The sequence below is a fragment of the Fringilla coelebs genome, assembly GCF_963513975.1.
Source record: "Fringilla coelebs genome assembly, chromosome: 1".
Taxonomy (NCBI): Eukaryota; Metazoa; Chordata; class Aves; order Passeriformes; family Fringillidae; genus Fringilla; species Fringilla coelebs.
Window position 1 is genome coordinate 14,606,903 of NC_140028.1, and position 144,179 is coordinate 14,751,081.

The following is a 144,179-nucleotide window of genomic DNA, read 5'->3' on the forward strand; positions in this document are numbered from 1 at the left end:
GAACTGTGGTATTAAGCTTGCCATAGATAAACAGCTGGAAGAGACTTCAGGAAAAAAAAGGCTCCAGATAAAGATTCAAAGAAATTGTGAAAGATTGGAGAAATCATCCAAGTGATTGTTCAAAATTATACTGTAAACAGTACCAGGAACAACAAATTGTCTGAATCTAGGGTAGGGAAAACTGGCACGGGAGCTGACGTTAAAGAAAAAGAATAGAGATTCAAAAAGAACATGAGCCAAAAGTGCCACAGTATTGGGAGAAGGCAACCTCAACTGAGATGTACAAATAAGAGTGTGGCCTCCAAGATCCAATAATCCAGGTTCTCTGTTCACAAGGGGCAGACAGTGTCTGGTGCTGGCTTTGTGTCTGGTCTGGCCTTTGAAGCAATGTATGGGTAACTGGAAGATGTTTACAGGAGCAAGGATTTATCAGAGGGCTACAAACAAAGATGTATGGGGATAGGAAAACTTATTTGGGATTCATTAACTGGAGACAGACAAGGCTGAGCATGGAGGCAGGTTAACAGCCTTCCAAGTACATGAGAGTTCCATATATATATAAGTAGTTCCAAAGGTAAAGTAGAATCTATGGTGAATAGGGCAAGAAATGATTAGGCTAAATCAGCATGAAAGGTTCTGGCTTAACATTGATATAAACTTTTTAACAGGAATGATTGTGAAGTATTTGGGCAGGTTGCCTGAATAAACTGTGAAACTGCAGTCAGTGGTGGTGTTTAGAAACAAGTCATAACAGGTATTTTTCTTCTCTTTTCATTCGTGTGCCCAGACAGATCCTGCCTTCCAGCTTGATTATATTTTTTAAGTTGTAACCACAGAAAGAAATTCTCTGCAATAAATTCTGTAATGGTTGTGGCTGTGAAGAAATCCAAGAGAAAGCAAAGTGGGGAAATACAGAGAAGCCAAATGAGGATAGAAATTAGGCTGTTACATATTTTTCTAACACTTTTAACATCCAAAGACCAAAGTAAAGAGGACCTGTAACATCACTGCAGTGAGAGTCCAAGAAAAGAGAATTTGAGAGAGATATGTATTTTTTTTCTTGGGACTGAGGTGTAAACAACTGATACTTGTCTGCAAATATGTTCTGTGGCAGAGAGACTTGAAAAGATAAGATGAAATTATTAAATATTGTACTTTCTGCTTTTTCTCAAGAAGACATGACACTTCCTCCAATACAAAGCCTCCAGCTGTCACACCTGCAGTTCCTGTGGATGTTTCTCCCTCGGGACTCAAGTCCATGCTCTCAATTTCTGCAGTCTCCACTTCTCTCCCCAGTCGTGGCCAAAGCTGAATAACTTTGTAGCTGCCTGTTGAATAACTTCCTCCTCAATGCTGTAAACGCTGTAGATCTTACTCAGTGTTGGATGAAAGCAAAGATCAAACCCCAAATTCTTTTGAAGAATTTCATGCTAGGCTTGTCTGTACTCTGTATTGTGACAGATGACAGAGCCAATGCCCATTTGAGGGCATATTTATGACAATTCTCACCACATCAACAAGCTCATTGAATCCAAAGGATGTTTCTGCTCACTGCTTCCTATGATCCATCCCCAAGCAGGAGTGATTAGGACAGGGACTATTTTGTCTGTGTTTGTACAGTTCTGAGAGTGCATAGATTATATATTGTACATTACTAAGAACTTGAAAAGCCTAATACCTCAGCTTGATCTCTAAGATAGGGTCTTCTCACTTGATTTATATATAATTTATTAAAACCTGTCTTGTGATATAACTAACAGGTAAATCTTGTACCCATTTCTGTCCTGTCAGACACCTCTCTAGTAACAGCTGTACTTAGAGGTGTGCATGAAAATTATGAGTAGCAGATGTTGTTTTCCTGAAAAACCTGTTTCTGGAAAGCTGCTGCCTTCAGTGCACAGTGACTTCTGCAAAAGTGTTTCATTCCACTTTGGTTATAGGATGATGACAAAGAAATCCTGGCAGTGAAATAAACATCTTAGTGTTGTAGATGAGTGTAATCATAGATGCTAAGGATGCATATTTGTGGCTGCTTCCATATCACAACTTATTAAATATCAGACATGATCTTGTTCTTGGGATTAGCTTTTAATTTATTACAATTTATCATTTTTAGCCAGTCCTAATGAAAAACCTGGTGCTAAACAACATCATATCAATAATTTAACCAAATCACTCCCTACTATATGTTTATATTTTAGTTCTGGTATTTAATATCTAGATATGCTTCATCTGTAAAGAGAGTGGGACACAGTACATGAAATTTAAGGCCAATGCACGTGAGGTGCATCTGGTGGGGCTGGAAACAGCAGGTAATGCACAGGATGCAAACTCAGTTGCAAAGTACTGAAACCAAACTTTGCTTTATCTACTTTCTCTTGACAAGCTATACAAAGCATAGAGATAATAATTACAAATATTTTCTTTTATCTATGTGACTAATCTTCATTGGTTTAGACTTGATATCCCTGCTTTTCATTTCAAAGAAGGATCAGAAGATTGAAAGAAAAAAGGAGTAAGTCTTGAATTAATATAAAACAATAGTGATTTATACTGTCCTGTGAATATTTTTTTTCCCAGCTCTGATTTTAACATTTTTTCCTGATGTTCTGACTAGCAAAATGCCACTACCAGTTTGAAGAGAGACAAACTCATTCCATTATGACACAGCAGCTATGACAACCTCTTTTATTGTTGCTTAATGGTATGTTCAAGAATGTCAAAACAGCTTCCAAATATTTCTGGTTTTGCTGTCTCAGGGACATGAAAACAGCAGCTTCACTTGTACTGAAATATTATTCAGAACAGCTTAATACTTTGAGAGCATTTCTTGGCATCAGTGTGCTTGCCCATATTTCTAGTCATAAATTGTCCACTAGTCTTTAAAAAGTTAGACTTTTTAAGACAGACAAGTAAGCTATACTCAATAAAAGAGAAAAACAGAAGTGCTGATTAATTGAATGTGGAGACAAAATTCTTGGTGGTGACTATTTAAATCTTCATTTCTCATTCACAAAAAATCAAAGAATTGTCCAGTTCATCATGACCTGTGGTTTCCATTTGAAATGACTGTGTGTGTTTGCCTGCTCTGATATAAAATGAATTCTGAATGGTTTTTGGGAAAGTGGTGCCAAATCATAAAATATCACCATAGTAAATGACATGCTTATCAGCAAACTTTACAGTCAGAGGAAGGAATTTGCTGGACACATTAGATGAAATAGAGTTTAAAAAGATTAGGCAAAATTATTATGTGCTTTCTTATATGTACAGTTTGGGAAAAATATAATGAATCATTGGATCATAGAAAAACTCATGTTGGAAGGGAATTTAGGATGTCCCTGTGCCAATCTCCTGCTCAAAGCAGGAGGGTCAGGCCAGATTGCTCTTGGGTCGGAGCAGATTGCTGAAGGCTTTGAGCAAGCCCCGTTGGGGGTGACTCCCCACGCCCAGGACCCCAGGACGGAGTCACACAGCCTCTGGGTCATCTGCTCCAGTGTCTGACTGCCCTCAGGGGGAAATTCCAGAGGGAAATTCTGAGCCTCTCCTGCTTCAGCTGCTGCCCAGGGTCTCTCATCCCCCCGGCAGGCACAGCAGTGCACAGCCTGGCTCCCCATCCCTTCTCCAGACTGAGCCAGCCCAGCTCCCTCAGCCCCTCTGCATTTACCATCTCTAAATTCAGCTGCACTCACTCCAGTGTGCCAATCCCTTGTGTTGGGCTGCCAAAATATACAATGCATCTCAAAGTCATAAAATTATTTCTGTCTCCATCTTCCCCACTGTAGAAGAGCAGCTCATGAGGTGACAATCTGAAACTTTCAAAAGGCAAATCAGGTCCCAGGTGGAAAACCACAGGTCTTGATTCTTGGTCTAATGATTTTCTCTTGTTTGTTACTGACCTTTCTTTTCCAGTTTTATACTCACACTGTTTCCCATTCCTCAGACTTATATGACAAATCAGTTCAGATTGCTGTCTACCAGAAGTGCAAATGTGCATTTTCATTTTTATTTTCTTTAACCCACACTTCTGTTTGCTGATCCAAATGGAAGTTTTGCTCTGCATCAACTAACCTAGAGAATGGCAAATACAGCAATGGCCAAACCACACTGCTTTGCTTCCAGATGATCTGAGGGCTAACAGGACCTTTATCCTGCTGCCAGAGCTCACTGTTCAGTATCCTAATGCTGGCCTGACTTTTGCTGCCTTTATAGGTGGTGGAGGGTAGAAGGAAAAAAAATTAATTTGATCAAAGTGTATTTAATCAGAACCACTTGAGGATGTTAAGACAAAATCAGCAGATGTAACTCTATGGTGACACTTTCAACATGAGAACAATTCAAGTTTTTTCACTTCTTAGGTGCAGTGCCTCCAAAATGTGCTGGCTTCAGAGCATGTTCTTTACTTCTTGGTGTTTCAAAATCAGAAAAAATCCCCCAAGCAAGTGTAAAACTGCTAATTGCATTGGTTGCTCTATGCAATGAAGAGCACACTGAGTTTCTGTGGTTGTCCAGGCCAAGCCTGACCCTGACCTGCTGAAGCTGCTGGGCACAGGCTGCCCAGACTTGCATTCCAGGACCTGCCTTCAAAATCCCAACCCCCCATCAGGAAAGGGCAAGCAGATTGTGATGTGCATGGTGGGAATGGCTGCCAGGGAAACCTCTGAAATCAATGGCACTTGAGGGAAGCCAAGGTTTTCCCTGTGGGGGAAGGGGCTGGGTACACCACAAGGCTCTGTCACAGCACTGACTCCTCCAGGCCAGTCCTAGCCATCCTAATGTGTCCCTCTGGATTACAAAGACCCTCAAGAAGGGTTGGCTTTGACAAGTGGAGATAAAGGCAATGCAGTCTAGTCCACTGATTTCATTGTGGTCTTTTTAAGCTCACCATTATTTTCTACTGATCTTATTTCCCAAATAGCCTTGTGGAGGAAAAGCTGACAGAACAGTCTGGTCTGAGGGGTGAGAGGTGACCACTCTTGGGCAAGCTGAACCTGAACCTTTTCACATTCCTCTATGGTTATAATCATTTATAACTTGCATTTTTTCGAAGCACACCAGCAATATCGTGGCTGCCTGGAAAGCTCAGTGCCTGCCCCACAGCTGACTGAAGCAGCTGCAAGCCCACTGTCCACAGCTCTAAGGTAAAGAAGTTTCTTTTCTTGGGCCCCACAAAGAGAAGCTTAATCTGCAAGGTTTTCCTGATTGGGATGCATTTATAGTCATAGAAGTGGAAAATAAATTATTTTAAAAGATAAAGGGGAGTATTATTTCATATTGAGGTGCAAATTATAAAAAGCCTTTTATCCCTGCTAAAATTTAGGGATGATAATTGTGGCATGAGCAAGGGAAATGGCTATTTCTTTTAAAGAGCTGTGGAAGAACAACTTTCTGCACATGCCAGCAGTTTACAGCTGATATATTTTTATTAGCATACTGGTATAAGTGCATTTCCTCCCCACCCCAAAATTGTCTGTGACTAGAGATTTAAATCTGAACTTTCTTTCATTCACACAGAGGTTTTCAGAGGATCCTGAGCTTGCACTCCCACACAAATCCCATTTTTATCTGCCACTGCTCTGGAGAGAGGCTGAGATGAAAAGTATGCTGTGAAGAGGAGATTCAGGACTGCTATTCCCGGGATTTAAATTATGAATAATCATGATCCCCATACCACCAACCATGTAAGTGGCTTTTGTATTCTCACTAGAAAATATTCTGTGCCTTCTTATACTTGTGGTTTTTATATTCACATTTTCACTTGACCATGCCACTTAGCAAATGATCCATGAACCCAGCTGTCCCCAAAGCTGTGGCTTGAAGAAAAGAAGCAAGAGGGGAAGATCAGTGACAGAACTGTGTTTCCCTGCAGCTCTGGGGTCAGGCTGCCCTGGACTCCTGGTGTGGAGGGAGAGGGTGGGCACTTTGGTTTGTACACCCTACAAGTGAGGTAGAGGTAAGGAGGTGTACTCTTACCTGGGTACAGAACAGTCATGGCCAGGTTGAACATGGGCCTCATACTGAGTTAGAGTCCTGAGAGTCTGAGAGCAGGAACCCTTGCCACCTGGGCTGAGATGATGTCTAGAGTTAGGAAATAAAAGGTATGTGATGGTCTGCAGTAAAATAATTCTCAGGTTCTGTTTTGGGTGCATGCTGATCTCAGCTCTCAGTGAGGCATTGGAAGAGCAAGAGCATATCCTGAGCCTGGGAGATGGATCTTTGCCTGAATCTAATCCAGAGCCAGATCACAACACTGCTCCCTTGGCCCTGCTTCAGGCACCTGGCTTTGGGGAGTGTGGTTCTCAAGTGACAGAATGAAAGAACTGTGGAAGAAATGTCAGCATTCCTTGGGGAAGACATGCCTAATAGTATATAAGAGGTCAGTGTTATTTGCATTTCAACAGTCCTTGATGGATTTCCCTTTTTCAGGTTAAGAAGTGAATATAGGTATTTCCCAGTTCCCTTTACCTGATTCAGGTGCCTTGTGTGTTATATAAAAGATCAGGAGTGCTGTGTCCCAGGTCAGTTAAATACTGCTCTGGTTCCAGTCATATTCCTCCATTCTACCAGCAGGAAAATTTATCCCAGAAGAGAACAAACAGAAACATGACAGAAAGAACTTACTTACTGTCTGGCATTCACCTTCCTTATCTCTATTTTTTTTTTTTTTTCAGAAGAATGATATGCTATGGAGTGACACCACTTTGAACATGTTTTCCCATCACTGCTCTACCAGCTCTAAAAACTGCTTTTGTTTGGATATTGTTATTATCTGCTAGACACTGATAGGAATGTGGAGTCACTCACTGAGAAAGGGAAACATGCTTCTCATCCAGAAGGAATGCAGCTTCAGCCATGCAGTTTACAGCTCAGTTGTATTTGAAATTGAGCCGTGGGATCTTGTGGCAGTAAAAAGCATTGTGATTTATAGGAAAATATCCCTCTGGCTGTCTCCTCTATAAAATCTTTTTACTACTCTTGTTGAATATAAATCAGAATTATTTGTCCAACAATATCATAGTTTTGGCAAAATGTTGTGAAGACAAAAAATAATCATGTTTGAATTGTCTTGGCTTTATTCTGCAGAGAGATATCACTGGAATTTATTGCCTTGCCAAGATCAATATCCTTGTCCTTAAAAATAGGTGTGTGTAACTGTATGTCTAAATTGATATCCAAACTAATTTAAGGATGTTCACCATGAAGTTTACCTTCAAATTGCAATGACAGTAGATGTAACTGCTTGAAAGGAAAGTGACAGAATTTCAAAATCCCGCTCTGACCACATATGTAGCACTGGACTTCAAAGCCTTTGGGGTATTTTTTCTCTTTTCCAGGGTGAAATCTGATGTGTCTCAGCATATTTGACTCTTATCAAACTTCACCCAGGAATTGTAGCAGGAGATCAGCCTTCCTTCCCACACTGTTATATTAGAAGGAAAAATACTTGTGTTGCAAGAAGTGAATGATCAATTAATTGTTTGTCAGTCCAGTTTCTGCCTCTGCAGTGAAGCCAGTAGGGGAATGGAGAAGAGTTAAAGAAAGGTGAAGGAGGCCAGGAGACAATAAGAGAGATGATGAGAATTTAAGGCTAGACCTGAGGCACCTCTTTCAAAGCCAGTTCTAGCCTGGGCTTGCTGGCCAGCAGCATTTTAGCCATGTGTGGTTCACGGGTGTGTAACCATTGTGGATCCCTGAATCAGGCTGAGAACAGACTCGGGCTGCAGGGACTGCAGGGACAGGATCTCCAGTTTGCCTGAGACCCAAGCAAAGGCCCAGCTCTGCCTCATTCCTGAGTGGAGCAGAAAGATTCATGGAGGCCCAGGGACACCTCTCAGTGTTAGATGTTTGTGGAGTCCTCTGGGATGGTGGATCTTGGTCAAATGAAGATAGTGGGGGAAAAGGGTTAACTTCCCTTGCACCATCCAGGAGATGGGTTAGGCAGAGATTGTAACCCTCCTTCCTGGCCTTTGTGAATTTATGTGTTCACAAATCCTTCCCTGTACTAGAAAGACCTCTACTGCTGGTAGAGGAGCATTTGTGCATGCCCTGTGTTCAAAATTAGCTGTGGAGCAGCTGGAACAGGCAGCACTCTCCTGGCCCATAAATTATTCAGCATACCCAGTTCAGAGTGGTGCCCTGGCCAGAGATGCACAAACCACAGAAGAGCTTGGGCACGAGTGAAGGGCAGGAGAGACTCACCTGTCCTACACAGCCAATTCCCTTTTCCTTGGAATTCCACATCTCAAATAATATTGAGCAGCATTGAACAGGGGTATAGAGGGCAAAATAATCCTCTCCTTGCTTTTGTATCAATGTCAAAAAATTTCTAAAAAGTGAGACGTAAGGAGTAGTCCAAGGCTGGGCAGAACTCGTTGTAAGGCTTTGTTCTTTGGTGGAAAATGTGTCATCTAGGCCAAACTAGCTGAAATAGTGATCCACAAGAAGTTAACAAATGGAGAAAATTTTTTTTTTATGTCAAGTAATAAATAAAAAGGGACTGCAGGATGATTTAATCAGAAATGGATACTGACTGTATAAGCCAGAGCTGGTATGGACTTCAGAAGCGGCATATAATGTATTTAATGTTCAGAAATGTGAATATATATTGGTAAGAAGCCCTGATGTACTTTTGTTCCTTTCTATTTTCTGTGTATGAAAAATGCAGCTATATCTCTGTGAAGAGTCACTGTGGCATTCCTGAAGTATACTGGTGCATTCTGACCAGTCAGCTGAGCATTCAGGATTAGGTGATACAGACTTCTGACTTCTGAATGAGAGATATATTCTGTAATAATATTATATGTAATAGTATTATATTTCTGTATATGATGTAATATGTACTATATTTCTGCCTCAGTCTTCCCATTTGTGCAGTGGAGATAAAGCAATCTACTTCTTTCTTTCTTCAAGGAAGCCCTGGTAGGATAAAAATATTTATTTAGGATTTTAAAAATGGAAAATATGAGACAGGCAGAAATTGAATTTATTATAAATGTGGATTTCTTGCCTTACATGCACAGTGAAAGGTGTTTCCCTTTGCCTCTATTATGAGAAGATGGCCAGAGCCCAGAACATTCAGGAAAGCAATCACAGATGTTGACTACACCCACATATTTCTGAAGCTGTTGGTGATAAGCACACAGCCTGCATACTACAGGAATAAGCATGTACTGGTTCACATAGAAAATGAAGATACAGCAATTTAAATCAAGTGCTGATGAATTGTGTCTATCCCCCTCTAGCTATTTTCTGCAATATTAAAAAAAAATCAGTATTTTTACTTCTTCCTACACAAAACAATAGGCTTTCATTTCTCTTTCTTCTATTATGCCAATGAGTCAAAGATGTCAATGTGATACCTTTCAAAGTCACTTCAGTAGGATCACATATCAAAAATCAAAGTGTGAAAGAAACTGGAATAAAACTCATATTGAAATTTCAATTATATGTTCAATGTTAAAACTATAAAAAACCTGGAGGTTTGTAGCTAGCTACTGTATTTTTCTGTGTACACAGTTTGTTAGCCAATACTTCTGGCAGAAGGGGAAGCAGGAATATGGAAAACTATTATAATATGGAGAAATGTAGAGGCTTCAGCAATCTATAAACTCTATTCAGGTTTGCTGTGTCTCATTAATCCAGACTGAACAAAAGCAGTGTAAATAGATACAAAAGTAAATATGTGTATATATGTAAATATGTGTACATATACATATGTAAGCATTTGTAGCTCCTGGAAGCACAGGCTTGTTTCAAGAGAGGATAGCTTAGGTATAATGTTAACATAAGCATGAGAGGAACTGTTCCAAAATAACCTTCATCTGACCTTTTGGACCTAGGTAGATGTTACCAAAAAATCCATTTATAGCAGACATTGGGAAAGGGAGGAGCTCTAAGCTGTGTAATGTCTGTTAGTTTGAAATCCCAGAACACTCTCCAGATGTAAAGAAACAAGGCTGGCAATGGCACCTGTGCATTTGTTCTTTTATCTGAATATGTACATTACTTTTGCTAGTCAAAGTAGTAATTTTGCTAAATTCACTTGTTTCTGCTATCACATTCCTCCAAAGTTAGACACTGCTTCTGCAAATGGGTCCCTCTTGGGATCTCCATCCTCAGAAGGAAGAAAGAGAAAATTTGCATTGCACCAGCAACCACAAAGTAGAGCCAGTGCCTGGTTGTGCTACTTGGAGAAGTTTAAAACATAAGGACTGCAAGACTATGCCAAACACAGAATAAAAAATGGGAGGCTCAGATAGGGCTGTGGCTAGCTACAAGAGCCTTGCACCTGGTTATCCACTGGTAGAATGAGTGTCAGGGAGTTTTCCTAAGAAAGATTTCCCCACTTATTCTCTTCTGTGGGTGACTTTTCTGTCTGCCATGTGGTGTCACTGCAGGGGGAAATGCAGAGAGGCAGAGAGCACCAAAGGCTGAAAGCAGAGCAAACAGCCAGGACTGTTCCACTTTACCAAACCAAATGACTTATGTCAGAAAGAACTCTGAAATACTCCTGAGGAGTGGCCTCAAGGCCTCTTTAGCACAACAGAACAACAGAATAGATGTAACCAATAGGTCTGTGGCTACTCACAACCTCAAGTGCTTCATATTTAAGGAAATGGCAGCAGAAATAGTGAGAATGTAGACTGATAAGATGGTGTCTGATATTTGTAGAGTTCTAACAGGATTTGGTTTACTAGCAGATGACACCAGAATCTTCCAGCTAACACTGAGTCAGACATGAAGACACAGATGGAATGGGAAATGATTTCTGCCCAAAGTGCTAAGAAGGAAGAGAAACCATTGTAATCCCCTGGCTCTGTCCAGGTTTAGAAATGGCTGATAAATATCAGTGAGCACCATGTATTTTTTTGCTTGGCCTTCTGGTGGGCCACATAATTGCATTGCTTTTAGCTGTCCTGGCATTCCTTACAGGCCTGGGTAGGGTACACATAGGCTCTGCCATTAAAAATAGCCCTATGAGAAAGAAAACAGCATTTTGGAATCTGAACTGAAAGAAAAATACATGGATTTTGCCATAAGTTGACATAATTTTTCTGTCTTATTAATCTTCATAAATCAAGTTCCACAAATAGATTCACAACATGATTCTGCTGGTAGAGGGAGTCTGACGTGTAGCTGATAAGCATCCAATCTAGAGACCTGTGCTTTCAGTGCTCTCTTAATTACAGACTCAGTTTTTCATGCCTCCAATTAGATAAGCTGCAGCTGGGAGGAGTTCTCCTGGTGCTGAGGTCACGTCAGAGGGGGGAGCATGACTTCAGCTGTACCTGCAGAAACCCCCATGCACAGCCACACCTACATCTGCTCTTCACTGCACACAGGATGGAATTGCAAAACACATTTGTTTGCAATTGCTGTCTTCAGAGGCCAGACACAACAATGGGAGGCAGCTTCTGCAAAGATGAAGACAGAAAACTCTGCAAATCCAGGTTCTGTCTTAAAGCAGGCTATGAGATGGCCCATGACTTCACTTTCCCTGAGGATCCTGAACCAGAAGCCATTTCCTCAAGCTCTCATGGGTACACAGCAAGCTTATTCAGCTGTTGTGCTGACTTTCCTTCATGGCCCCAAACCCTGGAAATGGGATTGAGACCATACCTGCTGTCACAGACCTTTTATCATCAAAGCAGGAGCTGAGAGGGCTGAGAGGACTGGTTGTACCTCCCCTGCTCTCTCACTCCTTGGGTCCTGCTAGAATCTGGAGACACAGTACAGGCGAGTCTCTGTGTAATTTATGCTTCTTTATGTCCCTGCAGACTCTCAAAAGGAGCAGTCATGATATAATCCCCTGTTAAAATGCCATCTTGGAGATATTTGTTGAGAGTTCTCATGTGCTGCTGTGTCACTTGATTTAATTCTACCACCAATTCAAATGGAGTGCTGGGCTGCTTTCCTGTCTCTGTTTGGATTTTAAATCCTCTCTGGATCCTGCTGAAATAATCTCTGCCAGAGACAACTTATCGCTAGGTATTACTGAAATGCTCCCAAGGAGCACATTTTTTTCTTTCTTATTCTTGGCCTAGACCAGGTCACAAGAAATGGGAGGAATTTTAAAGAAAATTCACAAAAGTAAATGCCAAAATACTCCTCCTTTCCCCCCCAAAATCTCATCTTCCCCAGGTTTAGGGGGTGCAAGCCAAGCATGGCTTGCTTTACCTGATCTGTTTTCTAGGAACAAAACATGAAGTGATGTGCATTGTGCAGGTAAGAGCTTCAGGTGATGTGGAAGGCTGATTTGACTCTCCAGTCTCCCAAACATCCTGGCTAAAAGCAGATGGTTGTTACTGGAAATTCGCTTGTTTAAGATGCTGGTGCTAGGCTTCTGCAGGCTTGACGATTTATACAGATTTAATTATAGCTATAGATATAAAATGAGTGTTACACCTGCTGCATTTTTAAAGCCCTTCACATAACTACTTCCATTTTCCTGTCTCCTCTGCAAGTTAATGGTCAGGGAACCTGTGCAATACCTAAATTTAAGCACTTTTCTGTAGGCAGCTCTCCCAGTGACTTTTAGCCAGCTCTGACCATTCAGCAGATCCTTCCTCTAGGGCAGGACCCCAGGGACATCTGGAAATGGCTCCACTACAACTTATTTCCTCTTCCAGCCTCATCAAGCACCTGGCTTAGTGTGGAGCTTGTGTACCTGGTGCTTATCCAGCATCCAGGATAAAGTGCTTAATATTTGTGATACGTAGAGAATGAATATAAATGTAGGCAAGGAAGGACTGTTAGCAAACCTTCCTTTAGACTAGTGGAAAGAAAAGGGTAGGAGCAAGTGGAAGATTTTCCTAGGGCTGGTATCTCAAAGCCAGCAAGTGTTTGACATAAATTAGTAATAAAGAACTCATTATAGATGCTGGAGACATCTTAGAAAAATGAATGTGGTAGATTCCAGTGTTTCAATTTTTTAGAGTTAACTCCTGCAGGAATGCTTAGAGTTTTATCTCCTTCAGTATTTTAGCAGGATATCCTGTATGTGCAATGAGCAGAGGTTTGGATTCCTTATAAGGAGGTGTTCAATTTTTTGAAAAAAAATGTTGTCAGGAAAATAACTATGGGGCTTTATGAAAAACATGTTGTTCTTTACATGTAGTGAACCAGATTCAATAGAGGCAGTTGACATGACCTATTTTTACCACCATATTTTTCAGTTCTTGAGACTCCAGGTTTTGACTATCAAAGGGCAGGAAAATGTGCCAAACTTCCACTGTTAAGGACCAACAGGTAAAGTCCCCCTGCCTGGAGCAGTTGAGAGGTTCCAGTCCAAGGGTCTGATCCTTGCACACGGAGTTGCTGCCCCTTCCAGAACTCCTTGGAAAGCAGTAGGAAACTCTGTGGTTGTAAAGGTTTGTCATCACTTTTGTCTTAGACTTGCATTTCAGATAATCTACACCTGGGTCAGGCTGTTGTTTAGGAAATTAGCACTATCTCCAAAGAAACTGAAAACAGTGATGCATACAGCCTGTTCAAAGTGGCAGGGAGAAAGGAGTTGCTAACCATTTTAAAGAAAAGTAATCATAAAATTATCACAGTCTTGATTTTTCTGTGGTGTTCCTGTTCTTCCCCAATAAATAAAGTAAGCCTTAATGCACATACAATAAATTTTTCTAGAATGCAAGTGTGCTTGGAAAATTATAAACCATTTACTGAAGGAAACTTGAACTTCCTGTGAAATGGAAACAATTTGAGAGCAAAATATTAAGATCATTCTTTTATTATATTCATTGGCCTTAAACTACTTATTTATGGACAGTCAGAAAAGATGGGAGAGGTGTTAGACATATCCTAGCCACAGTATGTATATTTCCATTATTGATGCTAAACCCCAAGCTATTTTAAAGAGGATTGGTGCCTTCAGCTCACCTTCTGCTTTTAATAAAAGTACCATTTTCATAGAAAAACTAATAATGGCTTCCTGCCATTTCTCCAGATTTGGATTTTGCTGTAGACTTTGGTATTAGAGCAGGAACAAGGTACAAGGTAAGGCTTCCTAATGATTGCTTTTATGCCTAGCCATGGCAATAAAATCATGCTCCTTTTATATTATATATGTATGTGTATATACACACACACACACATAGAAAGTACCATATCCTCTTTAAAGGTCAGGAGAACATTCTATGAGTTATTGATGTGGTGGAGATACACTACATGCATTGTGTATGTTCTCCAGGCCTATGAAAGTCATGGAAAGTTCCAGACCTATGGAAAGACTGTGGTGTTCATTGGGGGGAAACTGGATCAGGCTCTATATGATTAAAGAAATGCCTTAAACATTTCTGTTGCCCTAACTCACTGGGTGTCAGCAATACAGAGAATGTTAGTGAGTGATTTTCTTTGGTAAATTTAACTTCTTCATTGGGCATCTAACACAAAGTGTTGCAGTTACTGCAAGAGATAAAATTATTATATCTGAAAAAAAGAATCTGACCAATTTAGGAGAAAGAAGAAATATTATAATCAGTGACACAATCTGAACTTGACCAGAAAAAGGGAGGAAAATCCCTCAATGGTATAGATTTGAAAAAACAAAGAGAAATACCCTTTGAGAACTACCCCTTGAAAAATACTCAAAGGAGGATTAATAAGTTGAAAATTAGTTGAAAATAAGGTGAGTTGCAAAGCACTCCATGGGACAGCAGGACTTGAGGTGGGTGATTTCCATTACCATCTACACCCAAAGGTGCATCCAACAGTCCCTGGACTCTGCAGAGGACCTTACTGTGATGCATTTTCAGGGTAGGAGAAATATCATTGGTGTTTTGGAGAGAGGCAGCCTCTGGGACAGTCACTGGGACACTGAAAGTAGCGGGAAGAGGAGGAGGAGGAGGTGAAGGCTTTTGAGCCCAGATATTGCTGGAGGGCAAATTTTGATGTGGGATAGTTTGCTGCTGTTCTTTATTTCAGTTGTGAGTTTAGTGAAAGGAAGCTTTTTTAAAAAACCCTATTGTAAATAAATACATCTTTTTTTTCCTGAGTGCATATTTGAACCTTATTAACTGTTTCTCATTCTAAGGGAACCCTTGGTTTCAAATATTGGCTAAGCACTCAGATTTAGAAAAAAAAAGTGTAAACTGCTTAGGAACATGAATAGGATGGAGGATGAAACCTTACTGAAAAATAAACTGCAAATTATAGCCTCATGTCATTAACATATTTTCCTGAATGATTTTCTTCACAGGACCCACTAAAGACATTAGCAAATGCCAAGGACTTCATCTGAGGTTACTGGACACTGTGTCCTGCTGTCACTTGTCTTGGAAGCCACTTGGTGTGGCTGCTCTGCCACATTATCCATGTACAACACATCTGGCACCTTTCTCACCCTCCCTCTAGAGTATTGCTCTTGACCAAATAGCAAATCCTGGCCCTGTCCCAGTTCCAGGTCAGACCCAGACAGGAAGGGGGACACCCATGTGTGCTGTGGGGATGTGTTGGGAGAGTCACGGCTCTTCTGCAGAATGGGCTCAGTCTGTGGGAAGCTGCTCTGGTGTGGGACCATATGGCCTCTGTAAGTCTTAAATCCAGTCAGCCAAGCTAAGGAGCCATGAAATACAAAGTGATTTCAGCAAAAGCCAAATGGGGATGGAATAACGCTGGAACTGGGAGTTGGTTTTGTTCTGACTTGTGTGCAGAACTGTTGGTGTAAGCCCCAGCATGAGCACTTGGCAAGGAAATTGTAAAAAAATTACTTGCCAGAGGCTTGCAGTTTATGCCTGTATACATTTCTGTGGTGAAATTTCACACCTGCTGGCCAAGCCAACCTGTACTTGGCACTTCATGGGAAGAGTACTCACAAAGGCGTGCCTGTAGCCTTCCTGAGACGCCAGTGCTGGAGCCTTTTCCACTGGCATCCCAGTTCTGCTTTTCATTCTGGGACACTCAGTGCCTTGGAGCATCCCAGAGGCAAATTCATAATCAAAAATGTCTTTTTGGTATTCCACAGCAATGTGGTTTTGCATGGGTTTCCATCATAGCAAATGTTGTGGTTTAACCCCAGGCAGCAGCCAAGCCCCAGGCAGCTGCTCACTCACCCCCACCAGCAGGACTGGTGGAGCATTGGAAGAGTAAAAGCCAGAACATTCATGGGTTGACATAAGTATAACATAATAGGGAGAGCAAAAACCTTGGACAAGCAAAGCAAAACAGGAACTCATTCACCCCTTCCCGTGGGCAGGCAGGTGTTCAGCCATCCCCAGGGAAGCAGGGCTCCATCCCACATAACAGCGACTGGAGAAGACAAATGGCATCACTCTGAAAATCCCCTCTTCCTTCTTCTTGCCCCAGCTTCATGTGCTTAGCATAATGCCATAAATTATGGAATAGCCCTCGGGTCAGCTGGGATCAGCTGTCCTGGCTTTGTCCCCTCCCAGCTCCTTGTGCACCCCCAGGCTCCCCCCCGGTGGAGTGAGGAGCACAAAAGGCCTTGGCTCTGTGTAAGCCCTGCTCAGCAACAACAAAACCACCTCTGCATCCTCAACCCAGTGTTCTGCACACATCCAAAACACAGCAGCCACTGTGAGGAAAATTAACTCTACCCCAGCCAAAACCAGCACATAAGTGCTAAGCCTTAGAGCAGAAAAAAGTTAAGAAACTCCCTGTGGAAATATATTTTTTTAATCCTCTTCTCATTGCTTATGACTAAGCTAGATGAGGAGATGCTTTGGAAAAGCCAGAATGTATTAATGATTTGTATGCCTCATTTCTGTCCCTAGTAATGAAAATTTTCCCCTGAAATGTCTGAAGGCTGACTGTACAATGTGATTTTTGCTCAAATAAAAATCACAAAAGGATTTCTGCACGGGTCTGCAAAAGAGCAATGAACTTTCAGGGGGTAGAGCACAGCATTCTATGAAGAGAACTTCTCAACCCCATGAGGACCTGCAGCTGTAAGGAAACATGTAGACATCCTCCAAGATAGTCCTTTGGGATTTCATGGTCTGACTCCTAGTAAAACAACAAATAGAGTCCTTCTGCAGAGCAAAAGGCATGTGTAAGTCTTTACTAATGCAGTAAGGTGAATAAATAGTTTGTGCCTTGCTTAATAGCGTAGGACTTCTCACAGCAAATCTTCCAACTCACCGCAGTCAGCTCCTGGGTTGTGGTCTTGTTTGCCTTGGAAGAATTGTTCCCAAAAATGGCTGTCTGCAGACACACCCACAGATTGTCCCACGTGTGGATGTAATTCTCTGACAGTGAGTTCTGCAACAGCTCGAGGGAATAATTCACCTTATTTAGCACTGGTCTCTGCTCCAGGTCTTCCAGGGCAGCACAAAACCACATGAAATTCAAAAGCTAGACCAGATGCCAAAAGGAAGAGGAAAATAGGGTATTTCCTATTAGGCTGCACCTCAGCATCACTGCTGGGTGTGGGTGAGGGGAGCAGTGCCCTGTGGAGAGCAGTCTGTGCAGAGTCCTTGCCTGCAGGCAGGGCTGATGGGGGTGAAGCCCTGTGCTGTGGGAGCTCCCTTGAGATTAAAGTGAGATACTGCACAGGACTGTTCAAATTAGGAGCAGAAAGGGAAGCACAGGTAGCAGGTACTGCCTTTTAGACGTTTCATGGGTGTTTCCTCATCTCTTGCACCCCTTTCCAGTGTATTTTGTCACATGGTACCTTTAAAAGGAAGTGACAATTCACTGTGGACACTGCAGTGTCTCCTGGCCATGCACTGGAACTCTTCACCTGTCTTCTCATTCTGAACCCAGTTAGGAGACTCCTGTTTGGTCACTGACCATCTATATTTATGTATGACAAGAGTGGTCATAATTTTAGCCTCCGTGGAGTTGGCCCTTTGTGACTTAAAAAGCAATGGGTTTTTTAGCCTTTCATATCCTATACATGGTTTTAAAAATGAGCTCATGTGGCATGTTGCTACAGCTGATTCACTACATCTTCTTGTCAAAGACATTTTCTTGTCTTTTCTGTTCCTCTGTTGATAAAAGTTGTGAAGGACTACTTGAAAGCTGAACTACAGTCTGCTCACCAAGTGGCAGCACAGCTTTCTTCCAGCATCCTAGAAAAAAGCAGCAGAAAATCTCAGGCCAAGCATCATATGAGGTAAGAGAATCTATCTGACATAATTTCTTTCTTAGAAACTTTCAGTGTTGAAAGTCTTTAGACTTTGGCCTTTCACCAAAATCCACAATCCCTACCACAAAATTAGAAGATCTAAAAAAGAGGTCCCTTTCCAGGAATGACACAAACAGAAATGAATACAGTGAGAGGAAAAAATCTCCCACTGTTCAGGATAGATTAGACAGAATATTTCCCTTTTAAGCCCATGGAGTGCTAGGAATTTAATCCTAAAGAAATTATTATCTTCCAGTTAAAAGTCTCAGACCTGAGTTCTGCTCTTCCCACAACTTATTATTTGCCAGAAGTTATATTTTTCATATTTTTGCTTGGTTTCTTTGGTACTGAACAAGATGAAGTCTGAAGAAGAAAAAAAACTAAGACACTTATCTCTAAAGAAAGTCCTTTTCCCACTTCTGAATGTAGCAAATTTAGTAATTTACCAAAACTGCTGTAAATAAAACATTTTTTACCCAGGCAAATTCTAGCAATGTTGACCACCATTCTGTCTGGCTGAATTCTACCATACTGTTTTAGGCCACTGAATATAAAAGAATCTGTTCCTGCAAAAAAACTGCTGCAGCTTCAGTTCACATTTCCAGCTCATTTGCTTGTGGCTTTCACAGAGAGAGCTGTTTTTCTGTTCTTTGGTGAAGTTTATTATTCTGTGGGCAGAACATCAAAGGGGAGTGCTGGACTGAACTGAAGAGTGAGCCACAAGGGACACACTGGTACACTGGAACAGTCTAGATTTTTTCAAATGTTAAAGATAGGAAATACTTGAAATCCTTTTTTCCCCTTTCTGCTGGATGTGCTGCTCAGTACACCCTGCCCATGTCTGGAGAGAGAGAGCTGCCAGCTCCCTTCAGGACAGGTACCCTCCCTGGGGCCAGCAGCCCAGGATGGGCCATGCAGGAGCATCCTTGGGCTGGCAGCAGCAGCCAGGGTGGGGATGTCCACAATTGCCATGGAAGCAGGCTCACCTGAGCCTACACCTGGGGACAGCTGTCAGCACACTGTGGGCTGTCAGAAGAGTGGAAAATCCATCCAGGCTGATAGTGGCCATGGGTACTAGCAATGACATAAGAGTGCAAGGATTTGACCATTCTACAGCTATTAAGATTGTAACCTGTAGCCTGTCAGGGATATTCTATGGCCCCTTGGTAATGGATGAGAAGGATATGATGGAAAAATGATTATCACCTGAAATTTACTGATGGCTGCCACCATGTGAACACAACACCCCTTTATTCACTATGATACTAACTCAGCATGTTAGTGTATGTTTGATGAGAGGGTGGTGTTTAAGGATCTCTTTTGACAGGGAGAGGTGAGTTTAAACCCCTTAGGTGAATAGACAATAAAAAGAGCAGTCACAGGAAAGCTTTCATCACAGGAGGCTAATGTGAAAGGGTGCAAAGGAAAGGACTTCTTCTTAGACCTTGTTTTTGGTGAAATTCTTCCCCCTCTAGCTACAGGCTTTGTTTATGTGTGTTACCAGCACAATAGCATGAGCTAGAAGGTCACTTGTCTCCCTTTGGACTTACATGACATTATTGCTAAAGCCAGCAGGCTGGAAAATGGAAAGCTTTCCAGGTCTGCCTGGCCTCCTGTTAAAGACAATCCAGGAAGTTGTGCAGCCTCTCTGCTGAGAGTTATAACCCAGAGATATATGGCATCCTGCGGTTACTTGCTACCCTTTAAGGGATATTTGAATAAAGAATACTTTCTGAGGGAAGCATGTTATTGTGAACCTCTGAAACACTGAAGTTTGTCCTCTCCACCTGCCCCTATATGCTCACATCTCTCTCAGAGAGCCTTTGGTCTTATTGTCAGTTTTCCTCACCATCCTGGTAATTGCCAGGTGGAGAAAAACAAAGCATAAGGGTTCAAAAGGAGCCTTATTAAAGACCAGCTTATTAAAGCTAGGTTGGATGCCTAGCTGATGTGAGCTGGCACAGCTGAACAAGCCAAGACAGCTGCTCCACAGCAGCAGGAGAAGAGCTCCTCAGCTTCAGACCTCCAGGCACCTATGCTCAGGGAAAAGGGGTACTTTAGAGTGCTAAATACTTCCCTCAGTCTCACTTCAGCAAAGCAAACCTCAGTCTCACTTCAGAAAAATGGCATTTAGATTGCAATTGAGAAAATTTGGTCATAACAACACAAGCATTTTCCAGTGATGATCATAGAGCTGGAATTTTGTCAAAAAAGGGCATTGTTTCCTCGGTGTCAAGGGGGCTTTAAAGATGCTATGGCCAGAGTAGGAAGCATTGCCCATCATTAAAGAAACGTAACACCTCCCTTTGAAAGGCTTTTTCAATTGCTTATGATTTCCCAGGTTTTAAACCAATTCTCCATGCTGGTTGCTCATTTTCTGCTCAACTGTTTGGGAAAGGTTTCATCAAAAGTCATTCAATCCTTTCAAAAAGAGTAACTGGGAAAAGCTGCTTTGCCTATAGTGAAAAAATAACCCTGTATCCATTCTGCCAGGCAGCTGCATGTTAGCAGGGGAAAGGCAGGTACCTGACCTCCTCTGAGGCCCCCACCCAACACACAGACCTGTGGCATGTCCAGCAGCAGAGTGCAACTCCCTGATTACCTGAAGTCCCCCAGCCCTGCTCAAGTAGTTTGGAGCATGAAATCCCTGTCTTGTGTCCTACCACAAGTGTGAGTCAGTTAAAGCCTGACAACAGGGAAGATAAAAACATGACACAAGGACTGTGAGAGAGGCGGGGATGGAACATCAGCAAGGCATATGGGGCCCAAAACACTACACAGAGGCTGAGACTGTCTTCAAAGAAAATAAAAGAGATGGAGGAGAGGTGATGGCTAAACCAAGTGGGATGAGGAAGTGAGAGTGTGTGTGTTTGCTGCATGAGCACGGGTGTAAAGACAGCCCAACCCTCACAGAATCATAGAAGAAAAGGTAATGAACTGGGGAGAAAAAAAAAAGGCCAGGAAGTATCTAGGAGATAACATGGAAATTTCATTAATCTTTTTTCAGTTACTTCATACTTATAATTAGTCTTGACAATTAGCTTTCAGCTTGTCACTGTTGAAAAATGTTTTTGGAGCGAGTCTGAGGAGCAGTACTGAAGGGTAAGGTAGAACCTCCTCAGCTGACTCTTTAGTGTACCAATTTACTGCTCCCAAAACTGTATCAGAGCATGGCCTGATTTTACCTCTTGTTCTCCCACTGCCTTGTGAAGGACCAGGAGCCAACACTGTTACTCATTTGTACCAAATCAAGCAGTTCTGTTTATGCTAGGATATACAAGTTCCACCTTTTCCAAGAAATCTTAATTTACCTGCCTTGATTTTCAGCTATCAGCTGGCCAATGAACTCTGCATTTTGGTGATGGAGCAAGGACTGAGTGTGCAGGGGAGGCTGTATCCCACAGGGGAGCCTTGCCAAGGGGAAGAAGTCCCAAGGTGCATATCAGAGACAGCCTGTTGAGCACATAATGAGCTCCTCACCCACTGCTGTGTTTCCAGTAGTGGCAAAAAGTAATGCTGTTTAGGAAGACCATGTGAGGCTGGTTATGTCCTTTTCCCTAATAAGCAGCATTCATAACTGTTGTATTAGGCATAGTACAGGGTATGCTCCTGCCTTATCCTTTTAGCAAAAAGACACATTTATTTGTCTAATCCCTTTCTGAACATGCTAACACTGTCTGCCTCCACAAGCTCCTGTGTTGGCAAGCTCCAGAGGTTCACCACTCACGGTGTCAGCAAATTCTTTCATTTCTTTTAAGCCAATCTCTTGGTAGTTGCCTCAAGTGTTCCCTGGATCCCATACAAGGTCTCTGTAAACAACAGTTACATGTTTGGTTTAACCAACATGTTCATCATTTGGTAAATCATCATTACCTCACTCCATTGTCTCTTTCACTCCTGAGTGGAGTCCCAGTGTTTTCAGTCTTCATAAGGCAGCAGCTTCAGCACCTCAGCTATTTTTGCTGCCCTTTATAGGAACACACCACAGAGCTTTTTGGAGTTTTGTTTGGTTGGTTTTTATGTAGCAGTAACATTACACCCTCTGTCCTGTTCGTAACAACCTTCTCATGAGTTCCAACATTTTATTGGAGTTCGTTTGCCATTGCATACTGAGCTTATGATTTCAGAGAACCATCAGTAATGGCTCAGAGGTCTTTTTCCTAATAACACTCAGTTCCAGGTCTAATGTGGATAATTTTTTCCTAGATGCATTGCCCCAGATTTATCTATATTAAAGTTCATCTGCCACCTTTGAGCCAGCTCAGTTTGGTGATGTCTTCATGGCCTGCCCAGAACTTGATTGTCTAAAAAGAATCAGCCCCAAACAATGCAATGACAGTGACTCCATGGTATGAGCTCGTTCAGTTGTCACTTTTTATCAGTTGATCTGTTTAACTTTTATAACTCCCTAGGAAAAAGAAAACCCTCCAAAACCTCCTGAAGGCGTGAAGGCTAGTTTCTATTTCTCTAACCTAGCAGAGCTACATGGATTTCAACCACAAATGATTTATAGAAGGCAATAAAGCCAATTCTGTCCTGCAGGGAGAAGAGTGAAGAATAGTGTCTGCAGCTACTTCTTACCATCACAAAAAGGGACTTTGCATTGTATTTGTGTCCTGGGATTGTTCTTGATAAATATGAAGTTTGTAACACAACCATAACAACAGAAGTATGAAGTCATGTACAATGCTAAGTTGTTGCTATGTCTCCTTACGATAAAAAGATGAAAAAGCAAGCCTGGTTCTTTCAGATGAGTCACTACGTTACAGTGAGTACCCTAACTGCAGTCCTGGGAGCTGTGTTTGCCCGGGCTGAGGCTGGCAGGCTCCGCCGTGCGCGGCTCCCGGCGCTGCGGCTCCATCTGCCGGCACCGCCGCCCGGGCACCCCGGGCTGCCGGCAGCGGCTCCCTCCCCGCCGGGGCTCCTCTTCGCAAAGAGATGCAGGAAACGCAGCATGGATCTCTTCTCCTGCTAGCCTTTCAGCCAGCCTGTAACTTGATGATAAGGCAGAAGCTTTTCATCTTAGGAGCTTTATGTGACATTGTACCTCATATACCCTGCCCGGCATTGCTGACCCTAAACCATTCACAAGCTGTAAGTCAAGTCCTCCAAAATAATGAGATTCTGCAAGTGCTGGATTTTTATCTTGAAATCTTCACACTTTCTAAGCCTGCCACAAAGGCTGTTTGTCCCTTAAGAGTAGCAGCAACATATCCCAGCAGCAATTCACCCTAGCAGCAGGATCCTTAGTAGAACAGCAAATGACACAAGGCCAAGGAATTCGTAATTCCATTTGTTTCAAAGGTCAGCTCTGCTTAGAGCTGAGGGGAAATTCTGCTCTTACGTCCATTAGTGAAATTTCTCACTGGCAACTAGACCTCAAAAGAAGTTGCATTTATATAACTAAAAGAACAATTTGGCTTCTTATTCACCATTAAATTTCTCTCTGAGGTAACTCTTTTTCTAAGAACATTTGCTCCAGCTAAGACTCAAGCTTATTGTTTGAAAATGTCATTATTTTTATTCTAATTTTTATTAATTTATTTTATTGATTTTTATTTTAGGTTGGGGGATCTTGGATCTTGGCTCTTGGACTTGGCCCAGGAGCACCTGCCACTGCTGTGAGTAGGTCTGGTGTATCTCAGATTATTCTGTACAAGTCCTCATCTTTTCAGTCCTGCAGCTCATTCTAGGTCCATGGTGATTGCAGCCAAAGAATGAAGGTAGAAGAAAACTATTCCTGCCCTTCTCTCAGCTCCTAGAGCTGGTAACAAGTTGGAAAATGGTCATGCAAACTACTCTCTTTCTTCTCTGCTCCTGAATTTTGAGTTAAGGTATCTGGTGATGATTCACCTTTCCTCTTATTCCAACAACCCAAAGCTCCAATTGGCCCTACAGGTTCCCCAGGGCTTTAGATGCCAGGCCAAGGTATTAACAGTTTGAAAAACAGGTATATTCAGGAGCTAAGTGCTGGATTTGATGCCAGACTTGATACAGGAAGCAATTGTAGCCAAGTACTGAGCTCTTGGGCACCCTTTCTATCCGGTAGGCCTCCCACCCCATTTCCCCTTTTGCCATGACTCTGTATTTTATGTTGGTGGAAACACCTTGAGACTGTCTATGCTTACGGGTGCTACTGAAGAGTGAATCATACTCCAATACACCACATTAGTTTTTTGAGTTGTCCAGCCTGTCTAGATCGTGTTGCAGCTCTCTTTTGCTTTCCAAAAATGGGTAAGAGGCAGAGAAAAGGGAAGATGCTGTTTTAGGTCTTACAGAGGCCATAGGGATGCAACCTAGCTGGGGTGTTCTTCTGGATCCAGGAGTCTGGAAATACTTCCAGGCTATAAAGTTTGTAAGGAGTAAGACCTGTGATATCATTAATTACATTATTAAGTTATGCTACAGTACATTTTGCACTTTCAAAATAATTATGAAAAAAAAAAAGGTTGTGATCCCTGTGTGGGCAAAACACAAGTCAGCAAATCTTCCAGCTAATCTTCCATGCTTCTATTTTATATGGAAATAAAACACTTTTTGCCTCATTAGTTTGGTAAAGCTTATTGAACCCAAACCACTTGTAACAAAGTGATGTCAAAAGCAAATCATTGGTGGGCACTGCAAGCAGAACTGCTCAAGGAGGCAACCAGATCACTGGGAAATCCCAGCACCTCTGCACAGGGAAACACAGCTGTGGGAGGTCCCAGCTCTGCAGCAGGAGTGCAGAACCTTTAAGACCTCTTCCAAAGCCAAACTATTCTATGATGCTTTTCAAGCTATGCAGAGCTTTCCTCAGGTGTTTTCTCTGTTGTTTCTTGTGTCACAGCACTGGTCCAATGACAGAAACCACACCTTGCTGAGACGACCAGGAAAAGGTATTTAGGTGAGATTAAAATCCGCAGTAATTATTTTAAGATTTCTAATAATGTTGCAACCATAATCAAACCCTGTATGATCCAAACCCAAACTGATCCACTGGGTTCAGTTCTTGCCTAAGAGCCCCTCTGTAGCCAGGCACAGTAACTCTGGACGTAAGTGTATGAATATATTGTCCACAATCTCCAGAATCTTTACCAACATTTGCAATTATCCCACGGCAAGAGAGATGTTAAAACCACACCTAGACATAACCTAGTTTGATCATTGTGTTCCCCTGAAAGGTAACGTGACAGGTTAGCTGCCAAAACTTAGCTCAGGTTTCTGAACTGAAAGGTGCTGTGTCCTGGCAGGCTCAAGGCAGGTAGTGCTTTGTTAGTACCAAGAATTTAAGGCTCCAACGTGTCATACAGCAGGAAGCATCAGAAACCTACAGATTCCTGAGACCTTTATCCTCTCTTAAGGTGCATGGGGTAGATCAACGCCTCAAACACGAACTCCTGTCTACTGACAATTGGATAACCAAAATTTGTTACAACACCCGGAAACAATGATTGATCTAGGAATGCTGATTTGGCATTTTAAACCTCCCTTTGATTCATAATCCTCCACAAACAGTCACTGTACCTTTTAACCCCATGTACCTAATTGCCAGAGTAACACTGCCATGACAGAGACAGGAGTGAGGTCAGGTCACACACACCCCACATCACAGTGCTTCCTTCCAGCCCGCAGTGGCAGCAGTAGAGGCTGCTGGGCAAGGCACCAAGAAACTCTCACTTGAGAAAACAGGTTTCCTCTTCCTGCTCCACAGATCTCCTGAGAGAGGCCTGTGGCAAGCAAGCTGTTCTTCAGTATCTCTGCATCCAGGTTTCCACCTGAGAAATGGGAACAGCACTTATTTTCTTTACAGGAGCACCTTGAGGATAAATACAGTAAATTTTGAGCTGGTCAGGTTATAAGGGTGTTTAGATAAACACCAAAATTGAGCAAAAGAAGGTGGGAGAAAAGGGAACAATCATGCTGAATTCAGCTTTGTAAAAAAAAAAAAATAAATACTTTCCATTTCTGTTTACTAATTTTAGTACCTAAGATTTGCTTTTTCTTCTGTTTATTTTTTTTTTCTTTCTGGTTTTCTTTATGTCTCAACAAAGACTACTGTGTCACAAACAATTGTACAAATACAGCTAAGAAAGACAACAGGCTCTCACTTTCAAGTTTTTGTTTTCGTAAGACTGAAAAGAGTAATGCTCTATTTGCATCTCAGTCTGAGAACTAATGGTTCACTGTTATCTTTGGACAAAAACCTGGGGAACCTTTGTGTGCAACTTGGGCAGCCTGGCACAGGAGCATGAAATGCGTCAGGATGCTTTTGTTCAAAGACCAGTTTCCCAGTGTCTAGATAAAAATGGAACAAACAAGTTTTTAGAGTTTTAAGCTCTCTTATTTTTTGAAATTCAGATGGTGAAATTATAAATGTCAAAATTCTTTAAGTTACAAAGCAAATGCAAATCTACAACAATTAGAGGAAGTGCAACAGGAGTCAGCATTGTCATCTAGTTTTGGAAGTGAAAGAGACAACACAGGTCTAGTGATTATCCAGTGGTTTTTCTTTTATTTTTATGAAGGGCACAGGTTTGTGTAGCCACTAGCTTATAAAAGCTGTGCTTTACAGCTATGCTTTAAGGGAACACTTCACAGTAGTACAACTTTACTCACATCAGGAGTTATAATCAATATATGCAGCCACAGAAACCATGAGAATCTGAACAGACTGATCCCGTGCAGATCAATAATACTGCAGGACCTGTGTCACTTTGGATTATTTCCAGATATTTAGCAAGGCAGAAGCAGAGTCAGGACTTCAGTGAGGCACGTGCTGTGCATATTTTCTGCCAAAATTCTAACAAAACTTTTGCTTTCTAACATGTGCACTTTCACTTCTCTTTAGAGAGTAACAGCAATAATTGTTTCTTATCTCGGCACCCTTTGAAAGAAAGTCTCCTTTGAGGCTCCTTCTCCTTATTTACCAGCAGCTACCACGCAGTGCTATCCAAAACCCCATGAAATATTTTCTAAGAATAGGGACCTACCTTAGATAGTGCTGCACTGCAGCTTCACATCAAAAAGAGATGTTTGATGAAAACACTATTAGGCATCTGTGGTCTTGTTCCTTTCACCTCAAATGAATTGAGATAAATAATCTCCCTATATCCCCCCCACATACCTTCCATTCTTTGATGAGGTCTAAGCTTGTGTCCTTGAAGGTCATAGGCTTGGAGGAATTTTCTTACGAGGAAGAAAGATTTTTTTAAAACCAGCTTGCACATTTTCCCTGGAATACCTATCACAAGGATTACATATTACACCCGTATCGGTATTTGCAGTATTTGCACACATCCAGTACACACATACCATTTCTAAGTCACACCTACTTTTTTAGCTCCCAGTATAAAGCAATAAAAAATTAACTACTGGCTTTTTTCCTTTTTTTTTTTTTTTAAAAGAACATAACTGCATATTCCAGTTTGACTGTCCATAGATCTTTCTCAAAGTACAGCAAAACTCTGTCCTTACTAACACAAAAATTATATTCTTTCACTCCATTTTAGTTCTGAAAGTTGTTCTTCATTACTGTAGTTTTTACCTTTATCTCTTCTCTGTCCTTTGTTTGTCTTTGATACTTAAGAGGGAAAGTTCAGTCTTTCCTCACTATGCAAACATTTCCCACGCTACGCTAACTGCACTCTGCTATCTGGACTTCCACAAGTAGATTAAGAGACTTGAACAGCACTCACCAATCAAGGGTTTTACACCTCAGGTTTGAACTTGGAGGTTAGATACAAATGCCAACTAAGCTTGGACAGCTCTTTAATTGACTCCATGTGAAGGATTCATACTCTGTAGGTTTAAATATGCAAAACATTAAGATCTGCCCTCCATGATCTCAGCTGGCTGCAGAGACTGCTGCTGTGGCATGCACAGTCTGTGGTGTGCAGGGCACAGAGAGGGTGCAGGACACAGGAGAAACCAAACTGAACAGTGGCATCTGTTTGAAACATTGTAATGTTGGAACATTGACTCTACTCTTCTCACCAATATCCACACAGTGTCACAGGCCAAAGTAGCTGTGACACTAATTAAGTGTATGTGAAACCAGCCCCAATGCAACTGTTCCTTCTCATGAAATCATAGCCTCAATTTTGTATGTCCAGCATCAGGTGAGTCAGAGTACCAAGGTAGTTTTTTTGATGCTTTCCAAAAACAAAATTAATAACCAGACTGCTGCCATAAGTATATTAAGTAACTTTAATGCTGCTTAGCATAAGTCTTTGTTATATACTTTCATCCATATACTCCAGTGTAAATGTATTTTGTACAACATGAAATATTTTTAAAAGTATATGACTCTAGATAAAATGTTCAAAAAATTTTTCAATGCAAGGAGAGAATTAGGGGGAAAAAATCAGGCAGAGTGCAAAAATCTTAGAAAACAGATAAATGACAACATCCCATTGTAGTAATTCAGGATGACCAAGTGATTCCATAGTCCGAAGGGTGCCACTCACTGCTGTGCCATCCACAAGAACCTGCCCTGGATCAGCAGGGCACTGCTGAGGGTGGCTGCCCCTCAGAGATCCTTGTACCTGACAAGTTCCATAAAGTAACCTCCATGGCAGACACCCTTGTTGGCTCAAGGAGAGTGAGTAGGCCTGGGAATGAAGGAAATCCTGTCTTCCATTATGCAACCACTGCTGGTCTCTGCAGAATAATCAGGCGCACCGGCAAGATGTAGTGAACAAGTTGTTTTACAAATGGCAGGGAGCCTCTATTGTCCCAGCTTATCTTTTTGGCACTATTCACAAAAGTAAAAATTATTTACTAGCAAAATAACAAAAAGCTTCACCATGTGCAAAACAACATGAGTGTCAGGAAGCAGAGCACAATGCTATAGTTTAGTTTTGCTAAATCAATTTTCTGTATATAATATTGAATGTCATCACACACCAGGATATTCAAGAGAGGCTCAATTAAACATCATTCATGTGAAAAGCAAACTCCATAGTGGGCGGACTGCTTTGCATCCCACCGCTTTCAGCAAGATGTTGCACAGGCATCTGTCCAAATAAGAACACCTTTACAACACTGCAGCTTTAGAATGCAACAAATAACACACTGCAAGAATTGAGGTCAGACATTATTCACTATTTGGTAACATTCCATTCAAATGATACTGACTCACATAATACCTAACAAATGCAGCACTTGAAGTAGCAAGAACAAAGCTGTACTCCAACAAAGTTAAACAGTGCAAAAATTCCTGTTAAACAAAAATATACCATGTATATACACACACAACACAAATGCACTGTTTTGTTTTGTAGTATAAATAGATCTGATCAAGCTAAAACCCTAAAACTAATAAATGACTGATTGAAAGTCCCAGTTTTCATCTAGTATGGAACACAGTAAGCTTTAAGGCTCAGGTGACCCTAACCAGTCACAGCTATAAGAGAGTATAAAAAGATTTCACTGGATGGTTTTTTAACATATTTTCTCTGTACATCAAAGTTCATAACATATATATACTGAGTTGGAATTTCAAAGTCAGCTTGGGCTCTGATCATGCAAAGGGCAGCACAAAGAACACCCATGACTCTACCAGGAGCCCCAAGGCTCTGCCTGTGTGGAGTGCACTGTAACGAAGCACTTAATCCAAGGGCTTAACAAGGGGGCAGCTTTTTAGCTGCCTGTGCAGTTAACATCTTGGATTGGTTTCCATTTTCTTCCTCTTCTGGTGTAGCACTGGAGTTCTGTTGTCTGCTAATGATATATCTCTTCATCCCTAAACTCTCCAATACCTTACAATCAGTACACAGTAAAAGTAATTATCAGAAAGGGAAGAGATGCAAACTTTTTTTTCTGTTAAAGAAATCCTGATTAGGGGTTACTTGCATTTAAAACAGATTTTAAGCAGGAAAAAGAAGTCTTTTTAGAATTAAATTACAGTAAAACAGACAAGTAGCACTTAATTTGATCTGAAGTGGAACATGTGGGCATTAAACTCTCTTCAGCTGTTATTTAGCCTCCATCTCCTTAATGCCAGGGCTGTGCTGCAACCATAACAAATAGCTGTCGCAAAGGCAAAAATCTAGAGGAGGAGCAGAGAAAAAAAAAAAGAAGAAAAAAGTCAATAATATATTGTTCTACAATATTTTTCTTTTCTAAATGAATACATGAACAGAAGTGATTCAAAAGGTACCTTCCCCAGTCAAAATGCTTAATAAGGTAGGATAGGTTTGGGATTGTCTGAAGTCTTCTCAGTCTTCTTAGGAACTTCTTTGTAATAACCCCATTTTACTGCTACCTCATGTTACTACTTTTCACTTACTTGAGCAGACATTTAGAAATAGAATATGAAATATAATTTCTGCATAAGTTATCATGAAAGTAAATATGTGTATGTACACTGTATTTCAGTTCTCTTATCTAGACTGATCAAACACCAATCTCAGATGTTTCCAACTGAATGCCTTTATCCCAGCAAACATCAAAGCAGAAATCCCTCTAAACAGCAGAACTCTTTTACTAGCAGAAACACAGAAACAACTCCCATTTGGCCTCTTTGACCAGGTACTCAGCCATTAGAACAACTTTCCAGGCAATGCCAGGGAAGTTGCTCCTGCTCAAGAACTGAAGTGGACAGATTTGAACTGAAGGTCATGCCACAATGTAAGTGAATATGTAATGTACACTCAACAGAAGACATAAGAAACTGAATTTCTGAAAAAACACTTCTCATATTGTCCAGTGATAACAATGAATTCTGTCTCTTTTAATACACCAATTCAATCATCCTTTACATATAAATGTTAATTTGACTATTTAAAGTTTTGAATACATGCTACACCATAGAACCATCACCTGTTAAAATGAACACATATATATTTCTAATCACAGTATATAAATGCCAACTTAAAAGATAGAATGTTAGCAATCTTTTTTTTTTGTCATGTGGCTGACAAGACTGACAAGACTGTTTTAATGAAATATTTTAAATATTCAAAATCTTCTTCTGTATGTTTTGACTTCCTAAATATACACTTCTACAAAAAATGCAAAGACTACATTTATCTCATTCACTGTTTTCCAGCTATTCTTAATTAAGATACTGAGGCAAGTTAAAAAAGAATCTTCTCCTCCTCTGTCTTGACAGGGATTTGAGGGGCTTGAAGAACTGAATTCTCCCTTAAAAAAATTAGTATGGAAGCAGGGAATGGTTTCTTGGAGTGCCCAGTATTCTGTTGTCAAACAAAATAACTGTGGTGACCATATATTCAGTGGGATCTGAGCACACTAAACTAGGACTGAAGAGGTGCGCTTAGGAGTAGAATTTAATACAGTTGCTTAGTATAAAGATCCTCCATTAGGCTCACTCACAGCTGGAAAACCATCTCTGTCCTTGTGCCACAGAGCCACCCAGGCATCAGACACCTGAGTGTGTTACAGGCAGGGGGGTGATGCGAGGAACTCTCGCCTTGGGACATTGACACACCCACTTCACCTCCTCAGGGCCTGTCTTGCCAAAGCTGAAGGCTTCTCCTTTCTATTCTGCTCTTGCAGACAGTGTGAACCTTACACCTTCAGTTCACCTCTTTTTATCTTAAGGTGAAATGAAAGTGCTTACTATGCTAAAGTTATGGTGCACAGAGTTTTAAGGACAACAGATAAGCACAGAGGGTTTGGAAGCTTAATAAATGTATATAGTTCCCTGGTGTGAAAGTCTCTGGATAAAAAATTAAGAGCAGTGGTTTCAGTTCTGTAAGTTAAGGCTGACACACCTCTACTCACCCCTGAAGAATCAGCCAGGATAAAAACTAAAGCCTGAGATATTTTCTGATTCAGCTAAGGACGCCCCCATCACCAAACATATTGATTCAGTGATGATGCAACTACAGTGAGAAAAATGCATTCTGGGCTTAGGCTACCAAGAAAAGCACTCTAATAATTGCAGTAAGAGACAGCAGAGCCCTGATGTAGTAAGCATATATGGGAGATTCACAAAGATCTAGCCCAAATTTTTATCTCCATGGCATGTTCAAGACTATCTAAATGGTATTAAAAAAGCAATTTTGAGCACAGGTGTAAATTTCATACCTTATCCTCTGATAAAGGCTCAGTTGTTCTTTTTCTTCTAAACACCAAAACGGTTTTTACAAAATACCTTGTCTAAAAATTATAAGCTGTAGTGATCATATATTTAAAACCCTACAGTGAAGAGAATGAACCCCACATTATACTGAAGAGTAAGCAGGTATCCATAAGCATTAGCTTACACCAGTATTTTTGAATGTTTCTGGTTAAGACACTACTTGCTGCTGTCAAAGGCAATTCTTTCTCTCACAGCTCCTCTTTCAATTCCAGTTTGCTGTTAAATTCCCAAGCTGAATGGCTGGCTGCAAGCGCTTGCTACAGACTTCTGCTCCCCTGACACAAATACACAAAACACATACCGAGGCTGCTATGCTTATGTTGTATTCACGGCCACTTAGAATCGTCTCTTGTGTGGTGGAGTTGAATTTGCGGGGAAAGTAATGCAGAGATGTAGTTGCTGCTTGCAGTAGAAATGCTCCAAAATAAAAGACAAAAGTTGCCCCATGGAAAATAAAATCCTAAAAAGAAATAACAGAATCAGTCTGGGCTCCAATACATATCTAATTCTTCTCATCTCAATACAAATGAAAATACTAAAACATGAAACAAGAACTAATAACACTAACTTGAGATAAGCAGTGTTAAATCCATCTCACAGCTTAACCTGGACATGTTTTCACAGCTTCCTGTAATTATAAGCAACTCACTAACATTATTAGTGATAAAGGGCAGCTCTCCCTCTCTCCAAATCTTATATTCTTTCAAATTAAGAGGCACATGCTCATCTTTATATACACATGCTGACATTTTAGACCACCTTAAAGTTAGTGGAGTTTACAGAAATCTCCCTTCAGACAGATAATAAAGCAGACATATACAGGCCAACTTGATCACAATTCAAGCAGTACAAAACAATCTTGCAGTCCCATAAGTCCCTTTTCAGCTATAATCAAAGCTTCAAAAATCTTCCCTCCATGCTTCAATTTTGCTTCTCTAAATGCCTAGAAACAACTCAGCTTTGACACAACTGAAATATCCAATGTCCCAATACAATGAGATTCAAGAATTGAGGTATTTCCACAACTCTCTCTGACTTGGTTCTACCCAATAGTCAGCAACTTGACAGTTCTTCATTATATTGTGGAATAAAATGTCAAGACTTGTGCAGACAGGTTTTAGGTTTTACTTCAAATATGCTTCTCTCCTGGCCCTCTCCAGGCAATTCCCTCCTGTACAATGAATGCTAACTGAATGTAAAGTTTAAACACCTAACTTTCATTTCTGGGTTCCATTACTGACACACAGAAAAAAGGTCTGGTGCCTTTGCAGGCCCTAGTTCAGAGCCCAGAGTTCCAGCAACAAGATGTAAGGCATGTTCCAGTACAGTTTAAAATGTCTAAAGTATTCTTCCAACATCTCCTTCCGTTATTCCATCTGAAAAGCTGACATTTGCACTGCACTCAATTTTTGATCCATACAACATATACTTTGTGCCTGTCAAGGTCTGCAAGAGCCACAGAGACAATTTTAAAAATATATGCAAGTATACGTATGCTTTATGATACCTATGATATGCAGTCTAACTCCAGTACTAATAAGTTCTTTATGAACTTTAACTTCACCTGAGTGCAATGGACTATCAGTATGCCTAGAGTGAGAACCCAGCACACTTTGTGTGTGTCCAGCAGACAGCACTTGCCTGCACTAGAAATTACTGTGAGACATCCTTACCTGCTGCCTGCCTGAGAGCAGGGAGAATGTGCTGCACTACCCTGTCCAGAGAAATGCATTTGCTTCAGAGATGGGAGATTTTCTTTTAATTGAAAGAATCTTCTTTTCAAACTCATTAGTTGTTCCATATTTGATTGCAGCTAAAGCTACTTAAAGCACACCCTAGTCAGTTTTGATAAGTTATGATATAAGGTGCTACTACAGTTCCCCATTCCACTTAGATCAGGACTGATTGCATACAGGAGAGATATTTTTCAGGAGAGACTCTTTCATCTCCTTTATTCTCCTGCCTAACCCTCTAATTTCCTTCTCCTGGCAGCAATCATAGTGAAGCTCTGTAGCATCAGTAAGGTTTCACATTTACATGGTTATGGTTTCTCTGACCAAAATCCCCAAGAACTTATGAGGGACCTTTTTTTGGGTTTTAGTAATTGTTATCATAGTGCCTAACTCTCCCTTGCTCCCACACTTGTATAATCATTGAAACCTCATACAAAGTGCAATGCAAAACACTATCAGAGCAGCATGATAATTTAGCTCACATCTAATTTTGTAAATGAGTGTGTTGTGAGTCAGGCTGTAAGGGGCAGTACTTGTCATACCATCTGGTTTAATACACTGATGTACTGAGCAATGGAACTCCATAAGGTCCATCTTTTCCAGTGTGTACCATCTTATTTTTTAAATATCCCTATCAGTATAAGCATATACTTACAGCATAAGTTATTACTAAATCCAGGACTATCCATTTATAGTAACAAAAACAGCTTTAGTGTTTCCAGTAATTAATTATTTATTTGCAACAGAAGGTTAAAAAACCCCAACTTGTCACAGACACAAACTAAAGAGTTTAGTGTCAACAAGTTACAAAACATTTGGGTACCTGAAACTAGTGGTCAAGTGTCTTCTCTTATTTTTGTTGACAGGTGGAAGGGGCTGGGTTTCAGCTACCAAGTTAGAGATAAAATTATTCCCTCTGCATTTATTTAAGACTGAGAGTTGACTGAGAGTTCTGTCAGCTTTTTTTAAAGTCACAGATGCAGTTTTTATATGTCATGTATCCATTTCCTGATATAGAAGAATTTCCAGCAATTTATTATATACAAGGGATAAAATTAACTTTACAACAAACTGCCAGCATCAAGTAGCCAATGTGTAACACACACAATTGTTATAAGATGAAATTTGTATAGCATTTTCAATCTAAGGCTTTGTCCTTACCCAGCAACACTCAAACAGATGCATGACTGTAAACTGGCAAACAGTTTCAATGAAACCCAGGACACTATTAATTTACTTTAGTTATGCTCAAGGGCTTTGTTGCATCATAATTTGTGAGGATGTTGCAGCATAAATCCCTGTAAAGGTCTCTGTGATTGTAACTGATTATTAGCCTAATTACTGCCTGTATTGTGCTGGAAAGCTGATGCTGTATGTATGTTTATTCATTATCAAAGTGCTAAAGTTTGTTTTTTAATAGAAACCAGTCTGTTAGCACTGATGGGCTTTGATTTATCAGAGCTCCAAACTCATAAGCTTTATGATTTGCTTTAAAGAACTTTTCTTTTAAGGGCCTATCCAAAAATTACCTGAACAGATAAATATCCACAATTGCTGATATTGAAGCATGCAATTCCAGCTATGATCAAGAGAAATGTCAATAGGAAAATTAAGCTTCCCAGGAGCAAAGTGAAGGTGATCAGCAGTTACAGACAGACATACTTCAGTGGTTTAGAAGTTGCAATCCTTTTGGAAAATTTTTTTTTGAAAATTAAAATTTCTGATCACAGTTACGCCACTTCTTACTATTCACTTCCAGCAATATAAAAAAGTGTGATATAATCTCATGCTTAACTACTTGAGTACTAAAAACTCAAAGTAAACCACAGTTAACAGTTACAAAGGAGCATGTAAATTACCAGTCAATAACCTGAGGTATCCATGTGGTTGGCAAAAACTAATACAAAAAACTTCCCTATTTTAAGAGGAAGCTATAGGCTTTGAGAACTACTGGCACAAACTATGACAATCAAGTACAGCAAGATTCAGGCTCTGTCTTCAAAATTTTCAAAATTCTTTGTCTTCAAAATCTCAGCAAAGAATATTTATATCTGTAGTCTCACCAAGCTCCCTCTAAGAAAGATGAAGTCTCCTAATAAGATGTTAAGATATATCATAGTGCAGGTTATGATGTCTTTTACCACCTAAGGTCTAACAGCCACTCAAAATTGCTGCCTTAGCTTCGAGGAATTGATCCAAAAGTCACCAGTAGACCTTCTTAGGAACTGGAAGGGACCTTCTGGGTGCTGAAGTCCAGTCTGTGCTATCTCAGACAACCACATCACACAATATGTTCCCAAATGCATCCTTTCCTGTATAATATTTGCTATATCTTTCTATATCCCATTAGTCACAAGGTGTTAGTACCACTTCCCTAATAGTCAGAAGGTATTTTCTGATTTCCAGAGCACAATAATTCCTGGCCATTTAAACCAATTTCTTGTCACAGCTTGTTAAGTTATTCCTCTTCCTGCTGCTCATACATTTTATGTGCTCAGAGAGAACAAGTCTACTCCTTCAAACAGCTTCAAAAGCTCCTTCAGCCTCCATCATGAAACAGTTTCCTCTGCCACCTTTGTAACCCTATTCTTTCTTTTTCTGGTTTTGAATTCCTGTTCAAAAAACTCTGTGCTAAAGCAGAAAGCCAAGTGTTAAGACTTAGGATCAACACTTCTCATTAAATAGTTTTCAGTTTATAAAACAAAGGGAATCCTTAAAAAAAAGAAAAAATCTTACCGCCTGGTTCCAGTTGACAGCAATTCTATTTGCATAACCAAAGAGGAACACACAGAGGAAGACAATGGAGAGGCACCACGCTGTCACTGCCACAAACATTACCCATCCCTGCAGCAGTGGCAGTGGAATTTGGGTAGAGGCGACCAAAATCCAGACTATTGTTCCAAACACCTGGAAGGAAAGGAATACAGAGAATAAAGTGGACAACTTTTACTCAGTCCTTTCTGCCTAAGAACTGATATCACACATTACATATCATCAGATGACTCTTATGAACCAAGAGGAAACACTTCAAAAGTACTCAGAGAGCCCAAGTCCTCCTCTAAGAAATGATAGGCACTTAGTGGTGAAAAGACACAGCCACTCTAAAATTCCTAAAAGCTCTTAAAATAGTACTGAAAATGGGATTTAAAAACCAAGTGATTTGTGTGCTGCTGCTGAAAATTTCATCCTTACTGTAATTTTGAGCAAAATAGAAGAAATGTGAAAATACAGCTCTCACCCCCCCCCCCCCCCCCATATACACAAATTAGCACAAAAAGGATGTACTTCTACTACTTTGGATTCAATCTCATACTGTTTTGCTTTGTAGTCCTAATCAGATGAGATACAGAAAGGACATAAAAAGACACCCATTTTCCCAAAGTATTTGTAATACCAAACTGAAAGAGGACACAAAGTATTAAAGGAAAAGAAAAAAACTAGAATACAGAATAAGGTGAGTTGTAAACTATGCTGTAAAGACATGAAAATATAGAGCTTTCCAGAATCATCATAACTTGGAGAAGAATTCAGCAGTGCCAATTTTCATTTCAGCAGACCCCTCACAGCAAATGAGTGGTAGGGATGCTGTGCTAGGGATGGCCTGATGGAGAATTTATGTACTCAAAGGCTTCCCTTAAACAACCCTTGGCCTAAGGAACATTACTATTTCTTCCTGCAAATCCTACCTCTTAATAAAAAAGGATAAATAGATGACAATTATGATTCACTACAAGTATGTTTGTTTATTACAGAAAGACTGAACTTCTTAATCCAACCTGTTGAATAATGTCAACTAAAACCCATTTCCAAGCGCAAGTTACTTCTTTCCTGTTTAAATTCTACAGATTTACCAACCAGGAAGTCAGAGGTTACATTTTCAGATTCAGAGAGGTTTCTTTTGTATCACGGTTGGATAAGAGATACCTTTCAAAAGATGCCTGCTATAAAATCACTTGGTTCCTCTCTGGCGTTACACTGCAGCAGCACATATGTAAAGATGCATTGCTAGTCTCAGTTCAAAGCTCCCATGGGTTTATGTATTACTATTCAAGTTGTTCTCTAGGATTCCTTTTTTAGCTGTGCAGAACCAAACTTTCTCTAGTTTCACAAGACTGCAGGTGCAAGTCTGTTACTTGGTGACCAGAGAGTGATGGGCAGTGAGGAAGCAAAAGGGATAGCAGAAAGTGTCTGTTAAACAAAAAACAGAGACACGTGAAATGTTTTCAGTATTTTGAATGCGCAAACTTGCAGGGTTCCTTAAAAATAAATGTAGAACTGTACTGTAGAGACTGCTAATCTCAGCAGCCACTGCTGTGCTATTTCCCTCACACTACACCTGTCCACCACAGCTTGGCTGTCAGATGTGCAATTGGTTGGCCAACCGAATTAACCTTTTGTCCCTACTGCCTCCGGGCCCGATTTAGTGCCCGGACTTGTGTTTCGAGTTTCGACTTGTTCCTTGATCAGGTACAATTTTAGAGGTTGTGAGGTGGGATCCAGCTCACAATCTGGGACCCAAGCAGTTTTCTGCTCTGATCATAAGAAAAAAATCAAATTAATAAAGTCAGACGAGTTTTACCAAGCTTTTTTGGGTTCTAATCTCCCCCTAATCAGTGGCACTACAGAGCGCGATATCCAAGCTCAGCTCAAAGGTCCTCAGCCCTGCGTACACCAGCGAGGTCTAACACACACATGACATTGAACACACTTGTAGGAGTAACAGAGGACGCGTAACACGCGCGCAGACACAGCCTGGTGTAATCTCCGTGTGCCTTTTTGGGCCGGAGCGCGGCTCAAAGCCCTCGGCAGCTCCACCAGCCCCGCGAAACCCATCGGTGAGCGGGGCCGGCCCGGCCCGAGGGGAGCGAGCCCCGGCCCAGCCCCGGCCCGGCCGCGGCCCCGCACCTGCCCCACTCACAAAATGGCAGGTGAGCAGCGCGGGCAGGCCCGCGGCCGCTCCCCCCCGGCCCCTCGCACTCACGATCTCCAGGAAGATGACGGCTCCCGAGAAGGTGCGCAGGATCTCCAGGCCGGAGGGCAGCGTGACCCGCGGAGGCGGGAAGTAGGGAGCGGGGTTGGGAGGCGGCGGCATGGACGAGGCTCCCCTGGGCAACATGTTGCTGCGGCGGCGGCTGCTGTGCCGAGCGCGGCCAGGTGGGCGAGCAGGCGGCGGCGAGGGCGGGCGCAGGTGCGGGCGGGCCGGGCCGGTCCGCGCCTCCCCCTGCCCGGCCCGGCGCCGGCACCGCCCCGCAGCCGCCGCGCCTCGCCCGGGGCTGGGCTGGGCTGGGCGCGGCCGCGCCGGGCCGGGCACCGGGGCTGCGACCGGGCCGGCTCCGGCCGCTGCCTCTCGGCTTCCCCAGAAGCGCGGCGCTCCGCATTCACTAGTCCTGAATCAGGCCGGCCGGACTCGGGGCGTGATTTCCTAATGCCGGTTTGCAAAAGGTTGTTATTTACCTTCTGGTTACGGATATTTGGGCTTGGAAGTTGCGTGGTTGCACTTTTTGTGTTTATTAAAGGAGCCTACTATGTTATCCATTCAAAATATTGAAAACATTTCATTTGTATCTTCTTTTTGTTCAGTCTGGCTCAACTGTGCACCCCTGCTTAAAAGTAGTAGGAAATGTTTGTAAAAGTTCGGGGTAGAGAAAGGTACACATTCACCACACCGCTTATAATTCATTTCTTATCTTTTGCTTCTTTGTATAAGCATCTTCTCCAGATGAAGGATATGCTGTCCAGCAGCACTTCACTTACTTCTCCGGTCGTGATTTAGGCTGAGATGTCCTGCCCCTGGAATGACCAAGACTGAGTTTCACCCAGTGTTTGTTCTCCACACGTACAGCTGCGACTAAGGGTTATATTTTTAAGAAGGTTTCATGCAAGTTTGTGTAGCTGGTCTGGAAGTTGAACTGGCTGGGGTATGAAGACTATATTCCTTTGTTTTTGGATGTGTGATGTGTCTCGGATAAGCTTTTGTGATGACGAGAAATGCCACATCCTGAGATGCCTGTCTTCCCCACCCTAATCCAAGCCCTAGGTGGAGAGCAGTTGGCTCCATAAAACAGGACTCATCTGTGTTTCTGCCATACCATTCTGTACATAAGTAGGTCTGTGATGCTTTCAGTATGCATTAATAGCTGCTTGGCTTTGAAATCATGGCTTCTAAAGGAGGAAGAAGCAAAAGTTTACATTCTTTTTTGTGCTCTGTCTTCATCCCTATGCCTCTTGTAGCTGGATGTCTCTTGAACTCTTAAGTAGGAGATGTGGGCTTGAATCCCTGTTAGGCTGAAGAAGGCACTAAGCCCAGCCTCCCCTCTTTTCTGACTGCATTACCCTATCACTTATCCAATGCGATATTTTACCCTCTAGACCTATTTTAAAAGTGAACCTTGTGTCCCATCCTTTATCTTCGGGAGAAGACTTAAGACTCTGGAAGTGCATGCCTACAGGACCTGGTTTGGGTGTGTTTTGGAAAAGAATGGGGTTCATACTTGTGCCTTCTTCTTGGGTGGCATTCTGGACATGTCAAATTAATGTCACAGTCTGGCCCTAAATCTGTTAAGCCTCCCCTGCAGAGGGAGAAGTCTGAGTGGGTGGAAAACGGGGTTGGTTTATGGTTCAGAACAAGAAATGTGATTGTCCTTATCTTACAAAAAGGAAGTACAAATAATGTTTGGTCATAAACATTTCCACTGTTATTATCCAACTGCATAGTTAATCTGTGTGAACTCCAGCAGTACTGGATTTTACTAATGATTGCATACCATGTGCAATCACTGTTTCTTGCTTGTAAATACCATTTCTTTTTACCTGCACATTCCTTATAACAGTTATTTTATTGAAATTTAGTATAAATTTAGTAGAGATTTTGACAAAAAAAGTCCAAATTTAACTTTCACAACTAGGTATAGATCCACTGAGTAGATTTTTGGCTGTGCTTTTTCCTAAATCCTAATAATTTAAATTAAAGCGGCTGTTTAAATTATTTTTGTTGTGTTCAGGCAAGATGTGCTACAGTGCCGTGTGGGATTGCTTTTATACTGATTCATGTACTGTTTGAATCTTTAAAGAACTGGATTTTTTAAGAGCTTAATGTCAGGATTGCAGTTTCAAGTTTCCATGGAAAAGCACATTTGTGTTGAACTGCATTTTTGTGTAACTAATTGCATCTTGGCATGTTACAAGGTAAACTAATGATGGAGCTTCCAGTCCAACAAAGTCAACAAGAAGACAGAAGTATATTGATTCGCTGTGTGTAGGAAAGTCTGTCTATGCAACCACAAGGACTAAAAACTGCTCTTAAATGACTGTAAAAAGCTCTTTCCCCTTCGTGTTCTTATGCTTGCGGCAGTCTAATGTAAAGGAAGCATTGTCACAGAACTACTAAACCAGTTGCTATCAATTTTAGATTATGAAAAATAATTGATGATTTAATTCCCCATATTGTGATTTGCATATTATATGTAAAAATTTAAAAATATTTTTTGGAATGCTGTAATTCTTCTCCTCCAGGAGACCAATAATTAGAAAAATGCAGTAAGTGATGAAAATTTGTAGTCAGGTACAATAAAAGATGAATCAGTATTTTGAAAAAACATACATCATACTGGATATGAAAATTACACAGCAGTCCTATGCAGCAAGATTCAGACTACCTGTTGTGAGTAATAGCATGATACTTCTGGAAGAGCTGAATATTGGTAAGGATACTAGAATAATAGGTGAAAGCAATGTCAATTTCAGAATTCATGGTCCTTAACACCTTATCTGAGTCTGTTATCAGAAGCACTTCAGGGAGAGATGTAATCTCATGTCCTATATTACAGTGTGCACAAGGGTGGTCTGCCAAAGTGGTCAAAGAGATGGAAAACACAAACCAAGTAAATGATAGTAACCCTATTCTCCTGTGGCTCTGTTCATGCACAAGCAGATTGCCCCGAGCCAGATTGGAGCTAAGCGAGGTTTTCCAGACAGGATCTGCTTCTTTCTTCTAGTTACTTTCTTGTTCTGGAGGAAGTTGCTCCCAAAAGTCATCTGTGTTTCTTTTAGATTTGCAAAGCTGTTCTTTCTTAAGATGGAATACAAACTCTCCTAATCCTATAGTTAGTTACATATCAAAAATAGAAAGCCTGGAGCTGATCATGCAAAACAAGCTTTTTGTTTATGGATGAAATAATTTAACATGCTCCTGGAAATTGCATGCAGGATTCTAATCTCATACTGGTACAAACTCTGGAGTCATTCCCCTTTAGCTAGTGAAATTAAATAGGCATAAAACTGGTTTGCATAAGATGAGTGATAAGGAAAGCCTTTAGCATCATTTGTGTAGTGTATTTACTCAGAGGTAACAGAATTTCAGGGTCATGGTTGTACCTATGCATATTATGAATTAATGTGCAAATACCACAACATTGTTGAGGTTTCTTGAGAGGCAGTGCAATAGTTTTAGGTTTTTTAACAGGCAGGGCCAGGCTTGTGAATGCATGCTGCCCCTTCTTGCATCATTACACTAAGGGAAAAACAACTTGAAATGTCTCACTTCATCCAGTTAAACTGAGCTTGGGATGTGTGCTGAGGAGAGGAAGTGAAGATAAATGTGCCACCTGTTTGGTCCGCCAGTGCCAGGGATGGCTGGTTACCAAACCAGTCCCTGGGGCAGCTTCAAGCAGTCTCAGAGCTGCTCTCTGCAGTGTTTTCTGGCTGACTCATAAGGCTGTGGTGGTACATTGGACATGGCCTCTTCCTGCAGAAGTGTCTTCTGCGCCCAGAGCTGTGGGAGGAAAGGCACTGACCTGTCTGCTTTGGCTCTCAGGGTACCCTTTAAAGCAGGGAATCCTTTGCTGGCTGGTTAGGGCTGTTTGAGGGTCTCTTCACACAGGCACCACACAGCTGGAGGCTGGTGTGGAGCCAGGGACCCTCCTGGAGTAAACTGGTGCTAGGGAGGTCAGGCTGAGGTTCCTCTCCTGTTCTCATAACATTGTCTCCATGTTTCTGAGCTTACCCGACCTTCATTTTTGACTTGGTGGCACTGCTGTTCTCTAGCAATACAGTTTAAGGTGCCAAGGGCCAATTTTTGTTTTATTTACTTTGAGAAATTCTATTTAGATGTGTGAGGGTGCAGCAAAGGTAAAAATGCAGAATCTCATCATTGCATAGAGGAAGATCCTGACCTGAAATGGTGCAGGAGGCAAGGTGGGTAGAGAGGGACGTGGCAGAGCAAAGTTACCTAATGGGAAAATGTCTCAAGAAGTCAGTGTTCTGCTCTTGGCATAGGTGAGCCAGCAGGAAAAAGGGTTTGCATGGATTGTCCTCAGAAGAGAGTGTGAAAGTCTCTGAGGTACAAATTGGGGGCATAATGTTGTAGATGAGGGATGAGTAAATAGCACTGGTTGTTTATGACAGAATTGCCCAGGGAAAACAGTGGATAGCCTGCAGAGCAACAATATTTTTTTTTCCTGTCCCCTTCCAGCTTTGTGGTATAAAAAAGGACCAGTTCAGCTGGTTACAGAGGGGCTGAGGGAGGATGTTCCCAGTGCTGCCATTGCAGGATGCAGCACAGACCTGTGCCATTGGTACTGCTGGTAGCACTCAAGACTTGATGCAGTAACCTTTGCTCATAATGTGTTGGCTTCTGATCTTATCTCTCATTGGGCAGCAGTAGGTATCCATTGTTTTCCTGAACTATCAGTGCTTTCAGGAAGTCACTTTTTTCTTCAGTTGCAGTCTGTTTGCCTTTTGGGGACTGTTTGTTTTATTGAGCAAAATCCTGGCTAAAAATCCAATAAAAGGCAAAAGATAATTAGACAAAAGACAATGGTGGCTTTATTTTGTGATGACTAAATTCAGGAAGGAGAAGCATGGAGACATTAAAATATTATTGTATAAAAAAATCAATGTAGTGGTTTGAAATGGCATAAAAATGCAGCTGCAAAAGGAGTGAGTTTAAAGATTTCAAAGCACTCTGAGATTATTTATTTATTTGTAATAAAAAGGATTTATCAGTGTTACAATGTACACACATAATTAGGACTTGCCTGATGACTCTTAGTAGGGTGGTGAAGAGCTCTTTGTATGTAAGTATAGACATCATTAAGGGAATCATAAGTAACTTCTATATTTTAGTTAGTTTCAGTTTGCTTAAAACAGCAGGGTCTTATTCTAAAGACATCTGTTGTTACTTACAGTAACTACTGGAGTTATCAGGCTGAGAGGGAACTCTTCAGCTACGAATCACTGGCAGATCTATAATCCTTCTACTGACTATGCATCATTTCAAAACTCTCCTCAAGCATCAAAGTGCCTCTGGTGTTCACAAAATTAATTTCAGTACTAACAGAACATTTAAAAAATAAACACAAAACTTATGAGTCAGATACATTGCCAAATTCTAGCTTCTTTATGGAACATGCAGTACATGGACATTTTTACTCTTTTAAATGAAAGATGTAAATTGGGATTTTTCTTTTAGATAAGAAATGCTGATACAGCTTCTAGAAACCTTCAGGTGGTCTGAGCTATGCTTCTGCATCTTTAGACACTCTGTTGCTGTTCCCATATTAATTAAAGTGAAAAATGAATTTATCACAGTCATTTGTTTGTGCTGAAAGAATATTGATTTATTTAGAAAATTGAAATTGTTCATAAAGAGTTGTTTTATTGTTTTTATGTATAGGTGATTTTAGGGATATTGGATATTTTAGGGATATTGGGATATTACCTGCAGTGTAATTTTCTTGAGTGAAGTTTACAACGTTTTATATCCTGGAGGACTCCAAGGGTCTCAATTGACATGAATGATTCATGATATATCAGCATTGATCTCTCTTGTTTTTGTTTTTTGTTGGTTTTTTTTTTTTTTTTTTTTTTAACATTGAGTAAGCACAAATACATGCTCCCTAACCTTGAACTTCAGATTTTGAGGTTGCCTGTCCTCTGCAATGATAAACTCTCATGGGACAGTCAGGTATTTTCAGGAGCTGGATGCCCCTTACAGAACATGAACCTTCCTTCTAATGCTTAATTTTCTTATGTCAGATTGAAAAATGCTGCCTGCTTAAGTGCTCAGATCCTCCAAAAGCCAGTCCTGATAGTGATGGCAAGTTCCACACAGTAACTCTTTCTGAGCCATCAAGCCTGAAGCTACATCAGAAATTAACATAGCACACGAGAACAATATCTGTATTTCAGGGAATTGCTGTGAATATATTTCTGCAGGTCTATCTCAGCTATTTAGTTCCTATTGAACCTCACCTCAGATTCTTTCGCAATGTTTTTGTAAGTATAAGTATTTGATCAAGTAGTTTTTGATTCACAGGAAAGCAAACAGGTTTGAGGGTTTTTTTTCTTTTCTTTCTTTCTTTCTTTCATAAATCCTAAACCAGTTAAACTGCATTCCTGTTGGCCTGACGTCCTTCATGAAGAAATAAGTGTTACACGCAGCATGTATGCAATTTCTGGATAGAAAACAATCTGTGGTTCTGCTGGTAGGTTTAGCTTCTGCATCATCAAGGAAGGTGAGGTGGTTTGTGCTATCCTCATGTTGAGTTAAACTCTGCTAAGATGTGGTTTAGACTATGAAAAAGAAGTTAAAAACTATCTCACTTTCACTCCATGATTTTTAACATGACAACCACATTAATATTTTATGTCATTCACCCATGAATATTTTATTTCATTTATAGTTGCTGATGATTTCTTGTATTCATTAGTGTCTGGCTTTGTGCTTTGTATCCTGATATATTTCAGGATGGACATGCTTGTGCACGTTTCTTTATGTAAGAGAGTATTTTCATCCCCTACAGTGAATAACTCCTGACAGTGGATTTGCACGTTGTTCTCAGATGTGCTGGATGAGGGGAGAGAAGGGGATGGTGAATTGGCTACCAGGTAAGTTTTGTAATTTATTTACAAGGCAGTAATTAAAGAATAAAAACAAACAAATTTTAAGTAGACTACCTACACATTTAAACAAAATTATTTTTCTGCCCTGGAATTTGATTTGGAATGGGACTTTATGTTCACATATTCTTCAGAGTGTTTACAGTCTGTAGCAGTGCATTTCAAATACTTGAATAGCCTTGCCTTTTGCTGCCTACCCATAGTTTTGTGGAGCTATTTAAGTAGCTTAAATTTTAATCCACAGGTATTTGGGAGCAGGATAAATCAGTGGTCAAAAAATATAGCTCATTAATTTTGCATAATAGCAAAAGAATAAATTGGTCAGTATTCTGTGCATTACTTTACTAATAGGATAGTATAATTGCTGTGTAGTTAGTGTTTATGGGGTGTTTGAAGATGTAATTGATTGTACAGGACTAATGTGTTCATACATCTGTATATCTAGCTATACTCAAGGAATGCTTAACCTCACATGAAGTCTTTTGGGGTTTCTGTTGCACAGTGAAAGAAGCCAGCCTGGGATTCAGCTGATCAAGTGCCTATGTGTATCTCCAGTTACCTGGCTAGACCCTCCACTACAAACAGGAAAGCAATAGCATCAATTGATGAACAATTTGTTTTGTACTTTAGTAGGTATCTGGATATAGATCATAGGAATCACTTGTGTCTGCTTTGTCCTTGGTTTTGCAGAAAATGTATTTCTGCTTCTTTAGGTCCTGAGAAAGTTCTCTCTCCCCTGCAAACATGGACTTGCAGAAAGCTCTGGTATTCCTGAGCTATTGAATTGAAATTTCTTGTTGGACATACTGACAGCATTTTAGATTTTCTCTGGCAAACTTCAAAACCTTTTCAAGACCAAAAAATTAGCTCACAGTGGGATATAAATCCATCAGCTCACATGGTAAGCATCTGCCAACTCTGTATTCACATTTTTCTTCACTGTTTTACTTAATCTTCTACTGACTGACTGATCATCACTGTGACCCCTTCCACCCTCCACATAGTAGAATGTTCCATGCACTCTGTGAATGTTATGGGAACTGATATAAAGACTTCTATTGTATGAAGTTGGGAAAAATAGCATCTTGCTGCTGACAGGTAAACAAGACAGAAAACTTGCAGCATCTAGTAAGAGGGGGGAAAAAAAAGAATAGGGGATTCATCACTTAAATCTGCTTTCAAAAAGATATTACTTTTTAGGACTCTTTAGGTTTGAACTATGTCCACATCAATAAAACAAAAGTAATGATAGAGATCCAGCTACTTTTTAAAAGTTATGTTTGTTTTGCAAAACACATAAGTAAAGAAAAATGTGACAAAAAAGACAACATGTAATGAAATTGCATCATTTGAGGTCGTGGCTCTGCAGATGCATCCATGATGTACTGCCTCATACCAGAGAGAAGCTTCAGTTCCTTGACTCCCCTGGCATCTGCAGGTCTGCACAGGTTAAAGCACAGGACCTCAGTGGGATTTAAGCACAGCTGTGGCACTGGGGATGCTGGGATACAGCACTAAGGGCCTTAGGGACTCAGAACTCAAAATGCACACATTCACACACTGCCCAGGCACAGACAGCTCTCTGTGGTCAGCCACTGTGCTTCAGTAGGCTGCTGCTGCTGCTGCTGCTGCTGTCTGCAGAACGGAGTGGTGTGAGTTCCTGGTCCCACCCACCTAAAAATCAATTGAAACTTTTCCTCCCTATGTTGAAAGATCTGCATGGAGCAACCTTTCCAGGCCAGGAGTGGGTGGGGCCCAGAGCTTTACCTGGGCGCACTGCACACAGCAGGTAGCCAGAAATTCTTTTACAATTTGCTGTTCTCCCTTGACACAAAAGCGTAAGAGAAATACAGATTAAGCTACTACTTTGATCTTGCTCATTCTTTTTTCCCCATGTTGAGGAGTTTATCTATGACTTTAACAAATTAGAAGGAGGAAAAAAAAAGAAATAGTGATTTATGTCTTCTGTACCCATGAAAACCTATTAAATCAAGACAATCTAGAGCAATGCTTTCCAAATAACCATGTTAATCCCTCTGTCTGTGACACATTTACTGTTTTTGTCATCACACATGGTGTCAAATTGCATCTCAATAACAATTTCAGCCAGCTGAACTACAATTGCAATGTACTTTTTAAGACTGTATGTAAAACTACATAGAGATGCCTATATATGCTGTGGTCAAGAATCTGGCAATCTATTACTCTAGGTGCTTTTTAAAAACAAAAAGTTATTAAAAGCAGTGAAAGAAGTAGAATGAAAGAAATGGATCAGCTGAATGCCCATGTGAGACTGTTTGAAATGCTTGAGGTAAATGTATTCTAATGGGATATATTGATTCTGTGATCATTTTTATTAGTATTAGTTTCTAAAACATTATATTTACCATATATATCTGTGCCTTATATACGTTATGAGCCTTGGGAGAACAGGATGAAGATACTTATACTCAATGACATTCCTCAGAATACTGAAGATGATAAATTCCTGGTTGTCCAAGAAGCATACAGAAGTATTCTTGCAATCTTAGGCAGTGCTCTTGTTTTCACTGTACATCTACTAGTAGCTTTGTCAGGAGTTTGATGTGGCTGAACAGGGAGCTTGGTGGAGCTCCAATATGAAAAGGTAGTATAGAGGAGATGGAAGCAGGGACAGGCTACAGTGGAATAATTTAGAAGAATTACCTGAGTTTGTAGGAGTAGCCTTGGGTGATTCAAAGCCTTAATGCAGTTGAGACTTACAGGGGAAGCACAACATGAGCTTCCAATGCTTTGTTAGTATGAAAAGGCTGAGGAAGGAATATGTGGAGCCATTGCTGGATGGAGGAGGTGATGTAGTGACAGCAGACACTGATAAAATGGAGGCATTCTAAGGTTTATTTGCTGTCTCTACCACCAAACAGATCCTATGCATCTGTGCTTAGGGAAAGGGCCCAAAGAGAACTACCAGCAGTGGATGAGTGTTTAGCTGGGGGTTACTTGAGAGAGTTTGACCAGAAAACCATGGGAGCAGACAGACCCCATCCAAGGTGCCAAAAACCTCAAGATTTGATGTCTCTGCAGGGCCACTCTGTCACATTAGAAGGGTTATGGAGATCATGGAAGGTTCCTTAATAACTGGTAACAGGTAAATGTTGTACCATTTCTTCAGGAAGGCCAAAAAACAATCTGGAGAGCTCTGAACTGATCAGCATTGCTTTGGTCCCTGTGAAACTTCAAGGATTGGATCTTCTTGAGCACATTTCTGGGCATATGAAGGAGAAGGTGATCGAAAACAATCAGCATGGATCTACCAAATGTAAATCACGTCTGACTGCCTGATTGTATTTATGATTCTATGACTGGATTTGTGGGTGAGGGGGGGAAGTGGCTGTCATTTACCTCAAATTTAGCAAGGCTTTTGACATTGTCTCCAACAACATTCTTGTACCCCAGTTGGATGTTATGGTCTGTATAGCTAAAAATTCATTGAATTGGCTCAGAGGAGAATGGTTAAATGCATTGTTCTCTACTCAGACAACATTTTCCTGTTTATCTAGCGGAGTGCCACAGGGATCTAGAGACTGGAACAGTCCTGTTTAGCATCTTTACCAGGTGCTTCAAGGAGGTCATAAAATCCACTTTCCTCAGATTTGCAGATGATTCCAAATTGGAAGGAACAGTGAATATGCTGTGGGCAGTGCTACCGTACAGAAGAACCTAGGCAGGCTGGAGGAATGGGCCAAGAGGAGCCTTGTGAAATTCAGCAAGAACAAATGCAAAGTTCCTGTCACCTGGGATTGTTGAGCCCTTGCACCAATACATGCTAGGGGTGACTGGCTTTCCTGCAAGGGCTCTGGAGAGTCCTGGCAGACAGCACAGCCTGTGCATCAGGAGTGTGCCCTGGCAGCAAAGAAGGTAATGGTATCGTGACTGTGCTGGAGAGAGCACAGGCAGGAGCTTGTGGGAAGGGATAATGCTCCTGCTCAGCACTTGTCAGACCACATCTAGGCACATCTAGGAATCTGTGTCCTTTTGAGCCCCTCCAGGAAAGGCAGTGAGAAATCTGAGCCAAGTTTAGCTGAGGCTTCCCAGAATGGCTGGAGTCAGAGCCACATGTGGAGGAGATAGAGGAACTGGATTTATGCAGCCTGGAGAAGAGGTGGCTTCAGGTGAACCTGAGAGCAGCTTGCCAGCACCTGTGAGGGTGTCTTCAACAAGACAAAGCCAGGCTCTTCTCAGTGGTAAGTTAAGTGGTGGAAGTCAATAAACAGCAAGCATAAATTGAAACAAGAGCATTTGGCCTTTGGAATGGAAAGAAAAACATGTGAAAAAGTAATACTGGGGTTGGGTAAAATGGTTTAGGTGTCATACATTAACAGACCATAAATCGTGAATAGTCAGGCACCATTTCCTATGTTCCTGGCTCCATCCACCTCATGTATAAAAGATACTTTACCCACCACAGTGAATTTCCATTGGCTAGCATTGAAAACCTTTGATGTAGCCCAAATTCTTAATTATAGGAAGCATATTTTTTTCTGCAAAACGTGGCTATTATATTTCAGTTCGTTCAGGCTGAAGCCTGTGTGCACAAGGCATGGGGCAGGCACCTGCCTGCCAGGTTTCCTCCGTGGAATGGGCTTTTTTATTTTTTATTCGGCCTGGCCTATGAGTTCAGCTGCTTGGCAGAATTTATTAACTGGGACTGGTGCTGCAGGAATGGGCTGCACAAGCACCTGCTCACACTTATGCCTGACTGGCTTGAACATTGGACATCTGCTGTGCTCCTCTGCTGTCCCTCTTCTCCAGTTGGCAAAGGAACTGCCATCCCAAGTCTGTTTCAGCTGGTGTAGCTCTGCCCAATGTTCCAATAATACAAAGTGGGTAAAAGGGTTGGGTTTGTTTATTTTTTTTCTGTTTAAGAAAGGATGATGATGGTGTGGTGGTCGAGGATGAGGATGGAAGAGCTGGGCAGTCCCAGCCTTTCCGTGGTAGAAATCCAGCACAAGTTCCTCACTCACTTCATCACTCAGCCATGGAGCCAGAGGCTGAGATTGTCATTCTTTCCTGTACATGGAGCATGGTCCAGGATTACTCATAACTCATAGTCACCTAAAAACCCCCTAAAGTTTCAATTTAGACATGTATTTACTGATTTTGAATGACTTGGAGAGCAGTAGGTCTAATCTAAGGCAGGGCTTCATCCTGCAGCAAAGTATTGCTCCACTTTCACCTTCTTTCAGCTCTGAGTTTTCTCCTAAAGAACAGGAAAATGGTCTATTTGTGATGGATTTAGCATTAAGGAAACCTCTAAATTTTGTCAGCCAGTGGCCTCAGTATGGCCACAAGGTTTCAGAATATGGACCTCCAGTCTGGTAAGCATGTTTTGGTGGCTTCTTGAGTCAGAAGTAAAGTGTGGAGAAGTGATTGTGCCTCCCTACAGGGATATTACTATACCACTTCTGCATGACTGGTAGGAACTGACTTGCTGTGAATAAGGCCAGCAGCCTTGGACTTGAACTTCTAAAAAGCATTTTTCCTCAAGCTTTTTCTTGAATTAATCATTAATTATTTATCATTACCCATTAATGCTTCTAAAACCAAAGTGTTTAGCTTAACGAGTTTATTACAATAGATCCTAAAAAGTGTAATTCTGCCTAGTTTTGAGGAATATCAATTCCCAGAGAGGGAACAGTTTGGGCTGAATTATATCATGCAAAGTGAATTTGTTTGCCCAAATAGTCTCATAGCATAGAAGGGGAGCAATGAAAAGAAATGTGGTCCCACTTCTTTATTCACAGATTTAAATAGTTCCCTGGAGGGTGTGTAGCAACACAGATAATTTACTGCTGGTAGCAACAGGAGGTTTTCTGGAGGAACAAGTGTCAGAGAAACCAGATTACAAGAGTGGTTCTGAGTCACAGAGTCACCTGGGATGCTCCTGTGTTGGTTAATGCTCAGGGGTGAACCTGGAGTCAAACAACCAGGTAAATGGTCCTGTTCAGGGTGAGGTTGAGGATATATCATTGTTTGGTTGCCTTTGCAGTGCTGTACTCAGCAGGAGAAGGGAGATGGAGCTGACCCTCCACATTACTGGCTGATGGTATGTCCAGCTCTTTGTATACTCAGAGGAGGACTGTGTGCACCTGGTGCTCAGTGACCTGCAGGGAATGTTGTTGTGTGGTGCTGACCATCTAGCATACTCCTTAGCTTCCAGATATCTTTCCTTAATTTTTAGTGTTAGGTGGGAAGGAAAATCTACAGATTTGCATTGTAATGACCCTCAGATTTCTCTTGGCATCTCCAGCTGTGAGGAAAGGCAAATAATGACTAAGCACTTGATATGTCTGAAGAAAAAAAGCTCTGTTGGTATTTGCTGGTATTTGCAAATATATGAAAATGTGATTCTTGATTGTGACATAGAGATCTAAGTAGCCAAGCAGTGACAGCAGAGCCTTCATGTTCAGTGCTCATCATTTGTAGTGAGTCCATCTGAACTGCATGACTAAGTTGTTCAACCACACCTGAATCTGGGTTCTTGGGGGATAAAACCTGTTCTATAGCTTCTTCCTGTGCTACAAAGGCTTGGGTGATTTTAACATTAAACATCAAACGTCACTGGCTTCTGAGTTAGGGAGTTAATACGTTCCTAGAATCACTTGTTAAACCAGCAATGCACATGGTATAGCTTATATTACATGTGCCTGTTTACAGCCTGCAGGAATGGTGTTGCTTCCTTCACACTCTTCTCTTTGTGCTAGACTTCTGTATGCTTATCACAGATTTTGGGGACTTCAGACACTAGAAGTACTCCATCTGTTTTTAGGTTCCCTACAAGCTGTGTAGGCTTGCATGCCTATGTACAATTAATTCCTCACATTTCAGGCTGGCCTGATGGGTGATAGAGTTGAAAACAGACATAAGCAAGATCTCTTCTGTGTAGAATCATAGAATGGTTTGGGTTGCAAGGAACCTTAAAGATCATCTAGTTCAAACCCCCATACTGTGGGCAGGGCCTCTTTCCACTAGACCAGGTTGCTCAGTGCTCCATCCATCCTGGCCTTCCAGGGCCATTCCCAGTTTCTCTGGGCTCACCATCCTCACAGTGTGGAATTTCTTTCTCATATTTTAACCGAAATCTACTCTCCTTCAGTTTAACTCATCCTCCCTTCTCCTGTCCCTACATGTCCTTGTAAAAAGTCTCTCTCCATCTTTCTTGTATGCTCCTTGCAGGTACTGGATGGAAGGCTGCAATTTGGTCACCCCAAAGCCTTTGTTTTCCCAGGCTGAACAACACCAAATCTCTCAGCCTTTCCTCACAGGAGAGGTATTCCATCCTGCTAATCATCTTGGTGGCCTCCTCTAGATTTGCTCCAACAGGTCCATAGCCTTTCTGTGCTGGGGACCCCAGAGGTGGATGCAGCACTGCAGGTGGGGCCTCTCCAGAGCAAAGTAGAGGGGCAGAATCACAGGGCTTTGGATGCAGCCCAGGACCCGTTTGGCTTTCTGGCCTGGCAGTGCACATTGCCAGCTCATTTCCAGCCTCCCATCCACCAGCACTCCCATGTCCTGCTGGGCAGGGCTGCTCTTGATCTGTTCATCCCTCCCCTGGACAGATTCCAGGCCTTGCCCCAACTCAAGTGCAGCACATTGCACTTGGTCTTGTTAAACCTCATAATGTTCCCATGGACCACTTCCCTCTTGTCATCCAGATCCCTCTGAATGGCATCCCATCCTTCAGGTGTGTCAACTGCACCACCCAGCTTGGTGCCATCTGCAAATGTGCTGAGGGTGCACTTCATGCCTTTTCTGTGTCATTAATGAAGATATTAAATAGTGCTGGTCCCACTACAGATCCCTGAGGGACATCTATTGTTGCTGATGTCCATTGAGACCCTGAGCCATTGACAAACACCCTCTGGATGCAGCCATCTAACCAATTGTTTATCCACCTTACAGTCCACCCATTGAATCCATTTCTCCAATTGAAAGAGAATGTTATTGTAGGGGACTGTGTCCAAGGCTTAACAGAAGGCCGGATAAATGCCTATCAGGCAATATAATTGCACAGCTAAATTAAGGAGAGTGTTATAACTTCTAAGTTTGAAGTTGGTCCTGCTTTGCATGCAAGATTTAACCAAATGACCTCCAGAGATACCGTCCACCTCAAATTATGATTCTAAAAAAAGAAGGATTTTTTTCAAGGGATACTTAAAACTTTTACTTTGTGTGTCATAAGTGAAGTTACTGGGACTCCCTACGCAAGTCAGAGATTAATGAAGGTCATGCTCTTTCCATCTGTGGACTTCACAAACCACATCAGTACTTCATATACCAATGATCTTACTATTTCTGGAACTAGTGAAATTATATTCACTTCTGCATCCTCTAAATTTACCCCTAAATTACACATAGAAATGCCAACCCTAAAATGCATGTAGAAATGAAATGAAAATTCACAACTGGCTGGATGCCCCCTGCAGATCTGTGCTGACTTTACAGTCACTGATGACTGAACAGTAGTTACTCTTGCTTAGCCCAGTGATGTGAAGGCTGGGTTGAACCCTGTCCCTGGTTTCCTATCCCTGCTTTACTCTTCCTATTGCAAATGAATGAGGATGGGTTATTGTATCTACAGCAGGTGCCAGGCACATTCTCTGGCACTTTTATTTCCTCTTCTTGAGGAATTCACAGACGAAGTAGATGGTGACTTGGCACTCAGAGTCGTTCCACTCTCCTGTGCTGAGCATTTCCACACAGTCCTCGTGACCAGCTGGGTCATGAGGCTCCCCTTGCTTCCAGTTACTGTAGTTCTGCAGTGGGCTGTTGTCTGCATACACAAACTGTCCTTCTCTTTCCATGTCATTCAGCCCAATGTAGGCTCGGAACAGGCCGCTGTTGGAGATGTAGTCAGCAATCAAGGCATTGGTTGCCTCATCTTTAGGCATGGCCAGTGATCCTCCTCTGTCCCTGCAGTGGATCAAGGCTTCTCTGTAATTCTTCTCTTCTTTCACAATGTAATAGAATTTCTCATCTGTCTCCCTGATACCTGCTATAACTTGGAAGAAGAAAAATTGCTTAATAGCATGTCAACAGATGCTGAAGGTTATTCTATTCCAATATGACAAATAAGATGATTTTTTCATTAGAATTAATAAAAGGCAAGGAGGAAAAGTATCCCACCACTGTATTTATGATGAATGATGAGGACATGATCAGAGATTGATGTGACTAATGGGATTGTCAAGCTCTTAGCACACATTAGGACAAGAACTACTCAGTCCTTATTGGCATGTCTCCTGTGACACTTCAGTTTTATTTCCTGGATGTCTAGTACTAATCAACTTAAGGCATGCTAAATTGTCACATGGCAATGTCTAATTCTGGATCACCCTATTGCTTTGTGTGTTCTTGAATATAGATTGTGAAAGAGTGCCTAGGGGTAGAAGCACAGTGGTATAAATAGCTTTTCAGGCCCTTTCCATGTAGAGGCAAATGAATGTGACTGCTAAGAGAAGACATTTTAGATATGGCCTGATATTCAGAGCTGCTGTAGCACTGTGGCATTGACTTGGAAGAAAATTGTGGTTGCTGAGCAGTTTAAAAGGCAGACTCTCAACCAGTGAGTTTATAGCCTAGTGAAATAAGTACTGCCAAGGAGCATGCCTGGGTTGCTGGAAATTGTTTGTCTCTGCTAATGGATTGCTGGAGTGGTCCTGAGTAGAGTTTGGCCTTGGAAAATTAACACTCTCCCAAATAATTCAGGGGTTACCCCAGGCACAGCTTAGAATTTAGTGGAGGGACATTCTTTGATAATACATAATTCAGTTTTGTAGTATTTTTAAAATAGATGGGTGTTGTTCTGTGCTGGATGGCCACAGTGGCAAAGAACGGTCTCAAATTCAGTTAATTTACTGATACAACCCTAGTCCTGGAAGCAGTGGTAGAGCTGTCTCAAAATCACTTTTATGCTAGGAAACTCCCTTTCTTTTAGTGGGGCACTTTGCACTGCACACCCAACAGCACTGCCTGCAAATGTGCCTTCTGATAACCCATAGCCTCGAGTGCTGGTCCCTTGTTACTGGAAAATTGTGTGTCACTGAGGGGAGCACTAGGAGTACTGAGTCTGCAGCCTTCCTGGGCAGCAGAAAGATCAAGAGGTTCTTATTGCTCTTCCTGCCTCTCTGGAGCAGACTGGCACAAACTTCTGCCTTACATTGCCTGACTGGCCACCAAACCTGAGCATAATGACAGTGCAGAGGTGGTTAGCAAATCATTCCTTGCGCTTTTCATGATGAATTCTCTTGTGCTGTTGATAAATTCTGTGTTTTTTGCTTTAGTCATCTGGTCCTTTTATCCTTATAGATGTAAGACTGTCTCTTAGGTTTTCAGAGTGCCTTAAACAGAGGACCCTCTCTCTGGGTCGTCTGTGGACACTTCCATAGATCAACAGTGGTTGAAGAATAGCAATGATATCTGTTATTAGAGGCCAATAAATCCCCTCAAATACATAAGGATCCTTACCATTCTTCACAAACTTGATGGATGTGTTAAGACGAGCAACATTGATATTCAGCTGTCCGACAAATCTGCGGTATCTTCCACAGTCACAGACTGTGCCTGATGCAATACAAAGGACAGAGGATTTACCTATTTAGAAGCGTTTGGGGGTGTGTGTTTGCATGGAGAGTCACCTGCAGCCCACTTCCAAAGCTTCTGAAGACCTGGGCTCCACTTATGGAGGGCCAGTCTCACCCCACTGGCTATACTTCTGTTGATGTTTGATGTTTTGGCTCTGTACACTGTACATTCCCTTGCTAACTGGCTTAAGTGAGTTAATACCAATCCAAATAATCAATACCTTTCAAGCCTTGAAGTCTCAGTTAATCCTTTTCTTTTTTTTTTTAACTGGAATTTGGCTTGCTAGAGGGTTTGTTTGTTCTTTTTGTTGGTTTTGTTTGTTCTTTTGGTTTTTCTCAGAAAGAAAATAAGTTGCTGATGGTTTCCCATTAAGCACCAAATGGTCATTTTATATGCAATCTCTTAAAAATAAATATTCAAGGGGGCTAACAATTCTAGGTTACTAGGTTTCTAGTTCATCAGAGTCAAATTCTCCTCCTGTAAGCAAATGCATTGCATTAATTTGACAACAGATTATATTTCTATCTAATATCACTTACTTTTTCATCCCCGTGCTCCTATTAGAAAACTGTTAAGTGGCTTAATTCCTTTGATACTAAGAAACTTTCTTTTAGTATCCAGTTTAAATGCATACTGCTGGCCTGTGTGTTAGTTTTTATGATACCTAATATTTTCCATGAATTTGGGTGACTTCATATTTTGTGTATGCTGGTATAGTCATAGGAATCAGTCATGTCACTACACTATCCTTTATTTTCTTCAACAAAACATATTCAGTCTCCTCCTTACATTTCATCTATTCTCCTTGGGCATTTCAGTGTATTTTCCTTGGGCCTCAAAATTTCATGGAATTCCATACAAACCAACCCTGAAATCAAAGATCCAGCAGATTTGACCATTCTGCACAGAAGGATGCATAGCATACCTGCTTTTCCTTTTTTTCCTGAAACCCCTGGTAAGCCTTTGGCTCCTTTGTCACCTGAATAAAGAGGAAAATATATTCTCAGATCTCAGACAGTGCATGTGTCAGGAAAGCATATTCAAAAACCCTTTTAATAATATATTAACAGTGTGCTTTTGATAGGAAGCTCTGATGGGCTGTACTGGAAGACATGCCAAGTTAAACAGACCATGATTAATTCTGGTGCATGGAAATGGGAACCCTTTAATATCTAACTCACTGATAACACAGGCATCTTGTGTGCTGCTGGCTCCTGGTACCACTTACTTTCAATATAAACTGCAAAATGATCCTGAGAGGCTGAAAGCGCTTAAGAAATCTTGAAAAGGTGAGGTCTGGGTTCCCTCAGGGGCTGCAGGGCAGAGCCCTTCCCCAGGTTCAGCAGTTCCATGGTGAGATGAGGCAGCAGATGTGCTCTAAGCCCCTGAATTCATGCGTGCAAGAGATTGTGTGGGTGGGCAGCAGTTGGCACCTGCATGGAGGGAGGTCTTTAAGGAGCAGCATTTCAGTTCAGTTTATGGAAATGTGATTTATTTGCATCTAGCTGCAAACTCTCCAACTCTCTTTTGTAAATGATAAGAATGATAGAAATAGTTCTCCAAATGCTTTGCTACTATATAACTATATAATTTTATCTGAAAGTCATGTCAGCTCTTTTCAGAGGTCAAAACATACTAATACTTGCTCTGCCTTATTGATGGTCATGTTTTTATGTACTTTTTATTTATACAGTAGTGGTTTTTTAAAGAATTTTAGATGTTGGCTGTCATTTTAATTAGCGGCACACCCACTGCACACTTGCAAACTGGAATTTCAGGCTTGCTTCATTAAGAACTCCAATGTTTAGTCATAGATTTAAACAGTGACCTTTGCTTCTACAAATAAAGAAAATGAGAAAAAACTGTAAGGTGACAATGAATTGTGCATTCAGATTTAAAAAGAACTTGATTTAAAGGCTCAGAACATTGGCTTACTTTCAGATAAAGAAAAGCAACTTGTGAGATTCTTCATTTTTGTCTCCTTCAAGGATTGAAGACATCTTAGGAGATAACTCTCTGAGTTTTCAGTTTTCTAGGTGCTTCTGAAAATTAATCCCTCAGGTCAAAATATTTTCTTCTTGCCTGATACTGAGACTGACTGGAGGCCATAAAAGGTTTATTAAAAACAGTGCTTTGAGAAGCTCTCCAGAGAGACTGTTCCACCCACTCAACAGTATATCCAAGTTGATTTGCTGGTTTGAGACCCCAGAGTTCTCCTGGTAATATCCCTGATCAGCTTTCAAGGCAGACCTCCTTGTGGCTGAAGTAATATTCCTTCTTAAGTAGCTCTTTAGGAATATCAGAAAGGAATGCCCGAGCTTTTTCTCGAGACAAGTAGAGCACAATTTCATGGAATGATTGTCCAGACAGATTTGGAAGTAGTTGCCATCCCTGCTTATGTGAGCACCTTCTGAAAATTCCTGAGTTCATTCCTTACCAGGACAGGGATGTCCTGTACATTGCTTGCTCACGTGACCCACAGCAGTGCAGGTGACAAATGTGGCATCCTCAGCAGCAGCAGGACATTGACTTAGGCCTCCAGCATCCAAATCAAAGGCACACATTTGACTCTTAGAGTGTTCAGAGGATTTACTTCACAGGAACTGAATTTCTCCCATACTCTTTTTACCACAGGATCATAGAATAGTTTGGGGTGGAAGTAACCTTTAAAGGTCATCTAGTCCACCCCCCCCCACAATGATCAAAAACACCTTCAACTAGATCTATCAAAGAGGACTGATGTCTTAACTCATAAAAGAAATTATTTTAGCCAAATTAGTTGGATATATTGCATGAAGAAATAAAACTAGGGTATCTCAGTTCGCTCTCTCATCACCAATCTTTATGCATAACTTTATTTGGAGAGCATTGGTTGTACCATTTCCTAATATTGCTCCGTATCTGGAGCTCTCATAAAGCACATGTATTTACCTTGAGAGAAAAACCCAAGAAAATGCCCAGACCAGAGCTTACCCTTTCCACCAATTGGACCAATTTTACCAAGCATTCCCTGGTCACCAATATCACCCATGGGTCCTTTGTTTCCTAAAAGAAGAAATGAAGAGGAAATGAGTATGGATGGTTGGTCCAATTTCTTTCCTGAGGCACTGTTTAGGTCTCTACTGCTGCTGTTTTCCCTGAGTGCGGCCAGTCTGCCTGTGTGGCAAAGTGAAGTGAGCACAGCCCTGAGGATATTTGGAAGAGTACAGCCAGATCTCTGCTCCTGTAGGGTAGGACAGTAGGACATGGCATAGAACCTTAATAAAATTGCCTCTTTAAGCATCTTATTGTCCTAGAGAAAATAGAAACTAAAAATGCTAGTGATTTACTTCACAGTCAAACTAGGCTGACACCTTTTATATTTCTCCACCCCAGGCAAAACATTTTCTTAAGTCCTTGTGGCTTTGCTGGGAGTCCTTCTCAAAGCAGGTCTGCAAGTAGGGAGCTACTAATTTTGCTGTATGTGTTTTCCCAGTCTTCAGAGCACCAAAATAACAGATGTCCTTTTTAATTGATTAATAAATAGTGTAAGTTCTCAGATAGCTGTCTAATGATGACAGGCCAATCTAGGGAATCTCAATTTGCAGAAGGGCTTTAACATCAATAAGATGCTTTTTAAATGGTTGATTCCCTGAATTCCTTGTATCTTACCTGATGTTCATTTGAAGGTAAGAAGCGAAATAGTAAGAATGCATTTAAAAATGAAAGAAGTTTGTTATTATAACAATAATAACAGAGTGATTTTAAAGTTTCTATAAAAGTAAAAACTTTCCTGATTAGTCTTAAGCCACAGTCAAAGAAGGAAGATCTTGGATATGCATTGCCATTAAACTCTAAAGATAAATTAAGCTTTCAAATTAGAGTAGAGCAAACAAGGCTGACATGGTCACATCTGGTGCCTCCAAATGATATGCCCAGGTCACACTGTGGATGTGGAACATATTTAATTGAGCCAAGTCCTGAAACATCTGCAAGTCCTTGTTCTCATCTTGGATGCTGTTTGATCAGAGGAACTTTTTATTTGCATATGTATGGCTTTGTTTGCTTTGCCTGCAGAATACAGACAATTGAAACCAAAGTTTATTGAGCATCCTGACATATTGCTAGGCAGTAATGCTCAAAATTGAGTTTCAACTGAAGGCTAATTTCACTAAGAGTAATCTTTCTGATTATGTATATGATCTAGGTTTTCTCAATCACACTCATGACAGGCATATATATTTGTCTTAAGTATCAATAGGAATTGAACCAAGTATTGTTGAACTAAGTATTGTTATGTTTACCAATTAATGTTTGACAGGATTGTGAAATCCACTGGTGAAACAGAAATGAAAAGCATTAAACACCAATCAGATGCAGCAGTACAGTTGTGTATAAGGATATTCAAATGTCAGCAATAGCCAACAAACCATCATAAATACCTTTTGGTCCTTTTGGTCCAACCTTTCCTTGTTTGCCTACTTCTCCTCTGTCTCCCTTTTCACCTTCATCCCCTTCCAAAAAAACAGAAAATAAATCATCACGGTACATTTCTCTCAGTGCAGTAAATACAACTAAACATATTCAGAAAGAAAGGTTCATGGGTTTTTTTTTCCCTACTGATTTCTTTTTATTTCACATTGAAGGCAGAGCAAGCATGGGATAAATTTTCAGAAAAGAGATGAGGAATCTGACCATCATTAGGAAAAGCTAAAAGCTTTCCCTTTCAGAGAGGCTGTTACAACATGACAATTATACAGCAGCAATTCCTACTCCCACACTTTAAGCATTATTAGCTATAAAGCAGATAAATAAACCAATCTTATGGTATTGGGAAACAAGCACACAGGGGCAAACTGCCAAGGGAGGCAACAGGTGTTTATTAATTGTTCCTAGTGATTCCATTCCTAGTGACTCTGTTCAGGGTATGCAGATGTGTTTGGTATGAGAGGAATGTAAATATGTTGAAATAGATCTTGACATAGACCTTGGCACTTAATGACACAATTCTTGCCTTCATTTTTTGACAGATGGCATTTGTATGTTGATACAAGAAACTTGTTTTGCAATTACTCCAGTGCTTTATTTTGAAAGGTCATACACAGAGTATCTGTAAGAGGCAAAATCATTGCATTTATTATGGTAGTGCAGAGATTTCTCTAAATGAGATTGAGACCCTATTACACAGGCTCCTGTATAGTTCTGTACAGGCACTTTCACTGTTGGAAGACAGTCTCTCACTGTGCAGCATATAGGGTAAAGGTACAAGGCAGCAGTTAGTCAGAAAGAAATGTTATTTCCTTCCACAAGGAGCATACAAGGTTGCTTTGCATGGAAGGCAGAAAGGCAGGAAGAAAGGAAGGAAAGAAAGACTAAAGATGATTTTGTCATCTCCTTAGTTTGGAGCCAGATCATAAGAGGAAGATTTTCTTTTTTCTCCCCCCAGCAGAAGTGGGGAGGAGACCCACAACTCGCCTGCAGCAAGGGCCATCACTGAACAGGGCAGCCTTCCAGAGCCTCTCCCATTGTTCCCTGCCCTTGCTGGCAATGAGCCCTGCTGTGCAGTGGGAAGCAGTGCCACAGCCTCTTGGCTCAGCCAGGATCTCACATGGTAGTGGCAGCCAGCTGTGTCTGTGCCTGCTGCCCAGAAGGGGAGAGGGCTGTTGTTCAGTATATGGAGAGCCAAGGGAGGGAAGCGTGTCTGGGTGTCATCCAGAGAGGTGAGGACAGAACAGCAGTATGTGACAGGACCAATAACCCATCTCACCAAGGGTGGTGCCTGCAGTCCCAGCAGAAAGTGTGCAGGGAACTGAGGTGTACTGGGGGTGGCTGTGACCCAGGCAGCCACTTCCAGCCTCTCACAGCAATGGTTTCAGTGCTCACCTGAGCCAAGCACTGCATCCCTATTGTATTTGCTGGGACACTCGTGCCAGGGAGGAAGGATGAATCTAACTCCATGTTCTCAGAAGGCTAATTTATTATTTTATGATACTATATTATATTAAAGAATGCTATGCTAAACTATACTAAAGAATACAGAAAAGATAATTACAGAAGGCTAAAAAGATAATAATGAAAACTCGTGACTCCCTCCAGAGTCCTGACACAGTTTGGTGCTGATTAGCCAATGAATGAAAACACACAGAAATCCAGTGAAAAATCACCTGTGGTAAACAATCTCCAAACATATTCCACATATGAGCACAACACAGGAGAAGCAAATGAGATAAGAATTTGTTTTCCTTTTTCTCTGAGGCCTCTCAGCTTCCCAGGAGAAAAATCCTGGGCAAAGGGATTTTTCAGAAAATGTGAATGTGACACATCCCCCCTCCATGAATAGCCACTGGTGATTCTTCCCTCCACCAATTGTGCCCTTTCAACCCATTTATACCTTTGGCCCTTATAATAAATATCCTGTGGCAAATAGCTCAATTATTTTTTTAATGAGCTGGGGAGAAAATACCTTCCCATGGTTGCTTTCAGACTGGTCATTACATTGGTCACTTTTTTTTCTGAAAAATACTGCCTACTCATTTTTGATTTGCCTTCTACTTCTGTAGTCAGAGGTAGCATGTAATGGGCTGTTCTGTACAGTGATAGCAGATGAGAAGTGCTGCACATTAATTGCACACAGAAAATTTAGTTTTAGCTGTTTGGCACCTTTCCATTCCAGTTACATGGACTGAGCTGAGCCTGTCCCTTTATGCTGAAAAAACCCTTCCATGCTGGGACTCTTGTGAAGGGCAGACTCACCCTGTTGGTCAGGATGCCCTCCCGGGGGAAGGTCAGTGGGCCAAGCTGAGGAAGATAAAGGGCTGAACTGCAGTTCACATTGCAGGGAGGAAGCAGTTGCTGAAGGGATGGACAAGGAGGAAACAATGTACTGTGTGCTGGCTCCCTCAGGCTCTTTTTTTTTTTAACACCAGCTTCCACAGGTAGGAAGTAGGAAAAGTCTAAAAGCAGTCAGCAATATGAATTGTAAACATCTCTTTTTTCATTAGGTCTTAAAAATACTGCAGAAGCTAGTGTATATTTCTAAAAGCCAAGCTCCTTAAATATTCAGCTGAAGGTGTGGGTCTGAGCTGGGAGCTGATGAAAGGATGCCTGCTTTTACTGGGTTCCAGTCCTGCCAAGAAGGACTTGGGGGTGCTGGTGGATGGGAGGCTGGACATGGGCCAGCAATGTGCACTCACAGGCCAGAAAGTCAAACCTGTTCTGGACTCCATCAAAAGCAGAGTGGGCAGCAGGTCGAGGAGGTGATTCTGCCCCTTCACTCTGCTCTGGTGAGACCCCACCTGCAGTGCTGCATGCACCTCTGGGGTCCTTGACAGAAAAAGGACATGGACCTGTTGGAGCAAGTCCAGAGGAGGCCACCAAGATTATCAGAGGGATGGAATACCTCTCCTGTGAGGAAAGGCTGAGAGATTTGGTGTTGTTCAGCCTGGGAAAAAAAAAAAGGCTTTGGGGTGACCAAATTGCAGCCTTCCAGTACCTGCAAGGAGCATACAAGAAAGATGGAGAGAGACTTTTTACAAGGACATGTAGGGACAGGACAAGGGGGGATGAGTTAAACTGAAGGAGAGTAGATTTAGGTTAAATATGAGAAAGAAATTCCATACTGTGAGGATGGTGAGCCCAGAGAGGTTGCAGATGTTCCATCCCTGGAAGTGTTCAAGGCAAGGCAGAATGGGGCTCTGAGCAAGCAGGTCCAGTGGGAAGGTGTCTCTGTTCATGGCAGGGGGATTGGAACTAGATGATCTTTAAGGTTCCTTCCAACCCAGACCATTCTATGATTTTATGATCCTACTGACCATCACAGACTAGCAGAACTACAGAATGCATGGTTTAATTTTGCTGTTGACTTCAATGCTAACAAGAGGAAATTGTTCCTTCCAAATCCATTTGTGAAACCCCTGTGACAGTGCAAAAGTCACTTTTCAGTAGCTCAGAAATTCAGAAAAGTTCCCAGATGCTGATAAAGAGCTTGTGAAAGGACAGTTTCGGAGCAGGTTAAGAGCTGATCTCCTAATCATCTGCAAACCCATACAGGGGGAAACATTTCTGGTAATTGAAAGGAGGCAGTGCATGATCCAAAGACTGGAAAGGCTGGATGAATCTTGGCTAGAAATGCAACATGGCAATATTTCACCAATGGACTGTGTTCTGTGACAAGGAAGGGAGAAGGGAGAGGCTTCTCATGTCCAGCCTTTCCCTGTGCAATGAACTCCTCCTTTGTGTAAAATATGCTGTAATTCTGTGTCTGGTATAGAAGCTGCTGAGAGAGGTTCCTTGGCCTGTGGAAAACAAACCATATTCCTGCTGACCTTCCAAACCAGGGCTTGTCTTCCTGGCAATCCTCCTCAACCTTCTCACACCAGCCAGTTCCATTCTCTGCAGGCTTCTCTGTAGAGTTAAAGGCTATGGAAGTACTGTTGTTTGCTGCAGAAGGAAGATCTCTGTGGAAGATCCTTTCCCTTTCCTTTTCCTTTCCTTTTCCTTTCCCTTTCCTTTCCCTTTCCTTTCCCTTTCCTTTCCTTTCCCTCTTTCCCATTTGTGAAACAGTTGATCCTAAAAATAGAACCCAAGAAAGAAAGTCATTATACAAGTGGAGAAGCTGTAATTACTTTCTAAAGATGTTTTATTCCTGTCTCAGTTTCAACATTTTGAGCCACTGAAAGATCCAGTGACTTTTCCTGATGGACTTTGGAACAAGTTTTTCACACCTAGGGCTGCTGAAGTTGAAGATACTTTGTCCTGTATGGACCATCAGCCTGAGAGCTGACAGGTGAGAGGAGTGAAAGGTGTGGCAAAGTTTGTTCTGAGGATTTCCAGAGGTCAGGATGTGCCTTAACTTTTATTAACACCTTATGGGATACAAATTTTTGCTTAAGACTTCTAAAAGCCTAAGGGAGAGGGAAATAAGTTCCATCACCTGTTTCATCTTGATGTAAAGAAGCCTGCCACACTCTGTCTTACTTTTCATATCCAGGAAAATGGGAAGAACAATAATTTGTCCGTCTATAAGAGAGGGTAATCCTGCTTTTCCCCCCATCTGTCACCTGAGAATATGTAGGCCATTACAAAACAAGGGTAGAAACAAGCAGTATCAGTTAGTGATGCCATTTTATTGTTAGTTTAAGACTAGATTAAGCCCAGTACCCGCTGATCCGGTACGTGCTGTGTCCTCGTTGAGCTGCTGTGTGCTGTGATCTCAAATTTTGGCACGAAAGGTGAACTCTTGGGTTGTGCTTCCCTCTTGTGGTCTTGCTATGATTTGCAACCAGGTAGGGGAGACTGAGAGGTTGGCTGACTGTTTTGGGCCGGGGTTGAGTTGGCTTTATTTCTGGTTTACCATAAGTATCCCTCCCTTTCCTCTGAGACTTCATGAGGACAAGCCATCCCACTGCATTAGCCACCTTTTTTTTTTTTTTTTTTTTTTTTTTTAATCTTCCAGGAAAAAAAAAAATCTGTCCTCCTAGTGCTCTGGACTGGGTTTTTGAGTTCTGTAGTACTGTGCTCGGTGCAACACAAATTTTCTGATCCCTGACCTCATATCCTTGTTATCTATACCTAAAGGCTAACCTCTCCTTGGTGCTGCTTTGCACCTGGGGCAGTGTCAGGTTAAATTTTAACCTAATTAGCAGATTGTCACTTTAAAACTGTAGTCACAGAGATGTCAGATATTATACTGCACTGGCATTTGAAATGCCAGTGAAATGGGTGAAGAAGCACTTGGAGTGATTACCTGAAGTAAGACTATTTCTCAGCCTTGTTAGTATTGCCTCAAGTTGATTGGTTTCTTGTGTGTCACAGATATGAAATACCAGGTTGCTAAAAGAAACACCCGAAGCAGTAAATTACTAGACTCTTCCAGCTTGGGACTGTGCACGGCAGAAGAGCAGAAGCCATAAGAAATAAGTGAATTTTGCAGCCATTAGAAAATTTTAATTGTAATTGAGAGGGAACCACAGACCTTCTGTAAACAAGTTCAGGAAAATGCTGAAGGTCCAATTCCCAGCAGGATTTTTAGGCAGTTGAAAGGCTCTCTGTCTTTTTTGGAGTTTGACAAAAAACCACTAAATAACTAAATGTTGAGAGGTTACCTTTGGTAAAAATTTAATTAGTAAGAATTTATCTACCTTTAAGTGACTTAGATTTCCCTGATGAATCTTTTGTAGGGAATGTATCTCCTTTGTATTCATGAACTTAGGACGTATTCAAGTTCATAGATCTTGTTCACAGATATTTAGTGACTCTCCAAGTCTTGTAGTCAAGGGCTGACCATGGCTCTTGGAGAACCTGGGGTAATTCCTGGGGGTTTCAGAGCCCGTGTTTATCTGCATCAGGCTGAGAGCATGTCTGCAGGCTGAGAGGAGACTCTGAACTGGGCTGATGCATGAGTACCTCCCAGCACATTTGGAGCTGTGCTGAGAGACTCCCTGGCACCACTTTGTCAGCTGTGCTGGTGTGCCAAGGCCCCAGGTCAGCTAAATACTACAGAAATGTTAATGCTCTCTCATCCTCTCTTTTGCAGGTATGTCTCCCTCCAGGATCCAGGACATGCCCACCCTTTCAAATGATAGAAGCATCACTTATGCTGGGCTACAGCACAGTTGTCCTCCTGCACCAGCTACTCTAAATAGAAAAAATTTCCCTGCCAGCCAAAGACGCTTTGAAAAGCCCTGGGCCTAATGAGTAATTTAACATGAGGGGGGAAGGATGAGAATCTTTCTTTTAATCTTGATGAGAATACCACATGATGGTATTCTCAAGCAAGGCAAGCAGCTTTGCACTGCTTGCCTTAGATGCATTTCTCATTCCTGGGCACAGCCAATGCCCTACCACAAAGGCTTTGTTACAGGTGTGACACAGTTCTGCTGAGCTCCTTGTTTCATACTCTTAGTCCCACCTCCAGGTGAACTTTGTGGGTGGCAGACGGACCCTCCCCACCCCAGAGACTGAACGTGAAGAGTACAGGTGATTTCTGCCTCTCCTTATCCAAACTAAAAGGACAAGGAGATGAAGCCTTGAGAACCCTACAGGAGCAGCTGAAAGCCTGCCCTCCTGGAAGAACCTCACAGGATTAGCTGTGTAGGCACTGAGTGACCCTGAGCAGGAAGAACCTTTGCAGCACTTGGGCACGCACGATATCTGCCGAAGGGGTTTGTCACTAGAGGGAGTCACAGACTCTAAGAAATAAGCAAACACAGCCCTGTTTGTATTTCCAATGTATGAGCGCGTCACAGTTACGTCAATGGAAAGTCTCAAAATTTCCTCTGATTTCACTTTCAGTGTCTTTTAGATCCTTAGCAAATTTCCCATAACAGTGTGCATGCCTGCTTTCATGCTGCATTTGGCTAGTGAGGACAGCATTTCTTGACATCAGCTGCCTCTCTGACGTGATGTTCCCTTCCCTGTCCTTCCTCCTCCCCTCAGTTCCCAGCACTGTCCTGCATGCCTCCCTTTCCTCTGCCTGATGCTGAGCACTCTTTTCACCCCATTTTGAAGAAATTCCTATCCCTAAACAGAGGAATATCAATAAGGCAGACACACATTTTTAATGAGTGAGCTGAAGCAGCTCAGTGAAGAGCCTGGTTTGGCCAGAGCCCCGTGCTGGCAATGCTGGGAGGGTGGGTTCAGTCCCTAGATGGGCATTCGTGTAAGAGTTGGATTCAGTGATCCTTGTGGGTCCCTTCCAACTCAGAATATTCTGTGAGTCTGTGAAATAGCTGAGCCAGCACAAGGCGAAGTGGGGACCACATGGTTAGAGTGGAAGAAAAAGTTTGGCCTCCCTTTTTGTCAGAAAACCTGAGAGTTGAGTAGTATGTTCAGCTGTAGTGTGAAACTGCACCCATGGTCACCTTCCCAGGTGTCCTGCAGCATGCAGGGCTCTTACATATGCACCATTCTTACACAGATTATCTTTCTTCACCCAGGTTCAATATAGACAATATAAGTCTTTCCCTTGTAAAATAAAAAGAATCTTAAAGAAAAAAAATGAATTATCTGATTGCTTTTCTGCTTATAAATTGGACTTCATTAGGAATACCCTCCTCTCATATTGCATTGCACGAGGCAAAGCCAATCCTTCAGTAGGCTCAGTGAACCTCTGCTGACTTGTATTATTTGAAAGTGTGGACCTTTGTGCATGAATGGAATATACATTATTTCTTTAATAACACAGAAATAATTTCAATCAATTCTTGATTCTCCTTTTACTTGGTCTGCATGATTTGATTTTCCCAGCCTTTTGTGCTGCCATTCTGACATATCTCAGACCTATCAATTATGGTGGCTTCAGTGAGGAATCAGACTGCCTTTGGTGAGAAATACGGACCCTCTATCTCTTGAATTTATGTATTTAAGTCCCCTGAGCTTTGTAGCTCAGGCTGATAATTTCCAGCAATTTACTGTGTGCTAAAATGAGGAACTCTAGAAGCCATGAAAAATAGAATTATGTGTTGAAATTAAAGAACTCTTCAGATCAAAAATGAGGCACTGAGAGGGAAATTTAGTTATAGATTTGAACAGCTATAGGATGTGGTAAGACATTTTATATTTTTGGAAGGCAGCGTGGATAGCAGCATATCTGGTTTCTGAAAGAGTTTGAGATTTTCCAGGAGTGGAACTGCGTAAGCACAATTAAAGCTGAGAGATGGGCAGCTATACTGGTGACCACAGTAAATGCTATTTTGAGGTACCAGCCAATGTCACAGAGTTTATAAGCATCATTTGTCAGAAATAATGATAAAGAAAGATTTTACATCTAAACTGCTATGGGAAACTCCCGGGCCTCTTCAAATTTAATCTTATTCCAGTTTCTCAACCTGGATCTGATTCAAGACTTTCAAAGTTCTTTTGTTTGGATTTCAAAGAAAATGAACTGGGATCTGGGACAGATAGCATAGAGCCAGTCTTCTGAAGTGCTGAGAGCCCATGAATCCATGTGAAAACAGCTTCTGCAGTGCCAGCCCCTGCTCACATATTTAATGGGAGTTCAGAAGTCAGAGTTTGGGGTCATCCTCTGCTTGTTTCTACCCTCATGTTGTTGCTTATTGATTTACTCACAGCAGGTCAACTCCTGTCTCATCTATGTCAACAGCCCACCTAAAACTTCCTTTGCAGATCAGAGCTTGCAGTCTCCAGGGGAGAACAGGCTGGAAGAGAGGACAGAGCTGGGGCACCCCTCAAAGACAGAGTCCAGGGGAGCAGAGCCTGATCCTCCTGATGCTGCCAGGGCCACAGCAGCTGGTGCCTTTGCTCCCACTGTGTTAGCTGCGCCTCCCCACAGTCCCAGACCCTTTCTCAGCAGCAGCAGCAGCAGCAGCAGCAGCAGCAGCAGCCAGCCTGCTTTGCTTCCAGGCTTGGAGGGGTGGAAAGCAAGCAATAGGGCCATGACTACTTTTGCTAGGCCAATAACCTGCTGCCCTAGAAAATTCATTGTTTCATTTATGCTGCATTTCTTGTTTCTCTTTGGACTCAAGAAGTCAATGAAGTACAAAGCATGGTCCTTATTGCCCCAGTTACCCTGCTGTGAATCAGGGTTAGCTGATGTAAGATGTAAGTTTTCACTTTCTGTGCCGCAACAGCCCGGCTAGGACCAAGTTTTCCTAACACCTTGGGTCAAACATCAAAAATCACTAGTTATGGACCCTGAAAATCTCTACTTTTTTTTTTTTCTTTTTTTTTTTTTTTTTTTTTTTTAATATTTGTTTTGTTCTGTTTTTGGTGGGGGAGCAGTGGATAAGAAGGGCAGGAGTGTTCCCAGGGTATTTCAATAAGAATCCTAGAAAATGCCTCACACATTTCTGTTCTTTACTGCCATATAAGCCAGCTGGCTGTGTACCTCAAATCTTTTTTCAGGAAGGCAGTACAAGACAGCCATTGCAGTGGGCTCTTTTTATTGAAAATAATCCCCTCTTTTTGAGAAGAGAGCTGAGTGTTGCCTAGAAAAGGAAATGGAGAAGAGTGCCAACTTTTGCCTCTCTTTTTATTTTTCCACTTTTCTGGAGCGCCCATTTGGCAAATTTCTTTGCATAATTCTTGGCAAACAGGCTTCAGGTTTCATTTGCTTACCCCAGTGAGGGGAACCAGCAGCTGGGGGGGACAGGAGCACCTGGTGGGCACCATGTGAGCCCCCAGAGGTGGGGCTGGAACCCGCGGGGTTCGCTGCACCGCGCACCGGAGCTGGGACACGCTGCTGTCCTTGCAGCACAACTGCAAACCTGACAGCACATCCACTGCATTCCTTCTCTTCCTGGGAATCTGCAGTCTTCCAGAGAACCTTCTAGCTCTTACTGTTGTACACAATGGCCTCTGCTTTTGCCTCATGCTTTCTGGGAGTTGGTGGGGCTGTCGCAGGCGATTTGAAGACTTTTCTGGTAATCAGCCTGCAATTACCCTTTCTTTTTTTTCATCCCACTGCTCATGTCATACCTCTCTTGTGACATCTCAGGTGTGAGCATAACAAAGAGATGTTTTTGAAGGGGAAGAATATGGCGTGAACAAAGTAACTTGGACAAGTTACATGTGGGTTGTGTAAGTGGCCTATCTTCACAACCCTGCCTGAACAGGTGATTTTCAGGGTGAGCATGCGAAGAGGTTGAGAGTTTGCTCCTGTAGCAACTGTGGTAAAAAATGCCTAGAGGATTGAGTCATGCAGCCTTCAATAGTACAGGCAACAAAGAGTTATAAATTCTGAATTCTCCAAACCACCCCACTTCTCCCTCAGTGTTCTCCTCTCCACTGCACTGTGTGATGGAAACAGCTGCATCTATCTCTGCTGATGGACCAGGGTCTATTCCACTTGGAGCACACAGATTGGATCTGGCCTGTAGGACAATTTACACCTTGCACTGGGATAGGAGAGGTGGGACAGAGTAGGAAGTCTTACAGCTATTGAATCCCTTTTAATTCTTTGCATTTCTGATTGCTTTGGCCCATGAGACACTTCCATGTTCTCATGGAAGAAGGAAGTTTCCACAACAGGAATCTAACCTGTGGTGCTAAAAACAGCTGGTCAAAGTAGTGTGTGAGATCAGCACCTCTGTCTTCTGGGAGCCACCACCATGTTTTACCATAGCTGAGATGCTGAGCAGGTGGAGGAGAGGGGGTAAAACTTGTTCAGGATGAGTCAAAACTCATTTTTAAGAGAACAATCAACAAAGGGACACAAGAGATGTAGCACAGAGGAAAAAAAACTACAGCAGCGAAAGTCAGAGGCTTGTCTGTTATCAAGGTTAGAGTTTAAACAGCAAAGTTCTGCCTATGGCTATGGTCATAATCTTGAGATCATGTGCTCTGTCATAGACATTAGATGGATGAAGGAAAACTGACAACAAGACAGACTTTCTTCTGGCATATTAGGTAAGCATTTTTCATGCTTGGCTACAAGGGATGCTGAGAAGTAACAGGCAGTTAGTACAGGTAGTTCATACACTTAGCCTGCTTTGTCTTTAATTGCCCAGGTGACTGGAAGCTTGAACAACCAGTGCCATTAAGGGCTACTTGTAACTGTCCTGGATGAGCTCAGCTCAGGTAGGAACTGAAATTAATCCTATAGGATTATATCACATCGTCTCCAAAATGTATTTGATGACCTGCAGTGCATATGAGCTAGTAATTTGGAAGTGATTTATACTCAATACTCCTTCTTCCAATCATGGATCTTGGGGATGGTGATCTAAAGTAGTAGATTGAGCTGTGCCAATAAACTGCTGGTCTCATCTTGTGTTTTGATGTCAGCCAGGAAGAATAGGACTGGTAAGGACTAAATCCTGATTTTCTCAGTACTGCACTTACAAAGAATAATAATATCTACCCTTCAAATGCTCCCTATACAAGGTAGACCACAGAAGCCAGCTGGAGTCCCAGCTACTCTGTGTTGTCACGAGACACCCTCATTAGCCTTGTGACTTGTTAAACACAATTCTGTCAAACTTTCTTCTCCAGCCTGCCATTACTTAGATACTAACTAAACCAATACCCACTAGCTCCCTTGGGGATCATTACATCTCTCTGCATTTATGCTGTGGCAGCAAAAGTTTAAGCTTGGATTGTAATCATAAAGAAATTAATTTCCTGATTAAAAATGGTCCTTTAAGCAACATGCATTTGAATAATCCATCATAAAAACAAATGAGTCTGTAGCAGTGCTCTTGACTTGATAATATTTTTTCTGCTTTAAATTTAAATCAGCTGCATTTTTTTCCTCTCAGTCTGTAGCCTATAGAAAAATACAATGAATTACTAAAAGGAAAGCAATAGTTTGAAACTGCAATAGCTGTGGTGTGGAATATATATTTTAGATCTGTCACTGCAAGATAGATTTGTATGTCATGGACCTAATAAGATACCCTTCAGGCAATTCCACTGACGTTAGTTGTCTTACAGAAAAAGTAAGTTAATGCAGAAAATTTGATTTCAGATATTTGCAAAGTGTTTTGAAGATAAAAGACCTGTACATGCCAGATTTGATCTACTTATTGTTGAAATCTCTAGCAAAGGTCCTGTTTAATTCAACAAGAGCTGCTGGATCAAGTCTGATGAATGTAACAGAGATGTATTTACAAATAAACATATGAAAATAATGGCAGTTTGATAATTTAAAATATTGTGTATCTCTCCCTATCTGTAGATGCAAAGCAGACCATTAACAGTTCACAATAGGTGCCTACTTTTAAACAACTTCCTCAGTTTGTATCTCTTAGCTGTTTTCAATGTGTGATGAGCACAAGAAATAACAGAAGATTTGTGTAGCTGAGGAAAGATGCAAAAAGACACCTCTAACTTATATGAAAATACGTGACACTGTTCCTGAAACTAAAGAAATGAAAATTTAAATCTCTTTGCTTCTTCATTTCCCCCCATTACATTTACAGTTTACTAGATGTTTGTACAGACTGCAATATTTCACATCTTTCATGCCCAGCCCATGCCACAAGCCCTCCAAGTCTCCATTGATAAAAAATCAGCCTTTATCAGTACTGGTCTCAGCATTAGCAACCTGATAATTCCTCACCTTTTGGTCCAGGTAAAATTGTGTGTGTTGAGCAGACATCTGTTGTAGGTCGATTATCAACATCAAAACCAAAAATCTGAACTTGCAAGATAAAAAAAACTACAAGGGTCCCATATGTCGTTAGCTGTTGTTCTTTCTTGCTGCTCATCCTTGCAGTTTCTCAGGAAATGCCTTTCGTTGTTATAGTCTTAAGAAATGCAGCTGACTCAAAAATAAATGCTTCACTAACTGGAGCAGTGGAAAGCTTGGGAGCTACATGCAAGAACAGCTAAATAAAGTGAAGAAAGGAGTTTGACGATGCTGTAGTTATTTCTGTCCTGCACATTATCCAGGATATTTATTTAACACTGACAGCTGTTTATTCCAATTTATCTCTTATCTGAGTTAGACATTTAGCTGCTTTAGCCATGGAAAATTTCTCCAACATATGGGAATATCTCTCTTGTAACTTTTTTGCCTTTCGGCGCTGATTCTTCATGCCCAGCATTTCACTTACTCAAGGGACAAAAGACTTTGGCATTGTATCCAAGTGTGTGCTAATTAGTTATAGGATACATTTGGCTGGTTGTGTGCTGGAAGAGTAATGCAGACTGCATATGACATGTAGACATACTTTTCCATAAAAGTTTTCCACCAAGGAAACTGTTAGTGACAACAGATGAGCTGCCAGTCCACTGTGGGTGGAAATCCCCAGTGCTCTATCTCACCTTTTGGGTGTCAGGTACCCACAGCCCCCAGAGCAGCAAATGAAAAGTTGACATTATCCATGGGTGCTTTAGCCTGAAACCCACAAATGATGGGTTTATGCTTACAGATAACTGCACAGTGCCAGCCCCAAGCCCAGATCACGTTGGTAAACAGAGCACAGAAGGGAAAAACTTCAGGACGGAAGACACAGAACAAGATGAGACTGAATGACTGCATCACCTTCTCCCACATCACTCCTGCCATGCACTGGGAGAGGCCATATATGGGGACACTGGTGTAGCATAGATCCCACCAGAATGTTATCTTTGGCTTGTCCAGAGGAAACTCCAGCTGGTTTGAATCCTGAGGTAACCTGGTGCTCAGCTGGGTGCTGGGACCCTGAAACCAGTGTTTCCTCCACCCAAGGGTGGAGGAACAGGTTGCAAGCATCCTTCCTTTTGGAAGGAGCTATGACAGATACCTACCTGTGTGCAATCCCTTCTAGAAAAAACTCTGTCTTTCTCTTAAGGAGAGCACTGTAACACCAGGGATAAGAGGATATTCAAGATAGCCTGGAGAAAAGAAAGGGCAGATGACTATTTGTAATATTTCCAGGAATTTTGTTACCTTCTGGTTTCTCACACAATGAGGCAGCCACTATAAAAGCTGAACTAGGCTTTTGAGCTACGTAGTGTGTGAGAGGGTGTTTGCTTTCCATCTTAGGGCAAAAATGTATTTCCTACATTAATAGCTTTTGCGAGGCTTTCCTCATTTTTTAAGAGAGTATTTGGTTCCCTAGTCCTATGTTTCAGCCTTTGGGCATACAGAATAAGGAGCAGTACTGATGTAAAAGTGAATACCTTTACTTAAAGTATGAAGGAAGGCTCACACTTCAGGCTTTCATCTGTGATGAAATGTTGGCCAAAGTCCCAAGAAGGGTCAAGATGCTCCTCTCCCTTTTTCTTTCAGTCTGCTCACAGACTGTCCCCTTTTCCAAAACACTTTTTTTTACTTGTTAAACTGTGTACAGTGCTTTTCAGCAACAAATAGAGATCTCTGTCCTAAAGAATGTCATCTAACATACCCCCTCAAATGTGGCCTTGATAACGGGTACACGCAGCTAGAGGGGGAGGAAAGACAAAGCCGGGATTATATTTGAGTAGGGTCATACCAGAAATAAACTTGTTCCTCTGTGATTTGCATTGGGCACTGTGCCTCTGCCTTGTACGCTGTTAATCTGTTTTATTTAACTTTCTCTTCACTTCACTTTCCATTTTGTGAGCAGAAGGTCAATGTAAGAGCAAGAATAGAGAGCGTAGGAGTGGGAAGCTAGTGTACTTGGGGTTGGAGGAGGCATTTAGGGAAATGTTGCCAAACTGACATGAATGATGCTATCTGTTCCATGGTACTGAGAGACTTACAGTGACTTGTTTGTTATTTATCAGGGACAAAGAGGGGTAAAGTGTAAGTGAGAGAGGAAATCATTTGTTTAACCACTTCAGTTACTATCCGGGACTATCATTTACAAATATTTTCAGTCCACTTTAGAAAATAAATCAAGACTCTCTTCTTCCCCAGCCCCCACCCTCCACACCCCACCTTCCCTGACAGTCACAAGCCCCCTGAAAATACTGTGAGAAATTAGATTTAATGGATCTGAAAACTTGGAAAATGAAAACACTTACTCAAAATGTAGGAGATCCGGGTTTTAATTATTTCTCTGCCTAGTTCAAACCAGTGCTTGCAGTAGAGCCTTAAGGTTATATTGCTTTATTACACGGGTGTGTGCTAATCAGTTATGTCTTCCCATGTGTTGGACCAGGAATGCTGTCCTGGAGCTAGAAAACCTGCCTTAACAGGCAATCCATCAAAACTGATGTACTACCACAAAAAGCTTGGGTTTGGGCAAATCAAATTTATCAAACCAGTTTCACTGAAAAATCTTCAAGCAGCTTCATTGCTGATGGAGATTTAATGAAGCAGAGTGCCTATTGTGCATGTTAATCCTCATTGAATCAGGCTTAAAGAAATGACTGCGGGCAAGGAAGAAAAACTAACTAGGCCACGTCATCCACACATAAAAGTCACAAAAGAAATGCTTCCAAGGGCATGAATGTTTTACAAGGAAACCCTGAAAAGACACAAAAAATATCCAGATTCTGTTCTTTGAGATGAGCACTAGTCAGGTAACCTTTGTCTTGTGCATTGTCCATTTGGAGTCCAGGTAACTTCCTTGGAGATTTGCATAACCTTCATTTTCTTACTCCTCAGATGTTAGTAGTTAAATGTAAACAGACTGTAAGGAGCACAGACAACATGCTGAAATACTGTTCATCAAAAGGTGGCCAGATCTACAGCCAATTTTCATCATTTGTAGACTCAGAAATCCTGTGGCTGGACTGCAGGTCAATACATCCTGCTTGTAACCATGGGCTGATTCAGCCATAAGTGTTGAGAGTCTCCTGGCATCCTTTCTGACCCAAATTCAGCATCAAGGAGAACATTCCCCTTCTGTACCTTACTGTACTGAATAAACTTGGGAGCACCTGAAGGGAAAAGAAAAAAAGGTGGAATATTTCTTTGCTTTGGGACCCTAGATGGTTTCTCTTCTTGTGTCAGGGGTCCTGATGATTTGGGGTGTTTCATTCTGTCATGCTGGATACATCAATCAAGGTGGCAAAGCTTAGGGAAAATGGAAAAGGAAGGGCAGAGTATTTGGTTTGCAATATGTAGGGAAGAAAGTAATCCTAGGGCTATTTTGTAAAGTGCTGTTTTTGGTTTTGACGCCATGCAATGGCTACTTGAGCCTGTAAACACAGTGCCCACCCCTTTTTTTTGTTCTGATTAAGATATAGCCAATGACTAGATTCTGATATGCCCAAAAATACAACTGACAAAAACAACCAACCTAAGGACAAAATTGTCCAAAATCTTATGGTTTATATGTTTAGTAAAGAGAGCTTGTAGGACTCTAATGGCTATAGATCATCATCCAGTATCTTGTTGGATGTTTGAGAGGCTTCATCAGCCTCAGCTCTGTGGGAATTTATGCTCCACTATCAGTTATGATCTCTCTGGTTTCCTGCTGATGAGTTTGGCTCTCTGTTGAGTTGGGTACCTTGAGGGATGGGTGTGAGCTTTTTCTGGTCTGACACAGGGATGGCACTCTTGAAGAACCTCAGGTCTGCACTAGAGCTTACAACCCCTTCTTGGGATGCTCCTACCTCCCCTTTCCCACTCCTATTCCCCTCAGCTTTTAGCTCTAAACAGAAAAGTTGGCACAGGTTCCAGCTGTGTGTATCTGCTGTGAGGCAGGAGAGCAGAGCAGCGCTGAACTCTCACAAGGAGCTTGGGTTGCAGCCCCAGGGAGCTGCTGGATGCTTTGTGAGGTGCAGCACTGACCCCTGGACCTCAGCTGGCAGACAGACCTCAATTGTGCGCAACTTCTGCTCACCACTCAGGTCTGCTCACTCAGGTGAGCATTACAGCTGCATTACAACTTTTTGTTTCTAAATTTGCCTTTAGCAAGAATGTCCTGGCTCACAGTGAGTGCTTTATAAGCACTTTTATTGTGAACTCTTGGACTGAGAATGCTTCTCTGTCTGTTAGCCTGCAGGCTTTCAATTCTACTGAAGGCACCTTTGACATAATGGCACCAGGCTTTCAGAGAGGCCTAAGAGAGACTTATTGCTATTGTTTTCCATGCAATCACTCAGAGAAGCTATCCAAAAATGTAAGGCATTCACATATGTAGTCAGAGATGTGATAGAAATGAAATACTCGATGTGGGTTGTAATTGTGTTTATCTAAGTGCAGCCTCTTCCTGTGTCAGAACAGATTTTTGCAAACAAGAGGGCAATGATTCAGTTCCAGGGGAAGACTGACAAAATAAACCCCAGCTTCTACTGACCTGATGCAGTGCTGAACAGTGTTCTACCCTGGGAAAATATTTCCTGCTTCATTTTCATAAATATTTATATAATTCCTTCTGGGAAACATGTCTTCTTCAGAAAACTAAACATGCTGCTCCCTGACATAAATTTAACTGTTTGTTTACACACGAGAGATTATGGGCATGTACCCAGCCTCAGATTTTTACATTCTTATCTCAGGCATTTCTGCCTTTTAGAGTTCTTTGCACTCCTCCTAGAGATCACATCATGTCTTGAGCTATGGAGCTCATTTCTGGCTCTGGAATTCGAGCATCCCTGATGCTCTTTGGAGAGTTGTTATTTTGGGCTGCAGAAATAGGAACCAAATATAATGTTCTGCCTGGAATCACACTTCTGTGCTGCCTAGTTATACCCTTCCCATCCTGGTTTGAGGCTCCTTTCTTTAGAAAATGCAAATCATGTAAGCAATTAAACAGAGGATTGCATGGCTAATGAAAGTATTTCTATTTAGAAACAGACCTGGACACACAGCTGTGAACTGAAATAGCACTGGTGTGCAGCCTTTTGTGTTTGCTTTCTAAGTTTATAGTGTGGATTAGTGGCAAAGTGGTGCACAAATTGCCCCAAGAGAATAGATATACTCCACACCATGACAAACTGAAAAAGGATGATTCTGCTCTCTTTAACACTTCTTAAGAGAGCAGAAAAGTGGCTGACATTGCAACACAAACTGACAGAACTTGTACAAAGCCTTGGATTAGGGCAAAGCTGAGCTTTGCTTTCCAGCATGCTCTGAAACTCCTCAATGAAGCGATGAACTGTGTGGAGTGCTCTGGGAAAAGCAATGTGATGGGGCAGACATAGCCACAGGAGATGGCAGATGTCAGGGTTCTATCCAGGAGAAAACCCTAAAATGACTAAGTGGTACACATGATAGTGGAGCCCATGGAAAATGTTAAAGATAGAATCTGAAAATGTTAAGCTTTGTGTTTTCCCAGATCAACTGCACCTGCGTAAGCAGGATGATAAATGATATGATTGTTAGATGTGATGATTGTTTAGTAATTAAATATAATTATTGTATAACCATAAGAAGAATCATGAGAAACTATGTTGGAAATTTAAGGGGGGCTATGCTTAGCTGTAATCTATGTATACAACAGAACAATATAAGTTTTAATAATTAACATAAAAGTTATATAACAATAGGATATAAAACATGTTCAGCTCGACTGTATGGTCAGAGTCAGATTTGGGTTTGTACCCCTGACACCCAGAGCTCTTCAATAAAAGCACCTGCACATAATCATTCTCATGATTATGTGTTCCTGAACGCTAACACACGGGTGATGTGCTGATCAGTGGGTTTTATATGAAACCTGTTTATCCTGCAGAGCAACAACAAAACTTCAAAGCTCAAGCTCTACCAGTCCTACTTGATCTTACTCTCCTGGTCCTACAATTCAGATGATATATCTTGCATTACCCATGTTATAGGCTAACCTTATAGGTTCTTATTATACAGATATTCTAGATTTATAATTGTTTAATTTCTCTTTTTTTCTTCCTTTTCAATTCAAACTCTGCTTCATACCTTCTAAAGAGAACTAAAGCCAAATAGCTTTTAGCTCTTCCTTTGGCAGTTTGCCAATTAAACTTCAACAAACCAAGGGGTAGCAGCCTTACCAGCAAGATCCACCTAAAGGAGGGGCAAGGATGTGAGGAACATGAGAGAGCAGGAAAACAGAGAAAGCTTGAAAACCTCCCTCCAAGCCCAGAGGCTCCTGGCCTTGGTCATTGCCTGAACTCTGCTACCAAATGTGTCTCAAGACATCTGTCCTGCCCAGTGAACTCTATCTCATGTCCTGAGTTGTTCCCTGCTGTTTGGGGACGCACAGTGTTGTGCAATGTGTCGTAACATTGGTTTCATGTCTGTGTGGGTGTCTTTCTGGCAAGAAAAAGAAAGTTTTGAGCCTCATTCTCCCATCTTCCTAGTTATTGTCTGCCAGACTGTTTGCTAGTATAAAGGAGGCAGGGTGATGGTGGTGACTTATTTTCCACTTGACAGCATAACAAAACTACAGGGAAAAAACTCCTTCACTCAGTTCATATTCAGAAAGCCCTTTGTGTTGTTGTGGGTTTTTTCTGGGGTTTTTGTTTGTTTGTTTGCTTGTTTGTTTGTTTTTTAACCTGCTAATGAATTAAGTCTTTTACAAGTTCAAGTTTTGTGTAATGAAGAAAGATTTTAAAATTATAAGGTTTTCCTACTCACTGATGGTTACCGCTAGTACCTCTGGGGATTTTGACATGTGATTTGGGAACTGGAAGGCTGGATTCCACTCCCCAGTTCAAACTGGAAGGCTGGATTCCATTCTCCAGTTCAAACTGGAAGGCTGGATTCCATTCCCCAGTTCAAACTGGAAGGCTGGATTCCACTCCCCAGTTCAAACTGGAAGGCTGGATTCCACTCCCCAGTTCAAACTGGAAGGCTGGATTCCACTCCCCAATTCATATGCCTCTGAATTGTGGCACTTGCTTAGGTGTACAATGTGATGTCATTATGGCTGGGTTTTAGTTTAATAGTGCTTTAACATATAAAGTACAGTACTAGCACAGACTGGATAAAAGGACTGCTGTGACTTCTACCAATTTGGAGTAATTCACATCGAATAACTGCCGAGCAAGGAAAAAAATGAGATACAGGGCTTATAAAAAGCTTTCTGAGCAGTAGTGATTTTGTCATTGATGGAAACTGTTGAGAACCACAGAGCTTTCTGCATTTTTCCCTGAGGCAAGATTCTCCTAGACTTCACATTTTTGTTTGCCTCATCCCCACACGGTAAGTGACGCCTACCTTGGTGCTCTGCTTTTTAATCTACCTGCTCTCTGGCTGCAGCAATATAAGTACAGATATAGAAGAAAGATTCATAAATCAGCACAGTAATTCTCATCACCAAAAACTGGGGCATGTTTTTTTTTATGTATGAAATTTTATGACAGCATTCAGAAGGATTTATGCATTTATAAGTAAGATTAAATCAGTTCCAAAGACAGTCGGACTGTGTCCAACAGTATCAGTAAAACATTATGTAGCACTGTCATTTCTCCTAATGTTTTGGAGATTCCAGCTTTATTCTTATGGGTTTCAAGGGTCACTTTTAGCCTAAAGGACAGGAAATTGCCCCAATCTACTAGGTGCTTGTAATTTGGTCAGGGCAGCATGAATTGGGAGCAAAGAGTAGATCCTGGCAGGTTCTTGTGCTGTTCTGTGGTAAAAAGGTCTTACTCCCAGGCAGTATGACCTCTTTTTGTCAGTTCTTACCAGAACTAGTTGAAAATAAACCTGACTTTATGAGCAGTTGGGTTAATGGTAAGAGATTACCTCTCATTAACTGGTCCTTGGCTTTTTAGCACAGAAGAGGTTTGCCATGCAAAGCATCCACAGTGCTGCATCACAGATCAGTTCCTCTCTTTGCAAAGACCAACAACTTAATCAAAAGCACAAAGGCTGTGCAAAGAGCAGGGAGAGCATGAATGTACAGCCCATCGCAAAGTGACTGCTCTTCTCCTTCCTCACCTCTTTTCTTTTCTGGTGCAGTATATGTCTTGATCCCTTGGCAATGAAAATGGCTTCACTCAGAGAAGGAGGCAGTTTGGCTGATATCAGAGGTGATTCCAGCTTCATGCTGTTGACACGGCCCATTTGCTGTTGAATCTGTGCTTACACTCCAGCCATGCTGTTGCATCCACATTCCTGGGCTTGGATTTGTGCCCTTCCTGCCCACAGCCAGTGTGTGCACACCATGGCTTGGCTGCCCACCCTTGTCCCCGTGCAGCAGGATGGCACAGAGCCTGCTCACAGAGGTGGGAAGCCAATTTCACAAGGGTACAGATGAGCACTGGAAATAGAAATGGACTTGCATTATGCTCAATGCTGCCTCTGCCAGTTCCCCAGCTGGAACTGGCTAATTTTCAATTGTAACTTTAAAAAAAAAACAATTCTAGGATTAATAAATCTGAAAGTGAATTACTGCCAATCAGCACTAGGAAGATATTCACATGTTTTACTTTAAGAAGAATTTGTGGTGAGGAATGAGTCAGTAACTGAATGTTTAGTGACAGCTTCCCCGTATGTGATGAGTGTACCTGCTGTCATGCTCTGCCTACAGACAGGCATGTGTCCAGTGATTGGTGCTCCATGGGGGCTGGGCAGGCAATGGAGTCAGAAACTGAATGCTGAGCTGCCCTTTTTCAAGGAAACAGAAGGCAAGAGATGAGATTTGTTGACTAGCACCCCTGAACATCAGGACAAATATTATGGCTTTATACCTCCAAAGATTTGCATCAATCAGCACTTAATAAATAGTAAATAACAGGGAGCCACAATAATAGAACAAGGAAAGAAGGGAATTATCGATCTTAAAAAGAAAGCAGGGATGAGGCAGTGAGAAGTTATGATTTATCTGTTTTTCTAATTACATGAGATTAGAACCAGACTAGAAACATCTGCTGCTTTGATTTTGCTGCTCCTGGGATTCCTCAGTCCTTTCTTCGTAAGTGGAAGATTTCAAGTGAACAGGATCTGGCCTGAAGAAATCCATCAAGCTGTATTCATTACTTGGGTTTTCTGTTCGTGCTCATTTAAAGATTTGGCCATTTTGATTTTCTTTGGATTAGATAAGCTCAAGGGAGCTCTCCAAAGGAATGTGTCATTGGTTTTCTGTTAGTGGTTTTTTATGTGATGCAATTCAATAAAACTTCCATGTAGGCAGTCATTAATTGTCAAAACCAAAAATACCCCTGAACTCCTGTCTGCAATTATCCATACTGTGCTATATTCAGGACACGGTATGGTTTCTATCATTAAGAAGGCCTCCTTGTAATTCCCCATCGTGGATAAAACACAGCCACAAAAATGATGCATATGCACAAAATATAAAGTGAAATTATGGGTTTCTATACTGAAATGGAACTAGCGATGATGCATATGCCAGACACGAATGACACACAGAACAGAACTGTTGGTAAACAGGGCAAAACTATAAATATGCTTAAGACGAGACATCACACATTGTTTCAAGTGACAAACTTTGTACTAAAAGAAAGAAAAAGATCACAAATCTAGACAGACAGCTCTGCTAAAAGTTATATAGCTGCATGATTCATTCCCCAAAGAAATCAATGTCAGGATGACATTTTTCTTCAGGCAATACTGGCAACTGCTCGTAATTTGGGTAAACTTTCTCTGCCCTCTAAAAACAAACCATCAAACCAAAAGGTAACCACTGAAACAGCTACCACTCAACCAAAAAAAAAAAGTGTTTTGAACTGAGCACAACATAAAACTGCATGAGTCAATCTACCGTAAACTTTCAGCAAATAGGATGTGTCACCAAGATCAACTTCGGTGTTTCCAATGAGCATAGGCTTTACAGCAGGCTTTTTAGAAACAGACTTTGCTGCAAATAGTAATTCCCTGCTTTCAATAAACCCTGACTGGGTGCAACCAGTTATTTCTTCTGATACACACAGCCAAAATAACTGACACGTAAACAGAAGCCAGCCTATGGAGCTAGATTAATGACAGGGATTATGTATAGTATTCAGAGCTTTTAAACCAGAAGGGATCATTACGGTGATGCAGGCTGGCTTCCTACTGTTGTGGTGGGGGTGATGTGAGAGGCAGAGAACGCCTTGATGCTGTGCAAGCCCTGCCTAGCAGTAACTAAAGCATCCCTGTCTTATCAACATTGTTTCCAGCACAAATCCAAAACATAACCTCCTATCGGCTACCGTGAAGAAAATTACCTCTGTCTCAGTCAAAACCAGCACACCTATTATTGTGGCTCACCCCAGTCAGCAACTAAGCCTCAGGCAGCTCCTTGCTCACTCCCACCAGCAGGAGTGGGGAGAGAAGCAGACAGAATACTCATGGGTTGAGATGAAGACAGTTTAATAAGGAAAGCAAAAGCTTTGTACAAAAGTGAAGCAAAACAAGGATCAATTCACTGCTTCCTGTGGGCAGGCAGGTGTTCAGCCTTCTCCAGGAGAGCAGGGCTCCATCATGTGCAGTGGTGACTTGGGACAACAAACACCACCACTCAGAGGTCCCCCCTCTTCCTGCTTCCTTGCAGCTTTGTATTCTGAGCATGATGTCATATGGTTTGGAATATCCCTTAGGCCAGTTTGGGTCACCCATGCTGGCTGTGTCTCCTCCCAGCCTCCAAGGCACCCCCAATTTCCTCACCACCATGGCCATATGAAAAGCAGAAAAGGCCCTGGGTCTATGCAAGCCCTGCTCAGCAATAACAAAAGCATCTCTATCTTATCAACTTTGTGTTCAGCACAAATCCAAAACACAAGAAAATTATCTCAACCCCAGCCAAAACCAGGATGTGTACGTAACATAAGACTGGGAATTTCACATAATGATTCCTGCTCAGAGACGCTGGTGGTGATTGGAATATGTGTCATCCCTATATTACTATTTCAAGTGAGTGAAAATACAAGTACCCTGTTCTTAATGCCTAGTTACCATTGTTTTGTAACCTGCTGAATCTTCTGAAATGCATATTTAATAAAGTGTATTTAATATATTCACCTGTTTACATAAACAATTGTATTTAAAGAATGTATAACTTTCTATCAATTTCAGGCCCAAATGCCAACTAGTTCTACATCCTTTTTCCTAAAAGCTGATTTATCTCATAGTACAGTTAGAGAGCAGCTTTCCTCCTGAAGTATATAACACTTACCAGTGAAGTTTTCCAGCCTACAGCAATGTTTGGTCTGTTCCCATTAGATAATAGCCCCAAGGCCCACTGCCTTAACTTTCTGCAGCATATAGTGTTCTTGACAACTCCACAGCTATTTAAGTTAGAGCCTTGTCTAACCTCTGTCTTTCATTTAGAGAGGTGGCTGAGATGTTGTTCTTATCAACATAGGGTTGATAACATAGAGATGTTTTCATTATTGGTGAGGCAGGGCTTACACAGAGCCAAAGCTTTTTCTGCTTTTCATATGGCCACAGTGGTGAGGAAATTGGGGGTGCCTTGCTTTCCCAGTGACCTTGGTTGTTCTCACATGATGCTCCAATTTGTCTCTCTTGAAAAAAAAGGGAGTCTCAAACTGGGACAGAGTTAAGATATTTGCATATACCTTTATCTGAGGTTAAAACCTCGACACTTTGCCTAAATAACCTTTTAGTTGACACAGGCAATTTGCTTGATAAAAGGAAGAGTCATCTCCCATTATGCAGGGGAAGACAATTTGGTTTTCAGATCAACCAGTGCAGTGGTTACAGAGAGAGCTAAGATGATCCTGTGAGTCAGTCTACATCCAGCAAAGCTAAGAAGTTTTGGCACAATGCCACAGTATTGCTTATGCAGTTGTTCCCAAGAACAGTTCAGCTCCAGAAGTTGTGACTGTATTTTTCCTTTGGCTGTATCTCATAACTCCAGAGTGGAGAGTTGATTCTATTAGATTCCCACAAATCATTTGTCTTTGTCCTGTATGTGGGAGAAAGAAATTTCACTATGAATGAGAATAAGAAAACCAGGCAGCTTTTTCAGACACACCTTGTTATACCTGATAGGTGTGTAACAAGGGCTGGGAAGGATGCATGATGCAAATGGAAAAGACCTGAGAGCAACCAAGAATATCAAGAATATCCCTTTTTTTTTCTTTAAATTTAATTTTTTTTTATTTTTTATTTTTTGTGGAAAGAAGAAATAGGGTAAAGAGAAAAAAGTAAGGGGAAGCTACAGAACTGGAATGAGATTCTCCAGCACATCTTTCAATGCAAATGAATGAAAAATTCCCATCAACTTCCCCAAGTTTAGTACCAAATCCTTTGGGAATATAGAATGGAAAAAGGAGTGTTTAAATAAGAAGAGCCCAAATCACCTCTTCACCAGGTTAATTTCAATAGAATGATGTAAATTCACATGGGAACAGGGATATGTAGAAGATAAGAATGGACATATCAAAGGTCTTTCCATTAAAAGAGACTGGTTTTCACTTGCTTTGGAAAGTAGAAAAAATGCAGGGTGAAATCCCATGACAAATAATATGATAAAGATTGTGAGACTTGTGCAATAGGTGCCACTGAAGACAATTCTGTGCTTTTGTCCAACAGTACAACGTTTTGTCCATAATGGCATTTGTTTTGACATGGCTTAGCAGTCTGTATTGTTTTCTTCAGAAGTTTCAGATGTTTCCAAAAAGGAGATAAAGCAAAGAAGAGTTGTTACATTTAATGCAAATGAACAGCTTAGCTATTGTCAACATCCCCACGAGGAAGCAAGGTATAGTTCATTTCACCTCCCCTGGTGCAAGGCAACAGATTGGATTATTCAGTCAATCATGCTGGAGGGCAGTAAAATGAGCCAACATTTTCAGCATTTAGTCAAGTTCATAGAATTTTTCTAATTTGACTTGGGTTTTTTGGTAAGACAAAAAATCCAATAAACCATAAAACAGCCTAACTGTCAGATCTCAGGTAAAGAATACTTCTGAATGTCAGAAGACCAGAAATTTGGTACTGTTTCTTCAATTCAAAGGTTTATTTTTTAAAGTCATAGATGTATTTGCTGACCATCAGGGCTTTTTAGCTCTGATGGAAAATTCCTGATTACCTAACTACATATTACAGTTAGTATCTGCCAGACACTGTGACAAATGCTACCAATAATTCAGAGTCACCCAAAAATCAATTGTTGATATGACCTTATGGATACAAATGTTACAAATTATTAGCTTCTGAGCAATTTCACAAAGCTGGGCTAAGTCTTCCCTTAGCTTCCTGAGAAACTCTGCTATCATCTGCATCAGAGACTGAAACTGCATGCTCTTGATAGTCACTTGGGAATTATTAGCATAACCTCTGTTTTTCTGTCCTTTATTTTTATAATGTTCACTGACTGGAAAAATGAATAAACATGTAACTGTAAACGGCCCTTCGGAAAATCCAGAACTTTCACAGCAGAGTCATGTGGACAATCACTCATTCCCCATGTCTCAACTTTGTGGTGGTCTGGGAGGCAAAAAAGACCTTCCTCTGGTAACCCCCAAAGATAAAAAAGTTAGAAAAATAGTTGTGCTTGCGTATTTTTTTCCTGACATCAAAGTGTCTTGAGAGAGACATGAGCTATTATGTGACATTATTCTTTTTTTCTTCCTGTAATAGTTGTGGCAGATACTCAACAATTATTTTGCACATTTAAAATTCACATTCATTCAGGAAGGCCAGACAAGAAACCTGCTGAGGATTCCTCTCACCCTGTTGACAGTGATAGCACTTTTATTGGGACCGTCTGGACCAGCAACATGTGGGTATGGAGGAAAGGAGGAAATTCTTCTCCACCCTGTGGTAGGCTGTACCTTGCATTGCATTAATCATCAGGGTGGCAGTTGTTCTACCTGCACACCTGGGAGCCCCGACCCATTACACCATAAAATGTTCTTGTTACTTCATCCTGAGAAGTTTTAACATCTTTGGTGCTTCAGCAGGGCTCTGACATGTGCTGGAGGAGTGTGCACGCATGTACATGGCAGGACAAAAAGGAGAAGCTCTTAGTGTAAAAAGAAATACATAACTTTTTTCTTGCAAAATTGTTTTTCCAGAGATGTTGCTGCCTCTCCCTGTCAGAGCTCAGGGAAGCTGTGGCAGCCTGCCAGCACCACAAGCTGATGCTGATGTAGCTCCACTGCAGCCAGCCCAGCAGAAGAGGTTACAGAGATGCTGGAGCAGCTCTCTGGGGAATGGGGCCTGGGAAAGGCTCCTCCCTTTGCCCCACTTTAGGAGCCCTCTCCACCCCATTTTCAATCAGTTCTCTCCACTGGAAATAAGGGGTGTGTGTGTGGCTGGTAGCCACAATGATTGCTCAGAGAGATGGCTTATGTGCAGCTGTCACAAGCAGTCAGAATCGATGTCCCACTGATGATGAGAGGTGGTTTCATGGGAACAGAGTGGACTTAAACAAAATAAATTAGCAATATACACTTGAAACTCATACTTTTGGGGAGTAAAATCAAGTCCTCTGAAGTTGAGAATTGCCAGATATTTGCCTATCTGGCCAATCTGAATTCAGCCAGTTTGTTTTGTGCCCTGCGGCAATCTTCAGCTGCCTTTTTCATGGGCTCTTTCCTCCCTTGGGTCCTGATTCACATGAAGTCAGATCTGGTTACAAAATCAACACTTTGAAATAAGGAAGTACCAAACCTGGGGTTTCCCAACAACCCTTCATCCTGCAGTGTTGCATGCCTGCCATTCCCCATTTAGTCATGCCCAAACTGAAGACAAAGTGTCATAGTGTAGAAAAACTCCCAGTGAATCCAGTGACCTGAAAGGATCAATGATGTGCATGGACTGTGATCACCAATACAGCATTGCTGCATTTAATGGATCAGTCATCCATTCAGAGGTACCTGTCACTTTTCCAGATCCTAAACCAGAGGCAAGTATAAGCTCCAAGGCATGGGAAGGATAAAAGCAAATAATAGGTGGGCTGTAAGCAGAAATTGAGTCTCTGTACGGAACAGTAGAGCAGAATTGTTGGAAAACTGGCAGATACTTTGAAATCAATAGGAAGATAACCCAACCAGTCTCCAAATCAAATTATGAAGAAGCTGTAAAAAACATCTTCAGCCATAAAGAAGACTACATATTATAGACACTTCTTTATTTTTAGTTTTAGTTTTAGTTTTTAGTTTTGGACCAGGCTTCTGAGCTGAGGCTTAGCAAATCTACTCCTTGATTTTCAATTTCATAGAAATTCAATGTTGGAAGTCACCTTAAAGATCATCCAGTCCAACTGTGAACCCAGCACTGTCACTGTAAGCCCTAAACCCTAAATCACACCCCTCAGTGCCAGATTCAGACACCTCTTAAACACTTCCAGGATGTCATTTGTCACTGCCTTGCTGCCTGACACAAGCAGACCCAGACTTTAGTGTTTTGCTTAATTACCAAGTAGGCATTTATGGCAAACTGTCCCTTTCCTATGACTTTTTCTTCATGTGGGCATCTACCTCTAAGGCCAATTTAATGGTAGCAATATATTATGATTTTCAGCCCTAATTAATTTTCCTTTTTCACAAAGAATCTTTTTCTGATGTTTTGCATATTGTGGTGCCAGTATAGGTGAATAGGTACACTTGAAATGTTAAGACAAGTATCCTTCCACAAAATGTGAGCTGTTGAGAGCCCTTCCCAGATGGCTTTTCTTCATTGTAGCATATTGACTAAATATGACAAAGTTTTCTGTATCAGCAGTGCTTTGCTGGGTCTGAGTGTGTTTACCATTTCTCAGTAAAAGCTTTTTGATGCAAGTGCCCAAAGGCATGTGAGTTCCAGCTGTTTGTAACTACAAACTAATGGTTAAAAATGATTTGAGTTTCAAAAGATTTTACTGTAAAACATTTTTTGTCTGAAGCAGCATGGCACTTGACAAAGTTTTCAGGCCAAAGGACCATTTTGATAGATTTGAATTTTAAAGAAACAGCGTAGTCCCTCCATGGGGAAAATAGTTAGCAAAGTTGGTTTGGTTTGGTTTTCTGGATGTTGGCTTGGTTTTTTTGGTTTTTGTTCACCAGATTATCCTCATCTACTTTACTTGTTTCAGCAAAATAAGTGCACCAACCTGTTGTTTTGGGAATACATCTACTCCTGGGACTTTGTGAAGAGAATATGGAAAAGATGTGACTTTACCCACATTCTTCCTTTATCCTTCAAAGCAACTCTTACAAATTGTGTCTTCAATCCCTTCAGCAGGTATGTGTGGTACAAGATGAAAGAATAAAGAAGGAATTCTGGATTAGAGATCTAGCCTCAGAGGAAGAATCAGTTATCTATGGAAACATTATTCAGTTTGTCTCCATCACACAGTAATCTTCCTTCAATTACTGTAATATATATTAATTTTTCCTATTGTATCTATGCAAAATAGATATTATGAGCAGGTAAAAGGAAGATGCATAAGGGTCTTTGCATTATCAAACCTTTAGAAGGTAGGAGACAAACCTCTTTTGACAGCTTGAGTTTCTTACAGTTAACTTTAACAAGAGAAGAGGTAAAAAGCACACTTGAAATTAATTACGTGTTTGAGATGTCACTATTTTCAGAATTAAGATTGTAATCTTAGTCCTTTCCTCTATATGCTTTCTTCTATGCTCTTTTTTTCTAGACAAATGTGGGGTTTTTTAAAATGTGTGTAAGGCATATTTATTTAATTTGTTTGTTACTTTTTTTTAGCAACTATTAATTACTCTGATCCCTGTGCTTGCTTATTAACAATGTAAACAAAGCTCTGGAACTCAACAGAATTCCTCAGGTGCTTAAACCCAAGTATTTTGCTTTCATTTCCAAATCAAGTTCTTTGTAATTTTCCTTGTATCCTGCTCTAATACAGCAATTTTTGACACTTGAATTCAGCTTCCTTCACCAGAAAATTTGTGTGAGTACATATGTGCCATGAACATGTTTTTATTGTAATGATAAATCCCCAAAGGAGGAGTTTGTAATGGAAACACTGACTAATTTTTAATGGCTATGGAACCAGAAGGCTGGGCAATACTTAAAAACACAGGGGCATATTTTAAAATTAGGCATACCATTCTTACCTTTATAAGGCTTAGAGGAAGTGAAAAGAAACCTTCAATCTGGAGGCAAAGGCAGCAACACTGACTATATTGCAGTGGGCACAAACTCAGTCTAAGACTTTAGATAGTCTCAGTTTTCCTAAGCTCTTACCACCTACCTAGTAGTATCAGACAGCCAGGGGAACCCTGGAAATAAAACAAAGTGACACAGGAAGTGGCCTCATGATTCAGAAAATGACATTCTTTACCCTGAGTCACTCGTGCCCTGCTGGGGTGCCCTCCTGCAAGGTGAATCCCAGCACTGAGGCTCTGAGTCCTGACCACTTCAGGCTGTAAAATACTGGATGACACTTTTCACAAGAATAGCAGCCTTTATCCTGGCTTTGGGCTGTATTACAGGCTGGGTAATTACCTTAAAATTCTGGTTACTTTAATTGCCTATGGTTTTTTCTTCTGTACTTCCTTCCCTTTGTTCTGTGCCAAATTGCTGGCATTGCCATAACAGTTGCTGTGTTTCATGGGGTGTCTGGCTTTGCTTAATGCTCAAGGGGTCCTGGCTGTATTTTATTAACTGCTGAGTTGCTGCTTCAATCATGACTTTTTAGCTTGTGACACCATTGAAACAAAAGCAGAGCTGCCTTTTGTATTTGGAAAGTGCCCAGCCTACTGGAGTTCATATGCAGGAAAGGATACTGCTAGCCTGAGGAAGACTGGAAATTTATACTACACCAGTAAACAATCTTGACATAGCATCAATGACACCAAAAAGCATAAAGTACAATAGGCAGAAGACACCATTCCCACAGAAGACAAAATGGACTTAAGCAGCTCTTATGTTTTATTTCTAGTGCATATCTTAACACTAAGATGAAATTGTCAGTCGCACGTATCTACATCAGGAACACAGCACACAGTCATAAAGAATGAGCAATTGCTCTACTTTTGCAGATTATTTTTAAAATAAGAAAGCTCTTTCTTACAGTTATAGAATAACAAGCATTGCAATTAATGTTAAAGACCAAAGTTTGCTAGGTAACAGAAGTGCAAATATATTTAATACTTCTAAACATCGGTTGAATTGTTATCTAGAATGCCAGTTATTATAACTGATTTGATTTCATTCAGTGGAAACTACTTGATCAAATGCAAACATTAGAATGAGTCTGAAGCTCAGAAAGCACACACCAAATGCCTGGTTCAGTAGGTTTGTATGGTGGCTTATAATAGAAATGCTGATAGAACTTAAGCCATTGCCCTGCTATCAAATGCCTCTGTAATTCCAAATCAGCATGCTTCATGTTATCCGCCACCTCAGGTGCTTTCTTTGCATTCATCAGGACATGAGAAATGCTGGTTCCTTGGTAATTTCAGTAATTCTGATGTTTGCAAATGGATGCTTTGGCCTTTGGTCTTCTATTCAAAGAATATAGCAGAAAACACTGTTTTAGTGATCTGTAAGAAACCTGATCTTAGTAAGCCCTGGGTGTTTCTTGACTTGGTTCTGTTGATTTCAAAGAGCTGAGAGTACACAATGACTCACAAGACACGTCGGCACCTGGCAAAATCATGTCCTAATATATCTGTGTGGTGCTTGGTGGTTTCAGTTGGCAAAGTCATGCAGATATTGCCTTTCATTGTATTATACATTCCCACCTAAGTGGTTTTGAAAGCTTTGAAGTTTTCTTTGAGAACCAGATTCAAGTGTTTGTGAAGCATTAATGTAAAAGTCCTTCAAGGTAATACATTTCTTGACTTTCATAATGAAAATATGTTAACTGTAAATTTCATAAAATTGTGGTGAAGAAAAATAAGCAGTGTTATTAAGATTGATTATTAATTTTCAAAAGCTCTATGAGTCTTAACGGACCTTTTAATACACATGTTGAGAGTTAGGGGTCTATTTCTAAGCCATAAAAACAATGGAGAAAATAAAAGAAACACAGTGGATGCTGCCATAATCATCAATTATTTTAATCAGTCATTTAGGAAGTGTCCAGCCTGCCCTTAGCTTTTGCCAAAACTTTCACTAAAGTCAACTGAGTGCTTGAACACTCAGCATATCCTTTTGCTTTATTTCCTTGGTTATTTTTGAATATATATAAAGTCTTCTAGTGCTTGTACCTATGCACTTCTACATGTCCTTTTAACACCTTAAACTGAACTGGTTTTATAGAGTCCTTTAGCAACCACAGAACACCTGTCAAGTTGCTTGTTTTGTGCAATTACAAAGGAAGCAGATGAAAGATTTCAGTACAAGAACTTAAGAAAAGTCTTAAGAATGTCTTAAGAAAAGCCAAATTTTAAATTGAAACCTGAGTTTCAGGTATATTTCAGGTATATCTTTTCTGGAGATTGCAGAGCAGATTTCAGTTATCCTTTTATAGTTGACTTTAAACCTAATCTGTATATCTCTACATTACTCATGATGGTTCTTTTAACTTGAGATATTGATCTGCCAGAGAGATTAATCTAAACTTCAACAAACACAACTTTTCAGTTATTAACAGGATTCAAGCTGCCTCCTCTCTTTGGTGTTAGTCTTGTACTGTCTGTCCAAAACTTCTCTCTTGCACCAAAAAGGCCTCTCAATTTAAACAGGAGCATTTCAGACCCACAGTTGAGCTGTTCAAAAACCAAGAGCAAGAGCTGTCCAAAGAAGGGCAGCATGTTCAGAGAAGGGCAATGGAACTGGTGAAGGGTCTGGAGCAGAAATCTGAGGAGGAATGACTAAAGGAACTGGGGCTGTTTAGCCTGGAGAAAAGGAGGCTCAGGGGAGACCTTATTGTTCTCCACAACCCTCTGAAAGGAGGCTCTAGCCAGGTGGGCATTGATACCTTCTCCAAAGCAATAAGAGACAGGACAAGAGAAAGTGGCACTCGGGAAGGTTTACATCAGATATCAGGGAAAATTTCTTCACTGAAAGGGTGGCCAGGCATTTGAATGGACTGCCACAGGAAGTGGTGAAATCACCATCCCTGGAGGTGATCAAAAGGGGTGTGGATGAGGCACTTGGACACAGGGTTCAGCAATAGACACAGGGGGGTTGGGATAACAGCTGGGCCCCATGATTTTAGAGGGCATTTCCAACCTTAACAATCCTGTGGTTTTGTTGCAGCCCCAAAGGACCTCACAACACACACAAGTGACTTCAGTCCAAACTAAGAAGTTTAGGTGCACCTCACAGTGTGGCCACCTCTATCAGCATGGGGCTAAATTGAGCTTAGATAACAGAACACCGAAGTTGTTCTCTCATATTCTTCAAAGCATTACAGAATGTCAGTCAGACTTACATCCTTCCATGCTTTCCAGCAGACCTCAGCTTATTTTCTGTATTCATTTGTGCTGGATAAAAATCCAGTGTTTTCCAAAAGCAACATCCAAGTGAGGAAGGGACACAGGAAGATATGTATGCCAGGGCCTCTTCTACAGGTTCCATATTAAACAGTTGCTAAATGAAAAAGTTGTTTGCTGTGCTATAAAATAAAGTCATCTTTCTGCAGACCTACAGCCCACCGGAACAAGGGGACAGGATGGAGTGTGCCTTTTCCAGTATTCCCCACCCACTGACCCAGAGCATGAAACCCACAGAGTTCTTGGAACTGCAAACAGTGTTTGAATTCAGACTAAAACTGGAAAACAGAAACTGGCCTTTTTTTTTTTTTTTTTTTTTTTTGAGTCACATCAGTCAATGCTATTTACAAAATCGGTTTATGGAGACCACAGGTGGACACTCTGACTCATTACACATGAACACTAAATATATCCAAGACAATCTTGGAAAATCCCATAAAGAAAGAGGGAATAGCCGTCTGATTTTTATATTTGTAACATTGGGGTTTGGATGCCAGTAATGGAAATTACATTGTTTTCACAAAAAGCAGGTGAGGGACAGTAAGGGACTGAATGATTGCCAGAATGCATGTGGCTGGAAGGAGAAGGCAGCTTGAAGCTGGACACGGAGGTAGGTTTGTCACGCTGCCGTAGGTTGCTGTTTGCACTTGTGGCAGGCTGTGGTGAGGTTAGCAATGCATTCCACAATTGTTGGGAGTTAAGAAAATGTTATGTCCCTTAGCCAGGGTGAAAAGCACACCTGTCCAGGAAGCCAGCATAAAATTCAGTACTGTCTCAGCCCTGCTTGATTGCTACATGGAGAATTTGAGTAGTACTTTCAGCCTCGTATCCTGCCACACATTTTAGTCTCTCTGATCTTGAAAATCAGGCAGCTCCAGGGTCTGTAATACATACAGGAAAGCAGATAATGGATCCCTTTATATTTGTCATCACTGAATTCTGTTTTGATGGATGTTCCAGTGCCAAGGAACATTCCCTTATTCTCCCTGCTGAAGGAGAGTTATTGCTGGACTCCCTGGAGTCCCTTGCTTAGCCCTGGGAAATGTGTGAAACTGAAATAAGCCATATCAGTTCTAGCATAAAGCTTGTTTTATATGTAAACTGAGAAACAAGAGACTCTGTTAAGAGGAACTAAATAAGCAAGGAGTTAGTGATTTCAATCTTTACTCTTTCCTGAATGACCAGTAAAGTGAATAAACGTGATGCCAAAATGCATATTTTTACTTGTAGGTCAACCCAAACATGTATGCTATTTCTCATTGCCAAGATCACAAGTGACATTCTATCTTGGCAATTCAAAACAATTCTTCACTACTCCCCACTTTGAAACATTCCCAAGAACTAGGAAGAATTCTGCCACTGCTACCTTGTTGGAAATAGCAATGTGGTACTGTGAATATAGGCACAATGAGAAACTAGCGATGCAAAGTCAAATGAAATAGTTATGATTGCTCTGGTCAAAGCTGTATAGCAGAGGTATCACATTTTTGTGAAGGAGTTTCTATCAAGTGGGTCATTAGCTGAGCTGATATAATGGGAGCTTACTTGACTAAGATCTGCTAATTTAGCTTGGCTTGCTGATACTTTAGCAAAATAGATACAGCTTCAAAAAAGTCACTCTTTTGGTAACTTGAATGACTGAAGCTCTGGAGTTGGATGTGGAGATACCCAAGCAGTCTATCTGCTTGGCTTGCTGCAGTCAGTCTCTAACGAGCTCTCCATTTGTTCTGTGTGTCTCTCTAATGCTCCTTTCAGCCTGCTGCTAAAGTGCTCCTAATGGCAATTTCTGTTTCTTTCACTGCTTTTAAAGGAGTTGATTCTTCAGCATATTACACCCATTTCCATCCACTTGCCTTTAATACTACCTACTTCACTAGGCTTAAACCAAAATAAAATATTGCTTTAAATTTCAGGATGTTGTTGTTGTCGTCTGTTGAATTTAACCCATCACCAGTACGGAAGACACAAACAGCACAGCACAAACGGAAAAGTTTATTGCAAAAACAGAGGGATGGCAAAGGAGCATCCATTTTTTTTCCCCTGTGGAAGAATGAGTGTCTTTGTTTCAACCTTAGGTTCAGCAATTTCTACCAACTTACTGTCTGCAAATCTCGGTTCTGCGTTGATCATCATATGAAATTATTTAAAAGGTATTTTATTGCAAAGATCACATGAAATCATTTAATAAAAACTTTAAAGTGAATTTGCCAGCTCATCTCTCATTGAAACACACTTTTGGCGTAAAAGAACCTGCTGAGTTGTAAGAATGAGCAGGGCTGGGCATTTTCCCAATAATAAGATGGCAATAACAGGAAGGAATGCTTGGCTATGTTATATGGTAAGGGAACAATGCTTCCATGAATTTTATGTGTTTATATTTGTAGACACTTCACGGTGACTTAGTTCTGTGGATTTTTTGAAATCACCCAGTGCAGGAAAATCACATAGGTGGTCTGCAGCCATCATTAAGAGTTTTGTAAGTACCCCCAAAAAAGTGTAAAAGGAAATGTAAGTCTTTTTGTGGGGATGAGACGGAAAGGAAATTTTTGAGGGTAAAGAGTAGTTTTATCAGCCTGACTGTTTCATTTAAAGCTTTGCAATGGCTCTTCACTTCAATCAAGTTTCACTCCGTGTGCACTTTGGTCTCTCTCACAAGGAAGCAGCACTCCTGAAGATTCTCTGTCTTTCATGAAGTAAAAGGTCAAAAGACAACAAAAGTTTGAGTGTGTTGATACTGAATACCGGAAATCTAATCCCTGCTTCAGAAGCAGAGATCACACACAGCTGAGCTACCGGCTCCAGGTCTGATCACGCCTGTCTCTCTGAACTCATGGACCTCAAATTCAAGTTACAGACTGTCCCAATTTCAGTGAGAAAGAATAGTGTACTCCTCATTCCCAACCTGATGGTAAGGCTCTGTCCTGTGGAACAAAAGCCATGGATTTGGGCTCTGTCACCTAGGAGGTCCATATGCAAGCTCTCCTACTGGAGCGAGTGCCATAACCTTGGAGCTGGAGCTCTGTAGCTTGCCCCTTCCCACCATCTTTAAATGAAGGTGACTGTGGCTCAGCCCTCAGTGAACCCTACTTTGTTGTGAGCACATTCAATTTATCAAGCAATCTATCACTGCACTTTCCTTTTGCATGAATCCCAAACGGCCCTAGGAAGGAGAACATCTTCTGAATGCTGAGCTCAGACAGACAGGCTTACGATCAGAAGTAGCAACTGAATGTGCTGAGCCAGTCACAGGGGCATATTTGGATTAGATGCAGTTTTCCTGCATCATTTGGAGTCAAAATCATCCATTTAATTTTAGGGGTCTTTTTTCATTGAAAAGGAGGTTTGTCAATGAATGAGTGAATTGTTATATCATAGAATCACAGAATATGCTCGCTTTGAAGGGGCCCATCAGGATCATTGAGTCCAACTCCTGGCTCTGCACAGGACACCCCGAGACTCACCTCAGACCATGTGCCTCAAAATGTCCTCCAAACACTTCTTGAGCTCTGTCAGGCTGGTGCTGTGACCACTTCCCTGGGAAGCCTGTTCCAGTGCCCAAGCACCCTCTGGATGAGGAACCTTTCCCTGATACTCAACATAAACCTCCCCCAACTCCAGGCCATTTCCTCAGGTCCTGTCACTGGTCACGAGAGTGAAGAGACTGTACCTGCCCCACCACTGCCCATCCTGAATTACCCATTCACCTTCTTTGGCTATTCAAACACAAAACTATTTACAGCACTTCTGAGGCCAGAATTCATCTGAGTAAGAATGTTCTATATTTCAGTGAAAAAGGGATGAGGCCTTTCAAGAAAAAAATCAAACCCGTTCTTGTCTTAAAGGAAATTGCTCTTTGACTGCTCTGGCTGCTCTTCATCCTTCAAAGGAGACCACACTGTGTCAGCTAAATGATTGAAAAAATAGATTTTTTTACCAGACTGTGTAGAGTTGGAATCTCAAAATTGTTTTAAACAAAGTTGAGACACCACAAAACTTCAATTCAGTATGAGTTATTCTTTGTGCTGCTTCCACTAAGGAAAAACGCATGAAGTATTTCCTGTGCTGAACACAAAAATTCTTCTAACTTTTGCTGCAAAGGATTTGTGTTTAGTTCAAAGGTTTCACTTTTTAAACCATAAAATTTTCCTGCTAGACACTGTGTATGTGTTTGCTGTGTTTGTATGAGGCAGCAGCTCCTGCTGAGACTGGAATGACATCCTCCTTTTTCTCTCGTCTCTACTCAGAGCACTGGTCTCAATACATGGGTTAGGGAAAGACATTAAAAAAAAAAAAAAAAGAAAAACAAACAAACAAAAAAGCAAGGAGAGCATTTACATAACTCATAAGCACTAAATTTCCCTCTGTTCAAATCCTGGGTCCACTGCTAATGACAAGAAACTAGTACAGCCAAAACTAGCACCAAAGGCACAGGAAATGAGCTGACCAGATCTCTTATTCCCCGTTGACCCCCTCAGGCAGCTATTGTCAGGTGGAAATTCCCAGGGACAGGGCCTGATTCACTTTTACCCAGAGTATACTGGTATTTCATAGGTGGAATACAATAGCACAATGCTGCTTGTTCTCAGAGTCCACTGAGCACCAGCTTATTGAGTGTACTGTACATTGAGCTATTTACTCAGCTTTATCAATTGCACTGGAAAAATGTAGCATGGTTTTTTTTAACCAAATGCAAACCAGGGGGTTTATATGTTTGCATGTGTTCTAGTCAGTAAGAATTAGCATCTTACATGTCTCAGCAGTTTCTTTTCTCTTCCTTAAATTTTAAATAAATTGCAGTGGAAATTTAAAACTCTGATTTGTATTCTTCCTTTTACCCACATCATTTCTCAGAGCTGTCAGATCTCATTTGCAAGCCTCCCTTCTTCTGTCACCAGAAAATTAGACCAATACTCCACATCACATGATACATCCTCTTGACACTTAATCCAAAGATCAGAGAAAACATGGAAAAAATTATGAACAAAAGTGTGAACAGTTATAACTGTTGGTCCTGGAAACAATGCATTTTGCAAAACATTGTCTTTATTATAACTTACAAGAATTGTCTCCAAGTGAAAAGCCTGGGTGTGTGCAGTGATCTCACACACCAGGTATTGCCTCTAAGATATAAACACTGGAGGAGCTTTGGCAAAGTGTTGTTTCCCCTGAGTACTGGAAAGAGCACAAGCATAACACAGTCTAAATCTAAGACCTCATTAGGGTTTGCCTGTAAGGGGTGTGTTATAGAGAACACTGGGAAAGCTGAGAACATGCATCAGAGCTATCTGCACTGATTAAAAAACAGAAAAAAAAAGGAGAAAAGCAAACTTCCTAAAAATAGAGTGGAATGCATTGTTTGTGTTTATTTTTTTCTCTCCAGTTCCATAGTTCCACAGAATGAAGCTTTAAGTAGTTGATTCACAATTAAGAGAGTCTTCAACTGGAATGACTGAAGGTCCCTTGAGTTTCTTTACTGGAAAACCCTGTCAGCAGTAAAAACTTTGCCCAGGAAAGGAAAATGCTGTTGTGATTCAAGTGTGAATTCTGCTGTTAAATGAATTTAAATCCACACCAGTTACTAGCAGAGTTTAACCTCGGGATTCTTCAATACTTTTGTTGTAGATAATGAATGACTGAAGAGAAACTTTTGATTTTATGTAGTGTCAATATCTTTAATACTAAATTGACTATGGTGTGATATATCTGTGGTGAATATAGGAAACCAGAAAAAAAGGCTCATAATTACCCCTCCACTTCTTAGTTGTGGCCATTGGCAAGATCTTGCAATGGCTACAGAGATAGTGCCAACCATTCTTGGAAGAAACACCACCACAGAGGGCAATTAATACAGCTTGTTTATTTTCTGGCAGCCTGCAATATTTATTGGGCCACTGAGGGAGAGCCAGAGGCTGCTTTAATCTTCAAGAATTAGCAATAACACACTGTGGCAGAATTTTAGAGATTGGACTAGATCCATATTAGCTTTATTGCTCTCAAAAAACATTGAGACCACATAGAGGCTCATATTTTCCAGTATAGTCATAAATGCCACTCAGATTCTGACACTGAACATTATTTTATTTTATTTTATTTTATTTTATTTTATTTTATTTTATTTTATTTTATTTTATTTTATTTTATTTTATTTTATTTTATTCTAATTTTTAAAAATTTTTTTTATATTTTATTGTTTCTCTCCCACAGCTACTTCTCCTATACTCAAGCCTGCCCCCTGAATTTCCTGTGACTGAAAAACACATTTTCTTCTATCTTCTGCCTCTGACTGGAAGAAACAGCCTCAAAAGATCAAGAAACAGACTGATGGACTGTTCTTGGTGTTTCTTTCAGGAATGAAGGTTTGATTGCCAGTGCCCTTAGTTTCATTGGAAGAGACAGCTACAGCCAAATGGGAAGATTAAATTATTTGGGGACAGTGAGTTCACCCAAGAGAGAAGGGGTGGAGAAGACAGTATCTTGGCTGACTGAGTCACTTTTGTGTTGGGAGAGCAAGTGCCTGGACCAGGCTGTGCTGGGAGGTACAGACTAACCCAGAAATGACTAAAACAAATGGTCCTTGAAACATGATTTGGAGCAGAGCCTACAGCATGTCTGAAGCACACCAGATAAATCCTAGAAATGGTTGGAAAAGACATCAGACTGCAACAAAAGGCTGAGTCTTGCTTTAGAGTGCTTGGAAAAGGCTCACTAGAAAAATTGACTGGGTACAAAAATGACTGACACTCCATGACTTTGGGAAACTTGGTACCTGATAGTGCCTGTGAGATGGGCAGAGGACATGCCAGGCTTAGAAAACAGTGCTGTGGTGTATTTAAATGCCTCAGCCATCTTTGAACTTGCTTTCCGATTCCCCAGGAGGGAGTGGTGTAGGCAGGGAGAAGATTGTTGTTCCAGATGTGCACCTGGGTTTCTCTCAAGGGCTCCCCTGGTCAGAGGGTTTTATTAGAAGGTTCTCCCCCTGCCACTGCAAAGCTGCTCAGGTGAATTAAGAACATACATTTTAGGGTGATAAGAGTCCACAGGTGTATTTCCCTGTGTTTCCTCAGCCGTTTGGCATGAATACCTCCCCCACCTTCTTGTACAGAATAGATCCCAAACTCAGCCCTGCACTTTAAGCTCCTTGAAAATTTGAGCTTTGCTACTTCCCATATACCTAATCAAACATTTCAGACCCATTCTGCACCTACTTGCTTCTTCTTAGATGTGGTAGTTAAGGTCCATCAGGGAGGCAGGAAAGGTGGCTCTACTAGGAGATCCCTTTTTTCCCTCTGTTTCCTGAAAAAAGACCTTCGGGCCAAAATTAGGAGAAAGTGATTTTTGTCTGTAAGCCTTCTTGTTAGTGGTGCTGGCAAAAACAACGGACAGGTTTGGATAGGTCCTGGGCAGATCTCTTTTTGAAACCAACATCCCCAGCTCAAGCTCTCTTACAGACTGTGTGGCCTCCTGAAGTGCCCCAAATATACAACAGTTGCCATGAGGTCCAACAATTTATAGGAGATTTCTGGAACTGCAATCAGAGGAAAAGGCACACAGGCTTAGTGGTAGAAAATAGCAATACCTCCCTCTGAAAAATAAATACAAAGCTCTTGCCTCACAGCTCTGCCAAGAGTCTGTTAATTTGGTTTCCTCAGTACCCATGTAAACACCCAACAGAAATGCTCTTTAAGCACATGGCTTCATCCCTTCACCTGTGCTAATGCTCTCTCTCCACGGTGACAGTGGGTGTAATCGGCCTAAAGTCTTCAGGAGTACTTGGAAAGCCTCTCCCTAAACCTTTCAGAAATGTTGCCTGGTTCTTTCCTGAGGCTTTCATAACTTGCAACTCATGTTATTTCAGTGTCAGTAAAAGGGGAGCAGAAGTTGAAGAGTTTATTAACTGTGGCTGCTCCCTAGAAAGGACCCTGAGAAGCCAGTGAACCTTCTGCTGGTCTCCAGATAAAATCAATTGTAGCTGACAAAGGTTTTTATAACCTCTACTTATACAATCCTAGTGAAACTGCCATGGCTTTTTCACACAACCCCTCCCAGTATTCCAACCAAAAGGTATTTCCAGGGTGCAGACTACAACTCTCTTGCTGTCTTTTAGCTTAATTTCATTCATTTCCGTGCTCAGTACGGGTAGAAAATGAGTAATTTTGCTGTTGTTTTTTTAGAAGGTCCCTTTCTTCAGACTAAATCATGCCAGTTCTTTCAGTTTTTCTTTGCATAATATTTAAGTCCCCTCTCTTTCATTTGTCCATTTGCTTTTTGTTTTGGGTAGATAAATAGCTACAAAAATGCTCAAAATGGCCCTCGGGGAATTCTGAATAAAAACCTTGTAATCTCTGTAGTCATCAGCTGCTTTATCCATATTAACAAGGCAGGATGAGGTACGGGTAAAAAACAACCCCAAGGCACAGCTAATGCAAAACATGTATAAAGCAGAAGGTTTTGTAGGTCTGGAGCTGTTTTCACTGTACAGCTATTTCAATAAGCAGATTTCCACAGAGAAAAGCAGCGATTCTGAAATACAATGAGTGCACCTCAATCAGGAAAATTTCTTTGTGGAAAAGGTTCTTAGACATTGGAATGGACTGCTCAGGGAGGTGGTGGAGTCACTATCCCTGGAGGTGTTCAAGTAATGATTGGATGTGGCATTCAGTGCCATGGTCTAGTTAACAAAGTGGTGATCAGTCAAAGGTTGAACTCAATAATCTTGGAGGTCATTTTCAACCTAAATGATTCTGTGATTCTGTAATTCTCTCTGGCACTTGACCATGCTCAACAGTGAGGGAAAATTTGGGCTCAGTGGACCCAAAAGACAACTATGAGTAAATGCCATTTCCCATTCTTCATGCCTTTTATCTCAGGTCTTTCATTCATGTGCAGGGGTAGATGTCTCTGTTGCACGTACCCTTCAGCCCCGTCAGGCGGAGCTCTGTTTCCTGTGGAGCAACAGACCCAAAACTTTATTGGTCTGTGACAATACAGACTGAAAATACCTTCTGGAGCAAGATCATTTATTCTCCTTATCACCTTGGGCTATGGTAATGGCTGTCATGCCCAGCTACACCTAATCCTGAAAGCTGGAGAGTCTGTAGTGTAGTCCATAAGCCACTTCTCTAAAGCTTCAGGCTACAGAGCATGCTTATCATTTGCTTGGATTGCACAGCCTTCTGAAGCTGTTTTCTGTAGCATTCGGTTTAGCTACTGGCTAAATAGATCTATTTCTGGTTAAGATTCTGAAGATGTATGATGTAATGAATTAAATGCTTTCCAATTCTGAATATTTAAAATATACCATGCTGTATTTAGCATAGCTGTGGAGAGGAAGAAAGAACTTTTATCAGCAGGCTGGGTGAATCAAGATGTCAGGGTAGTTTTTGACAAACTTTATTTAATTTGCATCATTACTTATATGCATTTTCAATGGAGTATGATAAATGCAAAGGGGTCATATTTCAATGTAGCCCTCTGTTAGGGAAACATTTATGATTTCAGCCCAGAGTACATGGGTAACAGGATAGCCTTGTTAGCAAGATGTGTATTTGAACAAGACACAAGCCTCTTACACCATCATACGAATCAGAGAGGATGCAAATCTCTTTGGATCTGTGGATTTGCTACAGGTGCATCTCTTTCTGTTTGCCAGCATCAGATTTCTTAGTGGAATGGAAATTTGAGGTTTGTGATAGTCCCCAAAGTGGACCTTACCAGATAATTTTGCCAGACACTTATTCCACTTGAGTCTTTTCAGAGGAACTGAAAAGGTATGCTTGCTTAGCTGTCAGAATTGTCCTCTTGTGTAAGCATGTACCAAGCAGATATTTACCCCTTTATTTGGTCCATATGGCAATATTAATAGTCATAAACTTTTCTTCTTCTGTGTTTTTTCTGATGCAATTACTTTGGGAAGAGACAGAGGGATTTGTTCAAGTGATTTTTAATATGATTCTATGTGTGAGCTGACTCTTGAAGCTCAGAAATCTGCTACAGAGAAATGGAGGGGTAAAAACTATTTACAGTATATTTTCATACTACCTTTATTCTGACATTTTAAAATTGTTTAACATGACATGAAACATTGGCACCATGCAGAAACAGAGATGAGTAACTGGAGAAGCCTGGACTCTGACTTTCTCTAGAACACTCAAGAGAAGTAAAATACAGTCTGTGCTCAGAGGCATATATCTGTTTGACTATGATAGATATAACAGATTTTCCTCCCTGAGATCAACTGGAAACCAGAATTGCTCTGCTGCCATTCACCCTATTACAGCATTATAACCTGACTGAAACCAAAGTACTTTCAAATGTGTTGCATGTTCACATTTGGTATCCGAGTAATTTTTAGCCTTAGTATGGCCAGACCAAAACATCCCAGCCCAATTTTGAGAAAATGAGTAAGCCATATTTGTCCCAGGGTGAATTCCCCCTTTCAGTGCCATAACTGAATTCTAGGTTTACCACCTCATGTGGGAAAAAAAGATTAAAAAGGTTATTTTACATTATATTTTCATGACTACATCCAAAACTATTAAAAATACCACTGTGGAGACAAGGCCTTTTTTTTTAGAAAATCTTCTTAAAAAAGGCCCTTTGAGTAGCAACTGTTTGGAAGATCCATCTATTCAATTAAGACATACTTTGTCAATGAGACTATAAAATGATGACTGAAAGACAGACAGATATCTTTCAGTGAGAATGGAAGGAGAAATACTCAAACTTCTAAGAATGACAGGGACTTAACCTTCACAAACTGACAAAGGAAGAAAATTATCTTTCTTGATATTTTCACACCAGTGCTTTCCTAGAATATTTTGTTACAGTCAAACATAACACATTGGCAGTAATTAGGGAAAATTCTTGTTATGCAAGAGACAAGGTCGCATGACCCAATGGTCTATTCTGGCTTATGATTTGTTTAAATACAACTAGTTATTTTATGCTTTTTTTTTTCCCCAATTCAACATAGTTTAGCAGTTAGTCAAGATGGAATTTGGTTATTCCTAGTATGGAAGTGATAGAGAAATGTGGGTGATGTTTATTTGAAGATTTCAGTGGTCTGCACATCTTGATGTGGTTTCTTGCATGGTTTTGCACATGAAGGATTCCACAGAAAGTGAGATGTGATTGAGCTCATGGTTTGAGGTTATACAGTATGACATTCAGTTCTCACAAAAAAATATAAAGCTGCTTTGAACAGCCTGCAGGAGTCCTTTTCCAGGGAAATCACCACACAGGGTCTTCTTGTTTAATGCCATGTTTTTCATCGTGAATTTCCAACTGGTCATGAAGACAATGAAGGTCATTATCAGCTGGGCAGGGAATGTGCATGGAGGGCCCAGAAGACCAACACCAGCTCTGATCTTGCAGTTTGTTCAGCAGCTGCCCTGGGGACTGCATGCACTGCATATGTTGGGTGTGCTGGATGTGTTCCATCTGTTCAATACCTACCAAGGATGTGTAGGAAGCCAGATTTTCTTTCAGTCATTTTGTACCTGTTTCTATTCCTTTATGCATGCTCAAGCAATTACTCATTTGGAGAGGAAAAATATCCCAGTAATTTGGAACTGACTTGCTCTTAAACTAGAAAAATACTTTCTGTACCTCTTGCTCAGTGGCAAGTGGACTTCTTCAGCAGGGAAAGCACAGTGTGTGGAACAGATCACTTGGGGAATGGATGAGCTTAAAAAACTGATTGAAAGAGATACTAGACTTGCATCTTGCATCACCCTTTCTCCTTGGGCTTCATTACTTCCATGTCTGCAATTAATGGGCTGTGTTTTCAGAGCTTTTATAGCATTTTTGGGGGCGTAAGAGTGATACCTGTTGCAAGTATGCCTTTCAGTGCAATACATAACAGAGAATAGATCAGCATGTAGCGACCTAAAATATTATTTTTGTATTTTTTATATATTATGAGATCATATTTATCCATAAAACCATGAGAGGGCAGCATTCTCTCTATCATCCATTCTCTTTCTGCTAGAAAATTAAGAGAGAGACTTTCATCTCATAAACCACAGAGAAGTGTTATCTATAATTCAGAGCTTGGTTCAATATTCTTTGTAATCAATAGGAATGTTTCCCTTGATTTAAATAGGTGTTGGACTGAGGCTTCTGTTGTTCAAAAAGGACATCAGGAAGAACAGTCTTTATATAATTTAAATCAGAAGATATCAAAAATAAGCAGCAGGGAAATTATTTTGGTGGTGGATAACCATGAGGACAAAATAGCAAGAATATTGGTGTATTCCCACTTCTTTGTGTCTTTGAATACAGACAGAAATATCTCTTTGGAAAAAGTGAACAAAAGCTGCTGGACTCAACACTGAGGTAGCAAAGTGGTGTTCTTTGAACTGTCTGGCATAAAAGATCAGCTGATGCTCTGTGTAAAGAGACAAAGATAAACCACAAAGATAAACCATACTCTTTTTTTTTTTTTGTGCTGTTTGTAATTAATGAGTGGAACAATTTGGACTTGCAGGGAGTGATCTTACAATCAAAATGGTATGTATCCAAAATGGGCAAGGACCTACAGCCATAAACAAAAAAAAAAAAAAAAAAGAAAAAAGAAAAAAAGAAGTTCCACCTCAATATGAGGAAGAACTATTTACTCTGAGGGAGGCAGAGCGCTGGAACAGGCTCTCTGGGGAGGTCATGGAGTTTTCCTCACTGGAGACATTGAAAACCCATCTGGAAGAGTTCCTGTGTCACTCACTCTAAGTGACCCTGCCTTGGCAGGTTGGAATATATGATCTCCAGTGCTCCCTTCCAACCTCAAGCATTCTGTGATTTCCACATGTGGGGGTAGAGCTAGACAATCATTAAAGGTCCCTTCTGACACAAACTATTTTATGATTGTGTGATCTTCTGTAAGTAAGCACCGAGCCTTGTGTCATCTATGCTGTACAAGCAATCAGATTTGCTAAGCAAAATTATCCCTCCAGCTCTGGAGTTCATTGATGTGTCCAATACCATTAAACAAACCAAGAGTTTCACTGCAAAATATTACAGCTGTCGCATGATCCTTTGAGTAACATCAATACAGTACTGTAACAATGAGTGCTTTGGGGTTTTGGAAGCATTAATTGAGCATTTTTTGCAAAATTAGAACAGCTTCAGATGGAGAGAGAGGTTTTGAAAAAGAAAAGCAGAATTCTTTCCTTCTAAATAGCTGCTTCAGAAATAAGTTAGGTCACAAGAAGCTACAGTTTTTTAGTCAGATGAATATTTAGGTATGTCACAGTGTCTGTCCAATGGAGAGTGGCAAGCACTAATCAGCATTCTTGCCAGCAGTTTCAGCAGAGAGGAGTACTATTGAATGAACATGGAAACCAAGCCATTCTTTCTATATAGCTTGACATGGTGACCCAACCCCCAATGGGTTTATGATGAAATTGAATTTTCTTACTTGTTTACTTCATCTCCTGCTGGTAAGGGAAATTCCTGTATGTCTCTTACTCACAACATTTCAGTAATTTCAACACCCCTAAAATGATGCACAAAGTTTTCACTGTGAATACCCTCAGGAAGTACCACAAACTGTGGTTTCACAGAAAAGTCATTAAGACCAATGCAATGGTGGGCAAATGCACACAATTCCCAAAGGTTGCCCCAAGCAACTTCTCAGCATGTGAGAAAGCAAAGGATCTCCACAGGGGTTGGCAGTAAAACAAAAAAGTTATTTGATCTAGGACTATTTTCATATTGGTGCTATTTGATCTATATCTATGTGCATTTTCTTTCATTGATATGAGCTACTTAAAAAGATTGCCAATTTCTTCAGAGGGAAAGAAGTTGTGTTTACCCGTGATTTTTAAATAGGACCATCATAAAGAAAAAAGTTAATTTTCTTGTTAGGCTTTGCAGACTACTAAAGGTTGTTAGCATTTGCTAACTTCAAGTATTTGCACATAGTTTCCATAAAAAAGAAAAATATGAAGTATTATTAATTTTCCCGTAACCTGTCATATAAAAATGAATTCAATAACATGTGAGCTCTGCCAAGATGGCTGTATATTTTTTTTAGAGAAATAATGTAGCTGTTCAGACTAGCCTACATTTTACATGGGGTTTGAATTAGCACTTTTCAATGGATCTCAAAAGCATTTTTCTCTGCTATTCAATTCAACACTGAAGCTCCAGTTCAGGAAGGAACTTTATCGTGTGAGTAATCCTATTCAAAGCAGGGGCCACTGGCACTCTTAGAGTTGCAGATGTACTTACATATCCCAGGAATGAGGCCTTGGCATACAATGAAAGCAGCTGGAGTATGGGGGACCCTCTAATGATTTGAGTGTCACCTTGTCTCAGATGGAGTTTTGAGCTTCACTCCCAAGGCAGAAGCAACAATACATTTTGTTGGTGTAAGACAGTGAGTTAGCAAAGTTCAATGGTAAATGTGAGAGTGGCTTAACAAGGTTCAGTGGCAAGGTATGCGCTGCATAGGGGACAGTGCCAGGCAAAACTGTGAGGAGACCCTCCCTTGAGTCATGAGGTTCAGAAGGGATCCCCTTGCATTCTGAACTCCTTCCCAGCAGGGATTTTCAGGTGTGGCTGGATTCAAGCTTACTCTCAGACTTGGTTTATGTCTGTATGATCATAGATACACTGTAAAGCCTTTCTTTGACTTAGCTAAGGTTTCAAAGTTTCAGTACTCCTATTCCCAATTCACATACAGGATGTATCTGGTGTGATAAGGATTCTCTCAGCCTGGAGGAGTAACCTTGAGAGGCATCCCCACTCAAGGGGAGATCCTGGCATACAACTCTGCAGCTGTGCAGGAGAGTTCAACAAGTCCTGGGCTGTCCACTAGTTACAGGATAATTTGATTGCCTTGATTGTGATATCTGCATACCAGTCATATTTTGGCTGGCATATGCTCAACTAGCCCTAGGCTGAGCAAGATTAATAGCCCTTAGCTGTTTTGTTGTTATCTCCCTCTCCAGAGTCCAACAACACAGATGCAGCATTTCTGACCACTACTGATGACTTTTGATTAAGTAGAAAAAGGGCAAGGGATTGGTACAGCACCATACACTGGAGGTTTTTGATCTGATGTTTAAAGTAGTGCCTGACACTCTGCTCTTCATGGGTGGGGTGCCATTGCCTCATGCTTGACCTTACATTTATTTGGAAAACATTCAAGAGGTCACAATCCCATTGTGATGAATGTAAAACAGGGAAGTATGAAATGCAAACAGTCAAGACAGGCCCCAAAAGAGATGTCACAACTTGCAAGGAAAGGGAATATGGTAGTGGCAGCAAAAAACATCATAGCTTTATACTTCCTTTTTGGATAGAAGGTGGAGTAAGGTGGGGAAGGGAGGGGTGAAATAAGGGAAAGATGGTGAGGCTGCCTGAACATAAACAGAGATAAGGTGAGGGAAGGAACAGCTCTTCACTGTGGGACAATGAGGCTCCATTAAAAGAGATCATTAATTTGGGTTCTGACCTCCCCCATTTTTGAATCAACTCCAGCCACCAGGAGGTAGGGAGAAGGGAGATGGAGAGATAACCATCACTGTCTGCATTTGCTGTTGCCAGAGTGTCTGATGAATCTCCTTCACCCTTCTCATCAGCATGTCTGGATTTAATTTGGTTTTCTCTTTTCTGTGCAGTGCTGCTGTGGAAAGCCATGGATTTTCACTCATTTTAACAGTCAGCTGATATATTCAACAGGGAGCTTATTTTGCTAAATAAGCTACAAAGTAAAACACCAAGAAGCACATTGCAGTGAAATAAAATACAGACTCTAATTGATGCAGTAGTTTTGAATAAATCTTTCCATTGTCACAGTCAGCATGCTAAATGCCAAGGCCTGTCAGCACCACTTTTTAGTTACCTACCCAAGGTAATCATACAGCTCTTCTCATTGCAGAATCCAGCTGTTAGCAATACCAGTTTCTGATGTTTTACTCAAAAATAATTTTTAAAAAGGAAAAAAAATAAATGACAAAATAAATGGTTCCTGTTTGCAGGATTGTCAGATCCCATCTCTTCTTGCAGAGCCAAAATAACTTGGAGACCAGTGTGGATGTTTGGCTGGGAGTGCATGGGAGTGATGCCCCAGCAGAGAACTGAAATCAGCTTGTTCAAAAGCCTTACACTGGACCACCCTGCCCTTTTGTGGAGAAATGGCCTTGGGGAAGTAAACATCTGCAAACAGCCCATTCCACACAAGGTTTATAAATAGTAAATTTGTTGCCTTTAGTTATGGAATTGTGATACTTTTTTGTCTGTTTGCAATTTCAAACTCTGCATATAAGTAGGAACAGCAGCCACTTTGTCCTTGGAGTTCCTTGAGTCTATATGAAAAAGAGGTATCCAATGCACATTTAAGACTGAAATTTTATATGTGTCCTTCTGAGGGGTTACTGAAGTACCTTTACTCTCTGAAAATGTAAAGTCATTATATAAGCAGAATAGGAGGAAAAATGAGCACCCTGTTTATGAGAAATGGAAGGCAGAGGGAGCAGGAAAGGGAATGCCACTGATTGCAGTTTTCTGTTTTTGCAGGCCAGACATCACATGGGCCCTTTCACAGAATTAATGGTTTAATGAAAAAAAATGCTCAGATACAAGTCTGGCCCCAAACTCTGTGCTGGGCACTTCTCTGACTTCAGCTGGCATCTCTGAGTGATATGTCAGATTGCAATTAGACCTCTGAAATTAGAAGATAAAGAAAGGCCTATTGGCATTTTGTGCCAAAAAGGCTTAAATAATTTAAGTATTTAGCCTTCCAGAAATGATAATGTATTTTTCAGGAAAAAAAAAAAAGGTGATTCTTATATTCTATTTATTTTCCTATGTTTTTCACAGGTGGCCCTTTCTTGTTCTTCTCTTACACTGAAGAGTCAAAATTTGTCCTGGTAAATTTTCCTGTAAAATCAATTTAGCTCAAGATTCCACTGTTGTGAAAAAAAAAAATCACATTTTGCTTATCAAGGGGTATTCAGGCAGGTCCTATGAAAAAGTATTATTGGCCTGAAAAATCTTCCCTAAAAACATTCTAGAATTTATTCATGATAGTCTGTAGAGGTTTTTGTATTCCCCAAGCTACTGTATGGAAAGGATGAAATTTTGTATTAAATTCTAACAGCTCAAATATTGTATAAAAATATAATAATTTTGTATTAAATACTAAAGGACTTTCCTCCATGAGGATATAAGTAAGTTCCACAGGAACTAGTAGCTGCAGAAGGATTTTTCAGGCTTAAGAGAGCTTGGGGGAGGGTGTTTGAACGCATTAGTATTCATTCCACATTCTTGCCTGCTGTTCCACATGCACTATTTTGTGCCTCCATAAACTGCTCTGGAAGCAGATCAAAATTATTTAAAATAATTCACAGGAAAAAAAAAAAACCAACAAAGCAGCAGTTTCTATGTATTTCCACATTGCTTTCATTTTCATTGACATTTACTGTTAGCCTTTTTATAGAAATATGAAAAAAGATTGCAGAAGCAGAGAAGGGAAAGGCTTTGTCTGATAAGAAAGGCTTTTACATTTTAGGGAGAAGTTCTCACAACAAATCAGAATGCTGTTAGCTCTCCTTGTGCAGTCAGCATCAACAATTTAAAGCAGCAGCACTGAATTCTTGAACTGAAAGGCCACTTAAAGTTGTTGTTATTATTATTACTATTCTTTCTTGTTTGCAAAATCTGTTTTTACACAGGAAAAAGTATATTGATCTCTTCTGTGTTAATACTTTTTAGTAGGGTGAACACTCACTTCCCCTGATTTTATTTTCCGCTTCTCAAGCCTCCTGAGTCATAAGCCAGTCCAGGAACAGACTGCCAGGGAGCCAGGCTTCCATCTCCTGGAGCTGAACTGGCAGCTGCAGGAACACTTACTGGGAAACTTCACTAAAGATCAAGTGGGCAACATCACCTGCAATATATGGATTTATCAAGCACATTCTGCTTTACTCCCGGGAAAAAACAGGCTTCTTACTAAAAGCTTGGGAGGAACCTTTAATTTCTTGTTCACTGAAAGGAGCCTGGTTCATGGCCCATCACCACCGGCTCTAGGATCCTTTTTTAATATTTGTCCTTGTAGTGAAATTCTTGAATCGTGATTGAAAAGGAGCATGGTAATGTGCAAACTTGTCTTACAGTACAAAGTTGTATTGCCTATCTGAGAGCAGGCCAGAAGAATCCCTGTGGCCCTAGAAACATGGAAGTGTATGGAGATCTCCATGCAAAAAAAAAAAAAAAAAAAAAAAAAGAAGACAGAGGCTAGAAAGTTAAGGGTAAAAGGGTAAGCTTCAAGAGCAAAATCCCACTTGGAGAGGACAAGCTTAGAAGAAAGCTGAGAGGGAAGTTTATACATTTTTGGAGGCATGAATAAGGATGGATTCAGGGAAGGGGTGCATCTTACACACACTGAGAAGTCAAATGCCCAATGTTCAAGATTCACATTGCATGAAACACAGTGAACTCTCAGTGCTAACTGAGGCACAGTATGGTAGATGCAAAATCTTTAAATCAGTGTGTTCCCTTGTGGACAATAATCACAGACTCTGGGCAATCTCTTTAAAAGTCCTGGTCCCTGCTGGGTGAAGTGCTGGAATCTGTGCTGTTGCTCTCAGGGTGCCACCCTGCTGCGTTCAAGATGAAGAATAAATATGCATGAAGTTGACAGTTTGGCTTCCACCAAAGCTTAATTTAGCTCACTTTTTGGTGCTGAATAAGATAAATTAAAACCAATAATTAATAGTTCTTTTAACACAGGGACTAAAGAGTAGCATGTGATAAAAATGCTAAATCTGGGAAAACTTCAGAGCTGGAAGAAAAAGACTGTGCGGTGCATTCCACATTGGCGAGGAGGTACCACATACTTTGCAGGGCACTAATGGACTAAACAAAAGAAAATGTCTGGTCAGAGGAAACAAAGGAATGCACTGCAGCATCCAGGAAGGATGTAGCACAGTCCACAGCAGCTGGAATGCCTCTCCTGAGGAGTCTGAAATTCCTTCCATCTCCTCCCCCCTCCTGTTTTTGGTTTTCAATCTTCTCTGCCAAGAAAAGGACAAAAGCTTTATTATGCTTGAAGTCTGGCCACAAACAAAATTACCTAAAAGGTGCTTCAGAGCATTTAGTACATGAGCATGTGCTATTTCTGCAGGGACATGGCAAGCTTTCCCAGTGAATTTTGCCATTATCCACAAATTGCATATTCCTTCTATGTTCCTTCACAAAGGCCCCTCCTTTTTTTTCTTAGCTTGAACCACTGCACTCACTTCCTTTGAAGCCAGAAGCTGCAGAGCTGACACTGTACAAGGAATTTCAAATAAATTCTGGTAGCCATTTTGAAGAGGAAATATTGGGTGTTCATTATTGATTTTGTTACTTTATTGTGACTGTTTCTGTGTATAGTTATAAATGGGGGGTTTTTGTGGGTGTGCTGTGCAACATGCCTGAGGAAGGCAGAATATGTAAGAAATTTTAGAATGTTTTTTAAAGTGCAGCAAGTACAAGGCAGAGAAGTACATAGATTTTTTTATAATATGCATATACATATATATTACACATATATTGCATACACTTATGCCTGCTCATCAAACACTCATTGCTCCCAGCCAGAGAGGGTGCATAGAGGAGTAAGTAAAGAGTCTTCAATATTCATTCAAGAAGGGTGATCTCTGAATGATGAAGACATAGAGGTGGTTGGGGTAAAATGGGCAAGCTGAGGCTGGCCTCAGCGGCATGGAAAAGGAAACAGAAGCCACATGAAAAGAGACATAAAGATAAATAGGAAGGGAACAAACCATGTCACTCTCTAAGGTGTGGACAAAATTTTTAAACTCAGTTCAGTGGGAAAAGGAAAGGTTGCTGGAGAAACTCAAATCAGCATAGTATTGATACGTCAGATATGTCAGCAAAGCCAGGAACTTTCTATAAATAAGGAGAAAAGCAACGCTCTGTGTCTGAAATCACTGTATTTGTAAATGTTATCTATGTAACTCATAGAATTGTCATGCAGATTGTTCCATATTTGCAGCTGAAAGATATTGATTTGATACCAAATATTCTTATTTTGTTTGATTCCTTTAAAAGACTGTACTCTCTCACAGTAGCTTTTCTGTCCAACCTCAGTCAAGTCTACACTTGAGGTTCTAGTCTCTTACCTCACCTGTATTTCAGATTGTACAGCACTGAAAGTCCCTGCTGTACTGTCGATGTTTACTGTCACAAGAAGCAGCCACCATCTTGTGTCCAGGAGGAGCCAGCTTCTTCTCACAGATGACAACTGCCTTTAACTACTTTCCTGGTTGAAAGGGGAGAACCTACCAATCCACAGGTGGTGAAACCATTTCGATGTCAATTATACGGGCTGTCCATCAAGCTGCACAAGCCAATAGCTGGTTAACAGCTGAATGAACCCAGTGTCTGAGAGATTTGAATTCAGAACATGTAGCAAAAAACCCTCAGACCTCCATGCAAAATTCATTGAAGGCCGAAAGTGGCATCATTTCTGGCCCGACAATCCTGCGTATGCGGAAAACCAGAAGGAGGGAAACTTGGTGCCATGTTAATGCTGCCCAAATATACACAATGAAGTCAGACTGAAAGCAATGAAATTGCAGACGCTCCTCATGAGCTAAGAGGACCATTTTCCTTAACCAGTGACCTTCAATTACAGAGTAGCAAGCAAATTAGTAGAGACAAAAAAGAAAAACCTGTTAGCCAGAAAATCTTACTGGCTAAAGCTTGTCTTGTTTCAGTTCCAGTTTCCATAGCTTTTCGGTAAAATATGTGCTGTCTCTTTCTCTTTTGGAGTACTGGTGTTAACTGGAAATGTTGATTCTGGGAACAATGAATTCCTTCTTATCAAATGGGGTTTACAACTCAGTTTTTCAGAAAACTACAAAGGTTTCTGAGTACTTGAAGGATCTGAATCATTGCCTCAAGCCTCCTGATGTCACAGAGATCAAGTTAGGAAAAAATTCAAGGCCAAAAATGGCAAGGGCAGGAATGGCTAAATAAAACTGTCATTTCTCAGTTCATAGATCTTCAGCATTCCTTATGTTCATGGTGGTTTGCATGTAGCTTGGAATGACTGTGAAGAAGGCTGGGATGTAAATTTACAGTGCAGCAGTTTGGTGACCCCTATACAAAGAGGGGGGTTTACCCTGAACTATAGTCATCTGCAAGGTAGGAATCTGATCTTATCCAGTACAATTTGTTCATACAACGTGCAAAATTCACAAATCCAGCTGAATTGCATGGTGTCAATCCACTCCAAAGGGAACTAGAGAAGATAACATCATCTACCAGCAAAGGGCGTCCACACAGGGACCCAGCACTCTTCAAATTCACAAGTTGACTTAATTCCCTAGGTAGATAAGCCCAAATAGCAAAGAATATATGTCCTTCTTCACTTTGAAATTGGAGATGATGTTTCTATTTTTTTTTTCTATTTTTATGGCTGATAATGCTATACATCTTTTGTGACCTAATTTTCCAGTTCCTCCATTGCAACCTTCGAATCCTATAATCCAAATCAAGTTCTGTTTTGATAGGAAAAGCTCCATTTTTCCTTCTCTGGATACAGTTTGAAAAAAGGGATTTTCCTTTCTGTATATTAGCCCCATGTATATGCCCCAAATTTACAAAACAAGCCAAAGTCTTAATAAAAATAAACAAATTAAGCAAATCCACTTACAAGATAAAACAAGCCACACAGTTAAAACAAAGATAATCATATAGGTATAAGCTTTCTCTTGACAACACTGTAAGCTAAATATCTTTTCTCTTTCTTCAGTAAATATTAGCATGAAATCTTTTCCCTGAGGTTTCTGAGTTATATTAGAGAAAAAGGATGGGGCAATAGCTGCAGAAGGTTTTCCCCTACTTTGGTCAAATGGGACACACTCTCCTGCTACCTGCAGCACCACACTGCCTGCAGATTAACAGTTTCCTTTAAGCCTCCATCTCAAAGTGTTCTCAGTTCAGATCATCAGCTCTTAGAATTTAAAGAGAGAGATTCATTTCTAAGGGACAGCTGTAATAGCATGGTAGAATGCCAGATTGTTGCCTTCTTGCTACTAATATGTTTGCTTTACAGAGAAAATCGATCTTTTTAAGATTCCTCTTCCCCTTGGTTTGACATAAATCTCTTAATGACGAGTCTCTGAGTGTTCTCTAAATGCAACATGTGGTGAGCTCTAAGTCCCAAGGCTGAAGCCACAGTCTTCCCACTGTTTGTTGCTTGGGCTCAATAAACATCACGCTGATATATTGAGATGACTCAGTGAGGCAGTGTTCACCTGCCAGCACCAACTCACTGGTTGGGACTTGTGAATTTTTCCAGATATCAGACAGGCTGGAAGAGCAAAGCCATTTATAGACCTGGTGATTATAATGATGCATGGGAACAAAAATAGATTTACAACAATAACATCCAGGACAGCAATACAAATAGTGAGGATAAAAACCAGAGAAAGATAAATACCTGTCTGGAAATATGACTACTAGTGAATCAATAATTTGATGTTCTAGCCAAAGCACATCACTGCAGACTGAAAGCAATGTAGTGTTGGTAACCTTTAGTCTGCCCAATGCAAGCTGTCCTTTTTCTCCAGTCTTATGTCCTGTTACAAGTTGCAGTGAACTATTTCTGTTAGCTACAGGGCTGCTCCTACATAATTTTAACTAATGACTATTAAAATAAATTAGTTGTATTCCCATAACAAGGAATGGAGTACTTAACACCTCTAATACTCAACACTTCAGATTTGTTAGTGAAAGAAGAAAACCTGATTTTTTAGTTTCTTTTCCTGTAATAGTTTGTAAACTATACTATGAATAATGAATACTTCAAGGCACTCAACTTTCAAAAAATAATTTCAGGCTGTGTTCCTTCTCTGTTATAGCATGTAGTCACAAACGTGGTTCTTTTAAACACTGCTGAGAACAACTTTGTTGTAGCATGGACAAGTGTTTATTACAGGGTTTACTGCCTTGTCCCATGATTCTGTGCTCTGCAAATGCTCTCTTAACTAATTCCCAAAGGCAAAGTGGCAACATTGTAAAACACTTGTGAAAACATTCAAACTGCAGTTTAAACCTTGTTAAAGCGAGTTCTTCTTTGGAAAGTGACACTGAAAATGGCAGTGTGGGATCCTGTATTTATTGTGTATGTGTGATTTCAGGATCTAAAATGCTAAGTACAAGCACACAGTTCTCTCCTAACATCCACATCCAGCTCTGCAGAGATTAGATGCCTGAAAAGTTAATGTTCATGTATGGTTAAGGTCATGGTCTCCTTTAGCAGCTGTCCCAACAGGCTATCATCATTGAAACACATACACCTTGTTGCCCTTCCGTCTAGCTGAATTGAGGAGGATCTGTTTTCTTCTCATTAACCTCTGTCAGTTTTTTCACTGCTTAAGGATGAAAAATGTCTTTTTAGAGAAGTCAGCACATCCATGTCTGAACAAAAATATACAAAATATACAAAAAATAGTTGTGTTGAAGAAGATCCCTCTTCTTAACAACAGCACCATTTTCAGCTGAAGAATTTCAATGGCTTTCTAATTTGTCTTCTGCTCTGGTTAATTGCATAAAATATTTCCATCTCTGGAAAATTCTGTTATGAACACTATTGTCCAAACACATTAACCTGTCTAAATAGGCTTATGAGCTATAGTTTTATTTCTTGACAGAGCCAGCTGTTGGGCATTTATGGCTAGTACCAGCAATGAGAAGACAGAGCCCCATCCAAAGCCCATTGAAATTCAGTTAACAGTATTAATTAAATACAGGGAGCTTGCTATGCAGTTGGTGCTTTTCTTTCTGCTGTATCTGACATGAAGGCAATCAGCCTCACCTCCTTCCCAGGATCCCCTGACTTGACACTGGACCTGCTTCCAATCAGAAGAGACACATTGCCATGTCTATCCTCTTGGCCTTTAAGAGGATAAAAGTAGTTTAGTTTAAACTTCTACTTATGAACTTAATAACTTCTGCTGATGGAATTGCTGTAGCATTATGACTGACACTTGAAGTTGGTCCCTGCTTGGAGAATACCATACTCACACAAAGTTATCCTAACATGCTCAAAGATGTCCATGTCCGGAACAATCCTTCCCACTGCCCCACAATGAAAATGTGGGAATGTACAGGTAAAATTCATCTATTGGCACTACTGTGCTTTTACCTGGGTGATACATTCAGAAATATATTTAAGAATAAATGCTAAAGTATTAAAAAGTTGTGAAAAGATTACAGGCATATTTGCATCATCCATTCCAGATATAATACTAAACAAGTGGTGACTACTACCCATCAAAGGCCAGCAATGCTCCCTCAGGTGGCAAGCTTTCTGTGCCAGTTTTCACACCACTTCTCACAGAGAATTTACCACTAATTCAGGTGTCCTGAATTTTTATCATCCTGACAAGTGTAACCAGAATCTGTTTCAATCTTAGGTTATGTTTGATGCATGTTCAAATGGCTATAGATTTGTAAAGAGGCACGTGTGAGGCTGTCCTCGAAGATGATGGTTTCCAGACAGGGTAGCTGAATTTTTATGAAACAATATGCAGGCTTTTTCCACCTAATCCTTGCCAATCCTGCTCAGCCTTGTGACTCAAAGGGGAGAAACTGCATAGCCCAGTGCCAACAGGGGCCCCAGTTTCAAATGCTCAAGAGCTGGCATATCCAGAGCTGAGGTTTTGGTCTGGCCTGTGAAAAGGGAGAAAAAACCATCTGTGAAATCTGGAGGCACATCAGGTTTGGCTTCTTTCCCAGGATCCCACAGGCTCCCATAATCCTTTATAGCTATCTGCAGGTTGGGAAAATAAATCCTCTTTCTGCACTTTCCTCTGCTCCACACCTGGCACACACAGGTTCCCCGGGGCTTCCATGGAGCCCTCGGAGCGATCCCGGGAAGCACGAACAGCAGGGTTTGGTCCTTATGGCTCCAGAAAAATGCCCTTCTCTAACTTAAATTGGGGAGAAGGAAGAACAGCGCCCTGAGTGGGACTTCTCCTGCGGGCAAGAGCATGCTGAAGACACGATTGTCGCTGGAAAATCACAGCAAGAGCCCCGTGTGGCCCGGGCCTGTCCCAGGCCAAGCCCCTCAGGCCGGTGCAGGCCGGCGGCGCCTCAGCGAGAGGCGGGCGCCGTCCCTCGCATTCCTGCCCCAGCAGGGAAGGGGAGCGAACGGGGACCCTCCTTCGCCTCAGCTTCCCCGCCCTGGCCTTCGCTTCCAGCCTGCCCCGCCGCTGGGAGCCCCCGGGGAGCCGAGCCAAGGCACCGGAGCCTCCCCTCCGGCCCCGCTGCAGAGCGGAGCGCGGGGCGGCACAGCCAGACAGCCAGACAGGGAGCAATTAAACCCTCCCCTGGCCAGCCCCCGACACTCCCTCCTGCATTTTCCAGTCTGTGGTTACGGCGCTCAAAGGGTTCCATTAAGTCACCAAGTTTTACAGGTTCCTTAAAAAAAAAAAAAAAGAAAAAAAAACCGAGGGGGGGTGGGGGGTGGGGGGAGGTGAGGGGGAGTGCGCGAGAGAAAAGTTTGGTCATGGCAGAGAATGTGTGATCAAAGCTGAGCCCAGGCTTCCTGTTACACCGGGACTATATATATATCGTGTCTTTAATGTTGGGAATGTAAGCAGCTGCTGGAGCCTGGCGCTGACTCTCTGCCTGATTCCCAGCGCGCTGAGGTTTCTTCCACCGACCACAATGAACAAGTTCCTGTGCTGCACGCTTGTGGTGAGTCCCTTCGCAGAGGTAGATAGGCTCTGGGATGCATTGCAGCTTCAGACAGCGGGCTGGAGAGACACAGCTTTTCTTCTGGGCTTTTGTTTTGGGTTTGGGGTTTTGGGCGGGTTGTTTGTTTGTTTGCCGGTTGCTTTATCTTCTCTCCGTTTTCTTGGTAAACGCTTTTTGTTTCATCTCTCCAAACTTTCCTGGTGAGTTTGGAATGTGATGGACATGTTCAGCTCCAGGGAGACAGCAGGGATTGTCATCCCATTCTCAAGGTAGTGGCACGATTTGCTTTTGTTTTGCTTTTTTTTTCTGACTTCCTCCCTCCTTTTGTAAGGCCTCATCATACTGGTTTGAAGCAAAACCCTGTATCAAGTAATGAATTTGGAAACTGTAGGCTGGAATATTTGTTTCTGATTTACAAAAGCTCCATCCTTGCCTGCCTCTAATCTCTGCTTCAGTGGCACTCTCAGGTACTGGGTTGGCTTTCTTACCCAGGAAAACTGCTGTGAACTCCACAAAAAAACCCCACAAGTGTGTGGTTCTTGTCTTGGCTTAGAAATTTCAGCTTCATATGCAAGAAGGTGATGAATTAGTAGCTGTGTCAGTAGCTATTACAGAAGAAGTTGGGTTATTAAATCTGGTATAAGCCCCTGCTTTAATAAGTTTTTGTTTACTTGGTGATTTAGTAGGATACTTTCAGATGCAAATTTAGAGACGTTAGCAGTGCAGTAAATCTTTCAAAATGTTATTTAATCCATTTAGTCATATGGAATTGTATATGAGTTCAGTTTAATTAAAACCTGCCTACAGATAGATCCTGGGTAACATCTATTTGGAGGCTCTTCATCTTTTGCATAAGGAAACTTTCAAAGAAAAACATTAAAAAATAATATTCAGATCAGGCTCTTGCAGAACAGTAACTTGCTTCTGGGTTGTTTTGGTGAGCACAACGGCATTAATGTTGTGGCAGAGCATTAGAACTGAGATCCATTTATTCTGAAAGCTTTTTATAAATGCAACGAGATTTCCAGGATTTGATGAGTAATGCGTGTTTATTACTCTCTGTACAACTTTCTGAAAGAGCTTTTTGAGAAAGAAACCCAAAGTAATTAATGGTGCACGGGAAGTAAAATTTGTCAGGCTTGTGGTCAGCAGATTGAAACGCAGGACAACTTTTTCATCCCATGTCTGATGTTGTGCCTGCTTTGTCAATATGAAATCACAGGAAGTTAATCTGGGAATTTCAGCAATATCTGGTTATCAACCTGGCTTCTTATCTGTGGCTGTCATAAAATAATCACATCAGGATTTTGATTTTGATTAAATGCAATGTGCTTGTTCATGTTCTCCCACAAAGTAATAGCATTTGGTGAAGTTCAGCATAATCCTCTGGCAGATGAGTTTTGGAGCTGAAATACATCAGTGGCAGTGCATAGCAAAGAGATCATAATTCAACTGCATTGTTATTGTTGTTATTATTATTATTATATTTATTTTAAGTTATTGTGAAATGTAAGAAAAATTAGTGAAGTTTAAGTACTGTCATATGTGCTAGAGCTCAGAAAAGTAGCTTTAGTATCTGTTTTTAGGAGGTACAACAACCCTTGTTGGAGGTACAACTATAGATCAAAGTTCTGTGTGTCTGGCTCACATACCTCCGAACCTAGTTTGGAGACATTGTATCTAAAAAGCCTTTTGGGCATGATGTACTTTCAGCCTTGGCCTCTTTGCTAAGGTTTCAGAAAGGTTATATCTGATGTGATGGTGCACTCATGTTTGTGTTGTTTGCTTGGAACACTAAAGCTGCTTACAAACATTATGAAATTGGACTGAATAGAAAGAAATTCCCCAGAGCTGAATCTCATTACTTGTCACGTAACTATCTTGACCCTTATACTTGAACTTTCTCTATTTTGGATCTCTGGGCACATGTGACATTCTTTTTCTGGCCTGCCTGTTGGGTTTGCTGTGTGTAGGCAGCAGTGGCTTTGCAGCCTGAGAGGGTAGGAGTTATCTTTCTGTCTGACTTTCTTTCTGTCTGCATGTCTGCATGTGTCTTGGTTAAAAATAAAACACCAAGGTTACCAGAAGAATTTTAAAAAGATATTGTCACAATTGAAGTAACACCCACTGTTGAAATCTCATGGAAAACTTAATTTTGTTCCTTCTGTAAAAACACCTGTTTGCACATGGTACTGGACATACATCCTCTAGCTAGAAGTCAGCTGTTAGTAATTCTGTCAGCGCAAAGGCAGACTGTAGTTACAGTGGGAACATCCCAGGTTTGGGTTAACTCTAAATCTTGCTGTCACTCTGGTGAATAACGTACCAAAATGTAAGACACATATTTTGGAGAGTTATCTGGTTAGTTTTCCCTGCTTTCTCTCTCTACAGGTTTCAAGGCAAATGTAACTCATATAAATGAAGACTTTGAATTTAGCAGTTCTGATAAAATGTAAAACTGCTCTTCATCTGAATTTCATTTTCATACCACTGAAAATGAAACAATGGTTTAGACCCCTAAATCATTTTGTGAATGGCAACTAATGGTGCCTCAAAAAATCTCTACAAGACATTTTGACATATTTGACATACAAGACATTTTTGACATATTGCTTTACTGGCAGAGAAATGAAGTCAGTGTTGCATAGCCTCAGTTTTGAATACAGGTCACTCAGGAGAGTCACCAGTTGAACTCCTTATGTAAAAGAGGAGCCTTCACTTCATAAAGTGTCTTCCAAACAAAAATAGGTCCTGTTATGTCCAAAGTGAGTTGATCACAATGAAGCAGTTGGTAGAATGGTAGAAGAGCTTTAGAAGCTGAACTCCAACCAGTGAAGATGACTCCATGTCAGATTTCATTGTGTACCTGGCACTTGGCTGTGGTCTGCAGAAAGGTCCTTTGTCTGGGCAGTGCTCTCGTGAGCCTGCAGCAACCCACAGGTCAGGTCAGCAGGGCTGCAGAGCTGCTGACCCAAAGAGGTTAAATCTGGTGATTGCATGGGCCTCCAGAACAGCAAGATGAGGTGGATGAGAGCTAGATGGGAATAATTTCTCCCAGGATGGCAAGTTTTTTACAGTGGTGATTTTCAATAGGTAGATGTGGATCTGATCCAGCATGGCATTGTCACATACTGGATCTGAGATACAAGCTATTGATGAGGAGGACCTTGCTAATATCATCCAGTGCTATATTTTGCCAGTGGGATTTCTCTGGGCCTGTGCATGATTTCAGTGAGGAATTTTGCCAGAGGGTTGAGGATATGTGAAAGCCTCCTGCCTTTGCTTTGTCCAAATATTTTGTATAGAAGGCAAAGTAGGAGAGTTGTGAGGTTTTACTTTGAACTCAATGCAAACACTGGGAGCAATCTGACAGATGTCTTGAATGATTATTTATCACACAAGAAAATATGCTTTAGAATACTTGTGGAATGCAAAACAGAAACAGATTTATCTTTCTCAGCAAATTAAACATTCTCCTTTGGTCTACAACCCAAAACCACAAAGCCGAGCTATATAATAATATTTTCATATGCTGAAAAGCCACTCTCTCTTCTGCCACAAAGCACTGATTTAAAGGGATAATGCTTGGAGGATTTTTACTTCATGTTGTCTTCTCATTCATTTTAATTCAACAAGAGAAATCAAGCGCCTCTTTGCCTTACATTTAAAGATGAAAGAAAAGGGCGTGTATTTTTTTTTGCCCAAGATCTGAAATGAAATTTTACAATCACATTATTTCTCTTTCAAAAGCGTCTTCTAAGGAATCAAACAAATGGACTGCACAGGCCTTTTATGTGTATGCTGACATAAGGATGGTATGGAGAAATATAGCTTCAGGCCTAATGTGCTGAGTGACACAGTGAAAGAGCTGCTGTCTCACCTTGGGTAATTCATCTTGAATAAGTTCTCAGCATTTGCTTGCATCACACTGAGTTACACTAGACTTATATTTCAGTATTTACAGTTCATCCCAATTCCTCACACTGAGACAGCCATCCTGAGAGGTGCCCAGAATTTCCCCCAGGGACATGGAGGAAGATTGAGTTCTTCAGTCTTTTTAGCAGTGAGCCTATGACACTAGAACTCCATTTCACCCAATAGGTTGTTAGATGTAGTTAATTATATTAGGTTTTGTTCTAGTTGGTTTTTTTTTTGTTGTTGTTGTAACAATTTTGTTATTGATAGCATTTCATACTCATAGAACAAAAAAACCCCTAGCTTTTAGGGTTTTTTTAAAAATTGAGCCTTGCATTTTACTAACTCTAGGAAAACTGTTTACAAATGAATCACACAACAATTCATTTGTCAGGATGAAAAAGATACTGAGCATTACTTTCTACCCTTAGTGCTGGCATATAAAGAATTGGCTGAGGGTTTAAAACTGAAAGAAACTGCCTGGATCTCTTCAGTCCATTTTCCATCTCTTCCAGGAAACGAAATGTCGTATTTGCTTTCGGAAAGGCATTGAGAGCTGTATTTAGGACACATGGGTTTCTTACACCTGCTTCTCAGTGAAAGGCTGTTCCCAATCTTCCTCTGACAAGAGAATCCCCTTTTCACTTGCCAGTATTATCCTTTAATGGAGAAAGTTCTTCTCTCTGAGTTCACTGTCTATCTGTACTGAATCCATACCTTCTCTTGTGACTTGGCAAACTATTGAAAAAGTCCAGATTGTCTCCAAGAAGGACCTCTCCATTTCCTTATAAACTTTCTCTGTGCCGCTTCCTAGTGAATTATCCTTCCCTAAACAAGGATGAGCAGAACTTTACACAATCTTCTGAATGACAAATCCATTAATTTGGTTGTGTGCAGCACTGATGGATGCCAGCTTTTGTTTCAGAAGGGTTATAGGGTGAACATACTCATTGTCCCTATTTCTGATTCCAGTAGACTGAAGCTGGACTTGTAATTTCTTCCTTCTCTCAAATTAGCACATGACACCTTTTCCAGCAAAACAGGCCAAGCATGTTTATGGAATAAATCTTGCTTCCTATGAAGCTTTTGGGGAGACCACTGTTCAGAACTAGTAAGTTCAGATCATGGCACTTTTGTGTGCTCAAATAGTGCTTAGTGAATAGAAGACATTCAGGTGCTTAGTCTATAGATTACCTTTCAATATGGGCATTCAGATCAATCAGAGGTTTTGTGTAGCTAAGAAACTGCTATCCAGTTGGTCATAGCATTGTTTAGGAGAGGAAACGTCAGGAAGGACATGAAAAGCATTTAAATGCCATTTTAATTTGTCTTAGGAACAGGCTTTTGAAGGGCCTATCCCAATCATCTTTATTTACTGTATTTTAATTTCCATATCAGAGAGGCCCTGGAGTGCACAAAGTGGATTTACCAAAGTAAACTGAACTGATGAAGGGAAATCTAGAGATGGACCCCAGAGACACACCAGATGCACTGTAACCACTAATGCATGCTTGTCCATGAGAACAGATTGAAGTTAGTCCAAAATATCCCCTCAGAATAATACATAATGCAGATGTCAGGTGCTCAGCACCATCTGTTTTGCTCTGCAAATCTGCTGTAACAGGTGATGGAAATTCCTAATGTAAGCACAAACTCAGTGTGTGTTAGGCCAGAGAAAGGACAATTTAGTGATGTTCCCCTCCAGCTCATTCTGTGAACTGGGGGACAAAAGAGTCTTTTCATTCTGTTTGCAGTTGCAGCAGTAAAAATTGTGAAAATTATATTTCATTATCTTCCACCATTACTACTGAATTGTTGCAAAACATCTGAAAAATAGATTGACTTTACTTTGGCACTTGATGTAGGTTTAAAGATAACTTCTGATTTTCAGGTTGCATATCAATATTCAGAATATTCAGTTGTGCTATGTGTGTTTGGACTGCATAGAAAGCAAAATTGCAGGTCTTTTTTCTTAAGTATTATCAAGTAACCTACAGTAGTGTTATGAAGTGTGGTATTGGGGATTGAGGTCTAGAAATGTACTTAGCAACATTCTGATGGCTATATTTGGTCTAAAAAAAAAAAATCCAGATAAAATGCCCTAAGAAGACCCATATGCTGTCTATGCTGTGGTTGATATCTGATGCTTAGAAGAGATGGAAGAAAAGGACAGAACAATATCACTATTTTTGTGAATTCAATTTTTGATTTGGGATCTCTTGATCAAAAGGTGACGTTTATGTTTATTATTTTCATCCATTACTATGTCAGGCAACATCCTGAACTCAACTCTTTGCAATCTCCTATGGCAGTGAGTTGCACTGCTCCCTGTGCCAATAGGTTCATAGTAGTCAAACAGTAGTAATGGTGATCTAGCTCTGTGTTGAAAATTATGTATAAAATGCTCTGGTAAAATTCTGAGATATTCATTGCATATCTTTAGTTTGAAGGATCTTTTTGTCATAATAGTTTACTAAATAAAGAAGTTGGCTCCTGCATACATATGGCTCAACCACTGATCAATGGATTACTGCAGCTATGTTATGTGTGTTCCTGGGAAAAAAAGGGAAGACAAGTGTGATGTGCTTTTCTTTCAAAAGCAAAAAGAAAAAAATCAAATGGGAAGACTGATTGTTCTTTTAGTGATGCTGATTTTTTAATCCTATTATTATGGGGTTTGGTTATGCTCATTTAGATTAATAATATTCTAGTTGCCATTATTAGTTTACAGTTATTGGTTCTTCCAAGGACAAAACTCAGTATGTCTCACACACATATGGTTCAAGTATTGTTTTACTCAATTTTTAAAGTCAATTCCTCTCAAATTGCGTTGAAATGTTTTCAATTTTTATTGGCTTGTTTCCCAGAGCCATAGGTTCTTCAGGGAGCAGGTGCCTCCATTTTTCCCTACAAACCCTATGCTTTCATACACTGGTTATTGAATTCTAATTAATTTTAATGCTGAATCATCCCCTGCAGCAAAACTCTTTATTTGCCTCATACTTTTCCAGTGTAAATAGTTGAGTAAGGAAAATAGATAAAATCTTGTTATTCTTGCTCCTACGTGTTGCAGAGTAGAGGTAACAGTTATGAAATGATTCACCTACCTGTTCATTAGGTGAAAATGTGTCACCAGGGGCAGAGGCACAAGCCAGAGGAGGAGCAGATTCTACTGCAGTGACAGCTCTGAATTTGTGGGGAGCTGTGCACTGCAGAGCCGGAATACTGATGTTTCTGCACAAGGACTGCTGCCCATATGACTGATTGCTGTCCCTAATAATTTTCAAAGCGTCAGGTGTCAGAGTTTCACCTCTGTTGGGAATTGTCTTGGGTTTCCACAGATATCTGTGTGAAGTGTGGGTTGATGCTTATCTTTGTAGTGCCTGTGCCACATGTTGTGGTCAGATATGTTCTGTGAAGGGAATGTTTGTGTCCCTGCAAGTCTTGGACTCTGGGATGCTGTATTATCTATTACTGAACTAAAACCATAGAAGAAAACTTCACTGTTCACATCAACAATTAATGAGATAACCAGGACTTCCTTATTACTAGAGTCATAGCTGTAGATTTACCAAGGGTGGAGGCATTTTTCCTCAGTGTAAAGCCACTCACTATTAAAAAATGTGCTGCACCCTCTTTGTTAAATAGATCACATAAAACAGATCCAGTCATTTAAGAAAAATGGAGTTGTTCATCAAACTTCAAAGACTAATAAGGAATTTCTCACAGTGAAAGGTATTGTGCATTGAGGCCACAAGAAAAGTGAGATCTCCACCTGTAGAAATCAGATAAGTTATCAGTCAAGGGTGTTATTAGCCAAGGGTAGCTACAAGAGGCTGTAGGGAATATCCATACTATCTACATTTCATTCCTCAGCCCAAGTATAGCTGTATGAAAAGTGGATTCATGGACATGCAACAGGAGAATGCATTTAAGAGCATTTGCTTAAGCAATGAGTTCCTAAGTTGAGCATCTCATATCACTTGTTGATTACTGTGAATTGTGTTAATGCAGACAAAGTTTTAAATTGTCATTTCCAAACTTAGTAAGACTATGGCCTTAGAAGTGCCATGATGTGACAAAAGTGAGGCCCTTAAATAAAGCATCTCAAGAAAATACAGACTTAAAAAAAAAAGGAAAAGTTAATTCCATTTATATTTTGGGGACATTTGGAGAAAAGGAAATACATTTTTGAAATTGAATTGGCAACTCTGTGTTAGCTGACAAGGATTAAATTAGCAATAAAGACAAATCAGATCTATAATTTTATTGGATACACTGAAAAATATCTTAAGTCAGATCCAGTTTACTTCATCTTTATAAAATAATGTACATATTTTGGAAGAGCAGTGGCACATGCAGCCATGGATGCAGTGCTGGGACAGAGCTGGGTTATCAGTGAGGAGAGTGAGCTGTTGGCAGACCCTGTGGGGATCAGGGTGGTTCTCAAGAGTTATTTTTGTGGTAGACTGATGGAATCACAGAACTAAATTTTCAATTACAAGACCAAAACAAAGTGATATGGAGGTTGTCTCTGCAGCAAGGCAGGCTGTCTCAGCTCACCAGGTCCCCAGTCACACCAGTAAAGCAGAGTGTTGAAAGTAGCAGCACTCCAGCTGTCATGGCATGTGCTGGTACTGAACCAGCTTTTCACAACAGCTGTGAGCCTGTGGTTGTAGGTAGAAAATGAAAGCATTGGCTTGGTCTCTTCCAGCTCATGCAATTGAGTCCTTTGTCTCAAGCTGCGTCTTCTCCTTTGATGTAGTTGCCCCATTACGTCCCAAATGCTTCTGCATATCAGTGCAAAATTGAATGGAAGGCATGAAAAAGTAACCTCTATTGTTCTAGCCATTAATTTCTGTAAAAAATAAATAGTGTAAGGAATCACCTTTAAGGGTATCTGTGGTGCTGGTACACTACACTGGTCATATTTATATGCTCAGGCACATTTTCTTCTGAAGTAGTCAATACTTAAGAATACAAAGGTGCATAATCCCCACCTTTGCTGTGCATTGGACAAATTCTCTGGTGCCAGGCAGTAAAAGGTCATTGCCCAGTGATATTAAAAGAGTGTAAATCAGAGAAGAATAGTATCTGCATCTATGGAAGGAATCACTTAGGTCGGGAAGATTTGCTAGATAAGATCCTAAAACTTTCCCATTCTAAGATAGCCATGGGAGAGTGCGGAAGCTTGCCGGTATCTCGGAAATTTCTGGTGCAAATATTTGTTTGGAAATGAGAGACATGAGTAGACTCATAAACTCATTGAAGCGCGGGTTTCCTTGTGATCACGGTGCTCCCCGGAACTAAAAGGAAGTGATGTTTTATTTTCCTCTTGCTAGCTCTTGGACATTTCTGTCAAGTGGACCTTCCAGGATGACTCTCCCCCCAAGTATCTCCATTACGACCCAGGGACATCTCGCCAGCTGCTGTGTGACCAGTGTCCTCCCGGGAGCTACGTGAAGCGGCACTGCAGCGCCAGCAGCCCGACGCAGTGCGCTCCGTGCCCGGCTCAGTACTACGCCGACGAGTGGAACAGCAACGAGGAGTGCCAGTACTGCAGCACCGTCTGTAAGGAGCTGCAGTTCGTCAGGCAGGAGTGCTCCAGCACGCAGAACCGCGTCTGCGAGTGCGTCCCGGGCAGGTACCTGGAGCTCGAGTTCTGCTTGAGGCACACGGAGTGTCCGCCCGGCTCCGGGGTTGCCCAGGCAGGTGGGTCCCGCTCCTCCATAGGCACAGACGTGATCAGAGCTCTGCAGCACGTCCACGACTCGTGGTAGTTACAAGATTAGGACAGAGGCTTGTCCAGATGAAATTGCAGGACAGTAAATTGTAAAGCCAATTGAACTCGTTCTAATCTGCATCATTTGGACTGTAGCCAAAGGAAGGTTTCTCAGTGGAATACCCTGCTCCTGCTGTAATATATAACTTAATGGCAGGAGCAAATGTAGCAAATTGCACTCTAATGAGAAACATGATGGATTGCCTCTTTTAAAGGAACATTATCTGGAATGTAGTATTTGTGTGTGTGATAAATAATAATGGTTTTCATTTTGAAATCTGCTGTTTCAAGCAACTGTATATCTTGACAAACACCAGGAGCACTTGTTTGACACCAAGTATATAATTATAACAACATTAATATAGCTCTAGTGTCACTGCAATATGTGGTAATAATTAATTATCAGCATCCTAAGTGGAATTTTCTTTTCTTAGGGAAACTGTTACTATTATACAGCAAACAACAATTTCTTTGTCGAGCAAGCTGGCATAGTGCTGAAAGTCTGGTGGGAATATAGAGCAAAGCAGCACTTTTCAGTGGAGTGTATTCTTCATTTAAGACAACATAAATTGTTAAACCAATAATTTGTTCTTCCCTCAAAACCAAATACATCATTTATTGTTTGGCAAATGCTGTGGCCCAGTTTAGCTGCAGTATTAACACAACCTGAAAGAATTGTAAACTGTCATTGTACCAGAGCTTGATAACTGCCTGGAGAAGAGCACTGAGGAAGGAAATGCAGAAAATCAAAGTGTCTCAGACACCTGCAGACAAAATGATTTCCCTAGGAATGATGTACCTGCAGTGAGAAACACTAGGGCTGGCCGGTGCATTTTAGTGCTGAGCTGAATGACAGGCTGGGAGTCCTTTCCTGGGTTATGAACCCCTCACTGGAGAGCAACTTTGGCAGAAGGAGAAATGTCGCTGCTGTAGCTGCTCACTAGTCCTTGAGTAATTGGTTGATGAGGCTTTACCCTGATGCCCTTCCACTGTTTAGCATTTCCACCTGGCAGTTACCACATCTCCATATTGTAAACCTTCATTAACCAAAACTATTTTACCCAGGGGCTTGGGTTAATGAGGTTCCAGGGTATCTCAGCAGCAAGTCAAAAGGGACAGGAAACAAAATCCTCAGAAAGACTTTGGGAGGTGAAAGTATAAATTGTCTGAGCAACCATCCTGCTGCACCACTCTGAGCATGGTGAAATATGACAGACAAATTTTAATCCCTCAGATCAAAATGAAGAAAACTTTTAAAGATAAAATGTTAAATTTTTTAACATCTTGAAAAATGAGTTTCCAAAAGACCATCAGATTGAACCAGCTAAACCCAAGCAGACCTCAAAAAAGGAATGAAAACAATGTAAAAATAATTGCATCCCCCTGTGTCAATACCAATTTTTAAGGTGAAGCAACAGCTAAGAGTTTAATAAGCATGTACTGCTTATTTGTAAGTAATAAGTAAGTAACTGTGTTACTGCTTTTTGCCATATGATAGCCTTGAACTTTGTAATGATTCACATTCAGGTGAAATAAAACCTAAGAGCAGAAAAATATGATTCCACTCTTACATAGGGAGACACTGTGGTCCAGTGCCTCATTTAAGGCTTAGAGCATTAGAAATCTGTTTCCCTGGTGCCCATTGCTCGTGATTACACTGGGATATCACCTTCCTTTGTAGTCCCTTTTTGTGAGTGAAGATTAAGGCTTTGTTCCTTTCTGCCGCGGTCGGCCCCGTATGAGGCAGGACTTACAGCAGCATTGTACTGGGAGAGCAGCGCTTCTGCGAGGCAGCTCCCGGGTGGCGGCTGCCGTTTCCCTGGGAAGAATGGGGGATTCCAGGAGGGTTGGAGGGAGTGGCAGAAGGGCAGACAGCGGCAATTCGTGCCCTTAACAAGAGCGGCGAAATAAACAGTGAAGAAGCTGGCAGAGCAGGAGGGTGGCTCCATGGTCAGTCCTGAGGACACGGATTACGCGGTATATTCCCCCCTTGTGCTGCAAGGATTATGCAGCAAGCTCTGAGCAGAACGATCCACCATTTGCAGGAACACTCATTTCTTCCACTTCCTTGCTGCCTGAACACAACAGCAGCCTGTCTGCGGCAGGGACAGTGCTGACATGTCTCAGGCCCGCTCATCGGTGCCCGGCGGTGCAGGTGCTGCCGCAGCCGCGTCCAGCCCGGAGCTGCGGGCAGCGCGCACTGCGCCGGGCCAATGCTGGGGCTGCAGAAAGCACAGGCTTTGGGAGGGGGCTGGCACATACAGGGGCTCTGCCAACTACAAACTCCTTCGTTTTCACTCGTTGTCTGATGAAGTGCTAGGTCAGGTTGTATGCAAGCACTCTTCTTGATTTCACAGCTGATTGAAAGCTTGAGATGCGTACACTTTTTCTCGAAAAATTTCCCAAAATAAAGAAACGATTACTAAAAAGCTAACATGAAAATAAACACCCGCATGTAAATACTTAAAAAATACACTAGATGGAGGTATTTTCTTATTCAAATATAGTTTCCAATTTTTTAAAATAAATTTTAAGCATGTGCTTAAGTTCATGTTCAATAATGCAGCATTAGATATCAGACTCCAGGCACTTGTTAAATGTTGGATGAATAAGGATGAATTAGGAGTGAGTATACAACAGTTATTGGTGCTGTTACTTTCCTGCCACTGGTGGTTAGACTGCACAGTTTCAGATTTGATGCATTAATTTTCTTACTCATTGTAAATGTGCTAGAACCATATGTTGTCATTCTGTTGTTGTATCATATATTTAGTTCTGGAGTAAAACTCTGCATTATAAATCACCAAGCAGAACATGTATGTCTATTAAATATTTTTTAATATTGGACACTACTTTCCTTGCTTTTAAGCATTTTGCTTTATTCAAGCCCCAAAAAGAATTACAAAATTGTTGTCTTTAGCTGATATTGAGTTGGATTGTATTTTTAACTAGAACTGAAGTAACCCATTCAAGTAAGGTTCTGGGCAGTTATTGCAGAGTGAAATTCAGAACACATTTTTTTTCCACTTATTTACTTTACAGAATATTTGTATAGTTGAAGGATGAAGATCAGACATAGTGTAATGTCTGAATAGACTTTAGTAATCAAGGTTTTAAAGATATTACTTTACTAAATTACTGATTTAAGCAGTAATCACTGATTTTAAACTTGGTAACAAGCACATTTAAGAGTACTATTTACTGTATTACATCAGCAGGAACATCCTTCTCCTATGGCATCTTCTGTCTCTTTTTCTTCCAAAGTGATTCCTTAATAGATCACAAACATGAAAAGCAGAAGCATGACAGTTTAGAGAGGAATGTTTTTCTGCTTTCTGTTTTCTTTTAATTTTTTTCCCCCACAGTTGAGTTATATGTAATTGGACGCATTGTTTTCCTGTTTCCACAGGTACCCCTGAAAGTGACACTGTATGTGAGAGATGCCCAGAGGGATTTTTCTCAAATGAAACCTCCTCCAAAGCAGCCTGTCTTAAGCACACAAACTGTAGTGCCCTGGGTTTCAAAATAGCTTTGAAAGGAAATGCGGTTCGTGACAACATCTGTCAGGAAAATACAGATACGACACCTCAAAAATGTGGAATAGGTGTGTATCATATTAAGGAAGAGTGCTCTGAAAACATACCTTTAGTTATATTAAAATTAATTTACCAAAATCTGGGATAAAAATACCTAGCTTGTTAGCTCTTTGCCTGTTAGGGTGATGGCCATAGTAGAATTTTAATTATTGTAGCTCAGACTACAAAGAACTCAAGCAGAAAGAGAAACAGCACTACAAAGACAACTTCTTAGTCCATTTTTAAAATACTTTTTCTTATCATTCTTGCTGCTTGGTTGTTGTTGTTTTGGGGGTTTTTTGGGGTTTTTTTCTGAGACAGTTAAGGTAAGAGATCAGAACAACTGACATCTTCTCTTTCTCATTTCAGATGTAACCCTGTGTGAGGAGGCTATGTTCAGGTTTGCTGTTCCTACTCATATCACACCTAACTGGCTGAACATACTAGCAGACAGCTTGCCTGGAACAAAGGTTAGCACTGAAAATATTGAAAGGATTAAACAAAGGCACAGCCCTCAAGAGCAGACCTTCCATCTTTTGAAACTATGGAAGCAGCAAAACAAAGAACAGGATATGGTCAAGAAGATTATCCAAGGTATCTTATTGTGATAGCATATGCATTATAAAAAACCTTCTGAATGGCATTTAAAAAATTGCTTGGATCAAATACCCCCTGGGGATGTGTTGTGCTTGGAGAAGGGCCTGCAGGCCTTCACTGAGATACATCAATGAAGTAAGCATAAAGAAGTTGAAGGGAAGCAGGAACAGAATTCCACTTCTCCAGATCAGTCAAGAACTGAATTCTTCCCAGACTTGTTGCCCACTTTGGAGCATGTGTTGTACCATGACCAAGGTCCCCTTGTGAGACTGTACAACATACAAAGAATTTTGATCAAGTGAGGAAAGTGTTTCCCACTGTAATATCTGAGGAACCGAGGTTAGAGGGAGCTGGTTCCCTGCAGCTGAGAATGCAATTTGTCTTCTATAAAGCAGAGGTTGAGATTTTGGACTGGGACATTTGTCCACAGGGTGGGGGCACATGGGAGTGAGAAATACATAGACAAGTTTTCCCTTCTTTTTCCCTTCTGGTACCTCTTTGTAATGCTGATTCATTTGTTCATTTGATTTGGCTTTGTTTGGGCTGAATCTACCAAGACGTTTCAAAGATGAAATAGTGCTGCAGTATTAATAACAAGGTTTTTTACAGCAGTAAGGCCAACTCTTTTCATGTAAACCACCATCAACAACCACCACATTCAGATGACAATGACATTTTATCCACTCAGAATAGATTTGAAAAATGCCGCAGAAATGCTTTTTTTACCCCTCTGCTATTTAGTATGTATGCTTATGTCAGTCTATGAAGTGTCTAGAGTACTTCAAAATTCAAAATTACTATTTTAACAAAGCTTGCCTAAGCATTTCTGAAGAGAATGAGCTAAACTTTCATTCACTGGAAGCAAATACTAGGAGTCCTATCACGTACACACAACATTTTACAGGATAGATGGGCCCAAGAAAGCAAAGATGCGAGAATTATTTGAAGAAAAGAAATTTGGAAGGCAAATTCATCTTGGAAGTTTGGAAGGTGTTTTGCAGGCCACAGTAAAGTTGTAATGTGCTGTACTTACCTCTCTTCTCTTTTTGCTTTCTATAGATATCGATCTTTGCGAAAATGGCGTCTTAAAGCATGTTGGCCACCTGAACCTCACCTTTGAACATCTCAACACACTGATGGCAAGCTTGCCAGGCAAGAAAGTGGGAAAAGAAGATGTTGAGCGCACAATGAAACTATGTCAACCTGCAGAGCAAGTCCTGAAGCTTCTCAATCTGTGGAGAATAAAGAATGGTGACCAAGACACCATTAAAGGTTTAATGTATGGACTGAAGCACTTGAAAATGTACCACTTTCCAAAACGAACCATCCAAAGCCTGAAGAAGGTGATAAAGTTTCTTCACAGATTTACAATGTATAGATTATACCAGAAACTCTTTTTAGAAATGGTAGGGAACCAACTTAAATCTGTGAAAGTAAGATGTGTCTAACTCAAGATATGTTTCTTTCTCCACTGACTATTCTTTCACTAATTACTGCCAGCAGTAATTAAACTGGAACGTTATTTCACTACATTTTGATTTACTATTTATAGACATGCCTGACTGGAATAGTTCTGTCTCCTGCAGTGGTTTTGAAGGGGTTTTTTTTGCTTTTTTTTTTTTTTTTTTCTTTAATAAAAATCACTTTTGTAAAAGCTATTAACCCGATGGTAACACTAAGGGTCTGATTCTGCATATTTGCACATTCAGAGTTGAAAAGTCCCACTATAGTCACTAGATGAGAAAGGAATTCCAGACCAAGCTCTACTCCAGTATTTGCTATTTATATTCTTCAAGGAATAAACATTTTTGTTGTACATATTTATTAAGTTAAATGGATATGAGACTGAATTTTAGGAAGAGAATTGGAAAGCACACTGTATATTTTCTAGTTAAACAAATATGATTCCATATATTTTTCTGGCAAAATTTTGTAGCATGCCATAAGAGTTATTAATTTCCTTACATTTTGTATTGAAAAAAATGTATTATTGCTTAGTATTATTTGTATAAGTTGTGGTATCTTTTGGTAAGGATGTTTTAATTTATCCAATGATTTTAACTCAAATACGGTGAAAATATAGCTCAAGAGACCTGAATATTTAAATATTCTGTGAGGAAGTGAATGTACAATATTTAAGAAGCTGGATTTTTATATAGAATTTCATAATCTTATTTTATAAAGCAATTAAATTTTTCAGTTTAGTTTTTGACTGGTGTTTTACTCTTGATTTTAAACTAGGAACTAATTACAAGACAGAGTATGTGGATTTTGCACTTTATCTTGGGCTTGGGTCTCTGCTACTCCCTGTCTGGTCTAGTAGTTAATGTGTGAACCAAGTAAATATTGATCAGCACTGGATTTTTATGGTCACTGCAAAGGTGTAGAAGAAGCTACAAAAGTCTTAATGGTTCCAGTCTAAAAGGCCCAGGTGGTTGTGATACAATCAATTACAGCTCCATAGACACATTTGGCCCAGCACCACTCTTGGCCCAGTGACATTCTTGGAGAGCTCACAACCTCTGCCCTAACCACAGCTTGTAATTTCATGGAGGAAAGATGATGCATGGGCCTGACAGGCTTGGAAACCCTCACATATTGCCACTGTGTTGAAAGGAAGGGAGCACAGAGAGGTCACATAACAAATAGTCATTTACCATTTCCCTCAGCTACAGGACGAGGCACCTACAAAGCCCTGAGCCCCATAAAAACAGAACAGAGAGTGGATGAGTGTCTTTATCAAAAGCTCACAATTTTAAGGACCAGTGGTCATTCACAAGGCAAGCCAAAGGCTTTGGTGGCTTCAGAGAAAGACTGCACTCATGGGTTTTTTTCTTTAAGGACCAGTGGTCATTCACAAGGCAAGCCAAAGGCTTTGGTGGCTTCAGAGAAAGACTGCACTCATGGGTTTTTTTCTTTAAACCATGTGAACAGAGCTTGAATATTCAACACATTCTTTTCCATTGTGTAAGGAAAGGAAATCCATAAGCATTTAGCCTTGTATGACAAATATTCTTCTATTACAGATGAGAAGATCTTAAGCAAAGAATGAGAAAGAGATTTCTGGTTGATATGATAGGTGTTCATCAGAATTGCTCTCCATATAGCAAATACAAATGGGACATACTTATTTAAAATACTTGGGATTCATTTTTCACTGAATTCTCACATCACTTTTTTATCAAAAGGAAAAAACTCCCATTTAAATTTCACGTACTGTTAGCATCTCATTTATTGGTGTAACTGAGAAATGGTGCTGAACATGAAAAAATTCCTAGTTTTGTGTTGATTCATTTGGGATAATTTACACACTTGCACAACAGAAAGTGGTTTTATATGTAATTAAAAGATTATAGCAACAGACTCTCAAATTTGCAAAATAGATACCAGATGTTTCCACGACTCTGACAGGTGTGGAGGTTTGGGGTGTTCTTGGTGTTAAAGTGAGAATAATGATCTTACTGGCAACAAAATCAAGATCACACACACCTTATAAACAATATCATCTTAATCCTTTCTAAATATACAACAATTTTGAAATTGATAGTAGAGTTCCAGTATCAAGTAGCACTATAATTTTAAAATTTATCACAGAGATAAAGCCCTCTAGAGAAAAGCACAGTTGCTTCTTACTACATGGGTTTTATTTTATACACTTATACTTCCAATTTTCAAGTAGTTATATGTAACTCTCATTGTAAACAATGCAGTGTTTGTGGTCCCTCAGGAATGGCAAGAGTGAAGAAGGTGTTTGGAGCCAGAGCCTACAGCTTAAGCTGTAACTACCATGTGAACATGCTATGCTTCACTACAGTGGAGTATGGTCTGGACTGGATTTCCTGGGAAAATTTAGCATTGAACTATAACCTGTGCCTTCAAAATAGGATTTTCCCCCCTAAACATAAAATTAAACATGCTTAATTAATTATACCTCTTAAAGCTGATGCAGTTAATCAGTTGCCCATGCTCAGGTAGACACTTCTTAGCCAGTTTGTGCCTCATTTATGAATTCAGCTTCACTCAGCTGAAATGACTTGAACACATCCTGAGCAGGAGGCATTTTAACTGTATTCCCTTCCCCAAAGAGCCTCCAGCCCAAAATAGCCAAGACAAACAAAAGCAAGACCCAGGATAATGAGGGAGAGGGTGAGGCAAACAGAAAGTGGGAGGAAAGCTTGGAAAAAATGTGGGTTTGGGGGTGGTAGCTTGTTTTATAAGGAAGGCTGCAGGAGGAAGATGTGCAATGGGCAGCAGGTAGGAGAGGGGTCCCTGTGTCCCTGGCTTGAAGGAAATGCTGCTGTGGGGAGGAAAACGTGAGGTGTGAGGGCTGGGGACAAACAACCAGAGCTGGGCCTTGGGGGTAACTTGAAGAGGGATTTTGTGCTCAGGGCGTGCTGACCTGCCAGGGTTACAGCGCCTGCTCTCCTCCCAGCCTGGCTGCTGACCAGGCTCAGGAAGAAAATGTTTTGCCATCCTCTGGCCAGAGGTGAGGCCAGCCTTGCCTTGGGATGGAAAGGAGTAGAGGAACAAGGAAGCAAGAGAAGTGTGCTATCTCTGCTGCCCCAGACAGGAGCAGGGATTGTCCTGTCCTGTCCTGTCCGCTTCCCCTTCACTCAGAGAAAGGAAAAGCAATTTTGGGAATATTTGAGGGAGACAGTGAGATGGGCTTTAAGGCAGATTCTTTAGCTGTCATTTCCAGCTCTGCTCTCAAAGTGTGGAAACAACCCTGAGCTATCAAAAAATACCATAGGTTTAAAGCACAGCCTTATAATTCCAAAATCTTTTACAACCCTGCTTTTAAAATGTTTTTTATATGCACTTGTCCTCTATCAAGGCAGCCTCTTAAGTCCCAGAAAATGCTTTGGAGTATGGGGGAAATTAATGAATGAATTAATGAATAAATTCTGCAATAATATTTTTTTATTCTGTGCACATCACCAAGCACAGTAGACCCTGACCTGGTCCTGACCATGGCCCAGGAATGCTTTCAGAGTAAAAATCAATAATATAGTCTGCTATAGAATGAATGTTTTAAAAATAAAGCCAGGTATTATATAGCTTTTTAAAAGTGTAGAGAACTGAATAATGGCGTTTGAAAGCCATGGCTGGGATGGGAACACCACACACAGACTCACACAAACCTTACACCAGGAACGCCACTAATCCCTTCAGCACCCTGAGACACCCACCCTGCCTGTCCTGATATGGGTCAGCACTGCCACATCCAAGGCAGAGGGGTCTGGTTTGTTCGTGAGCCACCTTCAAAGTTCCCAAATTGTCAGCCTTAAAGTAATTCAAAACCATGGCTCAGAAATAAGGAAATATTTATAGAAAAAGGTACCAGTAATTTCTGCAGACTATCGGAAACTATTCAATTTTGAACAAATGTCAAACATGGGAAAGGCCCACCCTTCAAAATATTTCTTTGTTGAAATAACATGGAGAAACAAAAATTGGACAAAAAGAGCTGAAAAAAAAAAGTTTTTCATTTTTCTTCCTTTACCTTAGATGAAGAAGCAATATTGGCAAAAAGCTCAGTAGTGAGGACACAAAAAATATGTACAAAGCTAAGGCTGTGGTCACTGTGCAACTATTTCCAGAGGAGTTCAAGGACAAATGTATGGGAAAGGATTATAAGAATGGATGCAGAATTGCAACCAATTGAATAATTCTATTTTTATATTAGACTTTTGAACTGAACAAAACTTGAGACAAAATAAAGCAGATGAACACAATGTGAACGTAATTTATTCCACTCCTCATCCTCTTCATCCCTTGTATTTATGGCAAGTTTGCGTAGGATTCCTGTTTGTCTTTTTGCATTTAAAAAAAGTTCTTTCATACTACCAGGCTATTTTTTTAAAATCATACTGACCTTTAGTACCTAGGAGGTTATTTAAAAGGAACCACATGATGAAAGTCTGTGGCTTTGGCAATATTTCTTCTATGAAGAAGAGAGGGTGTGGTTCAATAATGGTGAAGACAGAACTTCCTGGAGAATATTTTTCTCCTTTATTTCTTTATCTAAGAAGGAAAGTCTTCATTCTCTTTTAAATAAATGAATAAATTTTCTGGCAAGTAGGATATATATTGTTCTGGATTCTCAGAACTTTGTCAGCAGACAAAACAAAATTTCTGTCTATTGACAGTATCGATGGTTTGGCATTTGGGGTGTGCTACAGCTCTGCCTATGGCACTTTAGATGAGTGAAATGACACATCCTAAAGGATTAATTAATTCCATTTAATGCAATGGAAATTCAGTGTCAGTAAGAGGTAGATCAGGTCTTTGCATTTTTTGAAGGGGAGAGACTGAGACATCAAAGGCCAAGGTGCTTATACACCAGCAGTTTTGCAGAGGCCTCTTTCTCCTGGCTGCAGTTAGGGAAGACTAACACAGGCTCTCATTTTTGGGAAGGGTGTCCACACTTGGGAGTTGTGTCAATGCTCAAAGTAGGGTGTGTTTTTTGGATTGCAGCAAAACAAACTGAGAGTGGCTGGCAGGCTGGTGGAGCCGTGGGGAAACTGGGCTATTCCAGTCTCTGGAGCTAGAGAGAAGTAGCTTGGTTTGACACCGCGTGGGTTGGGACCCAACACAGGGATACAAGGAGCGGGTAGGTACTGTAGCTGAGAAGTGTTTTTGAAAGTCTGAGAAGACTGACATGCTGAAACCTCAAGAAGACAGAGGAATGATGCAGAAAAATTTTACACTTTGTGCCTCAAAACCAGACGTTGTCTCTTGAAACAATCAGAAAAGCCAAGTACTGAGAAAATAAGAGATTTCTTTGGCAGTTATTGACAAAGACCCCATAGCAGTATTTGGGTGATGTTGTGTGGACAGAGGATACTCACTGGCAAGCAATGGCAGCATCAAAGCAGGTCAATACCCAGCTGTAGAACTGATGACCCACTGATGCTCCCAGGCTCTTTGTACCCTCCATGGACTTGACAATTTAAGCGCAGGACAAGGGAGTTCAGTCCCACCAAAGAAGCTGCTGCAAAGGTCTGTGTGCTGAAATTGGGTCCCTGCTTTCCCACCCCATCACTGTCTAGTGAAACAGCCCAGTCTTACAGCCCGGCTCTCCCCTGGGGTGCAATCCAGCTGAGTGATTCCTTTGGGTGCAGATAATTGCTTCACTTTCCTGCCACTCCACCTCTCCTTGTCCAACAGCACACACAGAAGGGAGGTGGCACCAGGAGTGAACTTCTTCCTCCCCAGCCTCAGGGGATCCTACCCACCACTGCTGGGAAGGGGCCCTGACAGCCTGAAGACAGGGCAGGGCACACCAGCCTCCAGCCTCCATCCTGGAATGGGGCCACACAAGTGGCTGAGTGCGTATTAAACAGTCATAGAAAAATGGGCAGGCAGGAACTGCATTTGCATTAAACAGACATAGAAAAAAATGTGTCTGCTCAGACAAAAAGTGATGTCCAGGAGCCACAACCAGGGAAGTATTAAAACCCCTTTGTACAGTTCTATGAATTCAAACTCTGAGTTAACTATTGTTAATTTAGTGTTCTCTTCAGTTAAACTAATTGCAGAGTATTTCTACATGCACAAAGAAATGACTTTCAAAAGGAACAATATTGGGTGAAACACCCAATACTGCTGCTCATGTCTCATCTTTCTTGCTCCCTTAAAACCATTCTAATCACACAATAGCCCTATTACAGCATTTTCTGCTTTCGTGCTGCTCAGTTTGTTGATGCAATTCTTTCCCCTGCTTTGGCAGAGAGAAAGGCTCTATTCTTACATTGCATTTTACCCCTCTCCCATTCATACATGGTGTAATCCTCACGTCACCATGCAGAAAATCTGCAAGGTACATACTGAGGCTGCAAGGAGCACCAATTAACCACAGAGCCACTGCACTCTAAATAACCAACCCTGCAAAAAATATTTTGTTACTGCAAAGGCTCCATCAGCCCTGATCAGGATGGCAGAGCACTTTGTTATTGTTCTGTGCAATGCTGTATTTACAAGCTGCTTTGGAAGTGCAGAAATTGCACCTATTCCCACAGAAATGTCCCTGCTCCCTCTCACTGATGATAAGAGGGTGGTTATTGCAACATCCCACAGTGTAATCCTGAAGGGTATAGGACAAACTCAAACACCCACAGAATACAAAGAAAAAGGACTCTGACAAACAAAAAACCTCGATTATACATAGGGTAATGACTAGGAAAACCCTTATGCTAGGAAAATACAGCCCTGTGAAGAATCATCATTGCTCCCACAGAGCAGGTATTGTAAGACACATGCTCCAGTTTTGCTGAAGCAACAATGAGTCTGACACACACAAAGAAAGCATCAGTCCTGTTGCCTGGTTAGCCTTGCTTAAGGTTAAAATACCTACAAGCCCATTCAGTACAGTATGATTTTAATCAGCAGTTTCCTGGGTTTGCTCTCATGCCCCAGAGATACTATTCCCCTAGAAAGTTTAACTGTAGAAATAAATGTATATTTCCAGAGCTAGCTATTTATACATGAAATGAAAATAATTACAATAATAACAATAAAGCAACTACAGTTCTTTGATAGCCATTTCTCTTCTTTTTCTGCAGGAGAATGCTGAGTTTGAAATTCAGCCCTGGATATATTTTTCCCTCTCTCTAGACTAAGTTAATGTTCAATCCTGAGATGCCTGAAGGGAGCTGCTTGCCAGCACTGGAGGAGGGCTTGGAGTAATTTCCCCACCTCCTGGGCAATTTACTACCTTCTTGGTAAAGTATCCTTTGGGAAGATAATGGGTCCTTGGCCGTCATCTACATAATGCTCAACGGTTGTTTTTGATGTTCCAAATGTAAGGTGTTTTCCAAAAAAATTCCCATTGAGACATAACAAGCTGGCAGTGTTTTCCTGAAAAATCCCAAGTACTGAATCTTGTGGGAAAGGATGCTGACTCACTAATTCAATACTGAGCTCTGATATGAAGAGTTAGGACAGTGGCATTATTCAGGCAAGAAGAAAGCAATAGAAATGAGAAAGCAAGAATGAGGAAAAGACAGTTTTACGTTTCTTATGAATGAAGCCATATTGTAAGAAGAGTGAGGTTAGACTCATTTGTCATACATGGCTTTAGCTGATCTGCGTGAATTTGTTTTATTCAGGTTCACTATGTTGTGCCTAGGGAATACAAATTCAGTGTTGAATTTTAAATTGCAGGACATCTAACTCTGCTTTTATTCCAATCCATGAAAAAAGTATTCCTCTCCTTTCTCTCCACCAGACTCTGAACACCCTGTAGTACTCCATTCTCGCAGTAAAACCTGAAATGGATGAGACAACCCTTCTTTAAACGAACATTTTAGAACTGCCCTTTCTGAATTATGGCATCTGCATTATGGTACGGTTTTATTTATGTATGATTTATCATAGCTTTGGGTGCACAGTTGATTCTCAAAAGTAAAAGGCAATCTTCAGGCCCACATCAGGCATGAAAATATGTCTTACTTTTTATATTTCTTTTAAATTATGATTTAAGGTTTATGCCTGGAATTTTTCACATGTCCAAGGCTTACTTGTTTCTGCAGGATTTCTAAATGTTTTAGAGGAAGGACCTACTGAAAAATTAAATTTCCACAGGCAAGTAAAAAGAGCCACTGCACCACTGCCAGTTCAATTATTGCCGGCACAGTCATTGCTACAAAAGGAAATATTTTCAGCTACAGTGTTCAGACAAAGAATTATAAGGAAAAAATACTATTTAGGTGTTTATTCAGAGTAAGAAAATCTCCTTGCTTCTGGAAAGATGGGCTGAGAAGAAATGGATACAACTTGGTTTTAGCTCAGCTATACCATGCGGGATTACCCGAGCGATAACCGCAGGCACTGGGAGCCAGCCCAGCAGCCGACATCCTGCCTCGCCGCCTTCTCATCCCCTGAAGGCAACGCTGCCACCGACCGGAGAAATTCTTGTGGAAGCTCAGATTTCAGATCCACTGGCTTTTCACTGCTACCTCCCAAGCAAACATTGGCTGGTTGTGCCAGAGGGGAATTTTGAGTCCACAGAGACAGACACCTGATTATCCAAAAACTTTCTGGGTTATGCTAATGTGTCTGGTTTCAGTCTGGTCTCTGCAAATTTTATGTGAACCCTGTTTCAGTTCCTCTTTTCTTGTGAATTTCTCTGTGAACAGAAATTTCAGTGGATGCCTGGTCTTGCTCAGATTGATGTTGCACAGCCTTATCACTTGATTTGTAGCTTTTTTTCATTTACTGACAGCATAAGTGAATGACCAGGCTCTGCAGCCTACCCCAGATCAACCTTTTCTTCTTTCTGCTGGAGCTCCACCAGTAGAAAGGGGCCTGGGGTAATATGAAAGAATAATGAATGAACTGTCTAATTCCTGGTCATGCATTTACTGGAGATGCATTTCCAGCTAGAGGACAAATCAGGAGTTACCACTAAGGAGCAGCCTCTGGTAAATCCTGTTACCATAGCTTACTTGCTTCTGGAAGCAGCAGGAAGCACAAGGAAAGGGTTAGTGCCTGCTTGCTGCTGGTTGATGGCAAGAACAGAGAAAAAAAAAGTAATCTCAAGTCCATGGGTCACTTCACCAGCTCACCCTGAGTCAACAGTCTGGTTTTCTTTTAAATGCTTGATTACATATCAATATGG

The 144,179-nt window shown here is 41.0% G+C and overlaps 3 protein-coding genes across 3 annotated transcripts; 1 reads left to right on the top strand and 2 right to left on the bottom strand.

Annotated features, from left to right (window-relative positions):
* Window positions 1-29,993: 29,993 nt before the first annotated feature.
* On the bottom strand, window positions 29,994-39,032 carry MAL2 (mal, T cell differentiation protein 2; the record flags this gene model as incomplete). Its single annotated transcript, XM_084203573.1, has 4 exons — window positions 29,994-30,122; window positions 32,485-32,643; window positions 36,653-36,823; window positions 38,898-39,032. The coding sequence occupies 4 exons, from the start codon at window positions 39,030-39,032 to the stop codon at window positions 30,042-30,044; spliced, it is 546 nt and encodes a 181-aa protein (XP_084059699.1). The 3' UTR covers window positions 29,994-30,041.
* Window positions 39,033-54,311: 15,279 nt separating this feature from the next.
* Window positions 54,312-73,630, bottom strand: COLEC10 (collectin subfamily member 10). The gene is made up of 6 exons (XM_084226833.1): window positions 73,437-73,630; window positions 60,859-60,930; window positions 59,411-59,482; window positions 57,363-57,416; window positions 56,321-56,416; window positions 54,312-54,854 (listed from the first exon to the last, which is right to left on the bottom strand). Exons 1-6 carry the CDS (start codon window positions 73,582-73,584, stop codon window positions 54,463-54,465), a joined length of 834 nt encoding a protein of 277 aa, XP_084082959.1. The 5' UTR covers window positions 73,585-73,630; the 3' UTR covers window positions 54,312-54,462.
* Window positions 73,631-119,507: 45,877 nt separating this feature from the next.
* On the top strand, window positions 119,508-135,670 carry TNFRSF11B (TNF receptor superfamily member 11b). The gene is made up of 5 exons (XM_084206758.1): window positions 119,508-119,689; window positions 128,947-129,316; window positions 132,796-132,990; window positions 133,331-133,555; window positions 134,618-135,670. The coding sequence occupies exons 1-5, from the start codon at window positions 119,660-119,662 to the stop codon at window positions 135,004-135,006; spliced, it is 1,209 nt and encodes a 402-aa protein (XP_084062884.1). The 5' UTR covers window positions 119,508-119,659; the 3' UTR covers window positions 135,007-135,670.
* The last annotated feature ends 8,509 nt before the right edge of the window (window positions 135,671-144,179 follow it).

Bases quoted from the DNA above. Each gene is read 5' to 3' on its own strand.
- TNFRSF11B (XM_084206758.1), top strand. From the start codon at position 119,660: ATGAACAAGTTCCTGTGCTGCACGCTTGTG. The intron at 119,690-128,946 runs GTGAGTCCCTTC...TCCTCTTGCTAG, and splicing joins TCCTGTGCTGCACGCTTGTG to CTCTTGGACATTTCTGTCAA. The intron at 133,556-134,617 runs GTATCTTATTGT...TGCTTTCTATAG, and splicing joins GGTCAAGAAGATTATCCAAG to ATATCGATCTTTGCGAAAAT.
- COLEC10 (XM_084226833.1), bottom strand. From the start codon at position 73,584: ATGAGCAGCAAGAAAGAACAACAGCTAACGACATATGGGACCCTTGTA. The intron at 60,931-73,436 runs GTGAGGAATTAT...TTTTTTTGGAAG, and splicing joins AATTTTACCTGGACCAAAAG to GGGATGAAGGTGAAAAGGGA. The intron at 54,855-56,320 runs GTAAGGATCCTT...TCTTCTTCCAAG, and splicing joins CATCAAGTTTGTGAAGAATG to TTATAGCAGGTATCAGGGAG.